Source organism: Urocampus carinirostris, chromosome 3, assembly GCF_059441175.1.
Source record: "Urocampus carinirostris isolate Australia breed hairy pipefish chromosome 3, RoL_Ucar_1.0, whole genome shotgun sequence".
Taxonomy (NCBI): domain Eukaryota; kingdom Metazoa; phylum Chordata; class Actinopteri; order Syngnathiformes; family Syngnathidae; genus Urocampus; species Urocampus carinirostris.
In genome coordinates, this window is record NC_142351.1 from 6,985,396 (window position 1) to 7,129,574 (window position 144,179).

The window sequence follows — 144,179 nt, forward strand, 5'->3', positions numbered from 1 at the left end:
TGACGTTCCGTAGTTTTTTTGTTGTTACTGTAGTTTTATTTTTGTACTATTTTTGTAGTATATCTTAAGTCAGTTTTATGTATTATTTCGATAGTAGTATTTTTTTTGTATTTCTGTAGTACTTTTGTTGTATTTTGAAAGTAGATTTTTTTTGTTGTATTTGTAGTATTTTCATAGTATTTTGGTATTATTACAATAATAATAATAATAATAATAATTTCCTTGTATTGTTATTCTGTGTAACAATGTACACAGAAAGAAATGTCGATTGCACCTGACCCGTTGTAGCGAGCCGATGCAGCCGCAGCCAACAGAGGGCGCCGCCGACCACTTTTTAAGTCTTAGGAATGACTCGGCCGGGGCGCGAACCACCGACCTCCCAAGAGTTTGTTATTATAGTATTTATGTAGTATTACTGTGGTATTATTATATTTAGTATTTTTGTATCATCTCAGTTGTATTTCGAAGTATTTCCATATAAGAATGTTTGTTGTCCAGTATATCTGCGTTTTTTCTGCAGTATTTTTGTAGTACAGTGTGAATGTAGTTTTATTTTTGTAGTATTTTTGTGATATTTCTACAGGTGAATTTTTGTAGTATCACTATGGGTGTAGTTTGCAGTATTTCTGTTGTAAAGCTCTTGTAGTAGTATTTATGTTGTAATATTTCTCTAGTAGTTTTTTTATATTGTAGTATAATGTATTAGTATTTCATTAGAAGTATAATTAATGTATTTCCAAATCAGTTTTTAAGTAGTATTTTTGTAGAATCTTCTTGTTGGTGTTTTGGAGAACAAGTGTAACGTAGTTAAATCTGCGTGTGCATTGTTAAACCAGAATGTCAGAATTCGTGTCAGTTTAGAGCAGCCCATTGACACAAAATGATCCTAGATCATAGATAAGAACGGCTGAAAATAGCACAAAGTATGTGCTAGCAGCAAGAAACTTTAGCCATAATAGTGAAACATAAAACCATTAATTCAATCGGCGATTGATTTCTTCCTTTGACAGTTCTGGAAAAAAATAAAATATAGCGTTTAAAGTGTTTGAATTTGGTCAAGAAAAGGGTATACTAACCCTAAAATATAATGGCGCTGTTTTTTTTTTTTACTATAAAAGAAGAAGAGAGTAAAGAGACAACTAATAATAATAATAATAATAATTTCCTTTGTATTGTCATTCTTTGTAACAATGTACACAGAACGAAATGTCGATACACCTGACCCGTTGTAGCGAGCCGATGCAGCCGCAGCCAACAGAGGGCGCCGCCATTTTAGTAGTAGTAGAACTGGGCAAGCGTGTGGATGAAAGAGTACTCGGTCTAATGCTTCTTAGTAGTTGTTTTTATCATCCTACATTTTTAGCTATTTAGCAGGATATTTATCGAGCTTTTTACCTTTTATTGCATGCTATACAGCTAACATTTGACTTTTTGCTAGAAATAAAGCTTTGTTTTGAACTTTCATTCCACTAATAGTTTTTTTTCTTCTCTAATAGCTAGCTAACTAGCTCCCTATTAGTTTTTTTTAAAATCTTCCCTCCTATTTAGCAAGATATCTAGCTCGATATCGACTTTTTTTTGCATGCTATCAAGCTAATTTCTTTTTTGCTTGTTATCAACGGAAATGTTGGCCTCCTTTCTGGCTAGCAAGCTAGCTCCATTTTAGTGTTTTACCTGTTTACCTTTCTAGCTAACGATCAACGCAGAGGGTGCCTATTTTCGGCACAATACTTTTTTACTTGGGGCCCCTAGGGACCCTTGTAAAAAAACTGTTCACTCTACGAACGCGCACGCATCGATGACGACATCGTCGTGCGCGCGCACGCCGCTCCAGCACCTCCGCGGTCACGTGATCGGCACTGAGCAGCTGTGCGCGTCCTCGGGACTCACAAAAACGACTGTTCAGGACGGAACACACGCCATATTCTCTCTCGTTAAAACCGCGATTAAATCAACGTTTGGTTGGTGAAAAGATCATGGAGGAGCGAGTGGCTTTCTTGCTACTGGCCGCGGTGGCGTCGAGCCTGGCTGGCGAGGTAAGAAGCTGTTTTTACCGCTACAATGCATGATACAAAGCGACCGTCAAGCTCGCGAATGGTAACCATATCGAAACCGGAACCATGCCTCTCAACCGCAAATCTCAAAATCACGTCAAAAACGGGGTGCTAGTCGCCAATACTTCCCAAATAGTTAACATTATGTTACGTGGATTTTTTACTTAACACAGCGTGTGCGTAATGGTGTAGATTAATTTCAAACTATTATGCTTTTACTTGTGAAAGCGGAAGTAGCCGCCACACCGTTTTCCCCTTTCATTGTTGGATGCGCTGGACCAAGAAAATACCGCATCGTAAAATGTCATCAAGCATCATGTACATTCAATATGAATTCATGTTTAAAACAAGCTTTTTGTCTAAATATCTACTTTCTTTAACACTCATTTCTTTGTGTGATGTGGCGTAAGCCTCACATCAAACCTGTGGCAGCGGTTTTTCCTTCCATCGTTTGAGAGCATGTTGACAACTGTGGTGGATTTAATGGTAGTTTTATCTCAAGTTAGTACTTTTATATAATACATAACTGGTATATTGTTACTAGTAAACTTGACACGGTCCCCGTTTAAAGCTAAAATGTCCACGAAAAGCGAATAATGTATGTATCGCTCTCCCGTAGGAGAAAGGTAATTTTAGGCGAGTGGGCGTGTTTTGGGGATTTAACATGACGCTTATCCAATATACTTGTGTATTTGTATATATTTATGTCAAATATGCTAACGGTGTTATGACAACCCGCGTAGACGTGGCAAGGTGTTTCGCCTGAGCGAGTTTGGAACGCATTTCGCTCGTTTAAGGGAGAAAAAGCGAATTAAAATGGCGGCGGTGCACTGCAGCATTATCAGAGTCGAGAGAGCCTCGAGAGGTGCCAAGACGCGGATGCTTGTTGTTCCATTCCTCCTTATTTCCTTTTATTTTTCGTCAACAGACGTTTAAGTATTATAAAAAGAAGAAATTCAATTAAAACGGCACATTCCCCCTGGATTCTTTTTTCCATTCGGTCAACGTACAGGGTTCGTACGGATGCTTGAAATCCTTGAAATTTGACGTGTTTTCAACGTTAGAATACTTGAGTTTTGGGTGAATCGTTTAAAAATGCTTGAAATGATTTCGATTTCCACGTTTCCCGGCAGTCTGACTCAATAAACCCAGCTCTTAGATGAATGAAAGTAAAACATGACTCCGATGGTGGCTCCAGTCCTTAATATCTAGTTGTCGCGTGAAGCATTTCCGCCACCTACTGTCGCATCCAAGAGGACGGGTTTATCAGACGAGTCATGGTAATTCCGGCTGCTCCTGTTCGGCTAACTGAGAAAAACTTTAGTGCCATAGATACGCAAAAAATCAACTATTTACGATTTCAACCAAATTAGACAGAGAGCTTCTGAAAAACATGCAAAAATATACATATAAAAAAGTAAGACAAGCAGCCCATTGACACAAAAAGATCATAATCATCGATAGGAACAGCTCAAAATTGCAACAAGTATGTGCTAGCAGCAACGTCATTGTAGTCATCAAAACCCCCCAAAAACCAACGTTCTTTTCATCGGCACTAACCCCGTTTTGTGCTCAACGTAAAAAATAAACCGTATTTGCGTGTAAATCAGATCACACTGTGATACCTCCTCAACCTGTACATTAAATGTATGTTTGTATTGTTAAAAAACACTTAAAAGTCCATAAAAAGCAGCAAAAATAAAATAGCATGTAGTACAGGGGTGTCAAACTCCTTTTAACTCGGGGGCCACATGATAGAACAAACATTTTCTCATGGGCTGGACTAGTAGATTAGAGAGAAAGAAATCAGAGAAGGAGCGGGAGAGAAAACAAGAGAGGGTGGAACAAAGAAATGGAGAAAGGGAGAAAGAGAGAGAGAAAGAGCTAAAAAAGAGAGAAAGAGAGAGGATGAGAGAAACAAAAGAGATAAAGAGAGATATAATGAGAGATGGGGAATGAAAGAGAGAGGAAGAAAGAAATCCAAAAAGAAATAGAAAGAGAGAAGGAGAGAAAAGGAGAGAAAAAAGAGAAGGAGAATGCAAGGGAGAGCGAGAAAGAGAGAAAAGATAGAAAAAGAAAAAAGGAAGAGAGAGCAAAAGAAAGTAAAAAGACACAGAGAGAGAAAGAGACAAAGAGCAACAAAGGAAGAGAAAAAGAGAGACACGGAGAGTGAAAGAGAGAGACAGAGAGTGAGAGAAAAAAGAGAGAAAAATAAATACATGTACAGCGTCTTTGTGACAGGCACCTGGCTTTGGCAACATCAAGTGGACAAATTTCAACCTGCCGCTCATTTTTCTCGAGTGCTTCTCTGAGCGTTGTCTTGCAGGCCAGATTCAATCCCTTAGCGGGCCTGATCTGGCCCGCGGGCCGCCTGTTTGACACCCTTGATGTAGTATTTGCATTTTATACCAGTAAATACTATGTATCGCTCTCAATATTGTGATAGTTATTCAATCATGTGGTTCACAATGTGTAAGTAACTGCATTATTGTGTTATCATATATTCTAGTAGACGAGCATAATGGCCCGGCATCGCTGGGCATTCTACTTGGTTGAGGTTGTTGGGACTGTGGTTTATTGTAAAAGCGCTAGGGAGCCGTGGTCGCACGCATCTCCAGAGCTGCTTGTATACGGAAAAAAATGTAGTTGGTATTTATTGGGAATGCCTTGACACAAAACCTAGCTAAAAACACTCCCACTCGCGTAAAGTACTACTGTGTAAATCAGGGGTGTCAAATTAATTTTAACTCTGGGGTCACACGATAGAACAAACATTCTGTCGGGGGCTGGACTAGTAGATTAAAGAGAAAGAAATAAGAGAAAGAGGAAAGGAAAAGGAGAGGGGCGGGACAAAGAAAGAAAAAGAGAGAGAGGGAGAAACAAAAGATACAAAGTCGTGAGAGAGGGGGAAAAGAAAAGGATAGCAAGAAAGAAATCCAAAGAAAAATAGAAAGACAGAAGGAGAGAAAAGAGAAAAGAAAGCGCGAAGGGTATGAAGAGAGAAAGAGAAAAGGAAAAAAGGAAGGTAGAGCAAAAGAGGTTAAAAAACACAGAGAAAGAGACAAAGAGCGACAAAGGAAGAGAAAAAGAGAGAGACAGAGTGGGAGAAAAGGGGGTGGAAAAGAAAGAGAGAGAGGATAGAGAGAAATGAATACAAGTACAGTGTCTTTGTTCGAGGCACCTGGCTTTGGCAACATCAAGTTTACATATTTCAAGCTGCAGCTCATTTTTCTCTTGCGCTTCTTTGAGTGTTGTCTCGCGGGCCGTATTCAATCCCTTAGCGGGCCTGATCCGAATTCAGAGAAATAAAAAATGGGGTTATATATCAATGTCAAGTCAAGTCTCATTTATTTATGACACTCTTTGATTACAAGATGTCTAATTGGGCTGCATGGGTTACAATGACACCAACCCCTGATCTGAAACCAACATGCAGGCAAGGAAAAACTCAAAAACCTCAGCATTAGGAGAATAAGAAACCTTGAGAAGTGGTAATCCCCATTCCATGTTATGTTTAGATATGATTACATCCTTATTACTTAGTACCTACGTTTTTCTAGCCTAGTATGTAGACAAAAGAAGTGTTAAGAATATTGATTCTAGGTTCTAAACCATTATTCCCATTAGGTACGCAAACCCCATCCACTTCAGCTGCCTGTTACTAGAACAAAAATCTGTCGATTGGAAATATCTCTTGTCATTTTCAAATGATGATGTTGACGTGTTCATTACTCGAGTTAAGGATAGTTTGAGCATGATGGGGAGTTCGTGCAGGTGTCTTGAACCCATGGCTTGCGGGTCATATTTGGGTCTTTTTAACGAGTACCCTTGGTTATGAGATGAAACGGAATTTGCGTGATATTTACTAAATTGTTCTATTCTCAGGCTATTTTAGCACATGCAAATCCAGTAACAGTGTCTAACTCATTAGTTTTCTGCAGTTGCAACACCGTTTACTGATACTTATGGTCAAAAGACGCGCGTTATTTTGAATAAATTGAAGAAACTACCAACCGTAGCGAGTTTCCTCTGCTTTGTTTATTTCATCCCTGTCTATTCAAGAATGGCGACCGTAGGAGCCAAAATGTACGTGGCATTCATTGTTATTCCTTTTTTGTCCATGGGGCGGCGCACGATAATTTGGTGGTGTAGGTAGCGATGCTTGTAGTGTCAGTGTTTTTTTGACCGCTAGGCTAAGCTGCGCTATGCGAAAGCTGAGGTACACAAAAGTTTATTTGCTGTTAATCCTTGGTCCAAGCGTCTTTTGTGTTGAGGAACAACCTATCAGATGCCAGGTTTGAGAATCTTCTGCTCCTCGGACACAATCACTGGTTTGAAAAGGTTGGCTGGACACATGATGGAAGGAGTACAGAATGTCTTTATTGTCTCAGGTTGTTAGATTGACAATGAAGTGTTAAACACACGATGTTGTGATTTTTTTTTTTTTTTGTCAAACTGTTTACTTTTGTTTTGAAAAAATATTTGGAGTACAGTAGCATATGTCTACTTGACCGGTTGTCGTGACTTGAGACTGTGATTTATGCTACAGAGTGAAACACACTTCATATTGTTTTACTATCGACCTTTGTTGTGAACAATATATTTGAAGTACAGTAGGCCATGTCTACTTGACCAGTTGTCTCAGGTTGTGAGCGTTAGATTTAATTTATTAAACTCACTTTATATCGTTTACTGCTGATTGTTATTTTACTATATTGTTTACTTTGTTGCACTTCAAGTGTAGTGTAGGATGAATCCGTTGCTGGAGAGGTTCAATACAAATAACAAGGTTCTATAACACAACATCTGTTCACACTTTATAATAAAAACCCACAGATCAAATTGTAAACACCCCAAAACCAGAAAAGCACCTTGAGCATATTGATTGGATGAGCAGTCTGGCTGGCCGGAACTATACACACTTTGCTCACCACTCGCTTTACCTTCTGCCCAGCGCTGTCTGCACCAAAATGAAAGACATTGGTATCCTCGTTTGCAGTATTTGGTGACACTTTTGCGCAAGAACTTTGCTTGCACCCTGTTTTGAAACCATTCTTGAGGACAAAATCGACAGCAAAATGAGCCCCAACACTCTTTAAGTAATGGAAAGTGAGACTAATTTAATATTGATACGGTATTATTATTATTTCATAGATTTTATTAAATCAACAGAAGTAACACAGTGAAATAAAACGCGCTGATGAATTCCCTTTCGTCTAGAGAGCCCTTTGGCGGTTTTGTCAAAATTGGTCTTAAAATGTTTGATGTGGCCCTCAAAAAGATAAAGTAATCCAAATATTTTTGCTTTCATGGTCTAAAATGGTCCCGACCGAAGAGTAAAGGAAAGGGCAAATCTGTGCAGTATTTGCTAAGTACTTATACATGATTTCTTCTGTTGTTTTTGTGGTTCTGGAATCGGGCCTTTTCCATTATCCCTGTGTCTACATGCCCCTCGTAGTCAGTTCACCTGGAATGAATCATTCGGGCTCCACCTGAAACCGTGCCTTTGTTCCTAATCCTTGGCTTACATGACTCATGATGGGCTTTGCGCTTATAACTCTGAAAGCGGCAAAGCGTTGAAATAATCAGGGAATTCAGATTCAATTCAACTCTCCTGAAATCCTACTTCAGATTTGGGAGTTCTCCAGGAAGGCGCTTTACTGTGACCCCCTATTATACATTTCATAAATTTGTGTAAGCAATAGTAATATACAGTCACCTTGAACACTCTTCTGCAATTCTCTCAACTTTACCTTTGTAGTTTAGTAGACCCTCATCATAAGAAGAGAAGACATCAATTGATTTATTTAACTTGCAAGGAGAACAGGAGAGGACCAAAACCTCCAATAAGAAATTCCAAACTCAAAGCCCTCCACCGAGCTCTATTCATTTTATTTAAGCTTCTAGATTATAGAAAGCGAATCCGTCTTAAAGGGTGTGGATATCAAAGAACAACAATGATGATGACCAATGGTGACCGTAATGTAAATAGTCAAAATAACGAACAACATACAGTTAATGTCAAAATAAAGAACCGGGATCCGATGCAATTCAACACCTTTTCAGGTGTCCATTATTAAAAATCCAATAAGCTCCTCACATTCCTCAGGTTGAAGTTTCTACCGTCATCGCGCCATTAACCAGGAATGATACTCGTTTACAAATTGTTTCCCCCGGTTTTAAATATTAAAATGTACCGTTTACCAAATTGTTCGAATTAGTTATCTGACTCCATCAACCAAACACAACCTACATTCACCCAACAATGCACACTCATTTCTTGAGGGAAAAGATGAACAACAAAAGCCGTCATTTTCAGATTGGATTTCATTATAAATGTAACTAAGTGTACTCCATCGAAAATGGCCGAATTAGTCGCGTTAGTGTCGCACGAGTCTTTGTGTAGCCTTCTCTGAAGTCCTCTAGCTTTCTCCTCTCTGCCCACGTCTCCCCGCAAGATGGCGTCTCGCCTCCTTCCATGGGCGTGCCAAGGAAGCCCCCCCCCAGGCCGTCGCGATGTCTGGAAAACTCAAAACAACACCGAGCGTTTCTACGTCATCAGGGCCTTGTTCTCAAAACATCGCCTGCCGTCCTCCGTCAGAGTCCTGTTATCAAAATTCGCTAGTCAAAATATTCTGCATTTGGAACGGCGTGACCTGTCATTGAACTATAGCCTACTCGGTGAAAATCTGCATTGCACTCAATAAATGGAACCTTTATTCAATCGTATAAAATCCTTCACCCCTTAAAATAGTGAGTCAACTCATAACAACCTAGTCATATTTCATTTACAATTCAAGACACCCTTTGCATGCAAAAACCTGTACAAGTGTTCACATTACGTCAACATATGGCCGAAACTATATTTAATAAAAAGATATTAAGCCCATATTCCTTAGCTAGGGTGATACTTCTTGAATATGCTTGATAATCGTTGCACTGATTGTATAATGACAAAGGCCATTTTATTCCATAATCACAAGCTTTGTTTCCATGGTTATCATGTTTTTGCTTCTCACTGTAGGGACACTGCAAACCTTGGTACCCATAGGGAACAATAAATACAGTATTGTGTCATCGACTCGCAAGGTCTTTATAAAGCACACGGTATTCTGAACTGAATATAGAAAGACAGGCATTGTGGGATGTAGTTCAGCCAATAGAATATCTGCTTTTCATGATGCTGTCACGCAACCCAATGGCAGACCTTTATTTTTTATGACATTGACCTGTAGCCGGCCAACATCTTAGAGAAGTAACACAGTAAAGTTTCAATTATACATAATATATATATGTTTTTGGGATCGTAAAGCAATTACTTGTTGATTTCGTATAGTGAAAGAAATGCTGTAAAGAGGGCATGAAAGAAAATCTTGTTCTACACTGTGTTTTGCGGAAACGTGGCTCACGTTTAGCATTCCGGACGCTAACGTGTAGCCACCCGGAGCTACCCGGAGCAATCCGGCTTCAACGCCGCTAAACAGAGACACGAAAGCCGGGGGGAATCGGAGAGGAGGCGGACTTGCTAACACGAGGTGGTGTATCCCTGGATTTTCACAAAGAAAAGTTTTCCATCTGCCGCAGGGATGTCGAACTTTTGGACTGGCGTGACGTCATCCGCTCCGCTACAAGCACCCCTAGGGCATCATGTTCATCTGTTAATAAACAACAGGGTAGACTGCTGGAAGTGTGAATTTCCCTACGGGGGTGAATAAAGTATCTATCTATCTATCTATCTATCTAAAGTGAGAGGCTGGGACGTCGTAACCCAGGGCTACAGTCCTCCAATGTAACGCTATCTTTTGGGTTTTTTTCCAGACATGGTAGGATTATCTTAGACAAAGCTTCAATGATGTGTGGTGCTGGGCCAAAAATGTAACGATTATTTTCATAATTTGTGAATCGGTTGATTTATTTTTTCAAGTCATGTTTATTTGTGACGCCCTTAATCACAAAGACCACAGATTACTGCAAACTACAGACTATTCTAACACCATTCCCTGATCTAAGACCTACATGAGGGCAAGGAAAAACTCAAAAACCTTAAGTCAAGTCCTGTTTATTTGTGACGCCCTCAATCACAACAGGTCTCAAAGGTCTGCACAGACTATTGCAAACCACAGACTATTATGACACCATCCCCTGATCTAAAACCTACACGAGGGCAAGGAAAAACTCAAAAATCTCAAGTCAAGTCCTGTTTGTTTGTGACGCCCTCAGTCACAACGGGTCTCAAAGGGCTGCACAGACTATTGCAAACCACAGACTATTATGACACCATCCCCTGATCTAAAACCTACATGAGGGCAAGGAAAAACTCAAAAATCTCAAGTCAAGTCCTGTTTATTTGTGATGCCCTTAATCACAAAGGGCTGCACAGACCACAGACTATTGCAAACCACAGACTATTATGACACCATGCCCTGATCTAAAACCTACATGAGGGCAAACAATACAAAGATATTGTCAACATAAAATAATCGATTAAATCCTATTTCTTAAAGACCTTTTTTAACTTTCTCCTTTTTATTCAAATAGTTTTGGACATTTACAAAAAAAAGTGCACAAAACAACGGACTATTTTATATTATAAGACAAAAAAAAATACTAGTGTTTTTCAGTTAACTCAACAATAAACCAAAATTAATTGAAATGTATATTATACACCTGTAAATATGTAAGATACTCTTTCCCTACCACTTTATCCTAAAATCATCTTATATCTGGACTTATCATATAAAAAGAGCAATATATTTTATTTTAAGTGTGGCATTTTTTTTTACCCACAAAAAAATAGATAAAAAATGTAAACAATGTTTTGAAAAGTGGGTTAACAAATTTGTTTTTGTTTTTTCGAGCTAAATCTTTGAATACGATAAACATTCTCAAAATGAAAATAATACATCATATGCTTAAGAATCTGCCCCTTGTGTTGAGTTAAACATCCATCCATCCATTATCGGCACCGCTTATCCTCAGTAGGGCCGCGGGGGTGCTGGAGCCCATCCCAGCTATCTTCGGGCAGGGGACACAGGGACAGACAACTCACTCGCTCATTCTCACCTAGGGACAATTTAAACTGGACGATTAACCTCAAATGCATGTTTTTAGAATGTGGAAGGGAACCAGAGTGCCCGGAGAAAACCCACGCAAGCACAGGGAGAACATGCAAACTCCACACAGGAGGTTCGATCTCATGACCTCAGAACTTTGCCGCACACGCGCTAACCACTGCGCCGCCGTGCTGCCTCTGAGTTAAACATTTCATCATTATTATTTTTCCTTTTTAGTTTATTTCATCAACTCATTGTTAGATTTTTCTTCTATGTACTTTTGCAACAATTTGTTTGTTACTACCATTTTTTTGTGTAACTATTGTTGGATTTTGAACTCTAAAAATGTACCAAACGTTTATTAAAACGTTCAAATTAGTTATCCATGACTCCATTAACCAAACACGATTTACATTTACCCAACAATCATACGTGCTTGGTTTTTGAGAGAGTATAAAAGAGAATAATCAAACGGCCTTCAATTCTGCATGGGGGCGGGTTTATTCACAGCAGCAGATGTAAGTGTGCCTTCCGGAGAAGACTCTCCCACCCCGATTTCTCCATGATCATTTATACATTTCAACAAACATCTCAAAAAACATCCCACCCTTTCCCAATTTGCTGTGTGTCTGCAACTAGCTTTAGCTTTTTTCTCATTGGCCATCTTCTCCCCGCACAATGGCGTGCCGACCCCTCCCATGGGCGCGCCGCTGCCTTGCCAAAGGGCGTCGCGTTGTTTGTCCTTGTGCGTCTAGCGTTCTCCCGTCAGCACTCAGGTATACGTCTGATGCATTCCAAGACAGCCTAACCTTCTTATATTCTTTGAAGAAAAACAGTCAGTGAATCTCTCTACTGCATCGAACTGAGTACATGTACTTACTTTGTAGTTCATTTTAAAATATCCTTTATAGTCAAATGTACAAAATCCTTCACTATGCAATGTTCAATAACCTTTTTATAAAAACGATCTCGGTGCCCTCTGCCGGACCAAAGTGGTACTACAACGTTCACTGCACTCCTATTTGCATCGATTTAACATATCTAGTCTGCGATTGGCTGGCAACCAGTTCAGGGTGTCCCCTGCCCACTGCCTAATGATTGCTGGGATTGGCTCCAGCACCCCCGCAACCCTACTGAGGATAAGCGGTGCAGCTGATGAGATGAGAACATACTTAGTAGCTCTTAAACCATGTGATACAACGAATCAGATCTGGCCCGCTCAGGGATTGAATCTGGCCTGCGAGACAACACTCAGAGAAGCACAAGAGAAAAACAAGCTGCAGGTTGAAATATGGCAACTTGATGTTGCCAAAGCCAGGTGCCTTGAACAAAAGCATTGTACTTGTATTTATTTCTCTCTCTTTCTTTCTTTTCCACCCCTTTTCTCCCACTGTCTCTGTCTCTTTCACTCTCTGTGTCTCTCTTTTTCTCTTCCTTTGTTGCTCTTTCTCTTTCTCTCTCTGTGTCTTTTAACTTCTTTTCCTCTAACTTCCTTTTTTCCTTTTCTCACTTTTCTCTTTCTCTCTTCCTACCCTCCGTGCTTTTTATTCTCTTTTCCCTCCTTTGTCTTTCAATTTTTATTTGGATTTCTTTCTTCCTATCCTTTTCTTTCCCCCCTCTCACGACTTTGTATCTTTTGTTTCTCCCTCTCTCTCTTTTTCTTTCTTCGTCCCGCCCTCTCTCCTTTTCCTTCCCTCTTTCTCTCATTTCTTTATCTCTTTTTCTTTCTCTTTAATCTACTAGTCCGGCCCCCGGCAGAATGTTTGTTCTATCGTGTGGCCCCCGAGTTAAAATGGGTTTGACACCCCTGCTCTAACTCGTCGCCAAGGCTTTAATCATCGATTTTATCGATGAGTTGTTGGAACCCTGGTAAAAACGACATCCTGCTTCTTCCCTATAAGTAGCGTCATCCATCACTGTCAAAATGTGACACCGGTCTGTTCATGTCAGCAGTGTCTTGTGATTACGTGCCGTTCCTTTCCCAGCTGGCGAGTAGGCATCTGTTAATGGCGGATTCCATGAATAATGGTGACCTGACTTCTTACGCAGAGCGGGCGTGTAGGTTGTGCACACTCGAGCGCGTAGCTGCCATTTCACGTGGAGATCTTGATGTCGACGCCGCGCCTTGGGATTGATGATGCTCTGCTCACAACGAGGCACGGGTTTGACCTTCAATTTGAGTGCAGGTTTGAGTCGAATTCAATCACCTTTTCTGCCACTCCTACCATCAATGAGGTGGTGGGATTCTTGAAATAGGGCTCCAGCTGACAAGGGTGTTAATTATTGATGAATCGGTCGATTACCGTATTTTCCGCACTATAAGGCGCACCTAAAAGCCTTTATTTTTTTCAAAAGCTGACCATGCGCCTTATAATACAGTGCGCCTTATTTATGGATCAACATTAAGTCGCAAAGACTTCCAACTAACTTGCAGCCGCCGACTCGATTTTCCCCCGAACGCCAAGTAGTCCGCGGTGTATGCTGGGATTTATTTACCTGTGTTTCATTGGCTAACCAATGTGTAAAATCATCATTCGAATCGATCACTATTGGCTAAAGTTATTTGGCGGTCAAGGGTCGGATCCTTTTTATCATTTACAGGCTGGCATTGGCCTAAACGGCAAAACAAAGCCTGCAATTGGCCGAAAAAGATGAATGTGTATAGCACGTGGTTGACGACATACAGAAAGCATTTTTTACTATACTTTGTTTGTAAATATTTTATTCTCCTGGATTTACTACACTTACGGATATAAGAGGACATTGGCTGCACATTATTATGAACACAACGACTTCGGTGAGCTACTCCGGCTATATATTATCCCTGTATCTTGTTTCAGACTGAACTCGATGTTTCTGTGATAAGCGGTGCAGATAAGGGATAGAATGGAGTGTCTATTTTTAAATTCAACTCAATTCCAAGTGTTTATTGTCATATGCACAGTAAAGTTGCGAGCGAAAAAGAAAATAGAAACTAAGGAATGGTTGGCATTTCTTGAATCCCAAGACTTTAACCTTCCGAATGATGGAACGATGCCTTTGAGTGACATCGTACGGACACCGCATCCGCACTTGTTCTCGACACGTATTTGCGTCTTTGCAAGCTTTGGGAATGTTAAAGGGGTAATAAGTTGGACTGAACTATCTGACTGTTTTGTCCACGTTCCCATTGTAGCGCCTGATAATCCGGTGCGTCTTATGTATGTCAAAAATAGAACCAAAAACTATTTTTTCAGGGTGCGCCCTATATCCCGGTGCGCCTTATAGTGCGGAAAATACGGTACTTTTATTCGAACCATCCATGAATTGGATTTTTAAAAACACAATTTTCGTTTTGTCCTATATCAAGTATTGAACGCTTGGACGGATAAAAAAATAATAGTCAAGTTTATTTGTGACGCCCCTTAATCACAAAGAGTCTCAAAGGGCTGCACAGATCAAGAACTTTCACATTTTTATTGTTTGACATCTCATGCATCCATTCAATATGGTTGGTGTAAAGTGTAAAGAAGAGGCGATCGCTTTCTTTTGAAATGAAAGTGGAATAAGAAAGCATGATGCTCGCTATCTACGTAAACACAAAGTGGTGTAACCCTGGGCACAAAGATTTCCATCTGCTGCAGGGATGTCGAACTTTTGGCCTAGCGTGTGACGTCATCCACTCCGCTGTTGCTAAACTACAAATACAGGGCCCCGAGGCCATCCTGTTAATCTGTTAATAAACAACAAAAGGATACTGCTGGTCGTGTGAATTTCCCTACGGGGATGAATATAGTATCTATCTATCTCAATCTATCTCTATCTATATCTATCTCTTTCTCTCTTTCTTTCTCTGTATCTCTCAATACATCTCTCTCTATATATATCTCTATCTATATCTCTCTATATCTCATATATATATATTTATATATATATATATATATATAAAATTTCTCTCTCTGTATATCTATCTATCTCTCTATATATATCTCTTTCTCTCTTTCTTTCTCTTTTATTTATATATATATATATATATATATATATATATATATATATATACATATAGAGAGAGAGAGAGAGATTTTTTATATATATATATATATATATATATATATATATATATATATCTCTATATCTACAGTGCATCCGGAAAGTATTCACAGTATTTTATAATTCCCAAAAAAGGAAAAAAAAAACCTTTTTCACATTGTCATAATGGAGTATTTTGAGATAAGAGATTAAATTAATCTCATCTCATTAGCCGTACCGCTTATCCTCAGTAGGGTCGCGGGGGGCTGGAGCCCATCCCAGCATTCATCGGGCAGTGGGCAGGGGACACCCTGAACTGGTTGCCAGCCAATCGCAGGGCACACAGGGACAGACAACTCATTCGCTCATTCACACCTAGGGACAATTTGGACCGGCCAATTCACCTGAAATGCATGTCTTTGGAATGTGGGAGGAAACCGGAGTGCCCGGAGGAAACCCACGCAAGCACGGGGAGAACATACAAACTCCGCACAGAAAGTCTGGAGCTGGATTTGAACCCACGACAGGTTCCCATGACATGAACTGTGCCGCACAAGCGCTAACCACTGCGCTGCCGTGCTGCCCGGAGATGGCTGGGATGGGCTCCAGCCCCCCCCGCGACCCTAATGAGGATAAGCGGTACGGCTAATGAGATGAGATGAGAGATGAGATGAAATTAATACAATTTGGACTGAGGCTGTAACATAACAAAATGTGGAAAAAGTGAAGCGCTGTGAATACTTTCCGGATGCACTGTATCTCTCTATCTCTGACTTCCCGTGCGCTCCTAAACGGTTTGCGTACATAATTTGCAATCTTGAATATTACACAGCCAGGGACATCATGATGAAATCGATGCTCAGGGGTCCCAGGTGATGTGAATCAAGGTGTCGCCTCCGTTGCCATAGTGACGATGGCAGAGAGAAGACCAAGCTGTCGCTTTCCGGATGGTGGATGTGTGCAGTAGGGTGGTCCTTAATGGGGGTCAAAAAATTTTTTTTTGAAATATTGGGCTCTGACCCCCCGCATATGTTCTTATATCGATAAAAACACAGTGTGTGCAATTTTGAACAATTTGGATAATATTTAGAGGTAGCTCAACGACTTTTAAATTTCCCAAAATGGTAACATTTTGGCAATTTTCGAGAAAAAACGGAAATCTTAACCCTATGTGTACGGCGTTTTAGAACATCCAATTTCAGTCCATTGCTTATAATTGTAACACAAGAAAAGTTACAAGTAACTTTGTACACTAGGTCTGATATAATGTGCGAAAAATCCTTATTTTTAATACCAAAATTTCAGAGGCCTTGAGCGACCTCTAAATATCCTTTGATTTTGATGAAACTTTGCCTAATTACGTTTTGTATATATTGGAACATATTCAAGGGGTCAGAGCATGAAATTTTAAAAGTCGAAAAATAAGGACCACCCTAGTGTGCAGCTACGATTTCTATGGCAATTATGAAAGGGAGGGACATTAAGTACCTGCATCATATAGAGAGAAATGCTCTTGAAATCGTTTTTTGTTTTTTTTTCATTCGTATTTCGAATTGTATGTGATGGAATCTGAGCAGTCCTTCTTAAAAACTATTTTTGCGGCTCTCGTGTCATAAATTTCTCCTATATTTGTGCATGCGTCAGTCCCATTTCTTGCATAAGGTTTGTTAACCACCTGTGTTGAGGTGTTGGTGTGCCATGAGTTGCTGCCGGCGGCGTGCTTGAATGAATGAATGAAAACTTTATTCGCACATCAAGATGAAAACAGAACAAAAACAATAACTCGACAATGGGCGGCAGTAGCTCAGGAGGATCGTTTTAGGATTAAGGGATCCCAGTTCGAATCCCGGCTTGTCCGTGTTACATGCCGAAGTGTCCTTGGGTAAGACACTGAACCCACTGCACAGATCACGGCCGCTATTGGGAAATGTGAAGCACACTGTAAAGCGTTTTGGGAAGTCATTGACTTGAAAAGCGCTATAGAAATGCAGATCATTTCATTTCATGACAACAAAATAATGTTACATAATATGTTCGAAAAGGGGTAGTAAGAAGCAGATGCTTACCCCTTCATCTTCCCCACCAAATACACCAGGGGTGTCAAACTCATTTGAATTCGGGGGCCACACGATAGAACAAACATTCTGTCGGGGGCCGGACTTGTAGATTAAAGAGAAAGAAAAAGAGATAAAGAAATAAGAGAAAGAGGGAGGGAAAAGGAGAGACAAAGAAAGAAAAAGAGAGAGAGGGAGAAACAAAAGATAAAAAGTCGTGAGAGAGGGGGAAAAGAAAAGGATAGGAAGAAAGAAATCCAAAGAAAAATAGAAAGACAGAAGGAGAGAAAAGAGAAAAGAAAGCGCGAAGAGTATGAAAAGAGAGAAAAGGAAAAAAAGGAAGGTTTAGCAAAAGAGGTTAAAAGACACAGAGAGAGAAAGAGACAAAGAGCAACAAAGGAAGAGAAAAAGAGAGACACAGAGAGTGAAAGAGACAGAGTGTGAGAAAAGGGATGGAAAAGAAAGAGAGAGAGATATAAATATAAGTACAGTGTCTTTGTTCGAGGCACCTGGCTTTGGCAACATCAAGTTGACCTATTTCTATCTGCAGCTTGTTTTTCTCTTGTGCTTCTCTGAGTGTTGACAACGTGACCGAGCTGGGGATATCCAAGATCTTGTGCCTCTCGTCCTTTCGCTTGAGGATGCACCAAAGATGTTCCATCGGGTTTAGATCTGGAGACATTCTCCTTAGAAGTGTATTTGGGGTCATTGTCAGGCTGGAACATTGCCCTGGGATCCAGGTTCTGGAGGGAGGGGATCATTCCCTGCTATAGTGTTTCACAGTACATACTTGAGTTTGTGTTTCCCTTATGGAAGTGCAACTCCCTAACTCTAGTTGCACTCATGCAGCCCCAAACCATGACATTCCCAAGACCATGCTTGATTTTGGGCACAACACAAACATGTTTGTAGTCAGCGCCTGGTTGCTGCCATGCATGCTTCACATCATCTGAGCCAATTAAATTCAACTTTTGTCTCATCAGTCCACGGGATATCTTTCCAGTAAGCCATGGCCTTTCTTGACATACTTCTTTTCATTGGGTCAAAGCTATGTTTCTTGTCTATTGAACATGCGGAAATTAATGTGGTGTACCCACTTTTGGGACCATCTGAACAGTCAATGTTAAATGGTTTGTGGTTTGCATTTATATAGCGCTTTAATCAGTCACTGGAGACCTTCCAAAGTTCTTAGCAATGTGCTTCACACTTATCCATTCACACACTGATAGCAGCGTCAATTACCTGCTTATCGGGGGCACAAGGGGTTCAGGATATTTCAACATTTGGGAAATGGTCTGCATTTCTATAGCGCTTTTCAAGTCTGTGAAGACCTACCAAAGCGCTTTACAATGTACTTCACAATTACTCATACACACAAACACTCACACCTGAGCTAATTCTTGCAATCAATATAATATTGTCCAGATAGCGTGCAGGCCCTCTAAGGCTTCCAGGTTAGCCTTGTAAGCTAGCCTGCTGTGCTGGGTACCTGTTTGTTGCTGTAATTGTTTTTTTTTTGTTTGCTCCCAGTTATCCTGGCTGCTTACTGCATGTTTTTGGTCAGCCAGTCCCTTGTCTTTTCCGCCGATCGGTCCCCGTTGCCCTTTATAGTATCCGGCTAGCCTGCCGAGTCCATTTAGTATACTGCCGGCTAAGTTTGTGTTTGTTGCTGTAATTGATTTTTTTTCTTGTCTGCTCCGGGTTATCCTGCCTGCTAACCGCATGTTTTTGGTCAGCCAGTCTCTTGTTTTTTCCGCCGATCGGTCCCCGTTGCCCTCTATAGTATCCCGCTAGCCTATCGTGTTCACTTAGTATACTTCCGGTTGGGTTTGTGTTTGTTGCATTTAACCCGGAGGAGCCGGGAATTGAACCTGTGACCTCTCCAAGACGAGCGCTTTATTTCCTGCGCTAAAACTTTTTTTTTTTTTTTTTTTTGCTTGGCTCACTTGAAAAAGCCGTCCTTTTCAGTTCCCATATGTTGCTTTAATCCCTGCATTACCGATTATTATGTAACAGTAGGCACGGAATAACCTAAAGGGAGAAAATATGGAAAAATGGACAAAAGAAACAAAAGGAAAAAGAGATAAAAGACACATTAATTAACTTTACATTTTGATATACACATTAACACTGAAAAACAAAGAAAAAATAATTGAAATATTTATAAATCAACAAAATAGATACAATTCAAAACAATCTTTGTAACAAATTTGAAGTTATCAACACAGAATCGCCCAAAATAGATTATTGACAAATCACAAGAGAAAAAATGCGTCTCGAAGGGAATCAGCTGTCGATTGGTGACTCCATTCGATCACTCCCAAGAGCCGGCTCATCGGGACGTTTCGTTCGCCAAGTACACGAGTCGGTTGACTCAACCCTCATACGCCTTTTCTTTCTACGCATGAGTTTAAAATTATTTTGGTAATAGCTATCCATTTTCTGTATTTTTGTAATATATTTGTATTTCCTGTGTAATATTTCTGTTGTAATATCATTTCATGAGAGTATTAATTAAATGGTACTTTTGTAGTATTTCTTAGAAGTATTTTTATAGTACTATAAATGTAGTATTTTTGTAATATTACTGCAGTTGTTTTTTTGTTGTATACCTATAAAAAAAAAAAATATTTTCCGAATGAAAGCAAATTAATACATTATGTCCCTGTTTTTAAGCATTTCATTTTGATATTTAGTTTTTGGGTAATTTTATAGTATTTTTGTCTCAGTATTTTTGCTGTAGACACATAGGGACAATGGGGCCGAAGTTGGCACCAAAAACGCTTTTTATTACCATTACTTTATTTACTATATTATGTGTATATATTGTTCATTATTTTTTATTAGAGGGCCGGATGAAAAAGCCTGACGGCCCATATGTGGGCCGTGGGCTGTAGTTTGCCCACCACCGATCCAAACACTAACTCAAGTCCAGCTAGCGACTAACTACCTAGCACCAAAGGGACACAGGAAAATTGAGAAAATGTCTTGTTGATAAAATCCCGTTTTGACCTCCATTTCTTTCCTTCTCGTGTGCAATATGAAAAATAAGCAGCTGCGGCATGCAAAGTAAAAAAAAAAATGTCTTCATTAATCCTTTAATGCAGCATATTTCTCCAGATGCATTTGTGAGAACCTTTCTTGTTTGGTATGCCACACATTGTGTAGTCCAGAGAGTGTTCCCAGGGTTCCAGCGGATCCTTGAAAAGTCTTAAAAGGCATTGAATTCATTATTCCAAAAACCAGGCCTTCATTGGCATTAAAATGTCTTCAATCTAAATTTTGAAAGGCTTAGAACTGTTGAGTCTATCACCTTACATCTCTGAACAAAATACATAATAAGATACATTCATTTCGCTCATGAGGAGATGTACCGTATTTTCCGCACTATAGGGCGCACCGGGTTATAGGGCGCACCCCCAAAAAATAGTTTTTGGTCCTATATCTTCCATAGATAAGGCGCACCGGATTATAAGGCGCTACAATGGGAACGTCGACAAAACAGTCAGATGGTTCAGTCCAACTAATTACCCCCTTAACATTCCCAAAGCTTGCAAAGAAGCCAATGCGTGTCGTAGACACGTGCGGATGCGGTGTCCGTACGATGTCACTCAAATGCATCATTTCAAATATCATTCGAAAGGTTAAAGTCTTGGGATTCAAGAAATGCCAAACATTCCTTAGTTTCTATTTTCTTTTTCGCTCGCAACTTTACTGTGCATATGACAATAAACACTTGGAATTGAGTTGAATTCACTCATCACAGCAACATCAAGATCGTTCTAAAACAAGATACCGGGAAAATATAAAGCCGCATAGCTCACCTAAGTTCTCACGTTCAATAATGATACGCAATCATGGTCTTCTTACAACCGTGAGTGAAGTCAATCCAGGAGGGTAAAATATTTACAAATACAGACTAATGAAACATGTTTCTTTATGGCGTACTTTAGCAAGCTTGCTAAGCTTGCTACGCCATTGCTAAACTCGGCCAATTGCAGGGTTTGTTTTGGCCATCTAGCCAATCCGAGGCTCCGAATAACTTCAGCCAGTAGCGATCGATTTTAACGGATGATTGACACATCTTTTTCGGCCAATTGCAGGGTTTGTTTCGGCCCTCTAGCCAATCCGAGGCTCCGAATAACTTCAGCCAATAGCGATCGATTTAACGGATGATTGACACATCTTTTTCGGCCAATTGCAGGGTTTGTTTCGGCCCTCTAGCCTATCCGAGGCTCCGAATAACTTTAGCCAATAGTGATCGATTCAAATGATGATTGACACATTGGTTAGCCAATGAAACGCCGTTATATAAATCCCAGCATACACCGCGGACTACTCCACGTTCGGGGGAAAATCGAGTCGGCGGCTGTTGCGTAAGTTGCGAGACCTTGCGATTTAATGTTGAGCCATATATAAGGCGCATGGTCAGCTTTTGAAAAAAATTAAGACTTTAAGGTGCGCCTTATAGTGCGGAAAATACGGTACTCAGTTCTAGGCCTGATTGTCATTCGCCTTAAACTTCATCAACTACCCTGTTTTTTCCACAGAATTGTTGGGGGAAGGAACAACGGAAGACTCCATTTATATACAAAGGAACATCAAACAGTAGAATGGGGCTTTAGTCTATTGGCAAATGGTTTATATGTGAAGAGCTATCCGCCCCAAGGGGTGAAAAAACTCTTTGGAGAAAAGAAAATACTACTCAAGTGTATGGGTGGTTAGCGCACCCACGGCACAGTTCTGAGGTCATGGGTTCAAACCTTCCTCCTGTGTGGAGTTTGCATGTTCTCCCTCTACTTGCGTGGGTTTCCTTTAGGGCACTGTGGTTTGCTCCCACATTCCAAAAACATGCATGTCAGGTTAATTGTCCTGTCCAAATTGTCCCTAGGTGGGAATGAGCGAGTGAGTTGTCAGTCTCTGTGTCCCCTGCCCACTGCCCGAAGATGGCTGGGTTGGGCTCAGGCACCCCCGTGACCCTACTAAGGATAAGCGGTACAGATAATGGATAATCCTATCAACCCATTAATAAGATTTATTTTTATGTGAACTAAAAAAAGCTTTATTGCATTTATCAATTGTCCTTAATAAATCACCGATTTACTTTGGTGGCAACATAGTGTGACGACAATAATGGAACAATAAAAACGGTGATGTGCTTTCAGTCAGACACATGTTTTAGGTCTACCAGCAATACACAAAGCAATTTCAGACAGACATTTACTTAGGACAATGGGAAAGTGTCATTTTAATGAAATGTGTCTGGTCCCACCAACACTTTTTGCCGTGGCTAAAAGCTGTGCCAGGTCATGGTAATGGACCCTGTAAGCCTCATTTTAACTCTGGGGGCCACACGATAGAACAAACATTCTGTTGGGGGCCGGACTTGTACATTAAAGAGAAAGAAAAAGAGATAAAGAAATAAGAGAAAGAAGGAGGGAAAAGGAGAGAGGGCGGGACAAAGGAAGAAAAAGAGAGAGAGGGAGAAACAAAAGATACAAAGTCGTGAGAGAGGGGGGAAAGAAAAGGATAGGAAGAAAGAAACCCAAAGAAAAATATAAAGACAGAAGGAGAGAAAAGAGAAAAGAAAGTGCGAAGGGTATGAAGAGAGAAAGAGAAAAGGAAAAAGGGAAGGTAGAGAAAAAGAGGTTAAAAGACACACACAGAGAGAGAGAGAGAGAGAGAGAGAGAGAGAGAGAGAGAGAGAGAGAGAGAGAGAGAGAGAGAGAGAGAGAGAGAGAGAGAGAGAGAGAGAGAGAGAGAGAGAGAGAGAGAGAGAGAGAGAGAGAGAGAGAGAGAGAGAGAGAGAGAGAGAGAGAGAGAGAGAGAGAGAGAGAGAGAGAGATGAATACAAGTAGAGTGTCTTTGTTCCAGGCACCTGGCTTTGGCAACATCACGTTGACCTATTTCAACCTGCAGCTTGTTTTTCTCTTGCGCTTCTCTGAGTGTTGTCTCGCGGGCCGGATTCAATCCCTTAGCGGGCCTGACCTGGCCCGCGGGCCGCCTGTTTGACGCCTGTGCTTTAAGCTCTCGGGTGGTTGGGGCACCATTTCTTATGGTGTGTCTTGGGAAAGTGCAGCCTGGTGGTGCCCATTAATGCACGAATTTCTGTGTGCAAGAAATATTCGTGTTTTTTTTGTTTTGTTTTTAAGTGGATTTTTTTTGTCAAGTTGTACGCAAACTTGATTTCAAAAGGCATTGAAAAGGGTTGAATTTATCTTGCCTTAAGCTGTAGGAACTTTGGTTCCCCAAAGGTCAGGACCAAAACGTAAGTCTCCTTCCCATTATACTCATTTGGCTCCCCTCGGCAGGCATGGGCCACACTGATAAGGCCGCGTAATTAATAGCCTAACAAGACCGAAGCATAGAAAAGAGGGTGGTCATGGTAGTGGTCGTTAAGGCTTTTCTTATCGCGCACTCAAACACATTCGTGATTAAAGCTCGGAAGGCCGACGTCAACAAAGAAAAGGCTTTCATTGTGGACCTTTGTTGGTTGTTGAATCATTGTGCCATAAAAATTTGGTATTTTTGAACAAATATTTGTTTTTGTTTTTTCGAAACGCAAACATAATCATGAGACATTTACTAGGTAAAATAATTGCTGCTTCTACTTTTACTCTAGCACAGGTGTCAAAACAGGCGGCCCGCGGGCCAGATCAGGCCCGCTAAGGGATTGAGTCCGGCCCGCGAGACGACACTCAGAGAAGCGCAAGAGAAAAACAAGCTGCAGGTTGAAATAGGTCAACGTGATGTTGCCAAAGCCAGGTGCCTCGAACAAAGACACTGTACTTGTATCTCTCTCTCTTTCTCTTTCTTTTTTCTTTTTCTTTTTCTTTTTTTTTCTTTTTTTTTTCTTTTTTTTTTTCTTTCTTTCTCTTTCTTTCTCTTTCTCTCTCTTTCTTTCTCTCTCTTTCTTTCTTTCTCTCTTTCTTTCTTTCTTTCTCTCTCTTTTTTCATTCTTTCTCTCTCTTTCTTTCTTTCTTTCTTTTTCTCTTTTCTTTCTTTCTTTCTTTTTCTCTTTCTTTCTTTATTTCTTTTTCTCTCTTTCTTTCTGTATTTCTTTTTCTCTCTTTCTTTCTTTCTCTCTCTTTCTCTTTCTTTCTTTCTCTCTCTTTCTCTTTCTTTCTTTCTCTCTTTCTTCCTTCCCTTTTCTCCCAGTGTCTCTGTCTTTTTCACTCTCTGTGTCTCTTATTTTTTTTCTTTCTCTTTAATCTACTAGTCCGGCCCCCGACAGAATATTTGTTCTATCGTGTGGCCCTCGAGTTCAAATGAGTTTGACACCCCTGCTCTATAGCATATGAATAACCTATACTTTTCGTGGACAATATCTCTGTATTATTTGTGATTGCAACATCCTTTGCTGTCTGGTAGTCCTGGAAGGGGGATACCACATGTGCGGTCCCTTCTCAAGGTTTCTTCATTTTCCTCATGTCGAGGTTTTTTGAGTTTTTCCTTGCCCTCATGCTGGTTCCAGATCAGGGGATGGTGTAATAATAGTCTGTGTAATAACCTGTAAAGCCCTTTGAGACGCTTTGTGAATAAGGGCTATACAAATAAAAATGACTTGACTTGACTGCTTCGAGATATCCCAATGTCATTTTCCATCAAATTTGCTGAAAATAGGAATGGCGATGATCCAATAAACTCAAGCTTGTCAACATATTTTACATAGTCAGGAAGATTCTGGCAGGCCACCCAGGTTTAATTTGTCCCATTAGTCTAATAGACTATAAATCTATCCATCTATCTGCCCTGGTCATATCTCTCGAGAGGGGTGACCGACAGCAAGACAAACACATACAAAAAACAAGAAAATAAAAGGGAAAAAGTAGCAAAAAAAAAAAAATCGCACACAAAATTTTGGGACCATGGCCAACCCAAATGCCCAAACACCCAAACAAGTTAAGCATTTCGGCACCCAAGCTGGTCATGCTTTTGTCCCTCCGGATGAAACGTGACACAACACTCTTCTGTTCAACAGCAGGGCCCGACAGCTTTCGCTGGTTTACCCCTGCCGCATCATACGGGTGCCCTGTCCATCCTCTAGAACACAGGCGGCCCGCGGGCCAGATCAGTCCCACTAAGGGATTGAATCCGGCCCACGAGACAACACCCTGTTTCTCCCACTCTCTGTCTTTCACTCTCTATGTCTCTCTTTTTCTCTTCCTTTGTTCCTCTTTGTCTCTTTCTCTCTCTGTGTCTTTTTAACTTCTAATGCTCTAACTTCCTTTTTCCTTTTCTCTCTTTTCTCTTTCTCTCTTCCTACCCTTCGCCCTTTCTTTTCTCTTTTCTCACCTTTTGTCTTTCTATTTCTCTTTGGATTTCTTTCTTCCTCTCCCTTTCTTTTTCCCCTCTCTCACGACTTTACTTTTTGTTTCTCATGTTTTCTCTCTCTTTTTCTTTCTTTGTCCCGCCCTCTCTCCTTTTCCCTTCCTCTTTCTCGTATTTCTTTATTCTCTTTTTCTTTCTCTTTAATCTACAAGTCCGGCCCCCGACAGAATGTTTGTTTTATCGTGTGGCCCCCGAGTTAAAATGAGTTTGACACCCCTGCCCTAGAACGTGTTCAAACATCCTACTATCCAGCACATCTCCACTCATTCCTATCACCAAGACTATAAAAAATATGAAAATATTTCTTAGATATACTGTATTCATTGGTGTATATTACGCACTAGTGTATAACTCTTTTATTTGTTAGAAATCAGTTTAAATCCCGGCTCATTTTCTCAGCCTGAATGTTGCTGTTGGGTGCAACAGGAATTGGACCCGGATCTCAGCCGCAATAGTGTCAGGTTCAACCCAACACTTGTAACAAAAACCTGCATACAAAAAGACACAGAATTGTGTGTTTTTTCTGCAAGGAAAGTGACAAGAATGCTGCTTCATACAATCCTCCTCTCACTCTGAAGCAGTCTTCCCTCTGCTTGCCTTTTATTTAGAAAGAAACGCCCTTGTTACAACGTGGTTTCAACACTAAGGGTAAGGGGTGGGTTGAAGGTTAAATATTCCAGTTGAAACCAGTTCTTGCACAACAACTTATTATTTAAAATGTGACTGATTAACTCTCTTCACGCCATCTTCAGGAAAGAACCATGGCCTGCGGGTCTAATCTGTAACTGATTCACACCGTTAGTTCTTGCCAGGGTGCAGTGGAAAACTTTTGCTGTGAGAATCATCCCATTTTGTAAGCACAATATTTCAAGAAAACATATAACACACATAGGTTATAGTAAAGTTGAATAACTTATGTACATTATTCCAACAAATAGCACCAACTTCTAACCACTAGACAACCAGTGGTTTGGATAACATAAGAAAACGGCAGTCGTTTTAATCTCATTATCATACTCAGATTCTCATATTCTTAGTCATGGTACCAGAGACAAATGTTAATTTTGTTGTGCATTTCACATGTTAGAATTATAATAAATTAGTCTCGTAAATTCTATTGAATTGCAAAAAAAAAATGATAATCAGGCGAGAATAAAAAACCCTCTATTGCTTTACATTCTAACTCGGATTACTCAATGTTAGTAGCACTTGGAGTGATTATTTCAGCTTGGGACCAAACCTCACAGTGTTACCTTTCAGAAATTAGGTGAATTTTATAGAAAGGTTCAGGGGTGTAAATAGTGAAGAAAGCGAGGTGCGATTGGGGAATCATCGGGACAAATGACACCAGATGTAAAGAAGGTTACAGTGGAACCTCGGTTCTCGACCATAATCCGTTCCAGAACCCTGTTCGAAAACAGATTTGTTCGATCACCGAAATCATTTTTCCCATTAAAAATAATGTAATGTAATGAATGTTTACCTTGAGTGTTTAACGGAAACTTAAACCTTACCCAGGCTAATCGTAGGTCCTCGTTATCGTAATCTTTCGTACGGAACGTGTAAAAATAAAAAAAATTCAGGTCGTTTACAAGTCATTTAGCACCCGGGTGTCCACAACAAGTGGTGAGCGGTTCATTGGAAAGGGGGCTCTGTTCCAAGACCCTCAATGTTGGGCTCCGTTCCAACACCCTGAATGTTTACCTGTAAACATAAAGCTAACCCATGCGAAAGATTACGCTAACATGAACTTGTAAAAATAAAAAAAAAGGATAAAGAAAATAATTATGGATGGGATTTCTTACCTTTGTGGTGGTCAGCAGAAGGCGCAGGTGGACGGCCGTTGCTTGCTTATAGCACTCACTCCCTTAGCCACGTCACTCGATTTCACAGCCTCCTTATTCTTTAGTATCGTACTGATCGTAGATTTAGCCATGCTGTATTCCCTAGCAAGATCAGACACTCGCACACCTCCTTCATATTTTGCTATTATTTCTTTCTTAAATGCAATAGTTGTACGCACTACTTTTCTTTTTTCACCTGTAGCAACTTTGCTGCTTGCACTGACTTTCTTCAGAGGCATAATTAGGGGCTAAAACACCCGTACGCCGCTCAGCATCGCACCCTAGCGTACGCACTTACGCATTACCGGCGTTCGAACTCCGATTTTTTGAACCGAACAGCGAAGCAAGAATTTCTCAATTTTTGGTCGGACTCCGATTTGTTCGAACTGAGAAGCGTTCGAAAACCCAGGTTCCACTGTCGATTGTTTTTCATAGCCTAGATGGTAGGGCCCCGCTTTGAGACTGGGAGGTCGCTGGTTCGCGCCTCGGCCGAGTCATACCTAAGACTTATAACATTGGTAAAATGGCGGCGCCCTCTGTTGGCTGCGGCTGCATCGGCTCTCTACAACGGGTCAGGTGTATCGACATTTCGTTCTGTGTACATTGTTACAAAGAATGACAATACAAAGGAAATTATTATTATTATTATTATAACAAAAGGTACCAAGTAGCAAACAAACATGGGTTCGCTAAACAAGGGAATGTTCAAACCAGAAAGAAAGACAAGAATCGAAAAACACATGTAACAAAGAAACCCACATGTGCGGATCAAAATGTCCTTTTTAAAAGGGTGCAGGATAACTGTGCCCAGTTAAAACCTTGGTTGGGGCCCTCTGGAGGTAGGACATGTGTCACAACAGCCCCTTTTGCAAATTGCCAAATAAACTCAGTGTCGCATCTCATTGTACACAATACATTTACTAAGTTGCAACCAGAAAGCCTTTTCCTGTTTTAGTGATGGCCATCCGCTCATGTTCGTCACTTACTTCTGTTTTGCAGTTATCTTGCCCATTGTCGTTTTTCCGTCCAAACCCGCCTCCTGCTTTTATCCCTCGACACTGATTGATTATCCCTTTTTTCAGTCCAGTCAAAACAGCAGTAAAGGAAAGGATATTGTGAGGACATGCTTAATCAGGGTTCGTACGGGTGCTTGAAATCCTTGAAAATGCTTTCATTTTATTGTTGTGTTTTAAGGTCAGGATAATGCTTCCATTTTGGATGAAGTGCTTAAAATCTTTGCCATTGCTATGTTTCTTGACAGTATGACTTTATAGACCAGGGGTGTCAAACTCATTTTAACTCGGTGGGCCACACGATAGAACAAACATTCTGTCGGGGGCCGGACTAGTAGATTAAAGAGAAAGAAAAATAGGGATAAACAAATAAGAGAAAGAGGGAAAAGGAGAGAGGGCGGGACAAAGAAAGAAAAAGAGAGAGAGGGAGACAGTGTGAGAAACAAAAGATAAAAAGTCATGAGAGAGTGGAAAAGAAAGGGAGAGGAAGAAATAAATCCAAAGAGAAATAGAAAGAAAGAAGGAGAGAAAAAAAGCGTGAAGGGTATGAAAAGAGAAAAAGAAAAGAGAAAAGGAAAAAGGATGTTGGAGCAAAAGAAGTTAAAAGACACAGAGAGAAAGAAACAAAGAGCAACAAAGGAAGAGAAAAAGAGAGACACAGAGAGTGAAAGAGACAGAGAGAGTGGGAGAAAAGGGGTGGAAAAGAAAGAGAGAGAGAGAAATAAATACAATTACAATGTCTTTGTGAGAGGCACCTGGCTTTGGCAACATCAAGTTGACATATTTCAACCTGCAGCTTGTTTTTCTCTTGCGGTTCTCTGAGTGTTGTCTCGCGGGCCGGATTCAATCCCTTAGCGGGCCTGATCTGGCCCGCGGGCCGCCGGTTTGACACCTGTGTTATAGACCATGCAATAGAATTAATGAATATATATTTTTTTAATTTTTATGAAAATGACGCCGACACACTTGCTCTGGTGGCTTGTCATGTAAACTGTCACAGCTTCCTACTGATCGCACCGTAGAGGACAGCTCTATTTAGAAAACCAACTCCTTTGGCTCGGCTCCCAAGTGGCTCCTCAGATTTTTTTTTTTTTTTTTTAATAATATATTACACATAATAGTTGAACTTTATACACCAATCATTTTAGTAATCAGTAACTACATATGTTTTGCAAGGGATCTCTGAAAAACACATGAAATGTGAATTCAGATATTCTCAGAGCTACAAAATAAATTGTAAAATGCAAAACAATAAATCAAAATTACAAATACTCACTCTCTAGTAATATAAACAAATGATGCAAAAACATTTACTATTTACAATTCCGTTTTAACCAATTTAGACACAGATCTCAAAAACCCGTAAAAATATATAAATTTTAAAAAGTAAAACAAGAAGACCAGCATGCTGCACCACCTGAGGCTACAGGTCCGTCACGCCATCGACCCACTGCAATTTGCTTACCAGTAGAAGGTGGGAGTGGAGGATGCTATAGTATACATGTTACACCGATCCCTCTTTCACCTGGATAGGGCGAAGGGGGCTGTGAGGATTACATTTTTGGACTTCTCCAGTGCCTTCAATACCATACAGCCTCTGCTACTGAGTAGGAAACTGACAGAGATGGGAGTTAGCTCACACCTTGTAGAATGGATTACTGACTACCTGACAGGCAGACCCCAGTATGTGAAACAGGGGGGCTGTACATCGGACACTGTGGTTAGCAGCACAGGATCTCCGCAGGGGACCGTTCTCTCTCCGTTCCTATTCACTCTATATACATCGGACTTTAAGTACAACTCTGAGTCCTGCCATGTGCAAAAGTTTGCCGACGACACTGCGATCGTGGGATGTATCAGAAACGGGCAGGAGGAGGAGTACAGGACATTGATTCAGGACTTTGTCCGATGGAGCGACGCAAACCACCTGCACCTAAACACCACCAAGACCAGAGAGATGGTGGTGGACTTAAGGAGAACCAGAACTCACCCGGTTCCTGTAACCATCAAGGGAGAATGTGTAGAATTTGTCCAGACCTACAAATACCTGGGTGTGCAGCTGGACAACAAACTGGACTGGACTGCCAACACAGAAGCTCTATGTAGGAAAGGGCAAAGCCGACTTTACTTCCTCAGAAGGCTGGCCTCCTTCAACATCTGCAAAAAGCTCCTGAAAATATTCTATGAGACGGTAGTGGCAAGCGCCCTCTTCTATGCGGCAGCGTGTTGGGGAGGAGGCAGCGTCAAGAAGAAGGATGCCTCTCGTCTCAATAAACTGGCTAGGAAAGCGAGCTCTGTTGTGGGCAAAGAGCTGGACAGCCTAACGACAGTAGCTGAGAGACGAGCACTGAAAAAGCTGAGGTCAATCATGGACAATCCATCGCATCCACTACACAGCATTATCTCCAGACAGAAGAGCAGTTTCAGCGACAGACTGCTGTCACTGTCTTGTACTACGGACAGACTGAAGAGATCTTTTCTTCCTCATGCCATGAGGCTCTTTAACTCCACTCGGCAGAGTAAAGGCCCACATTAAACCACACCACCTACATTGGATATTACCGAATCTTACTGCAATATGTATTCTGTGTAGCACTATTTAGTTACTCTATATAACACGCTACAGTGGGCATTTGCACGTCACACTGGGTATTTGTATATTGTATTCTTTTGGCTTTATTATTGTACTGTTCTCAGCTCAGGGAAGCTGCTGGAAATGTGAATTTCCCTTAGGGGATGAATAAAGTATCTATCTATCTATCTATCTATCTAGAAGTAAAAGATCAGCATTCTCTCAGATTGAAAGATAGAATGCACTTTGCTTCAGACCAATCACGTTCTCCATTCATGTTGAGGTTTTTGAGTTTTTCCTTGCCCTCATGTAGGTTTTAGATCAGGGGATGATGTCATAATAGTTTGCAATAGTCTGTGCACCCCTTTGCGACTCCTTTTTATAAACATGAGTTGATTTGACTTAAAATGAGTCAAATTTTGACTCTTTATCCTGCCTTTTATACATACAGTACTTTTGTCTTTTGTATTGTCTTCCATTATTACCCAACACCAGATCCTCTGAAAACCAGTCAAAAAATATGACTTAGAATAATTAAAATAAAAAAGCAAAATATCAGCAGTCACTAAGATTGAAAGGTTGAGTGCAAACTGGTCAAGAGTCATCAATAGTATAGAAAATTAGTCCAAATTTGGCTCATTTTTCAGCTTTTTAAGTCAAGTCATGCTTATTTGTGATTGATCTGCTTGAGCTGTTTTTAGCCTATCGTCATTTGTGATGGGCTTGTTTTTCTTTTATTGTGTTTCTTTATTTCGTTCTACTAGGTATGTATATCCGTGAGAATTTGATATATTAGACACAAAGAGGAGCTATCTATGGCATGTAATTACCGTATTTTCCGCACTATAGGGCGCACCCCCAAAAAATAGTTTTTGGTCCTATATCTTCCATAGATAAGGCGCACCGGATTATAATGGGAACGTCGACAAAACAGTCAGATGATTCAGTCCAACTGATTACCCCCTTAACATTCCCAAAGCTTGCAAAGAAGCAAATACGTGTCGAGAACACCTGCGGATGCGGTGTCCGTACGATGTCACTCAAATGCATCGTTTCAAATATCATTCGGAAGGTTAAAGTCTTGGAATTCAAGAAATGCCAACCATTCCTTAGTTTCTATTTTCTTTTTCGCTCGCAACTTTACTGTGCATATGACAATAAACACTTGGAATTGAGTTGAATTCACTCAACTCATCACAGCAACATCAAGATCGTTCTAAAACAACAAACCGGGAAAATATAAAGCAGCATAGCTCACCTAAGTTCTCACGTTCAATAATGATACGCAATCATGGTCTTCTTACAACCGTGAGTGTAGTAAATCCACGAGAGTCAAATATTTACAAATACAGAGTAATGAAACATGTTTCTTTATGGCGTAGTTTAGCAAGCTTGCTATTCAGTCATCTTTTTCGGCCAATTGCAGGGTTTGTTTTGGCCCTCTAGCCAATACGAGGCTCCGAATAACTTCAGCCAATAGCGATCGATTTAACGGATGATTGACACATCTTTTTCGGCCATTTGCAGGCTTTGTTTTGGCCTTCTAGCCAATCCGAGGCTCCGAATAACTTTAGCCAATAGCGATCGATTCAAATGATGATTGACACATTGGTTAGCCAATGAAACGCCGGTATATAAATCCCAGCATACACCGCAGACTACTCCACGTTCGGGGGAAAATCGAGTCGGCGGCTGTTGCGTAAGTTGCGAGACCTTGCGATTTAATATTGAGCCATATATAAGGCACACTCTATTATAAGGCGCATGGTCAGCTTTTGAAAAAAATTAAGACTTTTAGGTGCGCCTTATAGTGCGGAAAATACGGTAATAGGGAAGATGAAGGGGTAGGGAAAATAAGCGTCTGCCTCATACTACCCCTTTTCGAACATGTCATGTTAACATTATTTTGTCCCGTTTTTATTTTAATGTTCGAAGAAAGTTTTCATTCATTCAATCTACCAAGCATTGTTTGGGGATGTGGCAGGTAACTGGAGTCAGGATAGATGGTAGAATTCAACGCAGGAAATCATTTCTTTTTAAACCTTCACATCTACAGTATTTCGGCGTATAACCGCAATCTCCTGTAAAAGGAAAATGGCTTCTTGCTTTTGGGAATCGGTCGTCATGGGGTAAAGGAGGCCGCATCTCATAAAACGACATTTGTTGGCATGCCAGGGGCTTGAGAACCATTAACAAGATTAGGGAAAGCACAATAGAACTGCTGCAACCCTCTCCTCCCTACCCCCAAACTATAAGTATTCACTCGTTTTTTTTTTTTAGGCTGATTAAAAAGAAACACAGCAGGCATTGTGTTTTTCCAAATCTGCTTGCAGTGATTTGTAAGTGGACACGTACCGCAAAGTAAAAAAAAAAAACAATTTTAAATTTAAAAAACAAAAAATAATGACCTCTAAAAATGATAGTAGGGTTCGCTTGAAATCTTTGAAATTTAATGTTGTGTTTTCATCCATTATCTGCACCGCTTATCCTCAGTAGGGTCGCGGGGGTGCTGGAGCCCATCCCAGCTATCTTCGGGCAGTGGGCAGGGGAGACCCTGAACCGGTTGCCAGCCAATAGCAGGTCACACAGGGACAGACAATTTGGGGACAATTTGGACCGGCCAATTGACCTAAATTGCATGTTTTTGGAATGTGGGAGGAAACTGGAATGCCCGGAGGAAACCCACGCAACCACGGGAAGAGCATGCAAACTCCACACAAGAAGTTTGATCTCATGACCTCAGAACTGTGCCGCCTACGCGCTAACCACTGTGCTGCCTTGTGATTTCAAAGACAGGAAAATGCTTGAACTTTGGGTGAAGTGCTTGGAAATGCTTGAAAATGATGCCAATGCCATGGTTCGTTGCAGTCTAACTCAATAGACCACGCAATAGATGAAGAAAATTTTGAAGAAAAAAAAGTGCATGAAAATGATGCCAACATGCCTGCTCTGGTGGCTTGTCATTATGGTGTCGTCATATGAAGTGCCACCACCCTCTTCTGGTCGCACCCAAGAGGACCGCTCTATTTAGAAAACCGACTCTTTTGGCTCGGCTCACTGAGAATGAATGTACTGGAAACAATTGAAAATTGGCCTTGAAAGTGCTTGAATTTAGCAATGAAATGGTGTATGAACCCTTTGATAGGAATAGATGAATCAATACTAATAGTACATTGTATCTCCCTACATTAAATATTAAGTGCCTGTGGAAAAATGTGTTCAGTAGCTATACAGACATAGAAGATATCAAAAGAAAGCTTCAACTCTCATCTTTCAGTCGAAAAATGTTCCTGGCTTTTACCATTGCTTGGCAAACAACACTTGAACAATACTTGTTTACAAAAAAAATTTATTATGCCTCTCTGATATTTTAACTGTGCTTTCCACAAACACAAGGACATTTTGCTTGCGAAATAACATTTTCTCGCAAGAACATTAAATTTATACCCGACAATGCGTGAAATTTGCAAGAACTTTTTAGCACCTGTTGTTTGCGGTGACGTGTTCACATGATTTCAGTCACAGCCCATATGCTCTCGATCACTGGATGGAGGAAGGAACATGGGGAAGTAGGGGCTCTTCGATGTGTGGACAAAGATCTGTTTAAAGCCGTTCCTCCCATCAAGTAGTTAATTAACAACAGGGTTGGGTAGGGTTACTTTAACTGGATTACTTTCAATTACTTTTGGATTACTCCAATACCAAATATGCTAATAAAGACAAAATAAACTAAATATGAATAAAATGAATCAATTTTGTGCAAGCTTGTGGAGTAATGGAATACATGGAACAGCAAAAATGATGTTGGCAAGCTGTTTGGATTTATTTTCATTTTGTTTCTGTCGCATTTTATGTCCGTTTTGCCAGAGATCAAAGCCAGGAGAGAAAGCTTACCACGTGTTGTGAGTCATCATTTTATTCAAATTTAGTTTCTTTTGTCTTTTATTAGCATATTTGGTATTGGAGTAATCCAAAAGTCACTGAAAGTAATCCAGTGAAGGTAACCCTACCCAACCCTGATTATCAAACCGAAAACATTCCCAGAGGCTTGATACTTACGGAAGGGCTGCGCCAAAGCAAAACAAGCATATTTTTACGCTGTGGCACTCCGGGACAATGCTTCTAAAAACGTATTTACACGTTATGACCCTAAATGAGTCAAAGATGAGTAATTCTCCCCTGATGCTGCTGATATAAAACCCACTCCTTTCACGCTGTCTTGCAGGTCCCGACAGATGGTTTGACAGGATTGCTGGCTGAGCCTCAGGTGGCCATGTTCTGCGGTAAACTTAACATGCACATCAATGTGCAGACTGGCAAATGGGAAACGGACCCCTCAGGAACCAAAAGCTGCGTCGGTACCAAGGAAGGCATCCTACAGTACTGCCAGGAGGTAAGATGCTTTGAATCGGGGGTGTCGAACTCGTTTTAACACGATAGAACAAACATTCTCTCGGGGGCCAGACTAGTAGATTAGAGAGAAAGAAAAAAAGAGAGAAATAAATAAGAGAGAGAAAGGGAGAGAACTACAGAGGGTGGGACAAAGAAAGAAAGGGAGAAAGAGAGAGAAAGGAGAGAGAGAAAGAGAGTGTGAAGCAATAGAGAAATAGTGAAAGAGGGGTAAAGAGAGAGAAAGAAATCCAAAGAGAAATAGAAAAGGAAAAGGAGAGAAGGGGAGAAAGAGAGAAGCAAGAGAGAAAAGACAGAAAAGGAAAGAAAAAAGAGAGCAAATGAAGGTGAGAGGGAGAGGAAGGAAGGGAGGGAGAGGGGGGGAGAGGGAGGGAGAGAGAGAGAGGGAGAGAGGCATCTGGCTTTGGCAACATCAAGTGGACATATTTCAACCTGCTGCTCGTTTTTCTCTTGCGCTTCCCTCAGCGTTGTCTCGTGGGCCTGATTACATCCCTCAGCGGGCCTGAAACAGCATGTTTGACACCCCTGCTCTAAATCGATTGTCATTTTGGGTTAGCAGGCAACTACCTGTTTATCGGGGGCGTTAGGGATTCAGTGTTTGCCCAAGGACACCTCGACATATTACTCAGAGGAGCCGGGAATCGTACCTGCGACCGCTTGATCCCAAGACCTTATGCTGACGGCTACATGCTAATGACTACATGCAAATGAGTCTTGCCAACCACTAAGTGCCAACCTATACATGCTAACGAGTCATGCTAACGGCTGCATGCTAAGTAGTCATGCTAACGGCCACATCCGAACATGTCATGCTAACGGATACATGAAACGAGTTATGCTAACCGCTACATGCTAACGAGTTATGCTAACGGCTACAAGCAAATGAGTCTTGCTAACGAGTTATAAATGTGAATGTAGATGTAAATGGTCTGCATTTCTATAGCGCTTTTCAACTCAATGAAGCCCTCCCAAAGCGCTTTACAATGTGTTTCACACATTTCCCTTTTACACACTAACTAATCGCAACAGGAATACAAATACCACCAGTTCGTGAGGTCATCGTTCCTCTCCAGAATTCTTTTGTCCTGTTCTAATACCGTATTTTCCGCACTATAGGGCGCACTGGGTTATAGGGCGCACCCCCAAAAAATAGTCTTTGGTCCTATATTTGACATACATAAGGCGCACCGGATTATAAGGCGCTACAATGGGAACGTGGACAAAACAGTCAGATGGTTCAGTCCAACTTATTACCCCCTTAACATTCCGAAAGCTTGCAAAGAAGCAAATACGTGTCGTAGACACGTGCGGATGTGGTGTCCGTACCATGTCACTCAAATGCATCGTTTCAAATATCATTCGGAAGGTTAAAGTCTTGGAATTCAAGAAATGCCAACCATTCCTTACTTTCTATTTTCTTTTTCGCTCGCAACTTTACAGTGCATATGACAATAAACACTTGGAATTGAGTTGAATTCACTCAACTCATCACAGCAACATCAAGATGGTTCTAAAACAAGATACTGGGAAAATATAAAGCCGCATAGCTCACCTAAGTTCTCACGTTCAATAATGATACGCAATCATGGTCTTCTTACAACCGTGAGTGAAGTCAATCCAGGAGAGTAAATTATTTGCAAATACAGACTAATAAAACATGTTTCTTTATGGTGTACTTTAGCAAGCTTGCTACGCCATTGCTAAACTCGGCCAATTGCAGGGTTTGTTTTGGCCCTCTAGCCAATCCGAGGCTCCGAATAACTTCAGCCAATAGCGATCGATTTAACGGATGATTGACACATCTTTTTCAGCCAATTGCAGGGTTTGTTTCGGCCCTCTAGCCAATCCGAGGCTCTGAATAACTTCAGCCAATAGCGATCGATTTAACGGATGATTGACACATCTTTTTCGGCCAATTGCAGGGTTTGTTTTGGCTCTCTAGCCAATCCGAGGCTCTGAATAACTTCAGCCAATAGCGATCGATTCAACGGATGATTGATACATCTTTTTCGGCCAATTGCAGGTTTTTTTTTTGGCGCTCTAGCCAATCCGAGGCTCCGAATAACTTCAGCCAATAGTGATCGATTCAAATGATGATTGACACATTGGTTAGCCAATGAAACGCTGGTATATAAATCCCAGCATACACCGCGGACTACTCCACGTTCGGGGGAAAATCGAGTCGGCGGCTGTTGCGTAAGTTGCGAGACCTTGCGAATTTAATATTGATCCATATATAAGGCGCACTGTATTATAAGGCGCATGGTCAGCTTTTGAAAAAAATTAAGAGTTTTAGGTGCGCCTTATAGTGCGGAAAATACGGTAATTTACGTATCTGACAGAACCTTAAATTATTTTTGAAATTTGCAGGTTTATCCAGAGCTCCAGATTACCAACGTTGTGGAGGCCAACCAACCCGTCAGCATCCAGAACTGGTGCAAGAAAGGTCGCAAGCAATGCCGCAGTCACATGCACATCGTAGTGCCCTACCGCTGTTTGGGTGAGTCCAGTGTAACCGCGGGGTTCGTACGGGGGCTTGAAATCCGGGAAATTGCTTTTATTTAAACATTGGAAAATGCTCCAATTTTGGGTGAAGTGCTTGAAAATGCTTGACATTCTCACCATGTTTCCAGAAAGTCTGACTGACCACACACTAAACAAAGAAAATTTTAAAAATAATAGACACGGCGGCGCAGTGGTTAGCGCGTGTGCGGCACAGTTCTAAGGTCTTGGGAACCTCCTTTGTGGGTTCAAATCCAGCTACCGGACTTCCTGTGCGGAGTTTGTATGTTCTCCCCGTGCTTGCGTGGGTTTATAAATGATTGACAGCAGATTTCCTCCTCATGGTACTGGAAAATTTGCCTTGAAAGTGCTTAAAAAGTGCTTCAATTTGTTCATGAAAAAGCTGTATGAAACCTGTGACTGGTTTATTGATGGTAACTGGTAAATGGTCTTCATGTCTATAGCGCCTTGACCACTCCCTGAAGACCTCCCTAAGCGCTTTACAATTTACTTCACACTTTACACATTCACACACACACTCACGCACCCATAGCGGAGTCAGGCGCCTACTTGCTTATCGGGGGCATTAGGAGTTCCGTGTCTTGCACTTTCGACAATGATCTCGGAGGACCCGGGAATCGTATGAGTTCATTTATATGGCTGTTCAAGCTTGCGGCTTAAAGTCTAGTGCGGCTTGTACAAAAACAAAGTTAGTCCGGAATTTACGGTAGGTATTTCGTTCTTTCCCAGAATAAAGTGCAATTGCACCTCCACTACACAAGGGGGAATGGCAGGTGTAAACACCAACCCCATGAAAATAATATTTAACAAGGATGCAGTGACAGTAGAAGAGAGTGCATGTCACTGCAACTTCGGAGTGAGCTGGCAGCGGACAGCATGAAGCCAAATCATGAAGCTGTCACTTAAATTCATTACAACCCAATCACTTGATAAAACGCTTGAGTTTTCGATAGCAAAAACGTGCCGAAAGGTTTAGATTTGCCATGGACTTAGGTGACAAGTTACGGGAAAACACAAGGCAGCACGGCGGTGCAGTGGTTAGCGCGTTTGCGGCACAGTTCTGAGGTCATGAGATCGAACCTTTTGTGTGGAGTTTGCATGTTCTCCCCGTGCTTGCGTGGGTTTCCTCCGGGCACTCCGGTTTCTTCCCACATTCTGAAAACATGCATTTCAGGTGAATTGGCTGGTCTGGATTGTCCCTAGGTGTGAATGGGCGGGCAAATTGTCTGTCCCTGTATGCCCTGCGATTGGCTGGCAACCTGTTCAGAGTGTCCCCTGCCAACCGCCTGAAGATAGCTGGGATGGGCTCCAGCGCCCCCGCGACCCTACTGAGGATAAGCAGTGCAGTTAATGGATGGATGGATGGATGTATTGTCCCCATTAATATTATGTGATCACTTGATTTAGTTCGGGGTGGCGCGAGAGGATTTCTTCTTCCGAGGGGGCGCGTGACATAAAACAATTAAGAAGCACTGCGATAATACAACAGACAGAAGGTTTCCATTGCTTCCAAATCGTAAAATAATACAGCAAAAGCCTTTTTATTGTGTATAAATAATTGACAAATCATGTTATTATGTATTCTGCAGTGGGAGAATTTGTGAGCGATGCCTTACTGGTTCCTGATAAGTGCAAATTCTTGCATCAGGAGCGCATGGACCAGTGTGAAAGCCACCTCCATTGGCATACTGTTGCCAAGGAAGTAAGTACAGACGCAAGCACCAATATACTACACGATGACTTAGGCACCGCAGGGCTTAATGCTGAATTCCGATTTTTGGGGCGAAATCTGATGTATTTGTGAGAGTGTTCACGTTTTTAACTCAATGCGACTTGTATGCGAGCTGAACCTCCTGTGTGAACGCCCCAACTGGTCTTCGTGCTGTTAAGAATTAAAAATTAAAATGTAGCGTTTACCAAATTCGAATTGGTTATCTGACTCCATTAACCAAACACAACCTGCATTTACCTAACAATGCGCGCTCGTTTCTTGATGGGAAAATATGGACAGGAGACCGGCATTTGCACACGGGGGCAGATTTAATTTCTTAAACAATTTAACTAAGTGAACTCCTTGGAATTAGCCGAATTAGTGTCGCTTGAGTCTCTGTCAAGCCTCCTCTCTCGATCTTCTGCCTTTCTCAACCCACGTCTCTCCGCAAGCTGGTGTGCCGGCTCCTCCTATGGGCGTGCCAGGAAAGCCCCTTCGCCTCGATGTCTGAAATGGTCAAAACATCCCCGAGCGTTTCTACATCACCAGGACCCTTCTACGTTGAGAACTGCTGATTATCTTATAAGCCCTTTGTCCCAGTTCCCCGCTGTTCCTGTAAACATCATTCACAACTCTGTTGCATTGACCTCGCCCCACAGCTCAGCCAGTGAATATCTTTTGTATTTAAATGCAGTTTGTATTCGATCGTCCAAAATCCTTTATAGTCAAATGTATAAAATCCTTCAGTGCGCAGAAGCGGATATAGGACGTCGCATGCAATGCATTCATGTTTGCGGAGGTAGTCATGGATTTAAACAGCGGGGCATTGTCCCCCATAATATTAATTCAATCCAAAACCTCGCTTTCCCCCCTTGAATGCTATCTGTGTGGTGGAATCTGAAGGTAAATATTGTTAAACACCCTTCGAGGATACTATCGCTTTAAGAATAAACTCGAGCGACATGTTGTGAATCCACGATGAGATGTTGGCTGTTCCTTAAGTTGGAAAAGAAACCAGTGTTCATCTTCTATGAACATGTGATTGAATTACATTCTATATTTCTGTCCGCCGTGGTTGTTTATTTTTCTGCTTCTTCCCTCTTGGTTGAAAGCAGAATAGTGACATCTGCCGCCTATCGACGACGTGCACGAATAAGTATTGTCCGTTCAGATTGAGACCAGATCGGAAATGTTTCGGATTAAGGAGCATATATGAAAGTGGGTCTGTTGTGAAAAAAATCGAATATTTGCCTTTCCGAAAAACTTTATCCCTTTAATCTTTGGACTGTTTAGAAGATAATTCTCGTCATATGTCATGCCACATATCAAAAAAGCTTCAACTCCTTGGGGTTCAAAATATACGGAAACATCACAATCAGTCTAAAACTATAAAGCCGGGGAAGCTCACCAAATACATCGTCTTGAACCGATCATTCAATGATAGTATGCAACAATTGCATTTTTACATCGGAAAATCTAGTAAATCCAACCCTGTAAAATATTTACTCCAAAACACCCGATCAGAAAAAAAATACGCCAAAAAGCATCTCTGCATCAATGGATGTTCCTTGTTGCTAACAGTCTGTTTATCCCTATGGTTCCCGTTTACAAATAAACAGACAAGTTAAATTATTTATTTTGGCTGTTGACATCTAAACTTTTAATTGACATCTTTTTCAGCCAATTGCTGTCTTTGTTTCGCGGTCCACAACCTACATTAACCTATAAGACTATGTAAATGCTAAATACGACTCGCCTCCTTTACCTCCAGATAACTTTAGCCAAAAGTGACTAATTCAAATGATGATTGACATATTGGTTAGCCAATTAAATTCTTAATAAATCGATATGAAGATGTCCCTATTGTATTCAAATTAGACCCTGAAATAAGATAGATAGATAGATACTTTATTCATCCCCGTAGGGAAATTCACAAACAAGTACAGAACGCCATATGGGATTCATTTTTACGCACCATTTTTACTCTACAAGTGGTCAATAGTGATAGAGACAGAGAAAGAGAATTGAAACGTTTACAACTCTTTCACAATGTCTAAAATATGGCAAAAGTCAAATACACGTTTGCAGTGATTATAAGAGTCCAAAAGCGTCCATATTCTTCAAACGGTTTAAGAACAGCATTCAATTTACTTAGGATACATCTTGGATCGGGATTTCAGGCATATTTGGCAGAAACGTTAAAGGGATAACAGATCTGATACAGGTTGCACCAATTTTCCTGCAGTGTGAACCAAGCCCAAGACGCTAAAAATAGATGTCCTCACATTTTGAACATTTCTTTAGTCTTGCACAGACAGGAGCATGAATCTCCATGACTACGGAATGCTCCTTCCATGCGGTATCGACCGTTTCCGAGGGGTGGAGTTTGTGTGCTGCCCGGCCGAGGCCGAGCGGGACGCCGACAGCGCCGAGAGAGACGGAGACGACTCGGACGTGTGGTGGGGCGGAGCCGAGACGGACTATTCCGACAACAGGTACTCGTATCTGGTCATTCGGTTTGGCATGCATAAATAATAGAATCATTTATGAATTCGACATATGGAAAAGATGGATGAAGGCAGAGTACAAAGATAGAATGTAGTGCAAAAATGGTGGAAAATAGAATGAGAGGAAGGCCCAAATATGGTTGGGTGGGTGGGGTAAAACGTGCTCTGGATGTGAGGTTGGTTAATTTGTTTGGGGCAAAAATTATAAAAGTTCATTCCAGCCCCTTTTTATCCTTCAAAAACGTGCAATTAGAACCATACACAGGGTAGGCTATCGGGAGCATACTCATATTTGATTCATGCAGTCCAAATTATTAAAATTGGATGATTTAATCAAATGTTTTCACTTCACAACTGTTATTTAAGGTCAACAAAAACATGGTGCCAGAAAACATCCAAAAATGATTCATTCGGAAAGAGGGAAATTATAACTTGAGGGCTGTAGCAAATTCAAAATCTCAAAGGTGAGAACCACCAGGAAAATTATGTGTGTGTCTGTGTGTGGAGTCAAACTTTGGAATAATTTACGAGACGAGATCAAACAATGTCCAACTATTCTTGTGTTCAAATTTAAATACAAAAAATGTTCCTGGCAGAAGTTAACAATGAACTCCAATTAAGAAACAAGTGTTATGGACATCTACCATATCATTCATCAATTATATCTTGTTGCAGAAAATATCAAAACTTGAAATAACAACAGGAAGGCACGCGCGCGCGCACACACACACACACACACGCTTCTTTAAAATTTTCGCCATCAGTAAATGTTTTTCTGTGCTTTGCTATGCAGTGAGCAATGTGATAGTTTGCTTCAGTGGTGGTGTTTTTAGCAGTGACAAAGGTCTTCAGGGTCTGTGTTTGTTTGACGTTCCTGGACACTGCACGTTTTAATGTCTCCGCCATGTCAGACTCGTCCGAGTTCATGTTCATGTTTCGTCTCGTAATGATGTTTAACACTTGCTGTGCGAGGTACAACGCTCTTGTGGCATAATGCACAAAACAGCACGGCTATTTTTTGCACAAAGCCTCATTCGTCTGTCCACGCTGGCTGGAAAGAACGAGATGTTTTCGCTAAAGGAGCCGTCATGATTCGTTCATTTATCGCACATGTGTGTTTCCTTTGGCTGGGTTATAAATGGTCTTCATTTATATAGCGCTTTTCAAGTCAATGAAGACCTCCCAATGCGCTTTACAATGCACTTATCCATTCACACACACACTCACACACCAATAGCGGCCATGCAAGGCGCCTACCTGCCTATTGGGGGCATTAGGCATTCAGTGTCTTGCCCAAGGACACTTCAAGTCAAGTCACATTTATTTATATAGCCCTCAATCACAAACATGTCTCAAAGGACTGCACAGGACGTATAACACGGAGGAGCCAGTAATTAAACCTACGATCCTGCGATCTCTTGATCCCAGACGAGCGCTCTACCTCCTGAGCTAATGCTAATCTGTCTTCTGCCAGGCGCCGCGCAAACACACACTGACACACAAAGCAGAGGAGGGACGCTAACGTAATGCCTCTAAATAACACAGCACGCAACTGAAAATGTCTAAATTTCAGGTAAAGTGTAATCATTTTTGTTTTGCCATGCGCTCGCGTGCCACTGGTTAACCGACGCCTGTACTAGGGGAATATGGTGTCAGTAGATGGATACATAAATGGATTTACAAATTAGATGGATCAATCTATCTATCCATCAATGTATCGATCGGTCGATTGGATTAATCAAAATCAAGTCATACGTATTTGTGTAGCCCAGGGATTGGCAACCCAAAATGTTGAAAGAGCTATATTAGACCAAAAAAACCCCAACTAATTAGTCTGGAGCCGCAAAATAAATCAAAAGCCTTATAATGAACGCACCCCCGCGACCATTTTCAGCTTACGCACATAGCAATGAACACTATGTGTATCTATGTTAGCTATATTTGAAACTGACTACGTTTAATGCAGCGCCTTTTATGGAGAATGATTCACCAAGTGGGAGCAGCACAGCGGCGCAGTGGTTAGCGCACAGTTCTGAGGTCATGAGATCAAACCTCCTGTGTGGGGTTTGCATGTTCACCCCGTGCTTGCGTGGGTTTCCTCTGGGCACTCCAGTTTCCTCCCACATTCCAAAAACATGCATGTAAGGTGAATTGGCCGGTCCAAATTGTCCCTAGGTGTGAATGAGCGAGCGAGATGTCTGTCCCCTGTGTGCCCTGCGACTGGCCGGCAACCAGTTCAGGGTGTCCCCTGCCCACTGCCCGAAGATAGCTGGGATGGGCTCCAGCACCCCCGCGACCCTACTGAGGATAAGTGGTGCAGATAGTGGATGGATGGATAGATTCACCATGTGACTAGTCTATTGTAGGATACCCCCTTAAGTGAAATGTGTTTACAATACGAATGAATTACAGTATGTTGAATATTTTTGCTAAAATGCAATCAAGAAATCCAATCCAAACCGATGATGCGCCCTCTGGTGGACAGCTTGGGCCTGTAAAAAGGATTTACACTTTGATTTCAATCTTTAATTGTGTATTTAACTGGGAATAATTGTAAAAGAATAATACCTTCTACTTCAAGGATTGGGGGGCGGCAGTAGCTCAGGGGGTAGAGCGCTCGTCTTGGGATCAAGGGATCCCAGTTCGAATCCCGGCTTGTCCGTGTTACATGTTGAAGTGTCCTTGGGTAAGACACTGAACCCCTAATACCCCCAATAAGCAGGTGGCTGCAATACAAGGCCGCTATTGGGAAATGTGAAGCACACTGTAAAGCGCTTTGGGAAGTCATTGACTTGAAAAGCGCTATAGAAATGCAGATCATTTCATTTCATTTAGTATCTCACGGGTTGTTTTTGGAACCGGCTGAATTTTCTATCTGCATTGGTTTTTTTTGTATTTCTCCTTTTACACCTCCTCCCGTCCCTTTCTTCTGGCAGTATGGTGCCGGAGCCAACAGAGCAGCACGAGGAAACCAAGCCATCTGTCTTGGAGGAAGAGGCGGCAGAGGAAGACGAAGCCGAGGACATGCTGGACAATGACCAGGACGGAGACGGGGAAGACGATGAGGACGATGAAGAGGAGGAGGAAGACATCACCGACACGCTCGATGACGAGGACGAGCCAACCACCAACGTCGCTATGACGACTACCACAACCACCACCACCGAGTCGGTCGAGGAGGTGGTCAGGGGTGAGTAGGTGCTTCCGTCCCATTTGTCTCGCAGTCTTGTCTCATTTTGAAGATTGGGGACCCGTTTTTTTGCCTGATGTACGAAAGGGCTGCAACTACCGATTATTTTAATTATCGATGAATCGGTCGATTATTCGTATGAATAGATGAATAGGATTTTGAAAAAACACAATTTTAATGTCCTCCTGAATTCAAATATTGAAGTTTTGCTCATATTTTGAATTTCCCTACGGGGATGAATAAAGTATCTATCTATCTATCTATCTCTCTATCTCTCTTTATCTATCTCTATTTCTATCTATCTTATCAATCTCTCTCTATCTTATCTATCTTATCTCTCTATCTTATCTATCTCTCTCTATCTTATCCATCTCTATCTTATCTATCTTATCTATCTCTATCCATTTTATCTATCTTATCTATCTCTATCCATTTTATCTATCTATCTATCTCTATCTCTATCCATCTTATCTATCTCTCTATCTTATCTATCTCTCTATCTTATCTATCTCTCTCTATCTTATCTATCTCTCTCTATCTTATGTATCTTATCCATCTCTCTTATGTATCTTAACTATCTTATCTATCTCCATCCATTTTATCTATCTCCATCCATTTTATCTATCTCTATCCATTTTATCTATCTCTCTATCCATCTTATCTATCTCTCTCTATCTTATGTATCTCATCCATCTCTATCTTATCTATCTTATATATCTTATCTCTATCTTATCTCTATCTTATCTAATCTTATCTCTATCTTATCTAATCTTATCTCTATCTTATCTCTATCTTATCTCTATTTTATCTCTATCTTATCTCTATCTTATCTCTATCTTATCTCTATCTTATCTCTATCTTATCTCTATCTTATCTCTATCTTATCTCTATCTTATTTATCTCTATCTCTATCCATCTTATCTATATATCACTATCTCTATCCATCGATCTCTCTATCTTATCTATCTCTCTCTGTCTTATCTTTCTTATCTAAATAGTGTTGAGTTAAGTGCCAATTTTGTTTGTAATGATACAATGTTCAGAAAAAAAAATGTTAAAAAAAAGAAATGCTTTTATAAAAAGGGTCTTAAGGCGCTCTCTGCCTGACCAAAGTGGTACTACACTTTCGCTACGAGATCCAAAGCACTTATTTGTATCGATGAACGCGCTTATCAGCTCATAAATTGCGCATCACGATGAAACAATGTGGTAATGAGTCGCTTTTAATACGAAGGACGTCAGGGTGTGGTTTAATTTGGAATTTTACTCCCCCGGGTGGAGTTCAAGAGCCTCGTGGCATGAGGTGACTAGGTGATTGTGTGTATCCTCGAAGACGTGTGCTGGGCCGGCGCAGAAACCGGTCCCTGCCGAGCCGCCTTGCCCCGCTGGTACTTTGATCGCCGGGACGGCCGCTGCGCCCAGTTTATCTACGGCGGCTGCGGAGGAAACCGGAATAACTTTGAGTCGGAGGAATACTGCCTGTCCGTCTGCGCTAGCGTCAGTAAGTCCCGCCTGCGGCAGATGCCACCGACCCTTCGGACCCTCTAACAAGATGCTTACTGCTCCTTCTGAAGCTTTATTTCCACCTGGCTAATATTTTAACCTACTCCGCCTTGGGTGTGTGTGTCTTAACACCTATGTTCCCACTAAGCTGCGTGTGTGCGCAATTGCGCACTGCCCAAAACTTTTCCGCACTCAAGAAAATCTAGCCAGCTCACAAAAATCAGGGCTCCAAATTGCTCATTAAGAAGCGAATTAAGTCAGAGTTACAGTGCATGAAGGTAAAAATACAAGGGTTCCCCTGACGCTGTGTTCGAAATGCGGTATTTGGAAGTCAAGGTCGAAGTAGAACGAAGTTGAGTAAGGTCAGTAGAGTTTTTCGAGAACCGGCTTCTTCGGCTCGGCTCACTAAAAGGAATCGCTCTTTCGGGTCTTAAACGGCTCTTCAGGTTGTTTTTGCTTCTTTCATCCCTATATGACCAAATATTATGTAAAATTATGCACAAAATGACTTAAAGGAAGGGGAAATAGAACAAAAGAGAAAAAAATACCAAAATGAAAAAGTAGTGAAAAGCTGAGAAAAAGAAGAAACGAAAGGAGGAGAAAAAAGAAGGAAAAATACAGAAAAAAGCCAGAAGAAAGGAAAGAAGCAAATAAAGGGAAAAAAGGTAATAGAGAACAAAAAGCAAGAAAAAAAAGTAACAGTTAGGAAAAAATAAACACAATGAGATTTTTTTTAAAAAAGGAGAAAAAAAACTGGGGAAAAAGAGGAAAAAGTTTGTGTTTCATTCAAATAATTTCCAATTATATGAAGTTAATCTTGTTGCCATCATTGTACTTCCACTTAAAAATGTGAATAAATACAGTTGTGTATCGTGCAACCAACTAAATAAGTTGTCTGCCCCGGTGGCCGCTAACTTTTTCTCATGAGTTTTCTTGTGAAAAACCCGGTCCAGCCCAACCTCACCCAGACCCTACCTCCGGCGGCCCCCTATGTAAATCGAGTGCGTGACCCCTGTTTTAAACAATCCTTTCCATAAACACTCAATAAGCTTTTCAGCCCCCGATGTTTTCGGTCAAGGTATCACACGAAACGTCTTCCCTCCCTGCACCAACGATGACGAAGGGACTTTGTCATCTTTTTCAGAGGGAATAAAACTTTAAAGCTTTAAACTGTCTACACACAGTGTCATACCGTGGACACAGGAAGCAAAACAAGGCACTAAGTGTGTTGACAGAGATCTGATCAAAGCCCAGGGCATGTACAGGTGCTTGAAATCCTTGAAAATCCTTGAATTTTTCAAGGTCTGAAAAGTGCTTGTAAATGGTTGATTTTGCCATATTTCTAAAGACTACACATGAAAAGGAAGAAAGATAAAACATGCTTAGAGATGAAAGAGGAAAAAGGAGCGCGTCCTTGCACAAGCATTATTAATGAGCTGACCTCTGGCTGCAATGATGACACAAGCCAGGAGATGGCGGCAGAGAGTATTAAAGTTCCAAAATTTGCACAGCTCCTATAAAGTTTTGAGGACTTGAACTTTACTTGGCTTGAAGCCACCTTAAATGAGTGATTCATGTCGGTGGGATCAATAATAATGATTGCGGCAATTACTCTTCAAATATTATTATCAATAATATAATAGGTTTTATTTATTCTTTGAATGGAACTGGAGAGATTGGTAAATTGGCTTTCAAAGTCCCTAAAAAATACTGGCCATGAAAAAATGTACAAACCCTGAAGGCCACTTCTGCCATTTATAGAACAGAATAGAATAGAATACACCTTTATTGTCATTGTTACAAAATGGGTTAACATATTGTGACAACGAAATTGGGCATGGCACTCCAGGTTCACATATTCACAGTGAGGATAAAAGAAACCAAGAAGATAAAGGAACAGAGAAGATAAGGTTATAAAAACAAGGATAAGGTTATAGTTATAATTTACACAATATTAACACAAGGAAATGTCGGCATTTACTGAGGATTTATCATACTGAAATCATTCCCAAAGGCTTGATATTCACTGAAGGACTGCGCCAAATTGTTTAGAATAGATAAAAAAAAGTATCTTTACGTTTTGGTACTCAATGAGAATCCTAAAGACTTAGTTATACGTTATGGCACTGAATGAGTTAAAACTGGATACCGTCAGGGGGTTTCAAGGTCTTCATACATGAGGTGTTTGGTTTGCTGTTCTTTAACTAACCAGGTTTCCACTTGCTAACTGGCTTTCTTCCTCGCTAACCAATTTTATCCACATGCAAGATGACAAAAATGCTTCCCTTTTAATACCATCCCCTATCTATTTTTCTTTCCTCTCCTCAACTTAGTCCCCACAGCCACACCTGGCTCTCCTGATGCTGTGGACCATTACCTGGAGACGCCTGCTGACGAAAACGAGCACACTCATTTCCAGAAGGCCAAGGAGAGTTTGGAGGCGAAGCATCGTGAAAGGATGTCCCAGGTACAGTGTTTTGTTGCTATTTAATTTATTTTAGAAGTAATTCAGTTACCCCTATCAGATTATATAGTGTTAGTAGTGCGTTACTGTCATGGGATGTCAGACAGACCCAAATGCAGCACACGAGGTGACATAAATGTGGAAAAATGGGAGGTGTTTAATCAATAAACAAAAAATGAAGGATGTAGCCGTTAGCATGTAGCTATTAGCATACCTCCTTAGCATGAAGCAGTTAGCATAACTCGTTATCATGTAACCGTTAGCATGACACGTCCGGATGTAGCCGTTAGCATGCAGCCGTTAGCATGTAGCCGTTAGCCTGACTTGTTAGCATGTAACGGTTAGCACTTAGTGGTTGGCAGGACTCGTTTGCATGTAGCCATTAGCATGTAACCGTCAGCATAACGTCTTGGGATCAAGAGGTCGCAGGTTCGATTCCCGGCTCCTCCGTGTTATATGTCGAGATGTCCTTGGGCAAGACACTTGAATCCCTAATGCCCCCGGTAAGCAGGTAGGCGCCTTGCATGGCTGACTCCCTATTGGTGTGTGAGTGTGTGTGTGTGTGTGTGTGTGTTTGTGTGTGTGAATGGGTCAGTATGAAGCGTATTGTAAAGCGCTTTGGGAAGTCTTTATTGACTTGAAAAGCGCTACAGAAATGCAGACCATTTACATTCACATTTATAACTCGTTAGCATGACACATTTGCATGTAGCTGTTAGGACGTAGCTGTTAGCATGTAGTTGTTAGCATAACTCCTTAGCATGTAGTGGTTAGCAAAACTCGTTATCATGTAACTGTTAGCATGCAGCCGTTAGCATGTAGCCCTTATCATGACTCGTTAGCATGTAACGGTTAGCACTTTGTGGTTGGCAAGTCTCGTTCGCATGTAGCCATTAGCATGTAGCCGTCAGCATAACGTCTTGGGATCAAGAGGTCGCAGGTTCGATTCCCAGCTCCTCCGTGTTATATGTCAAGGTGTCCTTGGGCAAGACACTTGAATCCCTAATGCCCCCGATAAGCAGGTAGGTGCCTTGCATGGCTGACTCCCTATTGGTGTGTGTGTGTGTGAATGGGTAAGTGTGAAGCGCATTGTAAAGCGCTTTATAAATGCAGACCATTTACACTGACAGTAGGATTACTAAATGTAACTATTAGCCCTTTACCGCGATAGGATGACGATTTTCCATGATTTAATATCGAATAACTTCCCCAAAATGAGGTCAATGATGTGTATGCGATAGGGAAGATTGTTTTTGCTGTTGAGAAAAGGAACAGTGTCTGATTTTTTTGGAGGTTGAAGAGAAAATGTAGAAAAAAGTAAGCGCATCACTTAATCTTCCCGTGGGCGGGACGGCTAAACCGATTCCATTTTAATTGCCTTTCTTAATGAAGCGATTCGCAGCAGATGGCGCGCGGTACCGGCTTCAAAGCTTAGGTCGAGAAGTCTCGTCTGAAACTTGGAATGATATTTCCTTATGCCGGACTTTGTTTGCACTTTTTGTTTTTGCTCGACTAGCTTCAGGTCCCTCATCATTAGGTTAGCAAGTGTGACAGCCAATTGTAGAGGTAGAATGGCAGAATTCATGTCAGTTTATAGCAGCCCAATGTTGGGAATTAAATACATTTAAAATGTAGCGTTTACCAAATTGTTCAAATTACCGCAATTTCCGCACTATAAGGCGCACCTAAAAGCCTTTATTTTTTTCAAAAGCTGACCATGCGCTTTATAATACAGTGCGCCTTATTTATGGATCAATTTTAAAATTGCAAAGTTTTCCAACTAACTTGCAGCCGCCGACTCGATTTTACCCCCGAACGCTAAGTAGTACGCGGTGTATGCTGGGATTTATTTACCGGCGTTTCATTGGCTAACCAATGTGTCAATCATCATTTGAATCGATCACTATTGGCTAAAGTTATTCGGAGGTCAAGGGGCGGATCCTTTTTATCATTTACAGGTTGGCATTGGCTTAAACGGCGAAACAAAGCCTGCAATTGGCTGAAAAAGATGAATGTATATAGCACGTGGCTGACGGCATAGAGAAAGCATTTTTTTCTATTCTGTATTTGTAAATATTTTATTCTCCTGGATTTACTACCCTCACGGATATAAGAGGACATTGGCTGCACATTATTATGAACACAACGACTTCGGTGAGCTACTCCGGCTATATATTATCCCTGTATCTTGTTTCAGACTGAACTCGATGTTTCTGTGATAAGCGGTGCAGATAATGGATGGAATGGAGTGTCTATTTTTAAATTCAACTCCATTCCAAGTGTTTATTGTCATATGCACAGTAAAGTTGCGAGCGAAAAAGAAAATAGATACTAAGGAATGGTTGGCATTTCTTGAATCCCAAGACTTTAACCTTCAGAATGATGGAACGATGCATTCGAGTGACATCGTACGGACACCGCATCCGCACGTGTTCTCGACACGTATTTGCGTCTTTGCAAGCTTTGGGAATGTTAAGGGGGTAATCAGTTGGACTGAACTATCTTGTCGACGTTCCCATTGTAGCGCCTTATAATCCGGTGCGTTTTATGTATGTCAAAAATAGGACCAAAAACTATTTTTTCGGGGTGCGCCCTATAACCCGGGTGCGCCTTATAGTGCGGAAAATACGGTGGTTTTGCCGTTCCATGTATTCCGTTACTCCCCAAGCCTGCACAAAATGGAGTCATTTTATTCATATTTAGTTTCTTTTGTCTTTTATTAGCATGTTTGGTATTGGAGTAATCCAAAAGTCATTAAAAGTAATCAAGTTAAAGTAACCCTACCCAACCCTGCTGGTAAGGTAGTCGTTTTTGCAGTACTTGATGTCCCTTGATGTCCACTTGTGTTCAGGTGATGAGAGAATGGGAAGAGGCCGAGAGGGAAGTCAAGAATCTTCCCCGTGCAGACAAGAAAGCAGTCATCCAGGTAGCATACAAAGCGATTATTTTCAGCATTTCACTGGCTGCCCGATTCAAGAATCCTGACTTTGAAACCTTTTGAAGCGTTTCCAAGACAAGGTGGAGACACTGGAGCAGGAAGCAGCAAGCGAGAGACAGCAGCTGGTGGAGACTCACATGGCCCGAGTGGAAGCGCTTCATAATGACCGCCGCCGTTTGGCTCTGGAGAGCTACCTGACCGCCCTGCAGCAGGATCCCCCCAGGGTACTCTTAATGGACACACACAGATTCACTGTATGAAGTGCAGTGTTCATTTTACCTCTGAAAAGATTTACCGCACTCCAAACTTTTCGTCAGGCAGATCCGCCATTGTTGTTTTGGTTTCGCGCCGATCTCGTTGCTTCGAGATGACGTCATTGTTTTGGAGGTTGTCGGGTGAAAGACGAGTATGCCTCCGTAAAAACAGTTGGTATTAGGTGCAAATCAACAAAAAATTGGTCATTTACTCAGTGTCGGTAGTAAGTCGAAACATAATACAGAAAGTGGTAACAACGGCAATAATTCCGGCACGAAAAAACGGCGGAGAAATTCTTCAGAAGAGGCAAGGAAAACACGTGTGTTGAAGCGAACGATTCGACGAAAGATAATAAACAAAAGAATACTCCCGAGCAAGAAAAGGACTTTTCTGCCAAAATGGACTCAATTATATTCCTGGTTACGCTATGAGGAGGATGACCAGCTCAGTAGCCTAGATGGTAGGGCGCCCGCTTTGAGACTGGGAGGTCGCTGGTTCGCGCCTCGGCCGAGTCATACCTAAGACTTATAACATTGGTAAAATGGCGGCGCCCTCTGTTGGCTGCGGCTGCATCGGCTCGCTACAACGGGTCAGGTGTATCGACATTTCGTTCTGTGTACATTGTTACAAAGAATGACAATACAAAGGAAATTGTTATTATTATTATTATTATTATTATTATGGCGGCTACATGTACTGTGATGCGTGCACCCAGCGTGACAAAAAAACTGGATCGCATAAATCATTTCGCAATAGGAACTTTCAGAAAAGCACATTGGATCGGCACAACGACAATGAAAACCACAAATTAGCTATGGAAATTCCGTTGCTGCAATCGGACCTTGAGAAGGCATTACAACTGTGGCGGGACAGCAAACTACGAAGAATATATGAACTGAAAATCTGAAGTGATTAAAACTGCATGAATATATAGACTAATATTTCAGCAATATTATTTCGTATAACGTACAATATTTTTGTGAACTGAAAAAATCTGAAGTGATAACTGCTTTGTATTACCAATTAAGTGTGATGATTAAAACTGAATGAATATATAGATTTATATATTTATTTATATATTTCTCGCCGATTTACAATTTCAACCTCGATAACACTAAATTTTGGGGACCCATAGATTTTTGAGCATGCGAGTCCCCTGGACCCATCACTTTTCAGAGATAAAATGACTCTTATCCATTAGACCAGTAGGGATACAGACGACCCATGAAAAGACATTTGTAAAGGCTATGATATTTTTTGACTGATCATTCAATATAAAACTACGATACTTTAAAAAAAAAAAAATTTTGCTACCCTAATTCCATATGCCTTATAGTTTGTTGCGCCTTATATATGGATGAAATATTGCAAAAGACTGTTTTTGGGGAGGTGATCCTTCTATCCAGTGCGTCTTATAGTGCGGAAAATAGGGTAGATATTTTGGTAGCCAAGTCTGCTGTGTTTATTGTCCTCGATTGCTGTGATTAATGTTCTAAAGCATTGAGACCGTGTACTGTAAATCCTAAAGCTGTAATGGAAAAACTTTGCAAGTGCCTCAGAACCTCAATTTCACAGTTGATAAATTGTAATTTCATTGCGTCCAATCGTGCCGTCCTGGCCTCACCGGATGTCGTTTTCCGCCTGTCGCAGCCCCGTCACGTCTTCAGCCTGTTGAAGAAGTACGTGCGTGCCGAGCAGAAAGACCGACAACACACCCTGAAACACTTCGAACACGTCCGCATGGTGGACCCAAAGAAGGCGGCGCAGATCAGGCCCCAGGTACTGCACAACAGATGCCAACATTTTAACACGTATACGTGCTAGGGGTCGACCATCTATTTAGGCTCAAAAACAGCCAAGCCTTTCCCTCCCTCTCCTGCCTTCTGTCTCACAGTGGCAGTTCTGCTAACTCCTGAGTCCGACAGGCCTGTGAATCAGGACTGCTGATAATATCGAGATTTTAAAAAGTCTGGGAGAAAAGCGTGTGTGTGATTAACAGATTAGCGTTAAAAAATGTGGTTAACTTGGTTTAAGGAAGCACGTTCAGGCGGAGACGGATATATTAGCTCTTATCATAACAATAGTTTGCATGTGTTTGTGATTGAGAGCATTAAAAGCACGCCGAAGTGGAAGGCTGAGTGATTAGCTGCTACCATAACATGAGTTTGTCAATCTGACTGATTGTAAAAAAAAAAATCAAGGGGCTTTTTTACGTTTTTCTCTACCATTTGTGAGTTTGCTGCTAAGCCTAATTTTAGCTCCTCCAGTGTTAGTTTTTGGTTTACGTGAAACATAAATCATGTTCGTTGTTTTGAAATTCTATTTTATTAACTGTAAAAGGTTAACAGAGAGCTGTTAAAGCTTTATTTGAATTTACAACAAATATTAAAGATTTCTTAGACCAATTTTTAAGCTTTCACAGCAAATTATTATCAGCTCCAAATATTGCTTTTCGGCCTCCTATTAATTGAAAAGTCTTAAAATCCATTGAATTCATTTCTCTGAAAATAAGGCCTTCATTGGCATTCAAATGTCTTCATTTCAATGTTTTGAAAGTCTTAAAAATGTGAAAACACGAAAAAGATTTCTATTTGTTTGAACTAAAGATAATTAGTATAAAAAAGGAATTTTTCATGCATCCTGATGAAAATGTTTCATGTGTGTTGCAAAAAATATATCTGCCAGTTTAGGCTGTGAATAGAATAGAATATACCTTTATTGTCATTGTTACAAAACGGGTTGAACATAATGTGACAACAAAATTGGGCGTGGCACTCAAGTTCACATTTGACAGTGAGGATAAAAGAAAACAAAGAAGATATCTTTCTATGATGTCCTGTGCACTTCCTTTTTTTTTCTTGATTTCCATGACGAGGAGAGAGCTATGTTTTAGAGATGGAACATTTTGAAATGGACCAAAATGTGATTTAAAAAAATCTTTTGTTTAAAATTGTTTTGTCAGTTTATTTTTTTCCTCTCAACTTTTCTCTCGACTTTAACTCCACCTGGGAGAGTAAAAGCCCACATTAAACCCCAACCCCACATTTGCATTTTACCCTATTTTTATTACATTGTGTATTTTTCGTAACACTATTTAAATGCTCTATAGCAAAATGTTATATTGGGTATTTTTGTATTCTATATCTTTTATTTTTTTAATACAAATATACTGCTGGAAATGTGAATTTCCCTACGGAGATGAATAATAATAATAAAGTTTCTATCTATCCATCTATCTATCGTGACATCTAGACATCTATCTATCGTGACATCTATTTAGACATCTATCCGTCTAGCCATCTATCTATCTAGACATCTATCAATCTATATCTAGACATCTATCTATCTAGACGTCTATTTCTCTAGACATCTATATCTAGATATCTATCTAGACATCTAGACAACTAGACATCTATCTATCTAGACAACTAGACATCTATCTAGACAACTAGACATCTATATAGACATCTATCTATCTAGACAACTAGACATCTATTTCTCTAGACATCTATATCTAGATATCTCTCTATCTAGACAACTAGACATCTATCTAGACATCTATCTATCTAGACATCTAGACATCTATCTATCTAGACAACTAGACATCTATCTATCTAGACAACTAGACATATATCTAGACATATATCTAGACAACTAGACATCTATCTAGACATATATCTAGACAACTAGACATCTATCTAGACATCTATCTATCTAGACAACTAGACATCCATCTATCTATCTAGACAACTAGACATCTATCTTATCTATCTAGACTTCTATCTATCTAGACATCTATATCTATATGAAATGTAAACTTTTAAAAAGCATGAAAAAAAGTCTTCAATTTAACCTGCCTTAAACCCTGTATTAATAATCAATATCTATATGGGCCCTGAAAATCCTCAATACATAGATTTTAGGACATCTGTGTGTTTGCACAGTGAAAGGTGGCTCATCTGTTGAAAAATACAGTATATGATGTGTTTTGATGCATGTAGGTGCTGACCCACCTGCGCGTCATCGAAGAACGCATGAACCAGTCTTTGGGACTTCTCTACAAGGTTCCTGGTGTGGCTGACGACATCCAGGACCAAGTTGGTATGTTTCACATCTGTCATACCTCTAGTGTATCTGTATTTTGAGGTCATGTGACTTTTAAAGGGACATCGTGTATTATTTAGCACCCCCGATTTGATTTTGTCAAAAAGCACATTAACCCCTTAACGTCGTGATAAACAAATTTGTGTCAGAAGTCCTGCCATATCATTCGAAAGCTTCATTTTTTTTTTAATCAAGATACGATGACCCTTTCGAAATATACTCATCACAGAAACATCACAATTAGTCTGAAACGAGATACCTGAAAACATCCAAAAACGCTGGGAACTTCTACTCGTGACGCGATTCCCCAAAAATATGGTCTCGTTATATTCACAAGAGTCCACTGAATCAAACTGTAAAACATTTACTCAAAAACACTTGATGATGCCGTCAGATTAAAAAAAAAAGAAAGAAAGAAATCCGCCTAAAAAGATGTCTGCTTCAGTCGAAGTAATTTATTTATTTTGCTTCATGACTCCCTTTTGACAATAAACAAGTAATGTTTATTTGTGACGCCCTTAATCACAAAGAGTCTCAAAGGGCTGCACAGGCCACAGATTATTGCAAACTACAGACTATTATTACACCAGATTTGTCAGATTATTTCTAATACTTCCATTAGCATCTGACCCTTTTGTTTGACTTCGCTCTTGGCCAAATGCAAGCTTTTTTTCTTTTTACAGTCTTTAGCTTATGACAACATATGAGTGCCTGTTTTGAAGAAAAAAAAAAAAAGATTCAGCCTAAATATATTTAGCCAATTGTGACCAATTCGAATGTGGATTTACATCCTGGTTAGCCAATGAATTTCCAACGTACATACTGTATGTACACTAGCGGTGTGTATTCAAATCAAAGCCGAAGGTAAATGTGTGCAACGCCAATCGTGATTCATTTTTATGCGCCGTTATTCTAGAAATAGAAGTCAAACATTTACAACTTTTTCACAATGTCTAAAAATTGGCCGAATCAAAATGCACAAATTCAAAGTTTTAAAGGCGATAAACCGGTCGTCTCTAATTACCCACTTTTGAAAACACCTAGATACAATGTTTAGTTTTTCAGATTTTGATCAAATTTGCTTCGAGGTAAGGCTTCAAGGTATTGTCTCCCCTGTTTTCTAGCTAAGATGCCAATGCCATACTGAAACAGGGTGTTTCTATTAGTTTGTTGTGTGTTTGTGTGCCAGAATCGTCGAAAATACATTAGTGATCGTAAATTGACGTTTTAAAGGATCCCAGCGAACACTCCTGAGTATTTTGGAGGAGTGCCTCGGTCCAATCTTTCACTTTAATGCATTTACCACAATCATAAGTGTCCGCTGGGATCCTGTCATTTTTAAGTTACAATCACTAACATTTTTCTCCGATTTTGGGACACAAACACAACATGAGGACATTTTAACGGAACTAGCAAAATGAAATCTTGGTTTCCTCCGCCGGGGATTCCTCAGCCTTCAGACTAAGTCCCGCCCACCAGATACGTCACAATGTCAATGAAGAAATGAAAGGGTCTATATCAGGGGTCGGGAACCTTTTTGACTCAAAGAGCCATAAAAGCAAAATATATTAAATTTATTTTGGGAAAGAGCCACACCATATTTTATGAGACAAATTTACTAAATTGCTAAACCCGCACCCCAGACAAAAGTCTTCAGCACATTTATTTTTGATGATTTGATCAAAATTATGAAAAGAGAATAATGCCAGAGCCCGTGTCCCAAAATCAACAAACATACCAATTTAAACTTGTCTCTTTCTTGCAATGACTCAAGATCGGTTAAACTCATTTTGACCCTTTTTTTTCATACAAATTGGTTTCAAAACCAGATGCAAGCAGTTATTTAGTAAAAACATCACAACATTCTGCAAACAGAGAGCCTGATGTGCTTACCTTTGGCGCAGACGGCGTAGGGCGAGAGATGGGAGGGAGGGCTTGCACTTTTTGCATAGCTCCACCCATCCCTCCCACTCACCCAATCAAATAACTTTAAATTCTCTTCAGGTGTTTTGGCGTATTTATAGTTTGTTCTGTGGATTCGTCATAAGGTATCTGAACACAGATTATATAGTGAGCTTTTATATAAAGGATTCTTTAGCGTTGTAAAGCCAAAACAAGTTCTTTTTTTTTTTGGGTGTGACACCTTGACTGTAAATTGTAGTGAAAAACGTGCCCTATATACAGGGTTGGGTAGGGTTACTTTACCTGGATTACTTTCAATGACTTTTGGATGACTCCAATACCAAATATGCTAATAAAAGACAAAATAAACTAAATATGAATAAAATGACTCAATTTTGGGCAGGCCTGGGGAGTAACGGAATACATGGAACAGCAAAAATGAGGTTGGGAAGCTGTTTGGATTTATTTTTATTTTGTTTGTCGCATTTGATGTTAGTTTTGCCGGAGATCAAAGAGATCAAAGCCAGGAGAGAAAGCTTACCACGTGTTGTGAGTCATCATTTGATTCATATTTAGTTACTTTTGTCTTTTTATTAGCATATTTGGTAGTGGAGTAATCCAAAAGTCATTGAAAGTACCGTATTTTCCGCACTATAAGGCGCACCTAAAAGCCTTTATTTTTTTCAAAAGCTGACCATGCGCCTTATAATAGAGTGCGCCTTATTTATGGATCAATATTAAGTCGCAAAGTCTTGCAACTGACTTGCAGCCGCCGACTAGATTTTCCCCCGAACGCCAAGTAGTTCGCGGTGTATGCTGAGATTTATTTACCGGCGTTTCATTGGCTAACCAATGTGTCAATCATCATTTGAATGGATCACTATTGGCTAAAGTTATTCGGAGGTCAAGGGGAGGATCCTTTTGATCATTTACAGGCTGGCATAGACTTAAGCTGTAAAACAAAGCCTGCAATTGGCCGAAAAAGACGTGTCAATCATCAGTTGAATCGATCACTATTGGCTAAAGTTATTCGGAGGTCAAGGGGCGGATCCTTTTTATCATTTACAGGCTGGCATTGGCTTAAACGGCAAATCAAAGCCTGCAAGTGGCCGAAAAAGATGAACGTGTATAGCACGTGGTTGACAGCATACAGAAAGCATTTCATACTATACTGTTTTTGTAAATATTTTATTCTCCTGGATTTACTACACTCACAGATATAAGAGGACTTTGGTTGCACATTATTATGAACACAACGACTTCGGTGAGCTACTCCGGCTATATATTATCCCTGTATCTTGTTTTAGACTGAACTCGATGTTTCTGTGATAAGCGGTGCAGATAATGGATGGAATGGACTGTCTATTTTTAAATTAAACTCAATTCCAAGTGTTTATTGTCATATATACAGTAAAGTTGCGAGCGAAAAAGAAAATAGAAACTAAGGAATGGTTGGCATTTCTTGAATCCCAAGACTTTAACTTTCCGAATGATGGAACGATGCATTTGAGTGACATCGTACGGACACCGCATCCGCACGTGTTCTCGACACGTATTTGCTTCTTTTCAAGCTTTCCGAATGTTAAGGGGGTAAGAAGTTGGACTCAACTCTCTGACTGTTTTGTCGACGTTCCCATTGTAGCGCCTTATAATCCGGTGTGTCTTATGTATGTCAAAAATAGGACCAAAAACTATTTTTTCGGGGTGCACCCTATAACCCGGTGCGCCTTATAGTGCGGAAAATACGGTAATCAAGCTAAAGTAACCCTACCCAACCCTGCCCATATATTCTGCAAAGTACTGCTTTGTGATTCAGCTTTGGTTCGGCTTTGCGTGTATCTGAACAGGATTAATGGCTCAAGTTTTGAACGAGATGGAGAAAAATTCCATGCAATCAAATTTGTCTCCGAGCCACAGGTACTCATAGAAAGAGCCATATATGGCTCGCGAGCCACAGGTTCCCGACCCCTGGTCTATATCAACTGTTGTCTTGCATTATATTCATCCACTTTTACATTCTTCCCAGGGACAGTAAAGAATCTCTTAGTGGAATCCTGACTTCAATGTCAGCAACAGTGGGATTAAAAGCTCTAAATTCTCTTTTTCTTTTCTTTTTTTTTTGCCTTTTCACTCGTAAGAACATTGCGGCTCGTTGACCCAGTTCTTCAGCGCGTTGAAATTAAATTGTTTGTTGGGAAGCTAAGTCGGACCGCCATCCATTCCTTCCGCCACCGTTGCTCCTGTTAAAACCTCCCCGGCACTTTTTTTGGACTGCCGTGCGTCACACAACCATCTGTGTCCCTAACATGTTGACAGTCTGTACCTCACAAGTGGATGATGCACACAAACCGGGGCCAAGAGAAATGAGACGGGTCACGACTGATTAGTAAAGACTGAGTCATTTTGGAGGAATTTTTGATTGATTGAACGACTGAGGCGACCCATCGATGATCTAGTTCAGGAAAAGAAAGAAGAGAGGGGGGAGGGAGCGTGCAAGAGAAACTAAAGATAAAAAGTCGTGAGAGAGGGGGAAAAGAAAGGAGAGGAAGAAAGAAATCCAGAGAGAAATGGAAAGACGGAAGGAGAGAAAAAAAAAGCGCGAAGGGTAGGAAGAGGGGAAGAGAAAAAAGGAAAAAGGAAGTTAGAGAAAAAGGGAGAGAGCGTGAGAAACAAAAGAGATAAAAAGTCGTGAGAGAGGGGGAAACGAAAGGGAGAGGAAGAAAGAAATCCAAAGAGAAATAGAAAGAAAGAAGGAGAGAAAAGAAAGCACAAAGGGTAGGAAGAGAGAAAGAGAAAAGAAAGAAGAGGAAAAAAGGAAGTTAGAGCAAAAGAAGTTAAAAAGACAGAGAGAGAAAGAAACAAAGAGCAAGAGAAAAAGAGAAAGACAGAGAGTGGGAGAAAAGGGGTGGAAAAGAAAGAGAGAGGGGGGGAGGGAGCGTGCAAGAGACACTAAAGATAAAAATTCGTGAGAGAGAGGGAAAAGAAAGGGAGAGGAAGAAAGAAATCCAGAGAGAAATAGAAAGACGGAAGGAGAGAAAAAAAGCGCGAAGGGTAGGAAGAGAGGAAGAGAAAAAAGGAAAAAAGGAAGTTAGAGCAAAAGAAGTTAAAAGACGCAGAGAGAGAAAGAGACAAAGAGCAACAAAGGAAGAGAAAAAGAGAGACACAGAGTGAAAGAGAGAGTGGGAGAAAAGGGGTGGAAAAGAAAAAAAGAGAGAGAGAGATAAATACAAGTACAGTGTCTTTGTGAGAGGCACCTGGCTTTGGCAACATCAAGGTGACATATTTCAACCTGCCGCTTGTTTTTCTCTTGTGCTTCTCTGAGTGTTGTCTCGCGGGCCTCATTCAATCCCTTAGCGGGCCTGATCTGGCCCGCGGGCCCGCCTGTTTGACACCTGTGATCTAGTTAGTTGCCGAAGCTTTTAATCTACCGTTTTAATCAAATTTATCGATTAGTTGTTGCGGCCCCTCAGTTTTTTTTTAATCTATCCTGCTCATATCCTTCGAGAGGGGTGACCGAGAGCAAGATAAAATAAAAATTAAAAAAGGGAAAAAGTAGCAAAAAAAAACACAACACAAACATTTTTGGACCATGACCAACCCAAATGCCCAAACACCCAAACAAGTTAGGCACCTCGGTACCCAAGTCGGTCATGCTTTCGTAAGTTTCAAGTTGTGAAAAATGGAGCAGGCAACTTGATGGCTGGGCAGGCAACTTTTCAGAGTTGTATGCCCTAGTGTTCGCTAACTTTTTGTCACAAGTTTCAGACACTGTAATTAGTAGCAAGTAAACAGACCAAATCACCGATATGAGTTTATAAATGTCATAACATACTCATATCGGTGGTTTGGTAGTTTACAGTATTAAGTCTCAGTACTACTGCTTCTGTGATTGCTGCTATGACAGAATGCTGGTTCTTCTTCAATGGTCTACAGGAGGTTATTGTAAGGTGCAGGTTATGAGCTACAGGTAGGGTCTACAGTGTTTGCTCGTTTGCCCGCGTCCCTGCGTCCTAGACGCATCATTTTTGCTGGGGACGCATAGTCTCAAGTCAACGTGCGTCCCCGGGACGCAACTTTTTTGACACAAAATTGTTATTATTCCCTGATTACTTTTTTTATTAACAAAGATTTACCGCACTCCAAACTTTTCGTCAGGCAGATCCGCCATTGTTGTTTTGGTCTCGCGCCGATCTCGGCAAATGAAATCTCGTTGCTTCGAGATGACGTCATTGTGGTGGCGTTTGTCGAGTGAGAGAGAAGTATGCCTCAGAAAAAACATTTGGTATTAGGTGCAAATCAGAAAAGAAATTGGTAATTTCTTCAGTGTCAGTAATAACTCGAAACATGATACAGAAAGTGGTAACAACGCCAATAATTCCGGCACGAAAAAACGGCGGAGAAATTCTTCGGAAGATCACGCAGGCAAGGAAAACACGTGTGTTGAAGCGAAAATAAACAAAAGAATACTCCTAGCAAGAAAAGGACTTTTCTGCCAAAATGGACTACCGTAAATTCCGGACTATAGAGCGCACCTGATTATAAGCCGCACCCACCGCATTTTAAGAGGATAGCAGCTTTTGTACTTACACAAGCCGCACGCGCCCACATTTAATCATGTAACACAATCACAATATTAACCCAAAACCGACTTTGAGTCCCGCGATCGAAACTGAATGTAAAGTACACAGTCTAAAAACCACAACCGGCAAAATGATCGGAAATGATACCGGTACTTAAAGTTTGATGCAGACCTGCAGAGTCCGGGTCCCGTTGAAAATAATCCAAGGGGGAAAAAAAAGTATTTTTCCAAAGGTAAGGGTGGGAAAAATATATATCCACTATTGTCCGCTGCATCCACAAACGTGTCCCACTTTTACTCCACTTCCCGTCAGCCCCCGTTGTTTCCCCACCCTTCTTTTTGATTCGCCCGTGGAAAACAAATCAGAATAAATCTCTAAAATAAATACATTACAAAAATATACAGTTGTAAATACATATTATACATGGTTACACATATTTACAAAGAAAGACGGTACACCGAGAGAGTTTTCAAAGCTTTAATAATAATATTATAACTTTCATCCCCAAACCGTGCCTGTGAAGGGTAGCAAAACGCTAGTAGCAACACGCTCGCAACAGTGGACGAATCTGTCAAAAAAACATACCGTATTTGCAGAAATGTTGGTAAACCGTCCTCATCTTCGTCCCTATAAATGACGTCATCAAAGTCGTCTTCTCTAGTATAGGAACGAGACTTAACACGCTCGCTAAGCAAAGTTTACGTGCAGTAGCTCTGTTTCCATCTCTATCGGACTGATCGATTGCTTATAGCTTGAAAGCTGCGTCATGTGACTTACTATTTCCAATTTGCATGACGAGGATATATCTACGCTAATTTAATTTGTGCACAAGCTAAGAAGTTGCAGTCCTCCTCGGCGCACATATTCCACCGGTCTAAATATTACCTTTTGTACTGGAGCGCCGCTGGCGGCTGTTAGAAAAATGACATAAATTGGCCGCATCACTGAATAAGCCGCAGGGTTGAACGTTTGGGAAAAAAGTAGCGGCTTATAGTCCGGAATTTACGGTAAATTATATTCCTGGTGACTCTATGATGATAATGGATTGGACCTTGAGAAGGCATTCCAACTGTGGCGGGACAGCAAACCACGAAGAATATATGAACTGAAAAATCTGAAGTGATTAAAACTGCATGAATATATAGACTCATATTTCAGCAATATTATTTCGTATAAATGTACAATATTTTTGTAAACTGAAAAATCTGAAGTGATAACTGCTTTGTATAACCAATTAAGTGTGATGATTAAAACTGAATGAAAATATAGATTTATATGATATATTTGGCGCTGATTTCCAATTTCAACCTCGATAACACTAAATTTTATGAGACTTTGGCAGGATCAGTTAAACCTCGGCGGCCCACCAGAATCTTCCTATGTACGGGAAACATTGCTAAGAGACCTTGTCTTCTCATCAGAACTTTTGCAGAGGGAACAGACCGAGATGGCCCAACAGCTGGCCAACCTGCAGACAGACGTGAGGGTGAGCTACGGAAACGACGCTCTGATGCCCGATCAGGAGCTCGGAGACGGACAAACCGAGCTACTGACTCAGGAGGACGCCGTCGGCTTGGAAGGGGTCGGCTTTATCCACCCCGAGAGCTTCAACCAGGCTAACACGGATAACCAAGGTGATGGTCCAACGTTTGCTGATCTGCTATCGCTAAAAACGGATATTGGTTGATAACCTTGACCTCAAAAGGTAACTCGAGTGTTTTCTTCCTCCAAACAGTGGAACCTGTGGATTCCCGCCCCAGTCTGGATAGAGGCGTCCCCACTCGGCCAGGTGGGTCTTGTAAAGTAGGCTTAAACGTATTTCCTCAAAAGTGTGTATTTCTAATCAGATTGTATCATGTTTCTCTGTTTCAAAATGTTGGTACCGCCCCAGGGGGAGGGGCAAAGGGGCGTTTCTTCTTTGTGTTTGTCCAACCCATTGTGACTTAAATAAAATACAGTATAGTGGGGCAAGGGCTTCAGAGGGAAGGAACGCGGCCAGAGAGACGAATGCGGGTAAATTCCTCCTCTTCTGGCCCCTTCCCCTCTCCAAAAAGTCTTATGCCTGGTGTATTTTTTTAGCCAACTTTTAAAAAGCTCTCCCACGTGTAAGAGATCGATTTAGACCCCACTGTCTGGATGAGAGAATTCTCAGTGATTGATTTTTGGAGTTTATATTAACGGCTTAGCGTTCCGACGGCCCGCCAGGGGCCTGTCAGTCTGTTGATAAACAAAGCTATTGGTAAAAAAAATTGCCTCAAGCTATAGAAATCCTGTTTCAAAATGTACTCATAACAAAATCACGCCCATCAGGCTGAAACAAAATAGCCAAAAACGTTAAAGTCGGCGCTATTCACCAATAAGTCCCCTGGTAGTCACATCATGAGTTCATTTATTGCATATATGTACTTGTTACATCCAGGACCGTCCAGTGAATCAACTTACACTTGAGAATTCTGACAGATGGAAAAAAAAAATCCGCCTAAAATCATTTCTGCATGGCCTGACAATCCTTGTATTAATCAGTTTGTTTCATGGCATAATTCCCCTTAAAAATAAACGGACTCGTCAGATAATATCCAATAATGCCGTTAGCCTCTGACCTTTTGATTGACACCACTCTCCTCCAATTGCAAGCCTTTTTTTTAACAGTCCTTAGCTTATGAGAGTTGTGAGGGACTGTTTTGGAGAAAAAAAAACGACACAACCTAGTTCGGCTTCAAAAAGCTTAAGCCAATAGTGACTGATTCAAAGGTTGATTTCCCAAAAATGTTCTGTTGATTGGCGCTGGTGTTGTAGATAAATGAGCATGTGTTAGCGGAGCTCGCTGGGAGTTTGAGAAGAAACGGAAGGAATTTGGCTGGGTCAGGGCGACTCCAACTATTTTCTTGGAAAATAGTGTAATTTTGGAGAATCGAAAGAAGACGAAAACATTCTGAGAAAAACATTGTCGATTCCGGGAAGTATGCGCCCGGTAAGAGAAAAACACACGTGATATGTCTGACGTGATCTTTCGGCTCCGGAGGGGTATAAGAAAGCTGATTGTCTCTTAGACGAATGAGAACGCTGTTTGAACGCTGACGAATATCAATAAACGACGTCTCCCTCTGCGCTCTTGTATATATCTTTGGGGCGAGGCATATACGGTCTGCTCCGAAACTGGCTTCTTCCATTGAAGGTACTGGAAAATGTTCAACATTGGTCTTGAAAGTGCTTGAAAAGTACTTGGCAACGGATGCCTACCTTTTTTACGCAAAGTGAATCTGAGATAAGGTGTGCGAACCCTGTGTTTACATGTAAATACCCTGGCTTTTGAATGGTGGCTGTTTTCACTTTTTCCGTCCTCTGTATATAAGTGCACGACGTCACAATCCATAATTGATAACTTCTTCTCTTTATAGTGACCGGGATGAAGATGGATTCTATTCCGGAACTCCGACTGGAAAAGGGGGACAGACGGAGTACGGAATACGAAGTGCACCACCAGAAACTGGTAAACAAACTCACCTTTTTCCGAGACGGGATTCCAAAAGCAGTCCTCTGCAAACAGGTTGAAGATATTTCAAGAACTCCATCCAAAATTTGCTTTCATCGACACTTGCAAGCCCGACTGAACGGTTTCTATTCTGGAGCAGCCCGAGCAAATATGCCCCAAAATATGTAAACAACAAGATGCAAGGAGTCTTGGCGTAGGAGGGAGAACTCGTTTAATTATCTTCATCAGCATACAAAACAGAAGTCTCGTTCGTCTTCAGAGACAATTGGCTTTTTATATCCTAATACAGCATCTCGTATTACTTTGCCCGTCCTTCTCGCACGTGTTTATCTCAAAATGCACGCTACCAGACAGAATGTTTTGTTCCCTTTCGACTCCCAATTTCCAAGAATTGTTGTTGGGGTCGGCTCGACCGCATGTTCCCTGCCAAGAAGACTTGGCAAAGAAAAACGCCATTCTTTGGCAGCCCAAGGTGATCATTAATAACATTGGCTGACATTTACACTCGGGATAAACAAGCCGGGAATTTCCCTTTTTATATCCTGATGCGTTCTCCTTATGTCAAGCCGACTCCCAATCCACAACATTTCCTGGTTAACATATTAGGTTGTTGCCATACAAAAGGTTATGATGTAACCTGAGGAAAGGGAACCCTTGGCTCGCGGGCCGTATATGGTTCTTTTTATGAGTACGTATGGTATGGAGATAAAATCGGACTCATCTATAACTTCTCGATGGAGTTTCAACGTAGGTGTGTGCGAAGCCAAATCATCACAGTTCAAAGTCTGGGTTTCACAATAACAGGCCCCCTAGTGGCTGTACAGAGATCCTCGGGTTGTCTTGGTTAACAGCAGGGATGTCAATCAGGCGGCCCGCGGGCCGGAACAGGTCCACTTAGGGATTGAATCCGGCCCGCGAGACAACGCTCAGAGAAGCGCACGAGAAAAACGGGCTGCAGGTTGAGATATTTCCATTTGATGTTGCCAAAGCCCCAGGCGCCACTCACAAAGACACTGTAGCTGTATTTCTTTCTCTCTCTCTCTTTTCCTCTTTTTCTCTCACTCTCTATATGTCACACTCTCTCTCTGTCTCTCTTTTTCTTTGTTCCGCTTTGTCTCTTTCTCTGTGTCTTATCTTCTTTTGCTCTCTCTTCCTTTTCTCTCTCTCTCTTGCTTTCCCCTTCTTTCTTACTACCCTTCTCTCTTTCTATTTCTCTTTGGATTTCTTTCTTTCTCTACCTTTCTCTCCCCTTCTCTCACTATTTCTCTTTCTATCTCTTTTGTTACTCGCGTTTTCTCTCTCTCTTTTCTCCCTTTCTCTTTCCTTGTCCCACATTCTCTCATTTTCTCGCCCTATTTTTCTCTTATTTCGTTCTCTCTTTTTTCGGTCTCTCTCATCTACTAGTCCGGCCCCCGAGAGAATGTTTGTTCTATCGTGTGGCCCCTGAGTTGAAATGAGTTTGACTCCCCTGTTTAACAGGGACCACTATTAAAACGGTGATGTGGTTTCAGTCGGACCTTAGCAGTTTCAGGTCTACCCACAATACACATGGAAACTTCGGACAGAGACCTTTCCTTGGGACCATGCCCAGAAAGGGGACATTTCATTAAAGGAGCTTTCCGGCGATGGTTTTTCGCCATGGCTAAAATTTCTGCCAAGTAATGCGTAAAAAATTCGTATAAAGTCTTGAATTGAACCCGCCTTAAGCTGTACAGGAACCCAAGAGTCTCGGAATTGAACCAGCCCTAAGCCGTAAGAACCTCGTTAGGAATCCTACCTTACTGTATCCCAGCCGGCCAATGAGAAGACCCGTATCTCCATTCCAGGTCTTCTTTGCTGAAGACGTGGGCTCCAACAAGGGCGCCATCATCGGGCTGATGGTTGGCGGCGTCGTCATAGCGACAGTCATCGTCATCACCTTGATGATGCTGAGGAAGAAGCAGTACACCTCCATCCACCACGGAGTCATCGAGGTCAGAATTCGGGGCTGCCGGTCTACACTCTTTCTTTTCTCTCTCTGTCTTTTCTCTCTCTCTCGCTCTAACGTTTCTCCATGTCTCTAATTCTTTCTTCTTTGCTCTTCTTTGTTCTCTCGGTTCACTTCTTTTTCTGTTCTCTCTCACTTTCTCTTGTTTTCTCTTTTTTTTTCCTATTGTCTTTCTGCCTTTCTCTCTGTCGTCATCTTTTTCGGTCTTTCCTTCTCCGCTTTCTTTGTCTATCTATCTCCCTCTTTCGCTCTCTCTCGCTCTCTCCCGCTCTAACGTTTCTCCGTGTCTAATTCTTTCTTCTTTGCTCTTCTTTGTTCTCTCGGTTCACTTCTTTTTCTGTTCTCTCTCACTTTCTCTTGTTTTCTCTTTTTTTTTCCTATTGTCTTTCTGCCTTTCTCTCTGTCGTCATCTTTTTCTGTCTTTCCTTCTCCGCTTTCTTTGTCTATCTATCTCCCTCTTTCACTCTCTCTCGCTCTCTCTTTCTCTCTCCCGCTCTAACGTTTCTCCGTGTCTAATTCTCTCTTCTTTGCTCTTCTTTGTTCTCTCGGTTCACTTCTTTTTCAGTTCTCTCTCTTTCTCTTGTTTTCTCTCTCCCATTTTCTTTCTGCCTTTCTCTCTGTCCTTATTTTTTTCTGTCTTTCCTTCTCAGCTTTCTTTGTCTCTCTCTCTATCTCCCTCTCTCTCTTTTCACTCTTTCGCTCTAACGTTTCTCCATGTCTCTGATTCTGTCTTCTTTGCTCTTCTCTGTTCTCGCTGTTCACTCCTTTCCTGTTCTCTCTCACTTTCTCTTGTTCTCTTTCATTCCTATTTTCTTTCTGCCTTTCTCTCCGTCCTTATCTTTTTCTGTCTTTCCTTCTCCGCCCTCTTTGTCTCTATCTATAATCCCTTTTACTCTCTCTCTCACTCTCTCTCTGTTTTTCACTCTCTCGCTCAAACATTTCTCCATGTCTCTAATTCCGTCTTCTTTGCTCTTCTCTGTTCTGTCTGTTCACTACTTTTTCTGTTCTCTCTTTCTCTCACTTCCTCTTGTTCTCTCTTTCTTTCCTATTTTCGTATTCTATTTTAGAGTTGTAAACAATGTGTGGTTCCAAAATAGGTTTAAAGCTAGGGTTACAGTTTGAAACAGGGTTAGGGCTAGAGTTACAGCTAGTGTTAGGTGTTGGTTCATGGTGAGGAACTAGAGTTTGAGCTCCATATTAGGATTCAAAGAGGTTTAGCGTTAGCGTTACGGTTTGAAACAGGGTTCAGGTCACAGCTAGGGTTAGGAACTAGTGTTTGAGCTTCATTTTAGACTTGTAAAAAATGTGTGGTTCCAAAATGGGTTTAGAGCTAGGGTTAAAGTTTGAAACAGGGTTAGTGTTAGGAACTAGAGTTTGAGCTCCACATTAGAGTTCTAAAATAGGTTTACAGTTAGAGTTATGGTTTGAAACGGGGTTCGGGTCACAGCTAGGGTTAGGAACTAGTGTTTGAGCTTCATTTTAGACTTGTAAACAATGTGTGGTTCCAAAATAGGTTTAGAGCTAGGGTTGAAGTTTGAAACGGGGTTAGGACAAGGGTTACAACTAGTCTTGGATGTTGGTTTATAGTTAGGAACTAATGTTTGAGCTCCATATTAGGGTTCTAAAAATAGGTTTAGAATTAGCGTTACGGTTTGAAACAATGTTCGGGTCACAGCTAGGGTTAGGAACTAGTGTTTGAGCTTCATATAAGGGTTGTAAACAATGTGTGGTTCCAAAATAGGTTTAGAGCTAGGGTTAAAGTTTGAAACGGGAAACAGGGTTAGGGTTAGGAACTAGAGTTTGAGCTCCATATTAGGGTTCTAAAAATAGGTTTAGAGTTAGCGTTACAGTTTGAAACAGGGTTCGGGTCACAGCTAGGGTTAGGAACTAGTGTTTGAGCTTTATTTTAGAGTTGTAAACAATGTGTGGTTCCAAAATAGGTTTAGAGCTAGGGTTAAAGTTTGAAACAGGGTTAGGGTTAGGGACTAGAGTTTAAGCTCCATATTAGGGTTCTAAAAATAGGTTTAGAGTTAGCGTTACGGTTTGAAACAGGGTTTGGGTCACACCTAGGGTTAGGAACTAGTGTTTGAGCTTCATTTTAGACTTGTAAACAATGTGTGGTTCCAAAATGGGTTTAGAGCTAGGGTTAAAGTTTGAAACAGGGTTGGGAACTAGAGTTTGAGCTCCATATTAGGATTCTAAAATAGGTTTAGAGTTAGAGTTACGGTTTGAAACAGGGTTCGGGTCTCAGCTAGGGTTAGGAACTAGTGTTTGAGCTTCAATTTAGACTTGTAACCAATGTGTGGTTCCGAAATGGGTTTAGAGCTAGGGTTAAAGTTTGAAACAGGGTTAGGAACTAGAGTTTGAGCTCCATATTAGGATTATAAAGATAGGTTTAGAGTTAGCGTTACGGTTTGAAACAGGGTTCGGGTCACAGCTAGGGTTAGGAACTAGTGTTTGAGCTTCATATAAGGGTTGTAAACAATGTGTGGTTCCAAAATAGGTTTAGAGCTAGGGTTAAAGTTTAAAACAGGGTTAGGAACTCAAGTTTGAGCTCCATCTTTGGGTTCCAAACTGATTGTAGGGTTTCAAAATATGTTTAGAGCAAGGGTTAAAGTTTGAAACGGGGTTAGGTATAGGGCTATGGGTTAGGGGTTCACAAATTATGGTTTTAAACCTATTTTAGGGTTCGGAAATAATGTTGGGGCTAGAGTTAGGGTTTGCAACTAAGGTTTAAGCTAATTTTGATCGCCGCTGGATTTCTCCTTCAAATAGTACGGGGGGAAAAAAATGGAAAATTAGCTTCGGAAGTCCTTAAAAAGTGCAAAAGGCGTTCGAAACCCTGTGTAGCGCGTGTATGATCGAGCTTTCTCTGGCTCCCCCTCCAGGTGGACGCCGCCGTCACCCCCGAAGAGCGCCACCTGTCGAAAATGCAGCAGAACGGCTACGAGAACCCAACCTACAAGTTCTTTGAACAAATGCAGAACTGAAGGGAACGTCGTCATCACACGCTCACAAAATGCACACGCACACAAAATGACATCTCCTTCATTCCACACCTCCAGCACCTTCCCTCCCCAGAGTAGAGCGATGACATGAACCAATCAGTGACGGAGTAATCGGAGATTTTGTAGCTAGCTTTCCTTTCACGACTACTGCCTGGGCATATTTTGTGGAATTTGCACCGTTTTTGTTCACTTTATCCGAGAGATTCAGCTTTTATCACGCTGAAATTGGGCCTGCTGATGTACGAGTGGCCCCGCCCCGTCCGGGCATACCCACATTTAATGGGAGGGCCACTACTTTGTTTTTATTTCATTTTATTGCAGCAAAATCTAAACTGACTTATCTGGTTTCGGAGTAACCTTGATCTTTGAATCTCAGTACAGTAATCCCTCGTTTTTCACGGGGTTGCGTGACAAAGTCCCGTACAGCATAGAATTGCAGTAGAACAAACGGTCTTTATTGTCATAACCAAGAAAATTGGTGGGCTTCTGCTTTCAGTGTAAAAAAAAAAGCAATTTCGAGAGCGGCCGGCGAGCTGAATGCTAGCATTGGAGATCCTCCGGGTGAGCCAGGTCTCTGTGATGATTTCTATACAAGAGTCACTAAGGTAGCGGTTTCCCAAGAGTTGTTGGGTAACGGATCTGGCGTTGGTGAGATACAAGCTCGGCAGGGGTGGCTCGTGAGAGTTGTTACGTAGCCTAGTGTTAGGGGAAAAACTATATTAAAAATGTAGCGTTTACCAAATTGTTCGAATTGGTGATCTGACTCCATTAACCAAACACAAACTTCATTCTCCTAACAATGCATGCTCGTTTCTTAATTTAAGGAAGATATTGACAAGAGTCAGGCATTTCCACACGGGGGTAGATTTATTTTGTTAAGGTATTTAACTAAGTGAATTCCATCAAATTAGCCGAAATATTTTCGCTCCAGGCGTCCTCTAGCCTCCTTTTTCAATTGTCCCTCTCATTCTCCAATCTGATCTCCTCGTCTTTCTCTTCTTCTGTCTTTTTCTCACGCTGGGGCATTGGCTCCTCCCCCATGCGGGGGCCAGGAACTCCCCACCTCGTCTGACCGGTGCGTCACAAAGCGCCCCCCCCGCTCCTATAACAATCCATGGAGCACTCAGTGGTGATCAGCATTTCTTTGCGCTCTTCTGACTGAATTTCTTTTCAATGTCGCAAGCTGCTAAGAGTCTACCTGACGCCTTGCTTCAGTTTGTTTTGGGTGGGTGAACACATTGACTTGTGCGCCCGCCCACCCTAGCTGTTTGACTGACAGCATAGACCGGCCTATCACAGTTGTGCACACGGACGGTCATCTCCACCCAACACACACACACACACATAGCCCTCCGCTAGCTGCCTAGTGATAGCACTTGCTGTGTGTTGTCTGCTGGAGAATACAATGCACGATGAAAATCCGCTAGCATCGAAAACCGTAATACAGTGAGGGATTACTGTACATTTTTGAGATTCTAAAAGTCAAACATAGTCTGTGTTTTACCAGATTACACTCCTTCCTCGTACCACTACTGAACTCCTTTACTCTCTACACTGGACAATAATAACCGTACTTTCACGAGCATAAGGCGAACATGAACGTCTCCGATTTTCTTCCAATTGTGCGGTGCGCCCTGACATATCACGTAATGTGTCCATTCTATGCGGAAGTACTCATGGATGCTAACACTATAGCATATTTAGCCTTGAAAGAGTTGTCCCCCTAAATATAACTAATGCAAAAGCTTACTCTCCCTCCATTGAAAGCTTTCCATGTTTTCGCCTGCCATGGTGTGTTGACTTCTACGCTACAGGAAAGAACATGGAAAATGAGCAGCCGCGAGAGAATTGAAGATGAATGAATCGATGGTTCGCAAGTGCAGCGGAAAAACCAACTCGGACAAATAATCGATACTTAACTCAGTTTTGCTCCAGCTGTATTTTTGTCTTTCAATGATTTTTCATTAAATCCAAATGAAAGACCGCACAGGCACACAAGTTGGATCATTTCCCACGGCATAGTACGCCAATTATTTACTGTGCCACGGCAGTAGTTGAAAAACTCTGGTATAATGCATAAAGCGCTAATCTTACTGGGTATGGATAAAGACAGAAGTGAAGACAGTACAGAGGACAAAACATAAAGAGTTAAACCAGGAAATGGCAGCACGGCGGGGCAGTGGTTAGCGCGTGTGCGGCACAGTTCTGAGGTGAGATCGAACCTGTGTGGAGTTTGCATGTTCTCCCCGTGCCTGCGTGGGTTTCCTCCCACATCCCAAAAACATGCATGTCAGGTTAATTGGCCTGACCAAATTGTCCCTAGGTGAGAATGAGCGAGCAAATTGTCTGTCCCTATGTAGTTCACAGTGTCCCCTGCCCACCGCCTGAAGATAGCTGGGATGGGCTCCAGCACCCCCGCAACCCTACTGAGGATAAGCGGTGCAGATAACGGATGGATGTATTTTTGAATACGCTCACTTTTATCATTGTCTGTTTTTCGTAAGGGAGCCGCGTCAGAGGGAGCCCGATCGTGCGGTGCGCCCTGTGTAGTGTTAAATACAGAAAGCGAACCAGCTTCGGAGACTGCGCCTTTAAACACGGCCCGCCCTATGCTCGTGAAAATCGGGTACTGCCCCCTCCCAACCCCACCAACCCATCCTCTCTTTTATTTGTGCATTCTTCTGACAGCTGGGCTGCGTTTGGTCACACAAAAAGCTACTATGGCTGAATCTATTAAGTTAATCACGAACCTATGTATTCTTCTGAATGATCTGTTTTTTTGTTTTCATTTTCTCGAACGAGTTGAAATTTATTTTGCAAAAAAGAATGAAAACCAGAGTAAAAAAGTCGTTTGTTTGTTTTTTTAAACCCGTGTGTGACGTAGTGAAGTAATACTGAAGTGGTAGTCGTTCCTTCCTATGTAGTGCATGACCCAAAAAAAAGAAAACGTGATTTTGAAAGAAAAAAAAAAACCACAGCTCTCTGGAAAGTCTCACTTCTAGATGATGCGAGCAAGACTGTACATTTCGTATCCTCTTGTAATTGCGTGATTTGAAACCATGATGAGAAATATAGATCAACGGGCTTTGCTTTGATATGGAATACACACTTAGAACCGATGTGTGATTCATGGAGTTTTTTTTTTTTGTATGTGTGAAACATTTTTCATTTTCCCGCAGGAGAAAGAGGAGCTGGCTTCATCTGCATATTGTTATCAGAAATCGTATCGTCTGTTCCTTTTAATCGTCGCGTTGAAGTCTGACTCTTTAGATCGGGGGTCGGGAAACCTTGGCTCGCGAGCCATATACGGTTCTTGAAGTACATCTAGCTCGGAGATACAGTAGAAAATCGCAATGACTTACCGTATGGATACACGCCAAACCGGGACCGCACTGGCGACTTACTGGTCCAGTATGTATAGGACAAAGTCTTGACTACAGTTTGCAGTCAAGGTGTCGCACCAACAGACCCTGTCGATAGATAGATACTTTATTCATACCCGTAGGGAAATTCACACTTCCAGCAATCTCCTTGTGTTGATTATTAACAGGATGGCCTCGGGTTGCTGTGTTGTAGTTTAGGCACAGCGGAGTGGATGACGTCACACGCTAGGCCAAAAGTTCGACGTCCCTGCAGCAGATGGAAATCTTTGTGCCCAGGGTTACACCACCTTGTGTTTACGTAGATAGCGAGTCCGTCTCCTTTTCGCTTCACGCAGGCTTTTATGTATTTGTCTGTCCTAACAGCGCTGAAGCCGGGTAGCTCTACGTTAGTGTCCGGGATGCTCGACTTGAGCCACGTTTCCGTAAAACACAGCAAACTGCACTCCCTGTACGCTTTGGTGTTTTTCACCAGCACAGCCGTCGGTCTTATTTGGTAGAGACTTCATATTCACCGTGATCACGGACGGTACTGAAGACTTATAACGCCGCTAGCTGCTTAGTTAGCTTCGGCTCTCCATCCACGATAGGGCCCCCTCATCACGCCGGCACGAGAATTCTTCAGGGCAAGGAGTTGATTCCTCGAATGAACGCATTTTTGTGCGTTAAAGCCCATAACCATAGGATAGAAAGTAATCCAAAGTGTAGGTGTCAAACAGGACGAAAAACACCGAAGATAGAAGCAGACAATAAACACAATAAATCACAAAATGAGCGAAATAACACGGAGCTGCTGGAAAGGCGCCTTTGATGTTATGTTGCGACTGTCATTAAAAGAATAATAATCCTACATACAGAAGCTCATTAACACTTATACTGTGTTAGGAATTGCCACCACTAAACTACAATTTGACCCAGAATATTGCTCAATATAGTTAATACAACATCCTAAAGAACATCATATGCATCAAAAACCATGTATTCCCGTTGTAATTGGATTTTATGGCCCCTGTGACACATCAGTTTTTATACATGATAACCTGGAAATGGGTCACTGGAGAACCTAACACAGTCTATGTTCATTGCTGAGACACTTAACGACAAAAAGCCACAGAACTAACGTTAAACACCCAAAAGTTCTAGCAAAGCACCTTGGGTGAGCTGTAGGAATGGGCAGAGCTATACAAAGGACGCGCGGACTCCTCCCTGTGGTCTGAAACATGTGGTTTCCTCGTTTGCAGTATTTTGTGACATTTTTACAAGAGAGCTTTGCTTGCACCTTGTTTTGAACACTTAAGTAACTTTTAAGTGATATCTATACATATATTTTGATATGGGACACACACTTTGGCATTATTATTGTTTTATAGATTTGATTAAATCATCACACAGTGAAATAAAATGTGCTAAAGAATTCGCTTTTTAAAAGATAGGGTGCGACTCTCTCAAAATCCAAATATTTTTGTTTTATGACTCTTTGGGTCCAAAAGTTTCCCGACCCCTGTTATAGATGTATATATTTTCTGTCCTATTTGGGTGAAAGTCTGCAGGAATCTAGTCAAGGACGGGATGGATTCATGAGTTTTCTTTAAAGACGTTTATGGTTCGGTGGTTTCCTCCTTTAGCCGGCATTATTTCCATTTTTTTCTTGCGTTTGCTGCTAAGACGGGTGGAAAGCTGTCAGGAAGGAGAGATATGAGCAAGGTAGAAAGAAAATGACTTGCAGTTCCGGACGGATAGTGAGGCCGGCAAAGCCGTCTGTATTTATAATGGGTTTTACATCGGCTGCCCCCCGACCCCGCACCCTTCCCTCTATTCCTACCCACCGCCCCCTCGTCTCTCCTCCGACTCTCTTCTGGCATGCTGTTCGTCTCTCCGTACCGTCCGTGCATATTTGAGTTTTCCGCCGTCGGTATCTTCGCTGCGCCGGAGCCGAGGGAGACGTTATGAAGGCAAATGTCGAGCGGTAATTTGATCCCGACGATAACAGGCAGACGGCTCTTTCCGACGGATTATTGGGAACTGTTATCACGTCCGGAGAAGAGTCTGACCTCTCGCTCTGGTGGAAATTGTAAAGAATTTAGGAATGCTTCCGCGAGGTATCGGTAAGCATGCCGTCACGTATGTGCTCGGAAAGGTAGAGGAGCCGGATTTTGTTCTTTCGATTGTATCGGCTTTTGTTCACGGTGTCATTTTCTGCAGGCCATTTGCATTGACTGGGAAATTGCTTTCTACACTGTGTTCCATTAATAAAGTTTTGAATGTACCAATGGAATATGTTTTTTGGTTTTGTTTTTCCAAAATCTACGCACAGATGGAACCAAGAGGGCCTTTTCCGGTATCTCGTTAGCCACCCTGAGGATGTTATGTTCCTGTCTTCTGTGGCCAGGGTTGGGTAGGGTTACTTTAACTTGATTACTTTGAAAGACTTTCGGATTACTCCAATACCAAATATGCTAATAAAAGACAAAAGAAACTACCGTATTTTCTGCACTATAAGGCGCACCGGGTTATAGGGCGCACCCCGAAAAAATAGTTTTTGGTCCTATTTTTGACATACATAAGACGCACCGGATGATAAGGCGCTACAATAGGAACGTGGACAAAACAGTCAGATAGTTCAGTCCAACTTCTTACCCCCTTAACATTCCCAAAGCTTGCAAAGAAGCAAATACGTGTCGAGAACACGTGCGGATGCGGTGTCCGTACGATGGCACTCAAATGCATCGTTCCAAATATCATTCGGAAGGTTAAAGTCTTGGGATTCAAGAAATGCCAACCATTCCTTAGTTTCTATTTTCTTTTTCGCTCGCAACTTTACTGTGCATATGACAATAAACACTTGGAATTGAGTTGAATTTAAAAATAGACACTCCATTCCATCTATTATCTGCAACGCTTATCACAGAAACATCGAGTTCAGTCTGAAACAAGAAACAGGGACATTATAAAACCCGGAGTAGCTCACCGAAGTCGTTGTGTTCATAATAATGTGCAGCCAATGTCCTCTTATATCCGTGAGTTTAGTAAATCCAGGAGAATAAAATATTTACAAATTCAGAATAGAAAAAAATGCTTTCTCTATGCTGTCAGCCACGTGCTATACACATTCATCTTTTTTGGCCAATTGCAGGCTTTGTTTCGCCGTTTAAGCCAATGCCAGCCTGTAACTGATAAAAAGGATCCGCCCCTTGACCTCCGAATAACTTTAGCCAGTAGTGATCGATTCAAATGATGATTGACACATTGGTTAGCCAATGAAACGCCGGTAAATAAATCCCAGCATACACCGCGTACTACTTGGCGTTCGGGGGAAAATCTAGTCGGCGGCTGCAAGTTAGTCGGAAAACTTTGCGATTTAATATTGATCCATAAATAAGGTGCACTGTAGTATGAGTCGCATGGTCAGCTTTTGAAAAAAATAAAGGCTTTTAGGTGCGCCTTATAGTGCGGAAAATACGGTAAATGTGAATAAATTGACTCAATTTTGTGCAGGCTTGGGGAGTAACGGAATACATGGAACGGCAAAAACGATGTTGGCAAGCTATTTGGATTTATTTTGATTTTGTTTCTGTCGCATTTGATGTTCGTTTTGCCGGAGATCAAAGCCAGGAGAAAAAGCTTACCACGTGTTGTGAGTCGTCATTTTATTCATATTTAGTTTCTTTTGTCTTTTATTAGCATATTTGGTATTGGAGTCATCCAAAAAGTCATTGAAAGTTATCCAGTTAACCCAACCCTATCAGTGGCACAGCAGCTGAATGATTTTATATCCGAGAACAATCTTTTCGAATCAATGCAATCAGGATTCAGGGCTAACCACTCTACTGAGACAGCCCTGATTAAGCTAACCAACGAACTGCTACTGGCAATGGACTCCGGCGCTTCATCACGCTTGCTGCTGCTGGACTTAAGTGCTGCCTTTGACATCATGAACCATAATATCTTACTAGAACGGTTGGAAAAATGGATTGGTCTCTCAGGAACCGTCCTCTTATAATCCCATCCTAAATCTCATACACCCAAAACCCAATGCAAATATCCTTAACCCCTGTTGGACTGCCATTCACTGCAGGTGCTAGTTAAGCTGTACAGTTCAAAATCAACCCAGGCAAAAAAATAATAGTTTTGTAACAAAGAAATGATTCATAATATTACCTAGCAACAAGCATAGTTACCGTAAATTCCGGACTATAAATCGCTACTTTTTACTGCGGCTTATTCAGAGATGCGGCCAATTTATGTAATTTTTCTAACGCTCGAGTATGAGAGGTAAGATTAAGACCGGTGGAATACATGTGCCGAGGAAGATTACAATTTATGAGCGAAAATATTCCCTCAACGTGCAAATTGCACAAAATAAGGCTCATGACGCAGCCACTATGTTAAAAGCAAACGGGCATATTACTAGGAAGTATTGAAGTAAAGGAGCGTGGAACGACGCCATAATAACAAAATTTCCTTCCGATATTGTGAAAGATAACTTAGATGTCTCTACCCAGAAGGAAAAAGCGGATGGTCTGCCGTGATTCTTACGAGTACAGCTTTAATTTCATTAACTAATTTGCAGGTATGCGAGCGGTTTTTTAGTAGCGTAAGGCTACCTCCCAAAGGCACGGTTTAGGATGAAAGTCATATTATTATTATAGCTTTGAAAACTCTCTCGATGTACCGTCTTTCTTTGTAAATATGTGTAATATGTATTTGCAACTGTATATTTTTGTAATGTATTTATTTGAGACACTTATTCTGCACGAGCAAATTAAAAAAGAGGGGCGGAGCAAACGCCAACGCTGATGGGAAAGTGGGGACCGGTAAAGGCGAGTTTTTGTGGACACGGCGGACAATAATGGATCTATATTTTTCCCACCCTTACCTTTGGAAATATACACTTTTTTCCTTGGATTACTATCAACAGGCACCCAGAATCTGCAGGTCTGCAACAAATTTTAAGTACCTATAATCATTTTGCGTTCGTTTGGGCGGCTGTGATTTTTGGACTGTGTGTTTCAATGAAGGACATTTAGTTTTAATCGCGGGACTTGAAATTTGGCTTGGATTTATCTCGTGTTTGTTTGATGTGGGTGCATGCGGCTTATATACAGGTGTGGCTTTTGTATGGACAAAATCGCTTTTCCCCTTAAAATGTGATGGGTGCGTGCGGCTTATAACCAGGTGCGCTCTATAGTCCGGAATTAACGGTACCGTATATCTATATATCACTAGCAGTGGTAACGGATATCAATACCAGCACTGGCCAAGTATTCAAATGGACAATTTAATTACAATAATATACCAACAATGGTAAGGACAAAATACCAACTATGCTAAGAGAACGGACAAACATTACAGAGCACACGAAGACCCTTGCAGTGCATACTAGATAAATAGATACTTTATTCATCCCCGTAGGGAAATTCACACTTCCAGCAGTATCCTTGTGTTGAAAATAAAACAATAATAAAGTAAAATTAATATAATACATAAATACCCAATGTAACGTGTTGATATAGAGTATTTAGATAGCGCTACATAAAATACACACTGTCATAAAAATACAGTAACATGCAATGTGGGGGTGTGGTTTAATGTAGGCTTTTACTCCCCCGGGTGGAGTTAAAGAGCCTCATGGCATGAGGAAGAAATGATCTCCTCTGTCTGTGGAACAAGACTGTGACAGCAGTCTGTCGCTGAAGCTGCTCTTCTGTTTGGAGATGATGCTGTGTAGTGGATGTGATGAATTGTCCACCAACTGCTGTCGTTTCGGAGGAAACCGACAGAACCGTACCGGAGTCTCCGTGTTCGTAACGATCAGGGGATGGTGTCATAAGAGACGGCTCAGCTAAAAAGTCTCTGTAGTGCGAAGTGGAAGGAGAAGAGGACGACGAGGTGAGCGGAGAAGATGAGGTAAAATTTTGGACTATTTGATAAAGTTTCAGGAGCGAGCAGAGAGAGTGGGAAAGGTGAGATGGCACAACATTCATTTAGACAGGTAACTTAAAATTAGTTTTACCTGGTTATATCAGTATCAGAAATTATTTTCCCCCCATTTTATTAACACTCCACTTATTGAAACATAAATATTTTGTTTGTTTGTTGTACATGATTCAATTGTTTGTTTGTTTGTACATGATTCAGATTGAATCGTTTCTTGTACATGATTCAATTGTTTGTTTGTTTGTACATGATTCAAATTGAATCGTTTCTCCGGCGCCGTCACGAATGGCAGCCACTCCAGCAGCTCCCGTGTTATTTTCGATTGTTCTCAGTTATTTTCGATTGTTCTCAGCTTAGGGATGCTGCTGGAAAAGTGAATTTCCCTTCGGGGATGAATAAAGTATCTATCTATCTATCTATCCATCTATCTATCTATGATTGATCGCAGCTTTTTCAGTGCCCGTCTCTCAGCTACTGTTGTCAGACTGTCCAGCTCTGTGCCCACAACAGAGCCTGCTTTCCTCACCAGTTTATTATGACCAGAACAACTGTTTGTCGTTCAAACCTGTGAATACGTCTGCATTGTTTCAAACTCAAACTGATCCAGTAGACCCAAGCGGTGAAGGCGACAATCCAAGAGGTCATCAGGCAGTACCTGTGATCCACAAGGCAGGCAAGGTTTGGGTACACTGGAATAGTCAAGTCAAGTCATTTTTATTTGTGACGCCCTTAATCACAAAGAGTCTCAAAGGGCTGCACAGGTTATTGCACAGACTATTATTTCAGACTATTACACCATCCCCTGATCTGGAAACAACATGAGGGCAAGGAAAAACTCAAAAACCTGTCGCCTGAGAGAACTACACAAAGTCCAAAAGTTGAAAGACTCTGCAACAGAAGAAGGAAATTGACTGAATTGACGACCGGCACGTTTTTAGCGATGAGCGACTTTCAGCGTAAATTATATGGTGAGGGCTGCAACAACTCATCGATAAAATTGATTATGAAAAGTGTTTGCAACTAATGAGATCATCCATTCGTTGGATCACGTGATTTATGAGCCACTGAGAACGTTAAATCAATGCAATTTAGAGTGCACACCATTTCGTTTTGACGCTGGGAATTGTAGTACCGTTTTGGTCCGGCAGAGGGTGCCGATACTGTTATTAGTTATTTGAAATTTATTTATAGAAGAAAAATGAGTTGAACGTTTCATCATTTCAAACAAAATTGGCATGAGAGTTTCAACTTTGTAATGGTTTAATTTTTAAGAGAAATATTTTCAAGGGAACAAAAAGTGCTGCAGAAGTTCAGAAGGAAAAAGTAATCAGAAAATAAGTAAATAAAACAAATTTTAAAAGAATAATTATGATGACACCTTTAACTCTACGCAAGGAGCAGATTCTTAAGCAAATTAGAAGAGGAAGAATAGAAGAAGAAGAAGAATATGCCTTTATTGTCATTGTTACAACATGGGATATTCATATTGAGCATGTATAGCATATTCAAAGATTTACCAGAAAAAGCATTTGTTGACAACATTTTGAAAAGGGCATTTACACTTTTGCTTTGAATTAGTATTCTGTTCTTACTTTTTTCCTAGAAAAAGAAGATAAAAATATAGTACATTTTGGAAAAAAAGGAGAAAATTTATAAATAAAAAGGTTCCACAAGTTTTTTTTAAAAAGTAGTGAAATATCATCATAATACTGCTTTGGAATTGTAAATACCTTTTATATAAAGCACAGGCGGGCCGTAACAGGCCCGCTAAAGGATTGAATCCGGCCCGTGAAACAACACTCAGAGAAGCGCAAGAGAAAAACAAGCTGCAGGTTGAAATATGTCAACTTGATGTTGCCAAAGAAAGGTGCCTCGAACAAAGACACTGTACTTGTATTTCTTTCTCTCTCTCTCTCTCTTACCCCTTTTCTCCCACTCTGTCTCTCTCTTTCTCTCTCTGTGTCTTTTAACTTTTTTTGCTCTAACTTCTTTTTTTCCTTTTTCTCTCTTTTCCCTTTCTCTCCTACCCTTTGCGCTTTCTTTTTCTCTCTTCTCTCCTTCTCTATTTCCATTTCTCTTTGGATTCCTCTCTTACGACTACTCTTTTTATCTCTTTTGTTTCTCACGCTCGCTCTCTCTCTCACACCCCTTTTCTCCCACTCTGTCTCTCTCTTTCTCTCTCTGTGTCTTTTAACTTATTTTGCTCTAACTTCCTTTTTTCCTTTTCTCTCTTTTCTCTTTCTCTCTTCCTACCCTTTGCGCGTTCTTTTTTCTTTTCTCTCCTTCTGTCATTCTATTTCTCTTTGGATTTCTTTCTTCCGCTCCCTTTCCTTCCCCCCCTCTCACGACTTTTTATCTCTTTTGTTTCTCACGCTCTCTACCTCGCTCTCTTTTTCTTTTTGTCCTGCCCTCTCTCCTTCCCCCCCCCCCCTCTTTCTCTTATTTCTTTATCTCTCTTTTTCTTTCTCTTTAATCTACTAGTCCGGCCCCGACAGAATATTTGTTCCATCGTGTGGCCCCAGAGTTAAAATGAGTTTGACACCCCTGATATAAAGTGTTAACATTTCAATGCATTTGTTGGTAACGCGTATAATTGTACATACATTGTTTTAATTTTTATTTTTTTTGCATTTGCATTTTTCTGTTTTATATATTGTATATATAATTAATTTTCCGTAATAACAGCACGTTTTGATGTTGACAACAAAATAATTGCATGAAAATCGGTCGTAAAATGAACACGTTCATGTTTATTTTCAATGTAAATGCATTGCTTTAACGGAGATGTTGACCCGACCAATATGGCCGCTACGTGGGCATGCTAACTAGCAGGCAGCTTCAGCGCCATGGCGTATTTAGTCTCCTATTTACAGTTTACATCCTTGGTTCTTACGCTTTATAATCCCACGAGTGTAGATGCAATTTAAAATCTATTGAGTATTCACAGTCATTATTTACATACTATTTTAAATGACAGCGGAAATATTATAATTATTTTATTTCCATTTTTATTTATTTCCATTTCAAAGTTGATGTTAAACAATTATTGAAAAGCGGGCTTTTTTGTTTTTGTTTTTTGTATGTTTGCAAGAATTGTAATGTCATACATACATGTTTTTATAATATGTTTAAATTTCAATGTTGTTTTTACTTGGTTGTGTGGCCAAATCCTCGTACAATGAATACATTTCTTTTCAAAAATAATTTTGAATAAATCCCCTAAAAAATGCCCCAAAATAAATGTCCTATTTAATGTTTTAATAATGAAGAGTGTGTCCCAATTTTATTTAAGAATATACAACAATAATTTTAATTTCTGCACTTTGTGCACGATTCCCTAAAGACGAATACAAATCCCTCCCCTCCATTTCCCACAATTCAACGCGCGCCGTCCTCCACATTTGTTCGCTCGGTGTCAAACACAAGGTGAGTCCCAAAATATCTTACTAAATCAACTCTAATGTTTTAGTATCTTACTTCATGGCTTTTTTAAGTTGTAAATTATTTTTGTAACGTCTGTCGTTCGCGTGCTCCGCTAAAATGTTGAAGAAACGCTGCTGTTGGTCTCGCAAGCTAAAGCTAGCATAAATGTTCGCCGTAAAACGAATTAGCTTTCCTCCAAAGTCCAATAAACTTTGCATTAGCCAATTTTCGATCTTTTAAATGTCATTATTAAGGAAATTTAGAACCTAATGCACTGACGTGTTATTGTAGATCGATCTTGGCACAAACCTTTGCAAATAAATCCCGTTTTCACCTCCATACTTCCAACAATCAACAAAAGAGTGCGTTTAGAATGTAAACTCCACACTTGGGTTTGCGTGCATGAGAATTATTTTATGCATGACCATTTGAAAATGTCCTCTAAGTAACTCTTCTTGCGTCCTCCTCCAGATGGCGCTGCATCGCTTCCTCCGGCTTTCCTCCATGCTGCGTTCTGCCGTCAGCCTGACTTTGCGCAGGAACATTGGCCTTTCCGCTGTGGTCCTGAACCCGGCCAAAGAACTGGACCCCGTGCAGAAACTGTTCCTGGACAAGATCCGGGACTATAACACCAAGAGCAAGTAAGTGAATCATTGATCAAATGCAATTTATTAAGTAAATGGTAAACAGTCTGCTTTCTATAGCGCTTTTCAAGTCAATGAAGACCTCCCAAAGCGCTTCCAAATGTGCATCACACTTACCGATTCACACACACACTCACACACCAATAGGGAGTCAGCCTCCAAACGTTTCGAGGATAATCAAGATGGTAAAATGTAAATGGTCTGCATTTCTATAGCGCTTTTCAAGTCAGTGAGGACCTCCCAAAGCATTTTACAATGGGCTTTACACTTACCCATTCACACACACACTCACACACTAATAGGGAGTCAGCCTCCAAACGTTTTGAGGATAATCAAGATGGGAAAATGTAAATAGTCTGCATTTCTATAGCGCTTTTCAAGTCAATGAGGACCTCCCAAAGTGCTTTACAATGTGCTTCACACTTACCCATTCACTCACACACCAATAGGGAGTCAGCCTCCAAACGTTTCGAGGATAATCAAGATGGTAACATGTAAATGGTCTGCATTTCTATAGCGCTTTTCAAGTCAATGAGGACCTCCCAAAGCATTTTACAATGGGCTTCACACTTACCCATTCATACACACACTCACACACCAATAGGGAGTCACCCTCCAAAGGTTGTGAGGATAATCAAGATGCTAAATGGTCTGCATTTTTGTAGCGCTTTTCAAGTCAATGAAAACCTCCCAAAGCGCTTCCAAATGTGCTTCACACTTACCCATTCACACACACTCACACACCAATAGGGAGTCAGCCTCCAAACGTTTCGAGGATAATCAAGATGCTAAATGGTCTGCATTTTTGTAGCGCTTTTCAAGTCAATGAAAACCTCCCAAAGCGCTTCCAAATGTGCTTCACACTTACCCATTCACACACACACTCACACACCAATAGGGAGTCAGCCTCCAAACGTTTCGAGGATAATCAAAATGGTAAAATGTAAATGGTCTGCATTTCTATAGCGCTTTTCAAGTCAGTGAGGACCTCCCAAAGCATTTTACAATGTGCTTCACACTTACCCATTCACACACACACTCACACACTAATAGGGAGTCAGCCTCCAAACGTTTTGAGGATAATCAAGATGGTAAAATGTAAATGGTCTGCATTTCTATAGCGCTTTTCAAGTCAATGAAGACCTCCCAAAGCATCTTACAATGGGCTTCACACTTACCCATTCACACACTCACTCACACACCAATAGCGGCCGTGCAGCCATGCAAGGCACCTACCTGCTTATTGGAGGCAACAGGGGTTCAGTGACTTGCCCAAAGACACTTCAACATTTAAACCAGAGGACCCAGGAATCGAACCTGCGACCTCTATCGCCCCCATCAAAATTTCAACGGAGCTCATGAATTGAAAAGTCTAGGCCCTCCTGCTTTAGAGCTAGATTGACGAACTAATTACTCAGCCGTCCACTTAAGCGTTCTTATATGCTCCCTCTTAATCACAAATACAAACTATTGTTATGATAAGAGCTAATCACTTCCACTTTAGCATGCTGTCTATGCTATCTCTCTCAATCACAAACACACAAACTAATGTCATGATAAGGGCTAATATATGCTTTGCGTTTATATAGCTCTTCAAGTTACTGAAGACCTCCCAAAGAGCTTAACAATGTACTTCAAACTTACTCTTTCACACACAGACACTCACACACCAATAGCGAAGTCAGCCATGTAAGTCAAATCAACCTGTTTATTGGGGGCGTTGGGGGTTCAATGTCTTGCCCAAGGACACTTAGTCATTTAAACCGGCGGTGCCGGGAATCGAACCTGCGATCTTTTGGTCTCAAGACGGTGCTCCACCTCTACCACCCCATCAAAACTTCAACGGAGCCCATGAATTGAAAAGTCTAGTCTGTTTTTAGAGCTAGATTGACTAACTAATTACTCAACTGGCCACTTAAGGGTTCTTATATGCTCTCTCTTAATCACAAACACAAACCATTGTTATGATAAGAGCTAATCACTTCCACTTTAGCATGCTATTTATTCTCTCTCGATCACAAACACACAAACTATTGTTATGATAAGAGCTAATATATTCGTGTCCATCTGAACGATCCTCTCTAAGACAAGTTAACTACACCTTGTACGCTATCTCTTACTCACATCCACATTTTCTACCACCTACTCAATATACTCAAAAATCCCAAAATACTTAGCGGTCTTGATTCACAAACATATCAGGACTCAGGAGTTAGCAGAGATGCCACTTTAGCATGCTATCCAAGCTCTCCCTCTCTCTCTCAATCACACACACACACACAAACTATTGTTATGATAAGAGCTAATTTATCAGTGTCCACCTGAACGATCCTCCCTAAAACAAGTGAACTACACTTTTTACGCTATCTCTTCCTCACATCCACATTTTTTACCAGCGACTCAATATATTCAAAAATCCCCAAATTCGTACAAAATCTTTTCTCGCTCGCAAAAGGCTTGCTAGCTTCGGAGTCGACAGATCTTTCACTATTAAATCAACACAGTTAATAGCTGTTGGCAGAATTGCTTTGGTAGATTATCGCCCTTCAGCCCAGTGTTTTTTAACCAGGGACAAAAGGGGGTCAGTGTCTTGCTCAAGGACACTTCGAGATATAACACAGGGGAGTCGGGAATCGAACCTGCGACCTTTTGATCTACGTCCTGAGCTAATAAAGCACTTTGCTGGAGAAATAAATATCCAGACAATGAAAGCTGTGACAAAGCACATGCTAGTAAAGCGCCACTATAAAATGAAAGCCATATTTTGTTCTACAACTGTTCATAGATCCCTTAACCACCTGGGTCACTGGAACAAAACTTCCTGTGGTGTGTCTTGGGCAAGTACAGCCTGGCAACACCCATCCCTCTCCAGGCTGTTTTTTAGAATAGGGTTGTGTTCACCCACATGAAACAGATATTACTAGCTTTCATGGATGACAGTACCTGGAGAAGCCTACCGACTCCGACACAGCAACCTCATCATTTGGTCGCCGTTGTTTCTCGGTGTGAAGAGTCATCTTCTAAAGATGAGCCAGACCTCAGCACAAAAACTATTTAAGCGCTACTTTTTGTCCCCGATTGGCGTGATGGCTTACTACTTGGACTAGCATTTCTTAGACAACATGGAGAGGGATGGGCACTGCCAGGATGTACTTGCCCAAGACACAATACAGGAAGTGGTTCCATGATAAGCGATTTGTGAACCCTTGGGCTTCCATAGAGAGAGCAGGGAGGGCGCAGTAGCAGCTCTACACATACATGCCAAACTTTTGACCTTAAAAAGTGGTCTATTTTCATAGCGCACTCCATTTTTACGTGCCAAAGATGAAGAATATTAAGAAATAAACATGGGCTTGTTTAAAACCCTACGTGGAAATTTTTTACTAAAACGGAAATCCAATGCGGATCATTGGGGCGAATTCGTCACGTACAAAGGTCTCAAAATAAATCTGCCGTAGACTTAAAATACTAGTCTCGAGATATAGTCAAGTCATGTTCATTTGTGACACCCTTAATCACAAAGATTCTCAAAGAGCTGCCCGACCACATATTATTGCAAACCACAGACTATTAAGAGGCCACCCCCTGATCTAAAACCTACATGAGGGCAAATAATACACAGATATTGTCAACACAAAAATATAGGTCATTCATATGCTATAGAATAGAAGTGTGTTTTAAGCCTAGATTTAAACAGTTCCACTGAGGTTGCTGATCGAATATCAGGGGGAAGAGCATTCCACAGCACCAGGGCCCGAATTGAGAACCTGCAGATTTCTTCTTGGCTCTTGGGATCACTAGTAGACCAGCTTTTTCAGAGCGAAGGCTCCGGACCGTAACATAGGGGGAAATGAAATCTGAAAGACATGAGGGAGCAAGTCCATGCTTGATTTGGTATAATCCCAACAGAACTTTCAAATCACATCTTAAGCTTAACAGGGAGCCAATGCAGGTTAGCTCAAATCGGGGTCATGTGATTAAACTTTCTTGTCTTAGTTAAAAGCCTCCCTGCAGCATTTTGTACCAGCTGAAGACTCTTGATTTTGGACTTCAGGAGACCGGAGAGTAGTGCATTACAGTCATAGAGATGTAACAAACGCATCATTTATAATCTCCGTATCCGACTGAGACAGCACAGGGCGAATTTTAGCAATGTTGCGAAGATGGGAGAAAGCTGTTCTAGTCATATTCTTAACGTGTGTTTGAAAGGACAGATCGGGGTCAAATAGGACACCTCAATTTTTGACTGAGTCTCTGGGTGACATTACATTTGTCAATGTTCGGAGACATTTTTTAGAACAAGTCACGGCCTTTAGATGGACCAATAACTAGCATATATTGTAGTTGTTTCTATCTATCTATAGCTATATACCCAAGCCACATCCACCTAGTGGGAGGTGGCTAGAGTCGGAAACACACTCACAATCATCCCACTTTACTCTTCTCAACCTGACACCGAACATTAAGCTCACAGCACAAGGGCTGAGTTATTTTGCCGTGCAACCCGTGCCACCTACTTGGGACGCCGTGGTTTAAATAAAAAAAAAAAAACAGACGTTTTTGAGTGGAGAACCGCGGTAGTCTAATGCAGCAGTTTTTTAACATATTTTCATTGAAGGAAAGCCCGCAAAGCACCACCAGTCTGTGCCGTTCCATCCCGGTAAAGTATATCCAAATGAAAGACCGCACAGGCACACAAGTTGGATCGTTTCCCACGGCATAGTACGCCAATTATTTACTGTGCCACAGCACAGTGGTTGGGTAGGGTTACTTTAACTGGATTACTTTCAATGATTTTTGGATGACTCCAATACCAAATATGCTAATAAAAGACAAAAGAAACTAAATATGAATCAAATGATGACTCACAACACGTGGTAAGCTTTCTCTCGTGGCTTTGATCTCTTTGATCTTTAGCAAAACGAACATCAAATGCGACAGAAACAAAATGAAAAGAAATCCAAACAGCTTGCCAACATCATTTTTGCCTTTCCATGTGTTCCGTTACTCCCCAAGCCTGCACAAAATTTTGTCATTTTTTTAATATTTAGTTTTAGTCTTTTATTAGCATATTTGGTATTGGAGTAATCCAAAAGTCATTGAAAGTAATCCAGTTAAAGTAACCCAACCCTGTCCGTTACTCTCCAAGCCTGCACAAAATGTACTAATTTTATTGATATTTAGTTTCTTTTGTCTTTTATTAGCATATTTGGTATTGGAGTAATCCAAAAGTCATTGAAAGTAATCCAGTTAAAGTAACCCAACCCTGGCCACGGCACAGTGGTAGAAAAACTCTGGTCTAATGCAAAAAGCGCTGATGTTGTTGAGTATGCATAAATAGAGAAGGGAAGTTAGCACAGAGGACAAAAAGAAAAGAGTGAAACCAGGAAATGGCAGCACGGCGGAGCAGGGGTTAGCGCGTGTGCGGCACAGTTTTGAGGTCATGAGATCGAACCTCCTGTGTGGAGTTTGCATGTTCTCCCCGTGCTCCTCTGGTTAGTACTTGGATGGGAGATCGCCTAGGAATACCAGGTGCTGTAAGCTTAAGGGCGGCAGTAGCTCAGGAGGTAGAACGCTCGCCAAGGGATCCCAGTCCGAATGTTACTTGTCGAAGTGTCCTTGGGTAAGACACTGAACCCCTAATACCCCCAATAAGCAGGTTAGCTTCTTATATGGCTGCAATACAAGGCCGCTATTGGGAAATGTAAAGCACATTGTAAAGCGCTATGGGAAGTCATTGACTTGAAAAGCGCTATAGAAATGCAGATCATTTCATTTCCAAGGAAATCTGTTTTCCTCCCACATTCCAAAAACACGCATGTCGGGTTAATTGGCCTAAGCGAAATGAATGAGTGAGTGAGTTGTCCGTCTCTGTGTGCCCTGCGATTGGCTGGCAACCGGTTCAGGGTGTCCCCTGCCCACTGCCCGACGATAGCTGGGATGGGCTCCATACACCTGCGACCCTACTGAGGATAAGCGGTGCAGATGATGGATGGATGAAACCAGGAAATGGTTCCTTCCGTTATTTTCTGTATTTTTCTCTCATTTTTGTCCTGAAATTGATGTTTGATTCCGTGACCACTTTTTAGGGCATCCGGCGGACTCGTTGATGCCGGACCGGCTTATCAGAAGAACATGACCGAAGAGGTTTCCAAACTGGAAAGGCTTTTTGGTGGCGGAGACCTCAACAAGTTCCCAGACTTTAAATTCCAAGGTGGGGTGGCGCCCCGAGATTTTCCTCACTCGACACAAAATAAGTTCTTGGCACATTTGAAAAAGCCTGTCGTGGTCTTAAAGTCAGATTTGAGTTAAAAATAATTGAAGTGTGACAAATGAAATGCTTCATGCTGATAAACCTATTCAGTGGCATAACGTCAATCCTCTGGGAGTTGGTTCATGATGATAGATCACCACTAGATGGCAGGAGTGGCTCTGAACTGATTTTGTTGGCAGCCTATATACAAAATACATGCAGTGTGGCCATAAAGCGAACATATAAGCACAGACTGCTTACGTCTTCAAAATTTGTCATCATTGGGTCGGAGAGGGAAGACGTTTCGTGCACGTCCGCAATTGCCATGACGACTTGAATCATGTGATCACATACCGGAAACATAAGACACAAACACGTAGTAGCTACCAGCTCAGTAGCCTAGATGGTAAGGCGCCCGCTTTGAGACTGGGAGGTCGGTGGTTCGCGCCCCGGCCGAGTCATTCCTAAGACTTAAAAAGTGGTCGGCGGCGCCCTCTGTTGGCTGCGGCTGCATCGGCCCGCTACAACGGGTCAGGTGTAATCGACATTTCGTTCTGTGTACATTGTTACACAGAATGACAATACAAGGAAATTATTTTATTTTTATTTTAAACAGCTACCCTAATATGACGTATCTCCATCTAATAATAGTTACCAATAGTAACGCTATCCAGGCAATATCGTTTTCCTTTCTATCTTTGAAATTTGTGTTTTTTTTTTTCGCTTCACACTTTGGTCTCCTTTGTCAATCTTTCCCTTATGTCTTCCTTTTTCCCTCTTTTTACAGATCCCAAACTTGACGACAAGGCCAAGTAAATGCGCTTCATCTTGTAGCTCATCAATGTATTATATTTAATAATAAAATCATCAGTGGACGTCTCTTCCATATTATAAGAAATTGGGTTGCTCATCGACCGGAGGAATTTTCAGGGTTTGTACGGGTGCTGGAAATACTTAAAAGTGCTTGAATTTCAATGTTTGCAAAGTGCTTGAATTTGGGCTGAAGTTCTTGTCAATGCTTGATATCTTTGCCATGTCTCTCAAGTATGCTTAAAAAAGATGCATATTACGGTCTTTGGGAATGGATTTGTCTCAAAATCTAATATTTTCGTTATTACACTCAACACTTAAAATCATATGTCTCGATAAATGCACACGCGAGAATAAAATGCTAATTGCAAATATATTTGTGGCTTTGCAAAATACATGATTTACACCGAATCTTTTGATTTCGTGGTACTGGAGAAATTGGAAATTATGCTTTGAAAGTCCTTAAAAGTACTTGAAAAGTGTTTGAATTTGGCCATTTAAAAGTGTCGACAGTCTGACCCACAGGCGGCCCGCGGGCCAAATCAGGCCCGCTAAGGGATTGAATCCGGCCCGCGAGACCACAATCAGAGAAGCACAAGAGAAAAACAAGCTGCAGGTTGATATAAGTTGATATAAGCCTCGAAGAAAGACACTACTTATGTTTATTTCCCTTTTATCCCACTCTCTGTCTCTCTTTCACTCTCTCTTTTTCTCTTCCTTTGTTGCTCTTTGTCTCTTTCTCTCTCTGTCTTTTAACCTCTTTTGCTCCAACTTCCTCTTTTCCTTTTCTCTTTTCTCTCCTGTCTTTCTATTTCGCTTTAGATTTCTTTCTTCCTCTCCCTTTTCTTTTCCCCCTCTCTCACGACTTTTAATCATTAGTTTCTCCCTCTCTCTCTTTTTCTTTCTTTGTCTTACCCGCTCTCCTTTTCCCTCCCTCTTTCTCTTATTTCTTTATCTCTTTTTCTTTCTCTTTAATCTACTAGTCCGGCCCCCGACAGAATATTTTTTATGTGCCCCCTGCATTAAACCCTCTCTTGGACACCAACAAGGAATATGATTGGCTAAAAAGCTTTCTTGTTTGAATTTACAGGACACAGCCTTCAGGATTTTTTGTGAAGGCCTCTGGGTAGATTTCTGAGCCTAGCAACAACTAATGATTAAAATGGGATTGTTGATAGGCTTAAATATTAAAGCACACATCTGGAATCTCTATCCGTAAGACGCAATGAAAGGAAGCTCACAGATCATTTAAATTAATTTAATAGGTATTGATAGACAAAATACATGATCTTATGATTCTGATAATCAGGGTTTGTATGGGTGTTTGAAATCCTTGAAAATGCTCGAAACGGCGTTGTGTTTTAAAGGTCTGGAAAAGGCTTGAATTTTGGGGGAAGTGCTTGAAATTGTTGCCATTGCGACGTTTCTCGACAGTCTGACGTAAAGAATATAAAAATAAATGAGGAAAAATGAAAATGTCAAACAAAAAGCAGTCTTTAAGATTGAAAGATTGCTCTGAAGCAAATTGCATTCAATCAGTAACGTTAAAATGAGTCACAATTTGGCTCATTTTCCTGCTTTTATTACATACAGCACTTTTCATTTTTTTTGTCTTCCTCTTTGAACTCAATTATTACCCAACACCTATAGAGCTGTTTCCATCTTTGTCAACAAGTGTGACGTAGCCAATCGTTAAGGCAGAATTCATGTCAGTTTATAGCAATCCCATCAACACAAAAGATTATAGATCATACATAAGAACAGGCAGCACGGCGGGGCAGTGGTTAGCGCGTGTGCGTCACTGTTCTAAGGTCTTGGGAACCTCCAGTGTGGGTTCAAATCCAGCTACCGGACTTCCTGTGCGGAGTTTGTATGTTCCTCCGGGCGCTCCCACTTTCCAAAGACATGCATTTCAGGTGGATTGGCCGGTCTAAATTGTCCCTAGGTGTGAATGAGCGAGCGAGTTGTCTGTCCCGGTGTGCCCTGCGATTGGCTGGCAACCAGTTCAGGGTGTCCCCTGCCCACTGCCTGATGATTGCTGGGATGGGCTCCAGCACCCCCGCGACCCTACTGAGGATAAGCGGGGCAGGATATGAGATGAGATAAGAACAGCTCAAAATAGCAAAAAGTAGGTGCTAGCATTGATAGCCACTTAATTTAAAAAAAAAAAGCTGGATTTCTTTCTTTTGAAGGTACTGGAAAAATGGAAAAATCTGCCTCGAAAGTGCTTGAATTTGGCCATGGTATGCCAACCCTGGTTGATAGAAGCTTTGGGAAATTCACTGGTAACAAGTGCACAATAAAAAAAAATGTCATCTGACCTAGTTGAGGGTCTGCTGTCACTTTGAATTATGCCTGAAATGACATCACTGGAGGCTAAAGATCCAAGATGAATGTTAGAAGCTCAAAATTGATCATTCCTCCTCACCTCCTCTGTGCCCCTTTAATATCAAGCACCGGAGAGCCTCCGAACGAAAACTTACCTGCAACGGGTCCAAATTGTCGTCCAAATATATTCGGTGGTTACCTCATCGACCTCATCGGCTTATAATTTCCTAACCGAATGAATTCGACATAGCCTGATATCGTGTCAAGCATTTATCACGAAGGAATACTCTAAGCATGATGTATTTTTTGTGGGGTCTTAATCGACCTCTTACATGTTGTGGGGAGAGCTATTTACAGCTGACGCTAGAAAAGATACACCAAGCATTCAACTTTTTTCTACAACTGCTAGTTGGGGAGGGAAGAGGAGGAACTTACGTTCGTCTCCTTGGCCGCGTTCCTAACTCTGGGGGGCCCTTCCCCCACCAAACTACTTTTTTTAGGCAGAACAAAGAAAGTGAAAGTACCGATATTTGAAACGGAAACATGATACCATCTGGTTTAGAGATACACACTTTTTGGGGAAGTACCCTTAGCCCACCTTACAATTTTAGCTTTAAATGACTGCAGTTCAGTGATGATGATTCCATACCTGTCGAGCTCCACGGCTCCATGCCCGTTTTCCATTGTACAAAATACAAAATAATCGTACACCATTTTTTTTTTTCGGAATGATGCATGATAGGAAATCCCCAGGCGGCAGACGCATGCGCACAGTAGCATCAAACCGATACTGAGATAGAGGCTTCTGCGGCGAACTCCTTTGACTTGATTGATTTGCCGTTTCGTGACAGTCGGTGTATACTGCATGGTACCCATAATTGAAATTTTTTTCCGTATAGATTTACTCGTATGTCGTACATGTCTTAAAATACATAAACAAAAATACTTTGTATGGCAAAACCATACAGGTTGACAGGTATGTGATTTATAGTTTGATTCTAACAAACTACAATTTATTTACATGGCAAAGGAAATGGAATCAAAACGGAAGACTAAAGAACATTGTTGATCAATAAATCTGGTTTTATTGATAATCATCTCATTTGAAAGATTTTTTTCAATTATATTTATTCAATTCAGGATCTAATTCGGTGGTTACCTAAACAGCCTACAGGTAGGGCTCTCGGTTCACACCCGAATTAATTTGACATAGCCTAATGTCATGTCTAGCATTTATCACGAAGAAGGCGATACTCTAAACACGTTCTATTTTATAGCTTGAAATTATTAATTTTTCGGTTCATTAATAAGAATCATGATAGATCAAAGGAAAATAGTAGAGACACACACAGGGTTGGGTAGGGTTACTTGAACTGGATTACTTTCAATGACTTTTGGATGACTCCAATACCAAATATGCTAATAAAAGTCAAAAGAAAGTAAATATGAATAAAATGATGACTCACAACACGTGGTAAGCTTTCTCTCCTGGCTTTGATCTCTTTGAGAGTCACAGGTTGGAGCCTGGGCCAAGTCAAGACATACAACATTTTTGGGTGAAATCCGATCTTTTTGCGAGATTGTTCACAGTTTCAACTGCCACTTGTACGCAATCTCCAGTGTCACACGCGATGGATGGTTTGCGGAAGTACTCATGGATGCTAACGTCGTAGCGTATCTATCAAAACGAACATCAAATGCCACAGAAACAAAATGAAAATAAACCCCAACATCATTTTTGCCGTTCCATGTATTCCGTTACTCTCCAAGCCTACACAAAATGGAGTCATTTGATTCATATTTAGTTAATTTGTCTTTTATTAGCATATTTGGTATTGGAGTCATCCAAAAGTCATTGAAAGTAATCCAGTTCAAGTAACCCTGCCCGTGGGGTAAACCAATAAAAACTGTTTTGGTGCAGGGGCAAATAAAGTCATTTCTTACAGGCTATGAAATATTGAACCATCAAAAATGGTAAAAATAATGTACTTAAAATTGCTACATAGCCGATTCTTCAAACCATAGAACAAACTCTGCTCTTGAATTCAATCTGCCGATAAAGTTTTAGTTAAAATCATTCACCGACCGCCCAATTTTGCGACACCGACGTAGAAACTGCAGAGAAAACGGTTTGAAATAGAAAACCCTTTTATTACTGATGCAACATTCAAATCAAACAGAAGCATCCGTTCACACCGTCTAAAAACAGACACCTTTAAACAGTGGCACTCAAAAATAGAAAGACAGAAAAAGTAAGGCATTTTTATTCCCAAAAAACATCCATTGGTATATATGTCAAATGAAAAAGGCACAAGGTATATATGTAAAGTTTGATATATATGTACTGTACATATCAAAAGACCATGCAGGCACATTAGGACGGAATGGAATCGGTCTTTAGAAAGGACAAATCGAATCTTCCTGGCTTGTTTTTTGTGTTTCGTAACACAGAGATTGGAGAACTACTGAGGTAAAGGTAAACACAGTAAAGCAGTGATTCTCAATTCCCCCTCGGAGGAAGAAATCCCCTCGCCACAACTCTTCCCTGGCCCCGAAAACAATTGTATTGGTGTGTACAAAACAGAGATCGCTAGAGGTTATCTCCGTCCCTGCCTGTCGGAAGATTATTATCGGCGTGATGGGATTGTAATTGGGCTTCATGCTGTCTGCTGCCAAAATTTCTAACATAGCAAGCACACTAGTCTACGTACCCTTCGACAGACGTTCTCGTCTTAGCTGTCGGGAGGAGACTTTTGTCTGTCTCTCTTTGCCTGTCTCCGCAGCCATGTCTTACCATTCAGTGCCATTTTATCAACTTCACTCAAAAAAATGGGAAATATTTTATGTTTTCAATATTTCATCAGAATATAATACTGTATTTTGTGTTTTTTTTACCAGTGACTCCACACATGACATGGGCCAAATGTGTCCCCTGTTAAAGGACATAGCAGTATCAGGGGGGACATGTTATGCATAAGCTAGCCATTACTACTCATGTGATGAAAAAGAAGCTAGTATAGGATGATTACTGTGAAATATTTTTAACATTTTTTTTAACCATAGGATCAAAATTACAAAAAAAAAACAATTGGTTCCCATAATAAATAAGCATAACAGGATGGACGTGTTAAAAAAACTGAAGGATTTAGCGGACGCAATATAAAACAGTTTCTGAGCTCTCTGATCTTCTTTCAGGAGTAGTTGTGTCCTTTCCTTTATATAAAGGCTCTATTGACTCACTCATGAATGAGTTTAATGCTACCCTGGCTAGTGTCCTGGATTCCGTGGCGCCCCTACGGCTTAAATCAACATAACTTGACTTGATAATCAGTACAGCATCATAAAATATTTAAAAAATGATTGATTAAAGAGTGGTACCGAGTCTTCTTCTCCCAGGGGGGCCCCCGCCCTACTGTTTGAGAACCACTGCTGTAAAGGATTGTTTCATTGCAAGGGAGCCCGTCTTTGGTCAAAGAAAAAATAGGCAGTGAAAGCTACAGTGAAAGTTTGGGGGTCCGGTTCCCGAATTGGCTAACAGTCGTTAGCGGAATAATAGCAAAGTAGAGTATAGTGTCGAAGAGGGGCCTCCCGCCCCTTGGATACTTACGAGTGCAGAGGGCACCCAACTCTCGTACGGATTTCTAAAAACGATCTTACCACCAGGTCAATTATTGGAAGTAGGAAAAAGAAAGGGGAGATAGAAAAAGATATATAAAAGGAAGAGAAAAGAGAGAAACACAGTGAGAGAGAGAGAGAGAAAGAAAGAAAAAAGGAAGAAAGAGAAAGATAAAGGGGGAAAGAAACTGAAAGAAATAGGAAGAGAGAAAGAGCATAAGAGAGAGGAAAAGAACGAAATAAAGAAACAAAAAATAGAAAGACATTGAGAGAAAAAGAGAGAGAGAGCAAGAGAGAAAGAGAAAGAAAGAAAAGGGAGGAAGAGAAATAGAGAAAGAAATAAAAAAAAAGAAAGGAGAGATAGAAAGAGATATATAAAAGGAAGAGAAAAGAGAGAAACACAAAGAGAGAGAGAGAAAAAAGAAAGATAAAGGGGGAAAGAAACAGAAAAGGGAGAGGGAAAGAGAGAGAAAACTTAAGAGAGAGGAAAAAAGAGAAAGAGAACGAAATAAAGAAACAAAAAATAGAAAGAGAGCAAGTGAAAAAGAGGGAAAGAGAGAGAGCGCAAGAGAGAAAGAAAAGGGAGAAAAAGAAATGGAGAAAGAAAGGGGAGAAAGAGAAATAGAGAAAGAAAGAGAAGGGAGAAAGAAAGAGAGAGAGAGAGAGAAGAAAAAAGGAAGAAAGAGAAAGGGGGAAAGAAACAGAAAGAAAAGGAGAAAGAAAGAGGGAGAGAGAAAGATAAAGAGCGTAAGAGAGAGGAAAAAGGAAGATAAAAAGAGACAAAGAGAACAAAATAAAGAAACAAAAAGGAGAAAGCGAGCGAGAGAGAGAGAGAAAGAGAGAAGGAGAGAAGGAGAAAGAGAAGGGGAGAAAGAAAGAGAGAGAGGGGGAGGGAGGAAGATGAAAAGATAGAAAGATAAAAGGAAGGAAGGAAAAGAAAGAAAAGTATGAAGTAGGTTTAATTTGACCCAGTCAACCATTCACTAGAAAATGACAATGACCCAGCATTGGTGAGCTATTTTCATAACAGGTCCGCGGGCACCTCAGCTGTCCTCAAAGGGGGCACCGGGTGCCCGCGGGTAGCAGGTAGGAGACCCCTGCTGTATATGTCGTCGCAGTCCACATTTCATGTGAAAACAAAGAGGCAATGCACACAACAACGCAACAATATCAAGCCGGGACGGGACAATCCACTCCTCGAAGGCCGCAGTCCTGCGTGTTATGGAACAGGGGTCGGGAACCTTTTCGACCCAAACCATTCGCTCTTTGTGCCCGGCTGGCGTTTTGGGGTGTTTACAGTTTGTTCTGTGGGTTTTCATTGTTAAAAGTCTCAAAAGTGAACATAGAAAGGATTCCTTAGCCAAAATGGGGCTGTTGGGACTGCGCCCTTTATATACTGGACCGAACTTATCATATTACCGTACTTTCACGAGCATAACAGGCGCATAAAAATCTCTGGTTTTCTTCAAATTGTGCTGCGTGTGATGTTAAGATGGTGTCCTAACGGTTGAGAGCCCGCCCTGTGACTGAAAAGTCAGAGGTTGGAGCCTGGGTCAAGTCAATTTTTGGGTGAAACCCGATCTTTTTGCGAGATCGTTCACAATTTCAACTGCCACTTGTACGCAATCTCCAGTGTCACACGCGATGGATTGTTTGCGGAAGTACTCATGGATGCTAACGTCGTAGCGTATCTAGTAATTTGGAAGTTATTGTGCTACTGGAGGATGAACAGAAATATGAATGAAATCCATTACATCACTTTCCCTCCATCGAATACTTTCCGGGTTTTCGTCTGCCATGGTGTGTTGATTTCTACGCAGAAGAACATGGAAGCGGAGCAGCCCCGAGAGGGTTGAATATGAATAGAGGAAGCTGAAAAACCAACTCGGACACTTTTTTAGCTGTGTGCAGTGTTCCCTCTAAGCTGCGTGTATGTGCAATTACACACTGCCCAGAGCTTTTTCGCGCACAAGAAAATCTAGCCAGCTCACAAAAATCAGGGCTCGAAATTGCTAATTAAGAAGCTAATTAAGTCAAAGTTACAGTGCATGACGGTGTAAAAATACACGGGTTTCCCTGACGCTGTGTTCTAAATGCGGTATTTGGAAGTCAATGTCGAAGTAGAACGAAGTTGAGTAAGGTCAGAAGAGTTTTTCGAGAACCGGCTCCTTCGGCTCGGCTCACTAAAAGGAACCTTTTCGGGTCCCAAACGGCTCTTCGGGTTGTTTTTGCTTCTTTAATCCCTATACGACCAAATATTATGTAAAATTGTGCACAAAATGACTTCAAGGAAGGGGGGAATAGAACAAAAAAGAAAAAAATACCAAAATGAAAAGTGAAAAGCTGAGAAAAAAAGAAACAAAAGGAAAAGAAAAAAGAAGGAAATATTGAGAAAAAAGCCAGAAAAAAAAAGCAAAGAAAGAAATGTTGGAAAAAAAGTAATAGCTAGGAAATAATAAACACAATGAGATTTTTTTTAAAGGAAATTTTTAAAAAAGTAGAAAAAAACACGGAAAAAAGAAGAAAAAGTTTGTGTTGCATTCAAATAATTTCCAATTCTATCAAGTCAATCTCGTTGCCAACTTTGTACTTCCACTGAAAAATGGGATTAAATACAGTTCTGTATCTTACAACCGACTCAATAAGCCCCCAAAAATGTTAGTATTATGCGACAAAATATATCAGGAAAAAAAAGAAATGGAAATCTTGTGAAAGAATTGTAAAAACAAACGATGTTTGTGAGCCTGCAACCTTTGCAACCGTACATGAGTCAGTTCATTCAAAAGTGAAAAATAATTTTGCATTGCCGGAAACTCCGCAAAATGTAACTTGATGTGAAGTTTTGGACATGTTTGCTAATGACTTAGTTGCCACACTTGGGATTGCTGTTGCTCACTGTTGTTTCGAGCGTTGCTCACCGACTTTGTGTGAACGCTCAGACCCATAAGGAACATGACAGGGAACATTGGCCTGTGTGTTTTACTTTGTAATCAATAAACCACAACCAAACTCCATTTAGTAACCGCCTTTTTTATAAATACGCACACTTTCTATGCTTGTCTGTGTTGTTGGATTATAACCGCAGCAGAGGGCACTCGCACCCGATCGTGCGGTGCGCCCTTTGTAATGTTAAACACAGAAATAGAACCAGTTACGGAGACTGCGCCTTATGCTCGAAAAATTACGGTACTAGGGTTGTGTCGACTATGCACGCCCCAATCTCAGCTCTTCGGAACTCCATAGAAGATATTCGTATGTCTAGGATTTGATTTCCGACCCATATGTACTCATGAAAAGTGCCGCATCTGGCTCGCGAGCCATAGGTTCCCGACCCCTGTTACGCACAGCCGATCCGATTTACGATGAGTTGTTGCATCCAAAATCGGAGAACTGGATTAGTCCGTGTCTTTAGTGAAGCCTCGATAGGCTCCCATTGGCCCCTCCCCTATAAACATGGCCGCACCCAAGAAAAGGTCCAAAATGCATAGGATTGGAAGCTCCGATGCTCTCCGAGTCTGCAAGGCTTAGATTTGAGAATTGGGAATTGAACCCGTGTCGGGAGGACGTTCAGTCTGTCAGAGCATGAAAGACTGCGTGTGTTTGAAATCCTGCGGCTGCAAGAAAAACAGAAAAGACTCATTTAGTGCCGTAGACCTGAAAAGAAAGGATTAAGCTCATTATCTTGGTTAAGTTTAGCCTCGAATCGGTTGCATGAAACAAGGTTAAATCGAGTGTATGGAAATTCGAAAATATTTCACTAGTGCCGTGGACATGAAAAGATGTGTTCATTATCTTGGCTAAGCTTAGCCTCGAAACGGTTGCACGTAAGCAAGTTAAATCGGGTGTATGGAACTTCGAAAAAATTTCACTAGTGCCGTGGACGCGAATAGACAAGATTAAGCCGGGATATGTTCATTATCTTGGCTAAGTTAAGCCTCGAATCGGTTGCATGAAACAAGGTTAAATCGTGTGTATGGAACTTTGAAAATATTTCACTAGTTCCGTGGACGCGAATAGACAAAATTAAGCCAGGATTTGTTCATTATCTTGGCTAACCTTAGCCTTGAATCGGTTGCACAAAAGCAGGTTAAAAGAGGTGTATGGATTGTTGAAAATATTTTACCAGTGTTGTGGACGTGAATAGACGAAATTAAGCCAGGATTTGTTCATTATCTTGGCTAAGTTTAGCTTTGAAATGGTTGCACGTAACAAGGTTAAATCGGGTGTATGGAACTTTGAAAATATTTCACTAGTGCCGTGGACGTGAATAGACGAGATTAAGCCGGGCTATGTTCATTATCTTGGCTAAGTTTAGCCTCGAATCGGTTGCACGAAACAAGGTTAAATCGGGGTTGAATGGAACTTTGAAAATATTTCACTAGTGCCGTGGACGTGAATAGACAAGATTAAGCCGGGATGTGTTCATTATCTTGGCTCAGTTTAGCCTCGAATCGGTTGCACGAAAGCAGGTTAAATCAGGTGTATGGAATTTCGAAAATATTTCACTAGTTCCGTGGACGTGAATAGATGAGATTAAGCCGGGCTATGTTCATTATCTTGGCTAAGTTTAGCCTCGAATCGGTTGCACGAAACAAGGTTAAATTGTCAAAGTGTCATGGTTACTGTTGTGATTCACCTGTACCCCTTTATTTGGCGCCAACTGCCGCAGGTTCTGATTGGCTCCCTGTCCCTATTTAAACCCACTCCTATCTGTCCCCAGTTTTCAGTCTGTCTGTGAACCTCAGCTAACACTAGGCAAGCCTTTTTCGACCCTGACTCCCACCTGTCCCGTTTTTCTCCGTCTAAGACCCGTTTTGATCCTGACCATGTCTGCTCTCCCGTCCCAACTTACGATCCATTTTCGATCCTGACCCAGTCTACTCTCCTTTCCTGGCTTACGACCTGTTTCTGACACAACCACGTTTTTGCTCTCCTGTCCCGCCTATCGACCCGGTTTTCCGTTCCCGACACTGCCATCGCTCGCTACGGAAGATCCACTTAATGTGTTTGGATCACAATCCGAGTACGAGAGCGACTTGCTTCCTGCGCCTAGCAAACACCGAATCGTGGGCGCAGCCGCTCCTCTATCCTTCAAATAAACTTGTGGTAAACGTTATGCTATTGGGTCCTGTTTCTGTTCTGGTCCTGACAATTTCCTCTTTTTTTCTTTTAATTTTATTTCTCTTTTATTCTTAAGTTTGACTTTTTGTCCTATTTCTCTTCTTTTCATTTTGCTCTTCTTTTTTCATTATTTTTCTTTTCCTTTTTTTGTGTCGTTTTGGTCACTTTGAGTCTTCGTATTTTTTTTTCTTCCTTTGTGCTTTTGGCACTCGGTGGGCAAATAAAAGACACTGTCCGTTTCGTTCTCCTATTGAGGCGGGAGCCTCATACAATCGTCCCGGGGGACAAAAGCAAGATTGGCTCTCACATATAAAGCGGTTTTACTACTTGGACTGCTTTCAACTTATGAGATTTGAGTGGATGGTATGATTAACGGCCTCTGGCTTGAAGAGGTTTTTCCTTGCCGCCATTTGCAACCCTGGTGTTGTAATTCAAGAATGTTTAGCCTTCTACTTTTCGATCTTCTTGGAAAATCTTACTCTTGTTTTGCACGAGTCGCAAATATTGGCTATGATTATCGGCACCAGTATTTGACGGATAGTGGTATCTCTCTTTTTAATAATATTTAGGCTCAGATGCAGCCAAGCCTCTACCTCCCTCTCTGAAGCGACACACCCCGAGCCTTCTGGTTGGATAAGCAACCGGGGGCGGAGCCACTGAAGCAGGAAGAACAACGGCAGCACAGAGTAAACAACAGGAGCTCTGCTAACTCCTGAGTCCTGATATGTTTGTGAATCAAGACCGCTAAGAATTCTGGGATTTTTGAGTATATTGAGTCGATGGTAGAAAATGTGTAGTTGACTTGTTTTAGGGAGGATCGTTCAGGTGGAGAGTGATAAATTAGCTCTTATCATAACAATAATTTGTATGTGTTTGTGATCTAGAGAGAGCGTATAAGAACGCTTAAGTGGGCTGAGTAATTAGCATGCTAAAGTGGAAGTGATTAGCTCTTATCATAACAATAGTTTGTATGTGTTTGTGATCTAGAGAGAGCGTATAAGAACTCTTAAGTGGGCTGAGTAATTAGCATGCTAAAGTGGAAGTGATTAGCTCTTATCATAACAATAGTTTGTGTTTGTGATTAAGAGAGAGCGTAAAAGAACGCTTAAGTGGGCTGAGTAATTAGCATGCTAAAGTGGAAGTGATTAGCTCTTATCAGAACAATAGTTTGTATGTGTTTGTGATCTAGAGAGAGCGTATAAGAACGCTTAAGTGGGCTGAGTAATTAGCATGCTAAAGTGGAAGTGATTAGCTCTTATCATAACAATAGTTTGTGTTTGTGATTAAGAGAGAGCGTAAAAGAACGCTTAAGTGGGCTGAGTAATTAGTTTGTCAATCTAGCTCTAAAACTGGAGGGCCTAGACCTTTCAATTCATGAGCTCCGTTGAAATTTTGATGGGGTGTTAGAGGTGGCGCGCCGTCTTGAGACCAAAAGGTCGCAGGTTCGATTCCCGGCACCTCCGGTTTAAATGACGAAGTGTCCTTGGGCAAGACATTGAACCCCTAATGCCCCCAATAAGCAGGTAGATTTGACTAACATGGCTGACTTCGCTATCAGTGTGTGAGTGTCCACCAATCAGCTGCAATTATGACAGCACCTTGACGCTGCACTTTAACAGCACTTTAGGCCCGTTCTCTCGAATCAAGTTAATCGCTCAGGTTTTGACTGATTCGGGCTATTATACCTGCGTGTCGGGTCGGGACGGAATTTTTTACGCCTGATCTTAGCTCTCGGAAGACATTGTATATATCCAGCCTCGCCTTCCTCTGCGAGACGCCTTTTGTTACTTTCCCTGTCCCCATTAAAACGCGTGTGTCCAGGTTTGGATCCACTCCGCCAAACATATTAGTTACTTTTTAATTGAAGTAACTGTAACTCATGACTGTTTTTCAGGAACACGCCCAAAACTGTTTGCCACAGTACAGTGTATCCGAGAGAGGAAGTGAAACTTACTTCGTGGGGTGGAGGGATGTAGTTGACATTGGACCTGAAAAACAGAAGGATGGTTAGTAAGCACTAGACCTAAAAACCTTGCCGTCCAACTTCATAGACATCATGAGCAGCTCTGTGTTATTTCGCTCTTTTTGTGATTTAATGTTTTACGTGTCTGCTTCTATCTTCAACGTTTTTGTCCCGTTTGACAACTACACTTTGGATTACTTTCTATCCTATGGTTATGGGTTTTAACGCACAAAAATGCGTTTATTCGAGGAATCAACTCCTTGCCCTGAAGAGGGGGCCCTATCGTGGATGCAGAGCCAGAGCTAGCTAAGCAGTTAGCAGCATTATAAGTCTTAGGTACCGTTGAATCATGGGAAATGTGAACTCTCTACCAAACAAGACGAACTGGCTATGCTGGTGAAAACATCAAAGCGTACAGGGAGGGCAGTTGCTGTGTTTTACTGAAACGTGGCTCACGTCTAGCATCCCGGACGCTAACGTAGAGCTACCCGGCTTCAGCGCTGTTAGAACAGACAAAGACATAAAAGCCTGCGGGAAGCGGAGAGGAGGTGGACTCGCTATCTACGTGAACACGAAGTGGTGTAACCCTGGGCACAAAGATTTAGATCTGCTGCAGGGACGTCGAACTTTTGGCCTAGCGTGTAACGTCATCCACTCCGCTGTGGCTAAACTACAACACAGCACCCCAAGGCCATCCTGTGAATCTATTAATAAACAACTAAGGAGACTGCTGGAAGTGTGAATTTCCCTACGGGGATGAATAAAGTATCTATCTATCTATCTATGGTATCAATGGTATCTATGGTATCTATCTATCCATCTATCTATCTATGGTATCAATGGTATCTATGGTATCTATCTATCTATCTATCTATCTATGGTATCAATGGTATCTATGGTATCTACGCTATCTATCTATTAATGGTATTTATGATATCTATCTATCTATCTATCTATGGTATCAACGGTATCTATGGTATCTATCTATGGTATCAATGGTATCTATGGTATCTACGGTATCTATCTATCTATGGTATTTATGATATCTATGGTATCTATGGTATCTATCAATCTATCTATCTAGCTATCTAACTATCTATCTAGCTATCTATCTAGCTATGATATCTAGTTATGATATCTATCTATATCTATATGACGTGGAAACGCTCTCCTGTTTTGAGTTTCTCCAGACATCGAGGCGAGAAAGTGGAACCCACGTGGGGGGTTTCCTGGCACGCCCATGGGAGGAGCCGGCACACCAGCTTGCAGAAAAAACGTGGGCAGAGGAAGAAAGGCAGAAGATCGAGAGAGGAGGCTTGACAGAGACTCGACCGACAACAATTCGGCTAATTCGATGGAATTCACTTAGCTAAATTATTTGAGAAATTTAATCTGCTACCGTGTGGAAATGCCGGTCTCTTGTCCGTCTTTTCACACAAAGAAATGAGCATGCATTGTTAGGTGAATGAAGTTTAAGTTTGGTTAATGGAGTCAGATAACTCATTCGAACAATTTGGTAAACGCTACATTTTAATATTTATTTCCTAACAATTTGGAGACTCAAAGTGAGCAAACTGTCCCAGATGAAAGGAAAATGGTCCAAAATGACTCGAAAATATATCGAAAAATTGATTTCTGATTTCTATTTGGAAAAAAATTGTGACGTGATGTTTTTGCTATATCGCCCATTTTCTCAGATTCCACCTGGCATCGATTTGAAAAGTCAAACTATTCGTCCCCGTCCCCCGTCCCGCTTCATTTTTCTCCAAAATTGCGCACGGTAAATCGGGATCCATTGTCTCGGAGTCTTTCGGTTCTATAAATAGGAAGATGACACTGACAGCTCCGGTTAGCTCTGCCAGATAAACATCCGAGTTGAACGGAGACAAAGAGCTCTCACATCAGCGCTGCTCTCTCCGTCAAACGCTGCACAGTAACAGGACAGTAATCAAATAAAGTCGTGAGAGATGGGGCAGCCGTGCCTTTCTGCTTCTCTGGCCGAGATAGATTTAGACTGGACTGGGAAAGACTAATAGTAGGAGTTTAGGGCCAGGGTTGGATTACTTGAACTGGATTACTTTCAATGACTTTTGGATTACTCCAATACCAAATATGCTCATAAAAGACAAAATAGAATAAATAGGAATCAAATGACTCGATTTTGTGCAGGCTCGGGGAGTAACGGAACACATGGAACGGAAAAAATGATGTTTGGATTGATTTTCATTTTGTTTTTGTCGCATTTGATGTTCGTTTTGCCGGAGATCAAAGAGATCAAAGCCAGGAGAGAAAGCTTACCACGTGTTGTGAGTCATCATTTCATTTATATTTAGTTTCTTTTGTCTTTTATTAGCATATTTGGTATTGGAGTCATCCAAAAGTCATTGAAAGTAATCCAGTTCAAGTAACCCTACCCAACGAAATTGGACGTGGCACTCCAGGTTCACATATAACAGTGAGGATAAACGAAAACAAAGATAAAAGAACAAATAGAATAGAATAGAATAGAATAGAATATACCTTTATTGTCATTGTGACAAAATGGGTTGAACATATTGTGACAACCAGGGTTGGGTAGGGTTACTTTAACTGGATTACTTTCAATGACTTTTGGATGACTCCGATACCAAATATGCTAATAAAAGACAAAAGAAACTAAATATGAATAAAATTACAAAATTTTGTGCAGTCTTGGTGAGTAACGGAACACTTGGAACGGCAAAAATGCTGTTGGCAAGCTGTTTGGATTGATTTTCATTTTGTTTCTGTTGCATTTGATGTTCATTTTGCCGGAGATCAAAGAGATCAAAGCCAGGAGAGAAAGCTTACCGCGTGTTGTGAGTCATCATTTGATTCATATTGAGTTTGTTTTGTCTTTTATTCGCATATTTGCTATTGGAGTCATCCAAGTCATTGAAAGTAATCCAGTTCAAGTAACCCTACCCAACAAAATTGGACGTGGCACTCCAGGTTCACATTTAACAGTGAGGATAAAAGAAAACAAAGATAAAGGAACAAATAGAATAGAATAGAATATACCTTTATTGTCATTGTGACAAAATGGGTTGAACATATTGTGACAACCAGGGTTGGGTAGGGTTACTTTAACTGGATTACTTTCAATGACTTTTGGATTACTCCAATACCAAATATGCTCATAAAAGACAAAAGAAACTAAATAGGAATCAAATGACTCCATTTTGTGCAGGCTCGGGGAGTAACGGAACACATGGAACGGCGAAAATGATGTTTGGATTGATTTTCATTTTGTTTCTGTCGCATTTGATGTTCGTTTTGCCGGAGATCATAGAGATCAAAGCCAGGAGAGAAAGCTTACCACGTGTTGTGAGTCATCATTTTATTCATATTTAGTTTCTTTTGTCTTTTATGAGCATATTTGCTATTGGAGTCATTCAAAAGTCATTGAAAGTAATCCAGTTAAAGTAACCCTACCCAACGAAATTGGACGTGGCACTCCAGTTTCACATTTAACAGTGAGGATAAAAGAAAACAAAGATAAAGGAACAAATAGAATAGAATAGAATATACCTTTATTGTCATTGTGACAAAATGGGTTGAACATATTGTGACAACCAGGGTTGGGTAGGATTACTTTAACTGGATTACTTTCAATGACTTTTGGATTACTCCAATACCAAATATGCTAATAAAAGACAAACAAAACTAAATATGAATCAAATGATGACTCACAACACGTGGTAAGATTTCCCTCCTGGCTCTGACAATTTAAAACATTTTTTTTTAAAGTTACACCTGAAAAACATGTCACTCTCCAAAGCTATAGGTATGGAAAACCATGTTTACATTTCTTCTTGGATCCTGCATCAAAACTCGACTAAGGACAAATTTCCTCAGGGAATTCCTGGTCCTCTAAAAACATTTTTTTGCGTACCTACACCGTTTTCCGTTGGACTTAGTAATCGATCATTTTTATGGACTGCAAAATCGATGATTTCATATACATATCCATGGTACCAGACAAAATCCCAAATCCTGTGGTTCTGTTTCATTTTGTTCTCTTTGTGTATTATTTGAGTAATTTCAGTCGAGGGTGAGTATAATAACTGGATTACTTTCAACGACTTTTGGATTACTCCAATGCCAAATATGCTAATAAAACACAAAATAAACTAAATATGAATCAAATGATGACTCGCAACACGCGGTAAGCTTTCTCTCCTGGCTTTGATCTCTTTGATTTCCGGCAAAACGAACATCAAATGCGACAGAAACAAAATGAAAATAAATCCAAACAGCGACCCAAAATGTCAAAAGAGCCGTATTGAACCCCAAAAAAACAAAACAAAAATGTGTCCGGAGCAGCAAAAAAATGAAAAGCTTTTTATAAGCAACGAGTGCTGTTTGTTTCCGTTTTAGCCATGTTAGCCTACTATCTGAATGACTAAGTCATTGCACTACATACTATTACATACTATTTTGCTATTACCAGGTTTATTTTTGGAAGTAGAAAGAAGAGTTAGAGAAAAAAAAAACAAGAAAAAAAGAAAGAGAAAGATAGATTGGTGAGAGAAAAAGTGAGAGAGAGAGACAGAAGGAGAGAGAGATAGTGAGAGGGAATAAGAGAGAGAGAGTGGAAAAAGAGAACAGGAGAAAAAGAAAGTAAGAAAATAAGAGAAAGAAAGAGAAAGAGAAAAAGAGGAGGGGGCATTAAGAGTGGAAAATAAAGAGAAAGATAAAAAGAGGAGGGGACAGAAAGAGTGGAAAATAAACAGAAAGAGAAAGAGAAAAAGAAATTATTAAATTATGGGTACCATCCAGTATACACCGACTGTCACGAAACGGCAAATCAATCAAGTCAAAGGAGTTCGCCGCAGAAGCCTCTATCTCAGTAGTTGTGAGTCATCATTTTATTCATATTTAGTTTCTTTTGTCTTAGCACATTTGGTATTGGAGTCATCCAAAAGTCATTGAAAGTAATCCGGTTCAAGTAACCCTACCCAACCCTGTTCTCAACAAACCATGTCCCCGACAACCTCGCTCAAGTAGAATGCCCGGCACATCCCCCACTCCCCTTCCTCCCCCTTCAATCGTCTCTGTTTATGAGTCTGTGTTTGTCAATGTTAATGCAATCACGGAGCTTTTACCTTCCTCTGTGTCCTGCCGGCGGATGATCCAACGCAGCCGTAGAAGGCAAAACAAGATGTCACTTTTCATTGCCGCATTAACGGTGAGGGAAAAAAGGGAAACTTACGGGTGAAGAAGCCGTTGCGGTGCATCAGGAAGCCCCCGCATCCGAAGACCAAGACCGCCAGGAAGACCACAACCACCGCCGCTACCACCGCTGTGATGTTGACATCCTCTGGAAGAAAATTCAATGTCATCCAATGGGATAATGGCATGGGGGGCACTGGTACCATGAATCCCGGACTACATAGTTCTCGATGTTGTGGTTTTGTGACAAACCCAAACGCAGAAAGCAGGGGAAAAAACCCTCAATCACAAAATCATCAACAAAGAGAACCTGAAGCAAAAAACAAACCTCATAAATCAGGAGGGTACTGCAAAAAGAGGTCCTGGTATGGATAGTGGAAAATGGATGTGCAAGGAGAGTCCCCAGCCGCTTCGCCCTCCTGCCCTGGTTGCAAGGAGAGTCCCCGAGGATTCCTTGCCGCTTTGTTTTTAAAATTCTTTGTCACTTTAAGGTCTGTGTTTATATGTGTCATGATTTGACTCACCTGTGATTGGCTCCCTGTCCCCATTCAAACCCACTCCTATCCGTCCCCTTTGTCAGTCCGTCTGCAAACCTCAGTTAACACTAAGCAAGCCTTTTTCGACCCTGACTCCCACCTGCTTTTTGCTCCTGTCTGTTCCTTGGCTTCGACCTTTTTTTGATCCTGACCACGTCTACTCTCCCGTCCCGGCCTTCGACCTCTTTTTGTCCCTGACCGTGTCTACTCTCCTTTCCTGGTTTATGACTCGCTTCCGACCCGACCCGTTTTTTTCCGTCCCTGACACCGCCATCTATTCTATTCTATTCTATTCTATTCTTTTCTATTGTCTTCGGCTCCCTGCCTTGGGAGAGAGCCCCTAGCTTAGCCTCCTGTTTCCTGTTGGTATTTCCTGTCCAGTATGGTTCCTGTTTATTTTGTCCTTTTTAATATCGGTGTCCAGTTTCGTTCCCGTCTAGTTTGTCCTATTTAATTTCGATACCCTGTTTTGATATCAATCCTGTCCGTCCTGTAGTTTAATATCGGTTTCCGTTTTTTTCCTGTCTAGTTTGTCCTGTTTAGTTTCGATACCCTGTTTTGATATCACTCCTGTCTGTCCCGTTGCTTAATATTGGTTTCCAGTGTCGTTCCCGTCTAGTTTGTCCTGTTTAATTTGGATACCCTGTTTTGATATCAATCCTGTCTGTCCCGTTGCTTAATATTGGTTTCCAGTTTCGTTCCCTTCTAGTTCGTCCTGTTTAATTTTGATACCCTGTTTCAATATCAATCCTGTCCGTTCCGTTGTTTAATATCAGTTTCCAGTTTCGTTCCCGTCTGGTTTGTCCTGTTTAATTTCGATACCCTGTTTTGATATCATTCCTGTCTGTCCCGTTGTTTAATATCGGTTTCCAGTTTTGTTCTCGTCTAGTTATTCCTGTTTAATTCCGATACCCTGTTTTGATATCAATCCTGTCTGTCCCGTTGCTTAATATTGGTTTCCAGTTTCGTTCCCGTCTAGTTTGTCCTATTTAATTTCGATACCCTGTTTTGATATTAATCCTGTCTGTCCCGTTGTTTAATATCGGTTTCCAGTTTCGTTCCCGTCTAGTTTGTCCTATTTAGTTTTGAAACCCTGTTTTGATATCACTCCTGTCTGTCCCGTTGTTTAATATCAGTTTCCAGTTTCGTTCCCGTCTAGTTTGTCCTGTTTAATTTGGATACCCTGTTTTGATATCAATCCTGTCCGTCCTGTTGTTTAATATCGGTTTCCAGTTTCGTTCCCGTCTAGTTTGTCCTATTTAATTTCGATACCCTGTTTTGATATCAATCCTGTCTGTCCCGTTGCTTAATATTGGTTTCCAGTTTCGTTCCCGTCTAGTTTGTCCTATTTAATTTCGATACCCTGTTTTGATATCAATCTGTCCGTTCCGTTGTTTAATATCAGTTTCCAGTTTCGTTCCTGTCTAGTTATTCCTGTTTAATTTCGATATCCTGTTTTGATATCAATCCTGTCTGTCCCGTTGCTTAATATTGGTTTCCAGTTTCGTTCCCGTCTAGTTTGTCCTGTTTAATTTTGATACCCTGTTTCGATATCAACCCTGTCCGTTCCGTTGCTTAATATCCGTTTCCAGTTTCGTTCCTGTCTAGTTATTCCTGTTTAATTTCGATACCCTGTTTTGATATCACTCCTGTCTGTCCCGTTGCTTAGTATTGGTTTCCAGTTTCGTTCCCATCTAGTTTGCCCTGTTTGATTTAGATACCTTGTTTTGATATCAACCCTGTCTGTCCCGTTGCTTAATATTGGTTTCCAGTTTCGTTCCCGTCTAGTTTGTCCTGTTTAATTTCAATACCCTGTTTTGATATACCACCCTGTCTGTCCCGTTGTTTAATATCGGTTTCCAGTTTCGTTCCCGTCTAGTTATTCCTTTTTAATTTCGATACCCTGTTTTGATATCACTCCTGTCTGTCCCGTTGCTTAGTATTGGTTTCCAGTTTCGTTCCCATCTAGTTTGCCCTGTTTGATTTAGATACCTTGTTTTGATATCAACCCTGTCTGTCCCGTTGCTTAATATTGGTTTCCAGTTTCGTTCCCGTCTAGTTTGTCCTGTTTAATTTCAATACCCTGTTTTGATATCAATCCTGTCTGTCCCGTTGCTTAATATTGGTTTCCAGTGTCATTCCCGTCTAGTTTGTCCTGTTTAATTTCGATACCCTGTTTTGATATCAATTCTGTCTGTCCTGTTGCCTAATATCGGTTTCCAGTTTTGTTCCCGTCTAGTTATTCCTGTTTAATTTCGATATCCTGTTTTTATATCACTCCTGTCTGTCCCGTTGTTTAATATCGGTTTCCAGTTTTGTTCCCATCTTGTTAGTCCCTTTTAATTTCGATGTCCTGTTTTGATATCAATCCTGTCTGTCCCTTCCTGTCTGGTATCGACCCCATCTGTTCGATATCTGCTCGGGCAATTGGTATCGATCTCGTCGGCCTCTGGCTTCCTATCATTCCACGCCAGACTGCTACCTAACGTGCATGACTCCCCATTTCCCGTAAAATAAAAGGCATGTGTGAGAACGTCACGCGTTTGGGTCCTGATCCTGTTCTGGTTCCTGGCGACAATTGGCTGAGGTTGCCAGGTATGGCCACGGGGCAAGCGCCTCAACACCACCTAGTGTCTTTCTGTGCACGCCGATGTCAGTCAATAAAGGCGAGCACGCTTTCATATTTAAAAAGGCGTCGGTGGGCATCCGATTTTTACCCCGTTTTCGAAGACGACGGCTACAAACACACACCGACCTATGGTCATGAGCGTAGCCTCACACATCATGGGTTTCCCCACCCCGTTGGAAGCCCGGCAGCTGTACTGGCCACTGTCGTCCTTCGAAACCGATTTGAACTCCTGCAAAGCACAAAAATGGATTTCTGTTAAATGCCCACAAGGGGGCGGTGTTTATGGGGGTTACCACGGCAACTTGAATCCGAGACTCACAATTGAAACAAAAAAATATATGATTTAGATATGATTTCATTTTTTCCTTGAGTCATATTTTGGTCTAGTTCTGAAAAACTTGGCACCCTCCAACGTTTAAATTTCTTCTTGGATCAGGAGTCATAACTGACAGATAACGACTAATTCCATAGAAGTCTTCTGCTACATTCATGTCTGTGCAGCCCTTTGAGACTCCTTGTGATTAAGGTGTCACAAATAAACAGGACTTGAGGTTTTTGAGTTTTTCGTTGCCCTCATGTAGGTTTTAGATCAGGGGATGGTGTCATAATAGTCTCTAGTTTGTGCAGCATTTTGAGACTCCTTGTGATTCAGGGCGTCACAAATAAACATGACTTGACTTGAGGTTTTTGAGTTTTTCCTTGCCCTCATGTAGGTATTAGATCAGGGGATGGTGTCGTAATAGTCTGTAGTCTGTACAGCTCTTCGAGACTCCTTGTGATTAAGGGTGTCACAAATAAACTTGACTTGACTTGAATTGAGGTTTTTGAGTTTTTCCTTGCCCTCATGTAGGTTTTAGTTCAGGTGATGGTGTCAAAATAGTCTGTAGTTTGGAATAGTCTATGCTCTGTGCAGTCCTTTGAGACTGTGATTAAGGGCATCACAACTAAACAGGACTTGACTTGAGGTTTTTGAGTTTTACCTTGCCTTAATGTAGGTTTTAGATCAAGGGATGGTGTAATAATAGTTTGTGGTTTGCAATAATATGTGGTCTGTGCAGCTCTTTGAGACTCTTTGTGATTAAGGTTGTCACAAATATACATGACTTGACTTGAGGTTTTTGAGTTTTTCCCTTGCCCTCATGTAAGCAGTGTTCTGGTTTGCCCGCGTCCCTGCGCCCTAGACGCATGATTTCTGCTGGGGACGCATTGTGTCAAATCAACGTGTGTCCCCGGGAGGCAACTTTTTTCACCCAAAATTGTCATTATTACCCGATTATTTTTTTTAACAAAGATTTACAGCACTCCAAACATTTCATAAGGCACATCCGCGCAGATCATTGTTGTTTGGGTCTCGCGGTTCGAGATTTCTTCTGCACGCCGATCTCTGCGCTTCGAGATGACGTTATTGTTGTGGTATTTGTCATCGAGTTAAGGTGAAAATCGACACAAAATTAGTAATTTCCTCAGTGTCAGTAATAAGTCGAAACATAATGCAGAAAGTGTGATAATTCTAGCACGAAAGAACTGCGGAGAAATTATTCAGAAGATCGTGGAGGCAAGGAAAACACGTGTGTTGAAGCCTCGACGAAAGATAATAAAAGAATACTCCTCGCAAGAAAAGGACTTTTCTGCCAAAATGGACTCAATTCTATTCCTGGTTACGCTATGAGGAGGATGATCATGGAGGCTACATGTTCTGTGATGCGTGCACCCAGCGTGACAAAAAAACTGGATTGCATAAATCATTTTGCAATAGGAACTTGCAGAAAAGCACATCGGATCGGCACCACGACAATGAAAACCACAAATTAGCTATGGAAATTCCGTTGCTGCCGGAAGAGAGAGGCAAGTATGAACGGATACGACATCAAAAAGAAGACTTGGCCATGCTTTCACTGCTAAAGATAGTTAAGTGGATGGCAGTATTTTCAGTATTTTCTATAATGTACAATATTGTTGTGAACTGAAAAAATCTTGAAGAGATAACTGATTTGTATTACCAATAAACTGTGATGATTAAAACTGAATGAATATATAGAATTATATTACATATTTTTCGCCGATTTACAATTTCAACCTGGATAAGACAAAATTTTGGGGACCCATAGATCTCTGTTGGGACCCATAGATTTTTCAGCATGCGGGTCCCCGGGGCCCATCACTTTTCACAGGTAAAATGAACACTGCTTAGGTCTTAGATCAGGGGTTGGTGTCATAATAGTCTGGTGATTAGGGGTGTCACAAATAAACAGGACCTGACTTGATGTGTCCTATGCACGTAGATCTACATATCTGCAGGCCTTTCCGAAACGAGTCAAAACGGCAAAGATTGTCCGGCACTTCCCGTTTAAGAGCAAGGTTGCAATGACAACACCTAGTCGACGGACTTACCAGGACTCCGGTGCGCGTGTTGATCAGATAGGTGGCGTTGGCGTGGTGTGGGGGGATCATCAGCTGATTGTCCTTGTACCAAGCGTACGTGGCGGGCGGAATACTTTGCTCGTCCCTGCACCGCAACTGCACTGCCGAGCCCGTCACCGCCGAATTCGGGATTTCGCACCACGGTGTGTTGGGGGGTACTACAAGTATCAGAAGCTGAAGTTATCACCGGAATTCGTACACCTTTTCCATGCCTACATTCAAGCACTTTCAAGGCCCACTTTTGAATTTTTCCACGACCTTCGAAGGAAGCAATCCAGCATCTTTTGTTCTTTTCTATATTAGCCCATTTTCCAAATGACTAACCTGTGATTATTCTGTTGTAGATGACCGCCTCAAGTTCACCTTTGTTACTTTTTTATGAATTACGGAATGTTTATGTCAGGGTTGCCATGCTGCCCAATTGGCCCCGCCCCTGTGGCGCCAGCTGCGGATCGTTGACAGATTCCAGTCGGTCCCGTTTTGTCACTCGTTTTCCACTCGTCCGTTCCTGATTTCCCCGTTTGTCTCCTGCTACGACCTGTTTTTTGACCCCGACCACGTTTTGATCTCCCGTCCCGGCTGGCGACCTATTTTTCCGTCTAACTACGCTACGATTTCCAGGTCAGGAAGATCAACTTCCGCATTCGGAATCCCATGAGCGGCTTGCTTCCTGGGTCCAGCGAGCACCAGATTGCTGGCTCAGCCTTTCCTCTATATTTCAAAAGACTTGTGAGTAACGTTACGCATCTGGGTTCTACTTCTATTCTGGTCGTGACAAAACTTTTATTCAAATTCATAAGAAATCTTTTTCTATTTCTTTTTGCATCATCCAAAATTTCCTAAGCCTGAATGAATGTCAGCATACAATCGGTATCGGCTCAGAAAAACCCAAATTGATCGACCCTTAATGTTGCTTCTTTATTTTCCTCATGTTGAGGTCTTGGAGTTTTTCCTTGCCCTCATGTCGGCTCTAGATCAGGGGATGGTGTCTGAATAGTCTGTAGTTTGCAGTAATCTGGTCTGTGCACCCCTTTGAGACGCCCCCTTATTAAGGTTTCTTTATTTTCCTCATGTTGAGGTTTTGGAGTTTTTCCTTGCCCTCACGTCGGTTCTAGATCAGGGGATGGTGTCAGAATAGTCTGTAGTTTGCAGTAATCTGGTCTGTGCACCCCTTTGAGACGGTCCCTTATCAAGGTTTCTTTATTTTCCTCATGTTGAGGTCTTGGAGTTTTTCCTTGCCCTCACGTCGGTTCTAGATCAGGGGATGGTGTCAGAATAGTCTGTAGTTTGCAGTAATCTGGTCTGTGCACCCCTTTGAGACGCCCCCTTATTAAGGTTTCTTTATTTTCCTCATGTTGAGGTTTTGGAGTTTTTCCTTGCCCTCATATCGGTTCTAGATCAGGGGATGGTGTCAGAATGGTCTGTAGTTTGCAGCAATCTGGTCTGTGCACCCTTTTGAGACTGTCCCTTATCAAGGTTTCTTTATTTTCCTCATGTTGGGGTTTTGGAGTTTTTCCTTGCCCTCACGTCGGTTCTAGATCAGGGGATGGTGTCAAAATAGTCTGTAGTTTGCAGTAATTTGGTCTTTGCACCCTTTTGAGACTGTCCCTCATCAAGGTTACTTTATTTTCCTCATGTTGAGGTTTTGGAGTTTTTCCTTGCCCTCACGTCGGTTCTATATCAGGGGATGGTGTCAGAATAGTCTGTAGTTTGCAGTAATCTGGTCTGTGCACCCTTTTGAGACTGTCCCTTATCAAGGTCTCTCTTTATTTTCCTCATGTTGAGGTTTTGGAGTTTTTCCTTGCCCTCATGTCGGTTCTAGATCAGGGGATGGTGTCAGAATGGTCTGTAGTTTGCAGCAATCTGGTCTGTGCACCCTTTTGAGACTGTCCCTTATCATGGTTTCTTTATTTTCCTCATGTTGAGGTTTTGGAGTTTTTCCTTGCCCTCATATCGGTTCTAGATCAGGGGATGGTGTCAGAATAGTCTGTAGTTTTTCAGCAATCTGGTCTGTGCACCCTTTTGAGACTGTCCCTTAACAAGGTTTCTTTATTTTCCTCATGATGAGGTTTTGGAGTTTTTCCTTGCCCTCATGTCGGTTTTAGATCAGGGGATAGTGTAATGTGTTTAAGGCCATTCGTGTTCCCAACGTGAAGGCAAGTGAAGGACTCCATTACTGTAAGTCCTACCCAAGACTTTGAGCGTGATGTTGGTCTCTCCCAAATTGACGGAATCCAAAGGAGCGCTGATCTCGCAGCGGTACTCGCCAGCGTCCTCTTGAGTCACCCTGCGCAACGTCACCGTGGCCCCGTCGATACTCGCCCGGCCCTCGAACGCACCTGAGGACGGAACGCCTCATGGATGGGTTAAAGGCATCGGTGAGGGAGTCCGGTCCCCTCGGCTTCTCACCTCGGAAGTGTCCGTCGAAATAGACGAAGGAGACGTCTCTGCCCTTCTTTTTCCACTCGATTCGCGGGTTCTGGTCCCTCTCGGTGCGGAAGGTGCAGGACAGCACTGCATCTGGAACGGAAACAAATCTTGAATTCTATTTATAGCACACACTGTAAATGCTGGAATTTTTTACATTGGACAATTTGTAGACATTGTGAAAGAGTTGTAAATGTTTGACTTCTCTTTCCAGAAATCATTCACTGATGTCCCATAAGAATATATCTCGGGTTGTATTTACGCGCTTTTTTTCAGCTTTATTTGAATACGGCCTGTTAAATTGCATAAAATTACGCCGGGAATTTTATTAGCTAACCAATGTGCCATCAACATTTTAATCGGTCACTATTGGCTAAAGATTTTTGAAGCCGAAGTAGGTCATGACATTTTATTTCAATACCGGGCCTCGTAGGTTGTCACGGGCAATGGGCTGTAAAAAAAAAAAGCTTGCAATTTTCTATTTATAGCACACACTGTAAACGCGGGATTTTTTTACATTGGACAATTTGTAGACATTGTGAAAGAGTTGTAAATGTTTGACTTCTCTTTTCAGAAATCATTCACTGACCCCCTGTAAGAATGGATCCTGGGTTGCATTTACGCGCTTTTTTTTCCAGCTCTGATATGATTACCGCCCGTTAAATTGCAAAGAAATATGTCGGGAATTTTATCAGCTAACCAATGTGCCATCAACATTTTAATCGGTCACTACTGGCTAAAGATTTTTGAAGCCGAAGTAGGCCGTGAGTGGTGTCAATCAGAAGGTCAGAGGCTGACGGCCATATTGGAAATCATCATGAGTCTTGTTATTTTTAAATGGGAATCATTAAACAAAAAAAAACTGACTTCAACAAGTATTGTCAAATGATGCAACTATACCTTTAGGCGGATTTTTTTTTGTATCTGTCGACATTATCGTGTGTTTTGGACTAAATATTATACATGTTTGGATTTACTGGACTTTTAAAAATGTAACCAGACCATGTTTGTGAATAATTGTTCCATGAGTGGAATATTACAGCGCTTTATCCCGGCTTTACGGTTTTCGGGTTTCTTGTTTCAGTCTGATGGCGATGTTTCTGTGATGCGTACATTTTGAAATCATATCTTGAATCTCAGGAGTTGAAGCTTTCCAATGATAGTAGCTTGACGAATTTTAGTGACCGGTGACACGGCGGAGACACCACTTTGTTTTATCAACAGCAGGCCCTAGGAACGTTGAGGGGGTTGAACACTTATGATACACTCATAATACAACGTGGCTTATTCTTATTTTTGCGGAAGGTGGCGTAAACAAAATAAAAACAACGGGAAATCAAAGGGGAAAACATGAGCACAGAATTTACTGTAAAAATTTGGGTTGTAAAATTATTTTGGTAATAAACCATGTCCGGAGTAGGGTTGCTACAACTAATCGATAAAATTGATTATTAAAAGCGTTGGCAACTAATTAGATCACCGATTCATGAAGTAACTAAGTACATGAAGTCAATGCAAATAAGAGTGCATACGATTTTGTAGGGACACAGAGAGTTGTAGTACCACTTTGTTCCAGAAGGGGGCGGTAAGACTGTTTTTATGAAAAAAGTTATGCTACATTTTTTTCAATCTTTTTTTTAAATTGAACATTGCATTATTTAAAAAAAAGTTAAAAAATAATAATAATAATAACAATGACATGTTAAAAAACACATCTTAGACAGTACCCAGAAATTAAGAGGGAGATCTTTGAGTGGTTTGAAGCCCAGAGACAAAATGGATATGGGGTGTCTTGGCTTTATGTAAAATGGTTTACTGCTTCCACTTGTTGGGGTACACATTTTCTTCTATTTCTTTTGTTATGGAATTATTTTAGAGCAGTTTTTGTGGGTGAGAATATATCTAGATATATCTTTTAACTAAATATCTATACACCTTTTTTATGGCCAAATTGTCATGGTTGCCATGGCGCCCAATTGGCCCCGCCCGTGTGGCACCAGCTGCGGCTCATTGACGGATTGGCTTTCAGTCTATTTAAGCTCAGTGGTCTCACTCTTTGTTTGTCTGTCCGTCAACGAACCTCTGCCCCGCAAGACGTGGGTTTTGACTTGTTCCTGTTTCCTGTACGAATTTCCTGTCCGGTATCGTTCCTGTTTATTTTTGTCCTGTTTAATATCGGTTTCCAGTTTCGTTCCCATCTATTTTTGTCCTGTTTATTATTCTCTCCAGTTTTCATCTCTAGTTTTTCCGGTTTAATTTTGATATCCTGTTTCATTATCATTCCTGTCTGTCCCGTCCTGTTCGGTATCGACCCCATCTGTCCGGTATCTACTCGGACGATTGGTATCGATCTCGTCGGCCTCTAGCTTCCTATCATTTCACGCCAGACTGCTGCCTAACGTGCATGACTCCCCATTTCCTGTAAAATAAAAGGCTTGTGTGAGACACGTCACGCGTTTGGGTCCTGTTCTTATTCTGGGTTATGACACAAATTCAAGCACTTATCAAGCACCTTCAAGGCATTGGCCTTAACATTTTTTCACCCTGTACCTTTAAAAGAAGAAATCCATCGCCGATCAAAAGAACACGTTTTTTTGTTGCTGTTGTCGTCGCTATTTTGCTGCTAGCATATACTTTGTGCTATTTTTAGCTGTTCTTATTTATTTTTAGAGTGTTTTTCAGAAGATAGTTGTCTAAATCAGTGGAAATAAAATTGTAAATAGTTTTTTTTTGCCTTATATCATATATGTTTTAGCATTTTTATTTTTCATTTTACTGTTTTGCATTTTCAGGAAGTTTGTGTAGTAGTTTGACTTTAAATTTTGTTCAGTGTGTAAAAAGATAAAATTGTTTTGTATTTTACAATTTTTGGGGTATATTTGCAAATATTTTAATTAAAATTTAACTCACTTTCAGGATTCCCAGGCGAACCATATGAAATCACTAATGACTCAATAATTTGGCACAGCAAATTTTATTGTTATTGATAAAATATGGAAAAAAAAAAAAAAAAGAAAGAGTCGACTCTTCTCAGTAACCCGAGCCAAAAGAGCCACTTCTTAAAAATCCCCATGGCCAGTCTGATAAACCTGTCCTCTTCGATGCGACAGTAGGGGGCAGTAAAGCTTCACATGACAACTGGATAATGAGGACTGCAGCCACCATCCTCGTCATTTTTATTTCTATTTATTTACAAAAGTATGTCGAGTCAGACTGCCGTGAAGCATGGCGATGGCAACACTTTCAAGACTTTTCAATCACTTTATCCACTAACACAACATTAAAATGGAATCATTTTCAAGGATTTCAAGCACCCGTACGAACCCTGTTACTTTCAACAAACGGGTTTCATTTTCGGTGTCAGTAATCTGTGCTGTAACTGAAATACTTTGAAATAAAGTAGCTAGTAACTGTAACTCATGACGATGGGTATTTCTGTTTTAGGAGGTTTGTTTTTTTTCCCCATTTTTAACCTCAAATTTAATATAGAGAGGGATCAAAGATGGGGCGTTTCTTTTCTCCCCCATGTCTTACCGGAGAATTCGCGTACTTCCACTTTTTGCCTGTTGGTGGATACGGTGACAGGGAGGGTGGGGACACCTGGAGGTGGCAGAGAAGAGAAGAAGGAGCGTTAACAAGGAGACAAATAGAGAGGTGGGAGCACTGAGTGCATCGCGTAATATTGCTCGTCATCCATTAGGGGCCAAGGTGAATCGGGCGAACGCGCCACCTTGCCCGACGAACGCGTGAGGAGAATGTTAACGTGGGACCGCCTCGCTTCGGTCAGATGCGGGATTATTCACTCGCCCGCCTTAATCCCGGTAAGTTAAGGAGCAGCCGGCCGTATGTCTACTTAAGCGCAGGTTAGGTCGAGGGCGTCAACACCTCGCAAAGCTCACGGCAGCAGCTTGTTTGGATTAACCTGCTGGAAGGAGGCCGCGAGATCATCTCCGAGCTGAGGAAGTCCAGGGTTGTTTGCACCCTGCGACACCTGCGTGTTACTGATACTGCTCCTCTGAACCGGAACGAGAAGCACTCTCAACTCTCCTGCCTGCTGATTGGTTTATCAGGCTGATTATGGTCAATTTGAGAAGTTGTACGTGGGCGAAGGTCCCCAGAAGGGTAGGCGGTTAGAGTAACGCAGAGAAGTCCAACCGGCAGGACTGAGTGCACTAGATCATCTCGAAACTGAGGAAGTCTGGGTTGTTTGCACCCTGCGACACCTGCGTGTTACTGATACCGCTCCTTTGAACAGGAACGAGAAGCACCCTCAACTCTGTTGCCTGTCGATTGGTTTAGCAGGCTGATTATGGTCGATTTTTGAGGTTGTACAGGGGCGAAGGTCACCAGAAGGGTAGGCGGTTAATAGTAGTGCAGAGAAGTCCAACCGGCAGGACCGAGTGCGCTAGATCATCTTGGAGCTGCAGAAGTCCAGGGTTGTTTGCTTCCTGCGACGACTGTGTGTCATTGATACATTTCATCCAGACAGGAAAGGGAAGCTACTCGCCGTCTCTCCTTCGTGCTGATTAGTATATCAGTCTAACAATGGTCAATTTGAGAGGTTGTACGCCTGTGAAGGTCACCAGAAGGGTAGGCGGTTAGAAGTAGTGCAGAGAAGTCCAACCGGCAGGACCGAGTGCGCTAGATCCTCTCGAAACTGAGGAAGTCTGGGTTGTTTGCACCCTGCGACACCTGCGTGTTACTGATACCGCTCCTTTGAACAGGAACGAGAAGCACCCTCAACTCTCCTGCCTGCTGATTGGTTTATCAGGCTGATTATGGTCGATTTTTGAAGTTGTACGCGGGCGAAGGTCACAGGAAGGGTAGGCGGTTAATAGTAGTGCAGAGAAGTCCAACCGGCAGGACCGAGTGCGCTAGATCATCTTGGAGCTGCAGAAGTCCAGGGTTGTTTGCTTCCTGCGACGACTGTGTGTCATTGATACATTTCATCCAGACAGGAAAGGGAAGCTACTCGCCGTCACTCCTTCGTGCTGATTAGTATATCAGTCTAACAATGCTCAATTTAAGAGGTTGTACGCAGGCGAAGGTCACCAGAAGTGTAGGCGGTTAGAAGTAGTGCAGTAAAGTCCAACCGTCAGGACTGAGTGTGCTAGATCATCTAGAAACTGTGGAAGTCTGGGTTGTTTGCACCCTGCGAGACCTGCGTGTTACTGATACCGCTCCGTTGAACAGGAACGAGAAGCACCCTCAACTCTCCTGCCTGCTGATTGGTTTATCAGGCTGATTATGGTCAAGTTGAGAGGTTGTACACGGGCGAAGGTCACCAGAAGGGTAGGCGGTTAGAAGTAGTGCAGAGAAGTCCAACCGGCAGGACCGAGTGCGCTAGATCCTCTCGAAACTGAGGAAGTCTGGGTTGTTTGCACCCTGCGACACCTGCGTGTTACTGATACCGCTCCTTTGAACAGGAACGAGAAGCACCCTCAACTCTGTTGCCTGTCGATTGGTTTAGCAGGCTGATTATGGTCGATTTTTGAAGTTGTACGCGGGCGAAGGTCACAGGAAGGGTAGGCGGTTAATAGTAGTGCAGAGAAGTCCAACCGGCAGGACCGAGTGCGCTAGATCATCTTGGAGCTGCAGAAGTCCAGGGTTGTTTGCTTCCTGCGACGACTGTGTGTCATTGATACATTTCATCCAGACAGGAAGGGGAAGCTACTCGCCGTCTCTCCTTCTTGCTGATTAGTATATCAGTCTAACAATGGTCAATTTGAGAGGTTGTACGCAGGCGAAGGTCACCAGAAGGTTAAGCGGACAGAAGTAGTGCAGAGAAGTCCAACCGGCAGGACCGAGGCCGCTAGATTATCTTGGAGCTGCAGAAGTCCAGGGTTGTTTGCTTCCTGCGACGACTGTGTGTCATTGATACATTTATCCAGACAGGTGAAGGATTTTATATTTTATTTATTTGACTATAAGGGATTTTATACAATTTTATACAAGTTACATTTAATGAATGCAATGAAGATTTTTCACAGAGAAGGCTTAAGGTCAATGACAGGTCACGCCGTTCCGGATGCGAATGTTTTGTTTAGTTCTGTTGATAACAGGACGCTAATGGAGAAGGCCAGGCCCTAATTTGATAATCAGCACTTCCATAATCAGCACTTCCCGGCGCAAGAGGGGCCTTCGTGACGCACCGGTCCAGACGAGGTGGAGCCCACATTGGCATTCCTGGCCCGCCCATGGGGGTGGCCGACACCCCAGCTTGTGAAAAGAACTTCAGAAGACGGAAGATAGAAGATCGATCGCGAGAGACAATCGAGAGGGAGGCTCCACGATGAATAATTCGACAATAATTCAGCCAATTCGATGGAATTCACTTAGTTAAATACTGTAAGAAAATAAATCTGCCCTCGTGTCGAAATGCCGGCTATTTTCGTTCATTTTTCCATAAAAAAACGAGCATGCATTGTTAGGAGAATGAAGTTTGTGTTTGGTTAATGGATAAATCATTCGAAAAATTTGGTAAACGATACATTTTTAATAGTTTATTTCCTAACACAGGAAAGGGGAAGCTACTGCTGCTGATTAGTTTATCAGTCTAACAGTGGTCCATTTGAGAGGTTGTATGTGGTTGAAGGTCACCAGAAGAGAAGGCGGTTCCAAGTGTTGCAGAAAAATGCAGCCGCCCTAGAAGTGGCTGTCCCCCGGGTCAGCAAATTCAAGCTGTTTTTTAAAAGTGCATCAATATAAAATGAGACTCCAGAGGTCTTACTTACCATTAAAGCTTCCAAATTGGAATATGATGCAGAAGACTTGTCAATTTTTCACAAGGTTTGTGTCTCACACACACAAACGCACAGGGTTGGGTAGGGTTACTTGAACTGGATTACTTTCAATGACTTTTGGATTACTCCAATAACAAATATGCTAAAAAAGACAAAAGAAACTAAATATGAATCAAATGATGACTCACAACACATGGTAAGCTTTCTCTCCTGGCTTTGATCTCTTTGAGCTTCGGCAAAACTAACATAAAATGCAGGGATGGGTAGGGTTACTTTAACTTGATTACTTTCAATGACTTTTGGATTACTCCAATACCAAATATGCTAAAAAAGACAAAAGAAACTAAATATGAATCAAATGATGACTCACAAGACGTGGTAAGCTTTCTCTCCTGGCTTTGATCTCTTTGATCTCCGGCAAAACTAACATAAAATGCAGGGTTGAGTAAGGTTACTTTAACTTGATTAATTTCAATTACTTTTGGATTACTCCAATACCAAATATGCTAAAAAAGACAAAAGAAACTAAATATGAATCAAATGATGACTCACAACACATGGTAAGCTTTCTCTCCTGGCTTTGATCTCTTTGATCTCCGGCAAAACGAACATCAAATGCCACAAAAACAAAATGAAAATAAAATTGAAAATTTACTAATTTTCTTCATATTTAGTTTCTTTTGTCTTTTATTAGCATATTTGTTATCGGAGTAATCCAAAAGTAATTGACAGTAATCAAGTTAAAGTAACCCTACCCAACCCTGCAAACACACACATACAGAAAAATGTCCGGTGTCGGGACAGACGAGGTACAAAGGAACATAAATACATTTTTTGGTAACAAGTACTGTAATGTGTTGTTACCGTAAATTCCGGACTATAGAGCGCACCTGATTATAAGCCGCACCCACCACATTTCGGGAGGAAAACCGATTTTGTACATACACAAGCCGCACCTGTATATTAGCCGCATGCGCCCACATTGAAATAACGCAATAATAACACAAAATTAACTCATACCCGATACAGTCCAAAAAACACAGCCGGTTAATTGAGCGGAGAATGATACCGGTACTTAAGATTTATTGCGGACCTGCACTGTCCGGGTGCCCGTTGAAAGTAATCCAAAGAAAAAAGTGTATATTTCCAAAGGCAAGGGTGGGAGAAAATATATATCCACTATTGCGCGTCCACAAACACGTCTCACCTTTACTCCACTTCCCGTCAGCCTGCGTTTGCCCCGCCCCTTCTTTCTCATTTGCTCGTACAAAACATATCAGAATAAGTTTCTAAAATAAACACATTACAGAAATATACAGTTATTTACAAAGATAGACGGTACACCGAGAGGGTTTTCAAAGCTTTCATCCCAAACCGTGCCCGTGAAAGGTAGCAAAACGCTACTAGAAACACGCTCGCAACACAGTAAACCGCTCTGTTAAAAAAACGTACCTTACTTATTTCCTCTTTATAACTGAGTCTTCCTTCAGTATGGGAAAGGGACTTTGTCTCAAGGGCGTCGTCCCACGCTCCCTCATTCAAAGACACGATAGCATAACGATCGCCAAGTAATGTTCACGCGCGATGGCTCTGTTTCCTTCTATATCGGACTGCTCGATTGCGTTTAGCTTGAAAGTTGGGTCATGTGCCTTTCTTATTGCAATTTGCATGATAAGGATATGCTACGCTAATTTAATTTGCGCACAAGCTAAGAAGTTACGTAAATTGGCCGCATCACTGAATAAGCCGCAGGGTTGAAAGTTTGGGAAAAAGGTAGCGGCTTATAGTCCAGAATTTACGGTAATAACATTTCTTATTTGTACTTGTTGGTGATAGGAATGAGTGGAGAGGTGTTGTTAAAGGATAGTGGGATGTTTAGACGTGTTCTAAGGGCACCCGTATGATGCGACAGGGGTAAACCAGCGAAAGCTGACGGGCCAACAGAAAAGTGTGTTGTGTCACCCTGACCCGAGTAACATGGCCGCTTTCTTGTGAATATCTGAAAAGTGGGCATGTTTATATTTGCGTCTAAATACAAGTAATACAGTTATGGCGGCGCTGTTTCAAGCACAGAGTAAGAGGAGGGATGTCATTTCTCCCCATGGAGATATTCTCCCTACCGTGTAAACTCACATCCAAGGGAAATCTACTATAAAATAAAACACTGAAACTACAAGGTCAGCTTAAATGCGCATATTTGATTGTGTGTCACCAGCAGCGAATAGAATCGAATAGAATAGAACTTTATTGTCATTGTTACAAAATGGGTTAACATATTGTGACAACGAAATTGGGCATGAAACTCCAGTTTCACACATTCACAGTGAGGTAAAGAAACCAAGAAGATAAGGAACAGAGAATGGTAGGCAGTGTGTGGAGGCGGGGCTTGGCTTGTTCTTTCTTTCTTTCTTTCTTTCTTTCTTTATTTATGTCCCTCCTTCTTTCTGTCTTTCTTTCTATCTTTCTTTCTTTCTTTCTCCTTTTCTTTCTTTCGTTGTTTCTTTTTTCTTTCTTTCTTTCTTTCTTTATGTCTGTCTTTCTTTATTTCTTTCTCTCCATCTTTTCTTTTCATTCTTCCTTTTTTCTTTCTTTCTTTCATTCTTCCTTTTTTCTTTCTTTCTGTCTTTCTGTCTCTCCTTCTCTCTGTCTTTCTTTCTATCTTTCTTTCTTTCTTTCTCTTTTTCTTTCTTTCGTTGTTTCTTTTTTCTTTCTTTCTTTCTTTCTTTATGTCTGTCTTTCTTTCTCTCCATCTTTTCTTTTCATTCTTCCCTTTTTCTTTCTTTCTCTCCATCTTTTCTTTTCATTCTTCCTTTTTTCTTTCTTTCTTTCATTCTTCCTTTTTTCTTTCTTTCTGTCTTTCTGTCTCTCCTTCTTTCTGTCTTTCTTTCTTTCTTTCTTTCTTTCTTTTTTTTCTTTCTTTCTTTCTTTATGTCTGTCTTTCTTTCGCTCCATCTTTTCTTTTCATTCTTCCTTTTTTCTTTCTTTCTGTGTTTCTTTCTTTCTGTCTTTCTTTCTTTCTGTCTCTCCTTCTTTCTGTCTTTCTTTCTTTGTATTTTTCTTTCTTTTGTTGTTTATTTTTTCTTTCTTTATGTCTGACTTTCTTTCTTTCTTTCTCTCCATCTTTCCTTTTATTCTTCCTCTTTTCTTTCTTTCTGTCTTTCTGACTTTCTTTATTTCAGTCTTTCTTTCTGTCTGTATTTCTTTCTGTCTTTCTTTCTTTCTTTCTGTCCATCTCTCCTTTTCATTCTTCCTACCTCATTAGTCCGGCCCCCGACAGAATGTTTGTTCTATCGTGTGGCCCCCGAGTTCAAATGACTTTGACACCCCTGTATTAGAGGATATAGTTAAAATTGTTACTTTATGGTGTCATTATCCCGGGATAGAACTTTTTCAATGAAGTAACTAGCAACTAACTTCTTACTGCTTTTCAGTAACCGCCCAACATTGAAAATGTCCCCCTGTTCTAATTTGGACCACATCTCTTCCTGCGCTATTTCCCGTCCACCGGCCCATTGTTCGGTTCTCAGGAAGGCTGCGTTTTGCACTGGTTTTTGTTTAACCCCTTAAAGTTCCAATTTCAGACGTACTCAAAGTCAATTGAATGCTGTTCTTGAACCTTTTGGAGAATATGGACGGTTTGGGTCTCTTTTCAAAGTTTTGTCCCCAACTGAAAGAATCACTGCAAGTTCTACTAACATTGAGTTGGAACACAAAGAAAGAAAAGTTTTTTTTTTAATTCTCGCCCATTCTGACCTTTTGGACCAGTTTAATTCGATGGAATTCACTCAATAATAAATCAAGAAAATATATCTGCCCCTGTGTGAAAAAGCCTGTCTCTTGTCAATATTTTTTCCCTAATAATTTTCAAGAAAAGAGCACGCATTGTTAGGAGAATAAAGTTTGTGTTTGGTTAATGGAGTCTAACTAATTCGAACAATTTGGTAAACGCTATATAATATAGTTTAAGTCCTAACAGTGTGCAGGGAGAGGTAGGTAATAAGCAGGGTTGGGTAGGGTTACTTTAACTGAATTACTTTCAATGACTTTTGGATTACTCCAATACCAAAAATGCTAATAAAAGACAAAAGAAACTAAATTTGAATAAAATGACTACATTTTGTGCAGGCTTGGGGAGTAACGGAACACATGGAACGGCAAAAATGATGTCGGATTTCTTTTTATTTTGTTTCTGTCGCATTTGATGTTCGTTTTGCCGGAGATCAAAGAGATCAAAGCCAGGAGAGAAAGCTTACCACGTGTTGTGAGTCATCATTTGATTCATATTTAGTTTCTTTTGTCTTTTATTAGCCTATTTGGTATTGGAGTCATCCAAAAGTCATTGAAAGTAATCAAGTTAAAGTAACCCTACCCAACCCTGCAATTTATGTTAGTTTTGCCTGAGATCAAAGAGATCAAAGCCAGGAGAGAAAGCTTACCGCGTGTTGTGAGTCATCATTTGATTCATATTTAGTTTCTTTTGTCTTTTATTAGCATATTTGGTATTGGAGTCATCCAAAAGTCATTGAAAGTAATCAAGTTAAAGTAACCCTACCCAACCCTGCAATTTATGTTCGTTTTGCCGGAGATCAAAGAGATCAAAGCCAGGAGAGAAAGCTTACCACGTGTTGTGAGTCATCATTTTATTCATATTGAGTTTCTTTTGTCTTTTATTAGCATATTTGGTATTGGAGTAATCCAAAAGTAATTGAAAGTAATCAAGTTAAAGTAACCCTACCCAACCCTGCAATTTATGTTAGTTTTGCCTGAGATCAAAGAGATCAAAGCCAGGAGAGAAAGCTTACCACGTGTTGTGAGTCATCATTTTATTCAGATTTCGTTTCTTTTGTTTTTTTATTAGCATATTTGGTATGGGAGTCATCCAAAAGTAATTAAAAGTAATCCAGTTAAAGTAACCCTACCAAACCCTGCATTTTATGTTCGTTTTGCCGGAGATCAAAGAGATCAAAGCCAGGAGAGAAAGCTTACCACGTATTGTGAGTCATCATTTTATTCATATTTAGTTTCTTTTGTCTTTTATTAGCATATTTGGTATTGGAGTAATCCAAAAGTCATTGAAAGTAATCAAGTTAAAGTAACCCTACCCAACCCTGGTCGCATTTTTTGTTAGTTTTGCCGGGGATCAAAGCCAGGAGAGAAAGCTTACCACGTGTTGTGAGTCATCATTTTATTCAGATTTCGTTTCTTTTGTTTTTTTATTAGCATATTTGGTATGGGAGTCATCCAAAAGTAATTAAAAGTAATCCAGTTAAAGTAACCCTACCAAACCCTGCATTTTATGTTCGTTTTGCCGGAGATCAAAGAGATCAAAGCCAGGAGAGAAAGCTTACCACGTGTTGTGAGTCATCATTTTATTCAGATTTCGTTTCTTTTGTTTTTTTATGAGCATATTTGGTATTGGAGTCATCCAAAAGTAATTAAAAGTAATCCAGTTAAAGTAACCCTACCCAACCCTGGTAATAAGCACATACTCCAAATGCTTTTGGACTCCATTTGCGTCCCTCTCACTTGTCAAACTTTCAATTAAGTAAATTAAAACTGGATACTCGTGCTATCCCTCCCTCCTTTCACGGCGTCGACCGACAGAAGCGCGAAAGGATTAGGATTGTAACCCCCTCTCCCCACGTCCTCGGAGAAGAAGCCACTAGAGGTGGGGGCGGAGGTGGAGTGTTCCCTCTAAACTGCGCGAGAAAATCTAGCCAGCACACAAAAATCAGGGCTCGAAATTACTAATTAAGAAGCCAATTAAGTCAAAGTTACAGTGCATGAAGGTCAAAATACACGGGTTCCCCTGACGTTGTGTCCTAAATGCGGAATTTTGAAGTCGAGTCGAAGTAGAACGAAGTTGAGTCAAGTCAGTAGAGTTTGTGGAGAACCGGCTTCTTCGGCTCGGCTCACTAAAAGGAACCGACTCTTTTCGGGGTCCCAAACGGCTCTTCAGGTTGTTTTTGCGTTTTTCATCACTATATGACCAAATATTATGTAAAATGATGCACAAAATGACTTAAAGGAAGGGGGGAATAGAACAAAAAAGAAAAAAATACCAAAATGAAAAAGTAGTGAAAAGCTGAGAAAAAAAGAAACCAAAGGAAGAGAAAAAAAGAAGGAGAAATTTAGAAAAAAGCCAGAAAAAAAAGAAAAAAGGAAAGGTAGGAAAAAGGTGAATAGAGAACAAAAAGAAAAAAAGTAACAGCTAGGAAAAAATAAGCACAATGAGATTTTTTTAAAGGAATTACAGAAAAAGTAGAAAAAAAACATGGAAAAAAGAAGAAAAAGTTTGTGTTGCATTCAAATAATTTCCAATTCTATCAAGTCAATCTTGTTGCCAACATTGTACTTCCTGTCATGTCCAGCATGGTCGCCGTGGCGACCGGCTGGCCCCGCCCCCTGGGCACCGGCTGTAGCAGATTGTCTAATTTGCGTGTGTGCTGCTTAAAGGCGGGTTTTGGGGATTGCCGGTGGCTGGTTCATTGCATTTTCTGTTCTGCATTATTCTGTTCTGTTTGACTTGAGGAAACCTGTACTTGCCCGTTCTGAGTAAAATCCTGTTTTGTGAGTATCCCTAGTCTTATTTCAAGTTTGCCTGTAAGCCTGTTTTTGTTTTGTTTTGTCCCTGAGTGTTGGACGACTTTTATTTCCTTAATAAAAGTAACTGATCGTTAACGCGAATGAGTTCACCCTTCCTGCCTCCGATCTGGTCCGGTCCCGTGACACTTCCTCTCAAAAATGTGATTAACTAGAGTTGTGTATCGTGCAACCGACTCAATAAGCCCCCAAAAATGTTAGTATGATGCGACAAAATATGTCAGGAAATAAAAAGAAATGGATATCTTGTGAAAGAATTGGGGCAGCACGGCGGAGCAGTGGTTAGCGCATGTACGGAACAGTTCATGTCTTGGGAACCTCCTGCGTGGGTTCAAATCCAGCTCCAGACTTCCTGTGCGGAGTTTGTATGTTCTCCCCGTGCTTGCGTGGGTTTCCTCCGGTTTCCCACGTTCCAAAAACATGCATTTCAGGTGAATTGGCCGGTCCAAAATTGTCCCTAGGTGTGAATGAGCGAGTGAGTTGTCTGTCCCTGTGTGCCCTGCGATTGGCTGGCAACCAGTTCAGGGTGTCCCCTGCCCACTGCCCGATGATGGCTGGGATGGGCTCCAGCACCCCCGTGACCCTACTGAGGATAAGCGGTGTAGCAAATGAGATGAGGTGAAAGAATCGTAAAAACAAACGACGTTTGTGAGCCTGCAACCTTAGCAATCGTACATGAGTCAAATCATTCAAAAGTGAAAAAAAAATTTGCATTGTTGGAAACGTTTGATAATGATTTAGTTGCCACACTTGGGATTGCCGTCGCTCGCTGTTGTATCAAGCATTTCTCACCGACTTTGCGTGAACGCTCAGACCCGTGGAAAATGACAGGGAACATTGAGAGGGGGGATACAATGAGATTAAACGGGATCAGGGAGGAATGACACGGAAGAGGCGATCGGCGCTGAGTCGAGATGACACGATTTAAGAGAGCGAGGGCCCGGTCGGGGGCCATTCGGAGGACTAAAAAGCGGGATCGAAGGCGAGCGACTGGCTTGAAGGGCGCCCCCTTTTGAGCGAGGAGACAGCGCACGCACTCGAACCGAGCCTTTGCGCCTGCGTGCCGGATCTCCCCGCCTTCGCCCTCCCACAAACGCTGTCACTTTCGGTGGCCTCAATTAGCCGCGATGGCGTTGGGGCGGACAACCAACACATGGCCTCTTTAGTCACCGGTTGGAACGCGAAAGCTTCTTCAGACCAAGGACTGCGCTATACACTAGAGCACAGGTGTCAAACAGGCGGCCCGCGGGCCAAAACAGACTCTTACTCCGCTCATTAGGCTATATCGAAGCTGTTACTTAAATACACACCACGTAGCTACGCGTCTGTCTGTCTCTGTTAAGGCACATTATTTGTCAGATATCTCATTTATTTTAGTTAGATTTGCCCAGTGACACAAATAACCACCAGGTGGCACCTGTGAGCAGGGTTTAATACACAGTATTTCCTTCTTTTTACTCTAATGCAGTGGTTAGATCATTAGCCTAGCACGCGAAAGGTGTCCAGTTTGAGACTGGGTGGAAATATACGTTGGCCTGAAGAGGGATTGGTACCACCAGGCTGTCCTTGCCCAAGACACACCACAGGAAATGGTGCCCCTACTGCCCTGGAGGGGCCCAAGGGATCCAACCAAATGTGTGCGCAGTGTATATAGCTGTAGCCTTTCTCTCTCACTCTCTCTCTCTCTCTCTCTCTCTCTCAATCTTTCTCTCTCGCTTAATTTTTCTCCCTCTGTCTCTCTCTTTCTCTCTCTCTCTCTCTTTCTCTCTGTCTCTCTCTCTCTCTCGCTTGCTCTCTCTCTCCCACTCTTTTTCTCTGTCTGTCTCTCTCTCTTTGTCTGTCTCTCTCTCTTTGTCTGTCTCTTTCTCTCTCTGTCCCTCTCTCCCTGTCTCTCTCTTTCTCTCTCTCTCTCTCTCTCTCTCTCTCTCTCCCACTCTTTTTCTCTGTCTGTCTCTCTCTCTTAGTCTGTCTCTCTCTCTGTCTCTCTCTGTCTCTCTCTCTCTCTGTGTCACTCTCTCTCGCTCTCTTTCGCTCTCTCTCTTTCGCTCTCTGTCTCTCTCTCTCTCTCTCGCTCTCTCTCTTTCGCTCTCTGTCTCTCTCTCTCTCGCTCTCTTTCTCTCTTTGGCTCTCTTTCTCTCTTTTGCTCTCCCTCTTTCCTTCTTTCTCTCTCTCTCTCTCTCTCTCCCTCAATCTTTCTCTCTCGCTTAATCTTTCTCCCTCTCTCTTTTTCTCTCTCTCTCTGTCTCTCTCTCTGTCTCTCTCTCTCTCTCTCTCTCTGTCTCTCTGTCTCTGTCTCTTTCTTTTCCACCTTTTTCTCCCACTCTGTCTGTCTCTTTCACTCTCTTTGTCTCTCTTTTTCTCTTCCTTTGTTGCTCTTTGTCTCTTTCTCTTTCTGTGTCTTTTAACTTCTTCTGCTCCAACTTCCTTTTTTCCTTTTCTCTCTTTTCTCTTTCTCTCTTCATACCCTTTGTGTTATTGTTGCTATTCTTATATCAGGACTGTTATTGTTAATATCATTACAGTTGTTGTTATATCATTGGTGTATTTCACAGGTGTCAAGCAGGCGGCCCGCGGGCCAGATCAGGCCCGCTAAGGGATTGAATCCGGCCCGCGAGACAACACTCAGAGAAGCGCAAGAGAAAAACAAACTGCAGGTTGAAATAGGTTAACTTGATGTTGCCAAAGAAAGGTGCCTTGGACAAAGACACTGTACTTGTAGTTCTTTCTCTCTCTCTCTCTCTCTCTCTCTCTCTCTCTCTCTCTCTCTCTCTCTCTCTCTCTCTCTCTCTCTCTCTCTTTCTCTCTCTCTCTCTCTTCCACCCCTTTTCTCCCGCTCTCTGTCTCTTTCACTCTCTGTGTTTCTGTTTTTCTCTTCCTTTGTTGCTCTTTGTCTCTTTCTCTCTCTGTGTCTTTTAACCTCTTTTGCTCTAACTTCCTTTTTTCCTTTTCTCTCTTTTCTCCTTCTCTCTTCCTACCCTTTGCGCTTTCTTTTCTCTTTTCTCTCCTTCTGTCTTTCTATTTCTCTTTGGATTTATTTCTTCCTCTCCCTTTCTTTTCCCCCTCTCTCACGACTTTTTATCTTTTGTTTCTCACGCTCTCTCCCTCTCTCTCCTTTTCTTTCTTTGTCCCGCCCTCTCTCCTTTTCCCTCCCTCTTTCTCTTATTTCTTTGTCTTATTAAAGATAATCTACTAGTCCGGGCCCCGACAGAATGTTTGTTCTATCGTATGGCCCCCGGGTTAAAATGAGTTTGACTCCCCTGGATTAAATGATCTCATCTCATCTCATCAGGTGTACCGCTTATCCTTATTAGGGTCGCGGGGGGGCTGGAGCCCATCCCAACCATCTCCGGGCAGTGGGCAGGGGACACCCTGAACTGGTTGCCAGCTAATCGCAGGGATTAGATGATAATAGGCAAAATTTCATTCGGACACGCAATGAAACAAATCCACTGGCATGAAACATGCCACCTATGCCAATAGTAAAAATCTTTTGATTACGAATGAACACGATGGGGTTTTAAATTTTTATTATACAACTAGAGAGTCTGGTCACTTCCTGTGAATGGATTGTGGGTGGGAGGGAGAATGGATTTGTGGCAGCGTAGTCCCCACGTGTCATCTCGGTCATTAGATTGAGTGCCTTCATTATTATTTTCGACCCCTCCACCGCCCTGGCAGCACCTCAGCCCTTTTCTAACACTCCATCTTTGTATCTCAGTGAGTCAGGCCTCCATATTTCCAGAGTTTAGTGGGGAAGATTCCTCCATCGGAAGAAATAGTTGCATAGCAATGGAAACTGATATTATATTTGTGAATAATGCAGCCTAGCAGAAAAGAAGGGGACCAAGTACTGAGCCCTGTGGAACGCCATCGGTAACGCAAAAGGGCTCGGAGGAGATCGTCCGACCATCAGTTGGTGCCTTCAAACTCGAGCGCTCTGAGATCACGCAGTAGAACAACTATCCGTAACCAGGGTTGGGTAGGATTACTTTAACTTGATACTTTCAATGACTTTTGGATTACTCCAATACCAAATATGCTAATAAAAGACAAAAGAAACTAAATATGAACAAAATGACTCCATTTTGTGCAGGCTCAGGGAGTAACGGAACACATGGAACGGCAAAAATGATGTTGGATTTATTTTCATTTATGTTTCTGTCACATTTGATCTTAGTTTTGCCAGAGATGAAAGAGATCAAAGCCAGGAGAGAAAGCTTACCACCTGTTGTGAGTCATCATTTGATTCATATTTAGTTTATTTTGTCTTTTATTAGCATATTTGCTATTGGAGTCATTCAAATGTCATTGAAAGTAATCCAGTTAAATTAACCCCACCCAACAACATTGGACGTGGCACTCCAGGTTCACATTTAACAGTGAGGATAGAAGAAAACAAAGAAGATAAAGGAGCAAATAGAATAGAATAGATTATACCTTTATTGTCATTGTGACAAAATGGGTTGAACATATTGTGACAACCAGGGTTGGGTAGGATTACTTAAACTGGATTACTTTCAATGACTTTTGGATGACTCCAATACCAAATATGCAAATAAAAGACAAAAGAAACAAAATATGAATAAAATGACTCCATTTTGTGCAGGCTCAGGGAGTAACGGAACACATGGAACGGCAAAAATGATGTTGGATTTATTTTCATTTTGTTTCTGTCGCATTTTATCTTAGTTTTGCCGGAGATCAAAGAGATCAAAGCCAGGAGAGAAAGCTTACCACGTGTTGTGAGTCATCATTTGATTCATATTTAGTTTCTTTTGTCTTTTATTAGCATATTTGGTATTGGAGACATTCAAAAGTCATTGAAAATAATCCAGTTAAAGTAACCCTAACCAACAAAATTGGACGTGGCACTCCAGGTTCACATTTAACAGTGAGGATAGAAGAAAACAAAGAAGATAAAGGAACAAATAGAATAGAATAGAATAGAATAGAATAGAATAGAATAGAATAGAATAGACCTTTATTGTCATTGTGACAAAATGGGTTGAACATATTGTGACAACCAGGGTTGGGTAGGGTTACTTTAACTTGATTACTTTCGATGAATTTTGGATTACCCCAATACCAGATATGCTAAAAAAAGACAAAAGAAAGTCAATATGAATAAAATGACTCCATTTTGTGCAGGCTTGGGGAGTAACGGAATACATGGCAGGGCAAAAATGATGTTGACAAGCTGTTTGGATTGATTTTCATTTTGTTTCTGTCGCATTTGATGTTCGTTTTGCCGGACATCAAAGAGATCAAAGCCAGGAGACAAAGCTTACCATGTGTTGTGAGTCATCATTTTATTCATATTTAGTTTCTTTTGTCTTTTATTAGCATATTTGGTATTGGAGTCATTCAAAAGTCATTGAAAGTAATCCAGTTCAAGTAACCCTACCCAACAAAATTGGACGTGGCACTCCAGGTTCACATTTAACAGTTAGGATAAAAGAAAACAAAGAAGATAAAGGAACAAATAGAATAGAATAGAATAGAATAGAATAAACCTTTATTGTCATTGTGACAAAATGGGTTGAACATATTGTGACAACCAGCGTTGGGTAGGGTTACTTTAACTGGATTACTTTCAATGACTTTTGGATGACTCCAATACCAAATATGCGAATAAAACTAGCACATTTGCTATTGGAGTAATCCAAAAGTCATTGAAAGTAATCAAGTTAAAGTAAGCCTACCCAACCCTGCTGGTAATGAGGCTAATGTCGAGCGCCATCTTTTCTATTTTCTGCTCAGGCAGGCAGGCGGGCGGCCGTCCCTCGGCGAGTTTCTGCTGCCGCAGTCGCCCGCCGGCTTCGTACCTGGCGCCACTAGAGAAGAAGAACTTCCCGAAAGGAAAACTCTTCCCACAACCTCAATCTCAGGCTGGGACTTGTTTTGGTCTCGTTGAGAGCTAATTCTTCGCTTTTCAAGACTTCCCAAAGCGCTTAACAGTGTGCTTCACATTTCCCAATAGCGGCCTTGCAGCCATGTAAGACGCTAACCTGCTTATTGGGGGTATTAGGGGTTCAGTGTCTTACCCAAGGACACTTCGACATGTAACACGGACAAGCCGGGATTCGAACTGGGATCCCTTGATCCCAAGACGAGCGCTCTACCTTCTAAGCTACTGCCGCCCGTGTCCCTGCGTCCTAGATGCATCATTTTTGCTGGGGACGCATCGTGTCAAATCAACGTGCGTCCCCGGGACGCAACTTTTTTGACACCAAATTGTCATTATTACCTGATTACTTTTTTTTTTTAACAAAGGCTTTGTTTTGCCGTTTAAGCCAATGCCAGCCTGTAAATGATAAAAAGGATCCGCCCCTTGACCTCCGAATAGCTTTAGCCAATAGTGATCGATTCAAATGATGATTGACACATTGGTTCGCCAATGAAACGCCGGTAAATAAATGTTGTTTTGGTTATTCCAGACATCGCGAGGCTTTTCGACGAGATGGTGAAGCCCAGGGGGGGGCTTCCCTGGCATGCCCGTGGGAGGAGTCGGCAACCCATTATGCGGGGAGAAGATGGCCAATAAAAGAGAGCTAAAGGACTTCAGAAGAGGGCTCTCCAGAGACTCCAGCGTCACTAATTCACATTTTGATAATTCCCAACAGCAGAAATGCTAGAAAATTGCTTCCTTCCTGATAAATATACCAGAGACAAAAACAGGATAGTTGGGGAAATCATTAGTGTGGGAACCTGTATGCACAACCTACTCGGCCAGGGGTGTCAAACTCATTTTAACTTGGCGGCCAAGCGATAGAAAAAAACATTCTGTCGGGGGCCGGACGAGTAGATTAAAGAGAAAGAAAAAGAGAGATAAAGAAATAAGAGAAAGAGGGCGGGACAAAGAAAGAGATAGAGGGAGAGAGGGAGAAACAAAGGAGATAAAAAGAGAAGTCGTGGGAGTGGGGGAAAGAAAGGGAGAGGAAGAAAAAAATCCAAAGAGAAATAGAAAGACAGAAAGAGAGAAAAGAGAAAAGAAAGCGCGAAGGGTAGGAAGAGAGAAAGAGAAAAGAGAGAAAAGGAAAAAAGGAAGTTAGAGCAAAAGAGGTTAAAAGACAGAGCAAGAGAAAGAGACAAAGAGCAACAAAGGAAGAGAAAAAGAGAGACACAGAGAGTGAAAGAGACAGAGACAGAGAGTGGGAGAAAAGGGGTGAGATAGATAGATAGATAGAGAGAGAGAGAGAGAGAGAGAGAGAGAGAGAGAGAGAGAGAGAGAGAGAGAGAGAGAGAGAGAGAGAGAGAGAGAGAGCAGCATTTGTGAGAGGCACCTGGCTTTGGCAACATCAAGTGGACATATTTCAACCTGCAGCTTGTTTTTCTCTTGCGCTTCTCTGAGTCAAGTCAAGTCATTTTTATTTGCATAGCCCTAAATCACAAAGAGTCTCAAAGGGCTTCACAGATTACATCATCCTTTTTAATATATATGAGAAAATAGAAATAAGAACAATAATGAGTATAAAAAGGGATACAATTCACCTGCAGATGAAATGAGTCACAACATTAGCTTTTCTGCTGGCTTTGATCTCTTTGATCTCTACAAGGGGAATTCACATTTTAATAAAACAGAAACAAAACAAAAAACAACTGAGTGTTGTCTCGCGGGCCGGATTCAATCCCTTAGCGGGCCTGATCCGGCCCGCGGGCCCCCTCTTTGACACCGGTGTACCAGGCTAATCGGTGACCACCGTATTAGATTCTCAACCAAAGACATTTTCACCACATTCAAATGAGCAAGAGGACACGTGGGGGAAAGGCGGGGGGCCGGCCCACAGGAAGCGTCGCACTCGGCTGTGTAGGAGAGATAATGGATTCCAAGGTCAGGGGGGGAAAGGTGCCAAGAGTGCGGACGAACCCTTTGCAACAAAGCCGAGGTGTAAAAACGGGAACGGCAGCTGTCCCACAATGTGTGCGGGGTTGAAACGGGGGAGGGTACCAAAAGAAGCCCGCCTCCATATTTCCAGAAAACCATGGAACTAAAGCAGGGGTGTCAAACTCATTTCAACTCGGGGGCCACACGATAGCACAGACATTCCGTCGGGGGCCAAACTAGTTGATTAAAGAGAAAGAAAAAGAGGGATGGACAGAAAGAAAGAAAGAAAGAAAGAAAGAAAGAAAGAAAGACAGAAAGACAGAAAGAAAGAAAAAGGAAGAATGAAAGAAAGAAACGGACTAGTAGATTAAAGAGAAAGAAAAAGAGGGATGGTCAGAAATAAATAAATAAAGAAAGAAAGAAAGAAAGAAAGAAAAACAGTAAGAAACACAAAAAGAAAGAGAGACAGAAAGAAAGAAAGAAAAAGGAAGAATGAAAGAAAGAAACGGACTAGTAGATTAAAGAGAAAGAAAAAGAGGGATGGTCAGAAAGAAAGAAAGAAAAAAAAGAAAGAAAGAAAGAAAGAAAGAAAGAACGACAGAAAGACAGAAAGAAAGAAAAAGGAAGAATGAAAGAAAGAAACGGACTAGTAGATTAAAGAGAAAGAAAAAGAGGGATGGTCAGAAATTAATAAATGAATAAAGAAAGAAAGAAAGAAAGAAAGAAAGAAAGAAAGAAAGAAAGAAAAACAGTAAGAAACACAAAAAGAAAGAGAGACAGAAAGAAAGAAAGAAAGAAAGAAAGACAGAAAGAAAGAAAGAAAGAAAGAAAGAAAAAGGATGAATGAAAGAAAGAAACGGACTAGTAGATTAAAGAGAAAGAAAAAGAGGGATGGTCAGAAAGAAAGAAAGAAAAAAGGAAAGAAAGAAAGAAAGAAAGAAAGACAGTAAGAAACACAGAAAGAAAGAGCGACAGAAAGAAAGAAAGAAAGAAAGAAAGAAAGACAGTAAGAAACACAGAAAGAAAGAGCGACAGAAAGAAAGAAAGAAAGAAAGAAAGAAAGAAAGAAAGAAAGAAAGAAAGAAAGAAAGAAAGAAAGAAACGGACAAGTAGATTAAAGAGAAAGAAAAAGAGAGTGGACAGAAAGAAAGAAAGAAAGAAAGAAAGACAGAAAGACAGACAGAAAGAAAGAGAGACAGAAAGAAAGAAAGAAAGAAAGAAAGAAAGAAAGAAAGAAAGAAAGAAAGAAAGAAAGAAAGAAAGAAAGAAAGAAACGGACTAGTAGATTAAAGAGAAAGAAAAAGAGGGATAAAGAAATAAGAAAAAGAGGGAGGGAAAAGGAGAGAGGGCGGGACAAAGAAAGAAAAAGAGAGAGGGAGAGAGCGTGAGAAACAAAAGAGATAAAAAGTCGTGAGAGAGGGGGTAAAGAAAGGGAGAGGAAGAAAGAAATCCAAAGAGAAATAGAAAGACAGAAGGAGAGAAAAGAAAGCGTGAAGGGTAGGAAGGGAGAAGGAGAAAAAACAGAAAAGGAAAAAGGGAAGTCAGAGCAAAAGAGGTTAAAAAGACACAGAGAGAGAAAGAGACAAAGAGCAACAAAGGAAGAGAAGAAGAGAAACACAGAGAGTGAAAAAGACAGAGTGGGAGAAAAGAAGTGGAAAAGAAAGAGAGAGAGAGAGAGAGAGAGAGAGAGAGAGAGAGAGAGAGAGAGAGAGAGAGAGAGAGAGAGAGAGAGAGAGAGAGAGAGAACAAATATAAGTACAGTGTCTTTGTCCGAGGCACCTTTCTTCGGCAACATCAAGTTGACATATTTCAACCTGCAGCTTGTTTTTCTCTTGCGCTTCTCTGAGTGTTGTCTCGCGGGCCAGATTCAATCCCTTAGCGGGCCTGATCTGGCCCGCGGGCCGCCTGTTTGACACCTGTGCTATAGGGTGGTGCGCCTTGTGTAGGTAGAAGCAATGAGGTTAGACCAGCTCGGTGGCCTAATGGTTGGGTGCCCTCTTCGTGATTGGGAGGTCACAGGTTCGAGCCTTGTCCTGATGTTATGTCAGATTGTTTGTTTCCAACTAAATGCAACTTCTACGTGTCGTCTTATTTCCCTGCCATCATACCCTGCTTGTTTGCGGAACTACTCATGGATGCTATTGCTTATCTAGCAATTTGAAAGTTAGTGCCACTGGAGGCCAAACAGAGTTGCCCCTCCCCTAAATATGAATGAAATCCGAAAGTTCTTTTTCCCTCCATTGAATGCTATCCGTGTTTTCGTCCGCCGTGCGGAAGAACATGGAAACCGAGAGTCAAAGATAAATGAAACGATGGTTCTCAAATAGAGGAAACTGAAAAACGAATTCTGACCCTCTTTATCCGTGTGTAATCAATATTTCAATAAACCACAACCAACCTCAGTCTTTTTAAATACGCACACAAAAAAAAAGACCCGATCCGTATCGTGCAGGTGCGCCTCCTGCAGTGTTAAACTCAGAAACCAGCTACGGATACTTCTCCCTTTCACACGGTGCGCCCTCTAGGTGTGAAAATACGGTAAATTATGAAAAACTTTATTCCTAAAATATCAACATACATGATTTTGACTGTCTCAGCACATTAATGTCAATGGCGCGTTATGGCCAGCAGGGCCAAGTGATCATGCTGCTATCCAATGTGTGTTTTGTCACATTTTTTTTGTCACGTGACACATAATCAAGCGCACCCTGTACAATATGTTCCTTTATCAGCTTGAAGCCTCCGGTAACCGTCTAACCACTGATCTCATCCGGCGAGTAAAAGTGGCCGGATCCATCCAAATATCGATATTATCGATACTACGCAAGTACAGTGCTGCCTCTACTTAGAAATGTCTCTACATACAAAGGTTTCAGGTTATTGCCTCTAGTTACAAAGGCGTTTCAGGAAGTCTGGCAACCGGTGCATATGCGTTGTCCCAGCATGCTCTTCGTGTCCCCTCCCTGCTTTGTAAACAGTCTACTGTAAGGTATCTATGTTAGCTATCATTCACAATGGACCCCATGATAGGCATGAAGAAAAGCAGACATTATTGGATCAGTTTTTCAAGAAACACGAGGCAAAAAAAAGGACCAGTTAACAAACCGGCCAGTTAAAAGGTAATTTGTAACTCTTGTATTGCGATAATCTCACTTTAAAATGTATTTTTTTCTTGTTCTGATGCTCTTTTATGATTTATGACACAGGTGTCAAACAGGCGGCCCGCGGGCCAGATCAGGCCCGCTAAGGGATTGAATCCGGCCCGCGAGACAACACTCAGAAATATTTATATATAAGAGGCTCATTTTCGTCCTAAATAATGGTTTCAAAACAAGGTGCAAGCAAAGTTCTTTTGGAATAATGTCACAAAATACAGCAAACGGGAAGGCTCCCAACACATTTAGAGAGAAGCAGGTGCTCTGCCCATCTTTACTCAACAACTTAACCCATCCAGCTCACTGTCTCTTCCGCCTCCTGCATACAGAAGCCTTCGCTCCCGCACTACCCGACTCACAAACAGCTTCTTCCACCAGGCAGACCGAACACTCTATACTCTTGCTATGAAGAGAAATAAACACTTATGCCAGCGCACCAACTTGCACACCCGCTGATTGTTTCGTTTTTCTAGACTGATTTTTATCTTTTACCTTTTACATTTGATACCGTTATTTATATCGCCGTCACTATTTGCTGTTGCTTTGAACAATAAACTTGCACTTGTATTGTTTTTTGCGAATGAGAGGGGAATGGAATTCTACTTTCCTGTATGTCAAGTTGACAAATAAAATTGATTCTGACTTTATGTATCGATACAAATTTTTATGATACCGAATTCTTAAATTCTTGGTCATAAAGGAGCAACGATGTCATGATTACTGATATGCTTCAGCTCTGCCCGCTTCGGACTCTGATTGGCTCTCTGTCCCTCTTCAAACCCACTCCTATCTGTCCCCTGTGGTCAGTCTGTCTGCAAACCTCAGTTTACACTAGGCAATCCCTTTTTCAATCCTGACTCCCACCTGATTTTGCTCCTGTCTGTCCCCCAGCTTCGACCTGTTTTTGATCCTGACCACGTCTACTCTCCCGTCCCGGCTTTCGACCTCTTTTTGTCCCCGACCGCGTCTACTCTCCTTTCCTGGTTTACGACTCGCTTCCGACCCGACCCGTTTTTTTCCGTCCCTGACACCGCCATCTATTCTATTCTATTCTATTCTCTTCGGCTCCCTGCCTTGGGAGAGAGCCCCTAGCTTAGCCTCCTGTTTCCTGTTGGTATTTCCTGTCCAGTATGGTTCCTGTTTATTTTGTCCTGTATAATATCGGTGTCCAGTTTCGTTCCCGTCTAGTTTGTCCTATTTAATTTCGATACCCTGTTTTGATATCAATCCTGTCTGTCCCGTTGTTTAATATCGGTTTCTGGTTTCGTTCCCGTCTAGTTTGTACTATCCAGTTTCGAAACCCTGTTTTGATATCAATCCTGTCTGTCCCTTTGCTTAATATTGGTTTCCAGTTTCGTTCCCGTCTAGTTCTTCCTGTTTAATTTCAATACCCTGTTTTGATATCACTCCTGTCTGTCCCGTTGCTTAATATCAGTTTCTAGTCCCCCGGCTTCGACCCATTTTTGATCCTGACCACGTCTACTTTCCCGTCTCGGCTGACGACCTATTTTTGATCCCGACCGATTTCAGTGCCATCATACCCTGCTTGTTTGCGGAACTACTCATGGATGCTATTGCTTATCTAGCAATTTGAAAGTTAGTGCCACTGGAGGCCAAACAGAGTTGCCCCTCCCCTAAATATGAATGAAATCCGAAAGTTCTTTTTCCC

At 41.3% G+C, this 144,179-nt stretch overlaps 3 protein-coding genes across 6 annotated transcripts in view; 2 read left to right on the plus strand and 1 right to left on the minus strand.

Annotated features, from left to right (window-relative positions):
- The first annotated feature begins 1,837 nt into the window (after positions 1-1,837).
- appa (amyloid beta precursor protein a) lies at positions 1,838-73,092 on the plus strand. 2 transcript variants are annotated; one of them, XM_088330501.1, is made up of 17 exons: positions 1,838-2,036; positions 35,155-35,322; positions 37,710-37,839; positions 39,452-39,564; positions 41,878-42,068; positions 45,017-45,270; positions 46,604-46,771; positions 49,107-49,240; positions 52,089-52,163; positions 52,241-52,399; positions 54,081-54,209; positions 56,432-56,531; positions 64,438-64,650; positions 64,752-64,805; positions 66,415-66,506; positions 68,336-68,482; positions 71,385-73,092. In XM_088330501.1, exons 1-17 carry the CDS (start codon positions 1,977-1,979, stop codon positions 71,484-71,486), a joined length of 2,289 nt encoding a protein of 762 aa, XP_088186627.1. In that variant the 5' UTR covers positions 1,838-1,976; the 3' UTR covers positions 71,487-73,092. The 2 variants fall into 2 exon arrangements, with proteins under 2 accessions (XP_088186627.1, XP_088186628.1); XM_088330502.1 differs by lacking the exon at positions 46,604-46,771.
- An 11,041-nt stretch (positions 73,093-84,133) lies between these two features.
- Positions 84,134-92,327, plus strand: atp5pf (ATP synthase peripheral stalk subunit F6). The gene is made up of 4 exons (XM_088330504.1): positions 84,134-84,247; positions 84,716-84,885; positions 90,978-91,102; positions 91,929-92,327. The coding sequence occupies exons 2-4, from the start codon at positions 84,716-84,718 to the stop codon at positions 91,955-91,957; spliced, it is 324 nt and encodes a 107-aa protein (XP_088186630.1). The 5' UTR covers positions 84,134-84,247; the 3' UTR covers positions 91,958-92,327.
- A 6,423-nt stretch (positions 92,328-98,750) lies between these two features.
- jam2a (junctional adhesion molecule 2a) overlaps positions 98,751-144,179 on the minus strand; it is a 52,853-nt gene continuing 7,424 nt past the window's right edge. Inside the window, exons 2-10 of one of the 3 annotated variants that reach the window (XM_088330507.1) lie at positions 121,719-121,784; positions 118,167-118,277; positions 117,947-118,096; positions 115,728-115,915; positions 113,463-113,565; positions 110,212-110,319; positions 110,105-110,117; positions 104,970-105,003; positions 101,327-101,508 (exon numbers count right to left, since the gene is read on the minus strand). In XM_088330507.1, the coding sequence (XP_088186633.1) occupies positions 101,470-101,508; positions 104,970-105,003; positions 110,105-110,117; positions 110,212-110,319; positions 113,463-113,565; positions 115,728-115,915; positions 117,947-118,096; positions 118,167-118,277; positions 121,719-121,784 (812 nt within the window). In that variant the 3' untranslated portion in view covers positions 101,327-101,469. The other 2 variants (XM_088330506.1, XM_088330508.1) reach the window with 2 other exon arrangements.

What these genes read in the sequence shown, in the direction of transcription:
- appa (XM_088330501.1), top strand. Translation starts at nt 1,977, where the DNA reads ATGGAGGAGCGAGTGGCTTTCTTGCTACTGGCCGCGGTGGCGTCGAGC. An exon ending in GGCATACTGTTGCCAAGGAA is followed by an intron (nt 39,565 to 41,877) that starts GTAAGTACAGAC and finishes ACATTTCTTTAG; the next exon opens with TCTTGCACAGACAGGAGCAT. An exon ending in GGTCGAGGAGGTGGTCAGGG is followed by an intron (nt 45,271 to 46,603) that starts GTGAGTAGGTGC and finishes GTATCCTCGAAG; the next exon opens with ACGTGTGCTGGGCCGGCGCA.
- atp5pf (XM_088330504.1), top strand. Translation starts at nt 84,716, where the DNA reads ATGGCGCTGCATCGCTTCCTCCGGCTTTCCTCCATGCTGCGTTCTGCC. An exon ending in GACTATAACACCAAGAGCAA is followed by an intron (nt 84,886 to 90,977) that starts GTAAGTGAATCA and finishes ACCACTTTTTAG; the next exon opens with GGCATCCGGCGGACTCGTTG. An exon ending in CCCAGACTTTAAATTCCAAG is followed by an intron (nt 91,103 to 91,928) that starts GTGGGGTGGCGC and finishes CTCTTTTTACAG; the next exon opens with ATCCCAAACTTGACGACAAG.